We start from the raw sequence: 105,322 nt of genomic DNA, 5'->3' as shown, positions 1-105,322 counted from the left end.
TGAGCGGCCTCCTTTATCCTGGCGCCCCCTTCCTCCTGGGGGCGGGGAGACAAAATGTCGCAAAAGGAAACCTCGCTAGTGCGCAGGCGAGTTCTCTCACCCTGGTTTCTGCTTATTGCTGTGGACTGTAACCACCATTTATAACTCGGTTTCTTTGAAAAGCCCAGTTAGGGGCTCCGGTACGGTCCACAGCTGACATCGCTTGGGCGGGAAATAGGCCGAGGCATCTACTCTTTGGAGACCTCTGCTCCTCGCCCCCAATGCCCCATTGATAACCAGAGACACGGGTCTCCTGCTCTGTTCCCTCCTAGACCTCGTCCCTTGCAGCGCCATCAGCTGCCAGGACCCAGATCCGCAGCAAGGGCACCTGGAGTTCTCCCGGTCCCGGGCAGAGCCTCCGCGAACCCTGGAACGCTATTTCCTGCTGCTCCTCTTGCCCTCCTCCTGTTGCTCCTCCTCTCCTCCTGGCGCTCTGGCCCCCGCGGGTCACCGACTTCCTCCGGCCTCCGCCCCTAGCCGCTACCGCCCCCGGGCAGCCGTCTCCATGGTGCACACTGGACGCGGGAAGCCACCCGGCAGCGGTGGAGGGAGGCAGGGAGCCGGCGCGTGAGTGAGTGCGGGGCGCGGGCCAGGTGCCAGCAGCGCGCGGGGTGAGGGCGAGGCTGCTCCGGCACTCCGAACCGTGATTAGGTGCTCCAGGCACGCTGGGACCCGGGCTTGGTTTGCGCCTCCCCCGCCCCAGGGACACAGGCCTCCCCACCCAGACATCCCCAGGGTAGGGATTTCCGGCAATGGTGGGTAGTGGAAATTCTTTCCGGGATCTTTTGAAACTGTTGTATGCATCAGGGGTTTTGAAGAAGGCAGCAAAAGGCAGCCCCTCCAGGCCTCCCATGTAGTCGCCCGGCCAGACGCTGCTGGAGCTGGGTGGTCAGGGAACTCAGAACTGTTCTCCAGACAGCAAAACCCTCAGGCCCCTACTCTCACCCGCTCACCCCCCATCCCCACTTTTCATTTCCAGGAGAATCACAACCAGACAAGATGAGAAAATCTAGCATCCATGGGGTATCCACTTCTGAAAACTCCAATAAATATTCATTAACATACCAGCCAATCACCTAGGTAATTGCTAACCTGGGCCACACACTTATAGAAATGACAGAAATACTCATACTAAAATAGAAAGTGAAAAACTCAAGATTTAAGAGGGTCTAAGTAGAATATTTATCGAATATATGTGTATATACCCAGAAGAGGCTCATGAGAAATACTTGATATTGTGAACAGTAGTACTGTATAGTGGGGTTCTCGTGGTAAGTATACTGGAGTGGTTTGCCATTCCCTCCCCTAATTACAAGCTTGAATCAAGATTGCCTAGAGAAGTAAAAACAACCTCAGGTATGAGATGAAACCACTCTAATAGCAGAAGAGAAACTAAAGAGCCTTTTGATGAGGGTGAAAGAGTAGAGTGAAAAAATCAGCTTAAATTTTGATATTAAAAAAACTAAGATCATGGCACCCAGTCTCATCACTTCATGGCAAATAGAAGGGGAAAAGGTGGAAGCAGTGACAGATTTCCTCCTCTTAGGCTTTGAAATCACTGCAGATGGTGACCACAGCCATGAAATTAGAAGATGATTGCTTCTTGGCAGGAAAGCTATGACAAACCTAGACAGTGGGTTAAAAAGCAGACATTACTTTGCCGACAAAATTCAAACAGTCAAGGCTAGTCATGTACAGATGTGAGTTGGACCATAAAGAAGGCTGAATGCCGAAGAATTGATGCTTTCAAACTGTGGTGCTGGAGAAGACTTTTGAGAGTCCTGTGCACATCAAGCAGATCAAACCAGTCAATCGTAAAGGAAATCAATTCTGAATACTTATTGGAAATACTGATGCTGAAGCTGAAGCTCCAATACTTTGGCCACCTGATGCAAAGAGTGGACTCATTTAGAAAAGACCCTGATGCTGAGAAAGATTGAAGACCGAAGGAGAAGAGTGTGACAGAGGATGAGACGGTTGGATGGCATCATCAATTAAATGGACATGAACTTGGGCAAACTTCTGGAAATGGTAAGGGCTAGGCAAGCCTGGCATGCTGCAGTCCATGGGATCACAAAGAGTCAGACATGACTTGGCGACTGAACAAACAATATTGGATAGTACCATCTTAGTCAGCTTGAAGTGAAGTCATTCAGTTGTGTCTGACTCTTTGAGATCCATGGACTGCAGCCTGCCAGGCTCCTCTGTCTATGGGATTTTCCAGGCAATAGTACTGGAGTGGATTGCCATTTCCATAATAGAATACCAATGACAACAGAAATCTGTTTTTCACAGTTCTACAGGCTGGGAAATCCAAGATGAAAATACTAATAAGATAGATTTCATTTTGAAGCCTGTTCTCTTGGTTTGTAAAGGAAAGAAAGTGTTAGTCGCTCAACTGTGTCTGACTCTTTGTGACTCCATGGTCACGGGGCTCCTCTGTCCATGGAATTCTCCAGGTAAGAATACTGGAGTGAATAGCCATTCCCTTCTCCAGGGGATCTTCCCAACTGAGGGACTGAACCCAGGTCTTCTGCACTGCAGGCAGATTCTTAACCATCTGAGCCACCAGGGCAGCCCCCCTTGGTTTGTAGGTGATGGCCGATTCAACAGCTTGGGGGTAGATGGGTTGGAGATGAGCTCTGGTGTCTTCTTCTTAATCCCTTCTTTAGGGCCCCACCCTCATGACCTTATCTAACCGTAATAACCTTCCAAAGGACCCATATCACCACACTGGGGATTCACCATTTGAATTTGAGGGGGAGGGGAGGTGAAAACATTCAATTCATAACAGTTTCTAACAAATGGTACAAGTGGTTACAAATTGGGGCTGTGGATCTAGATTGTCTAAATGTGAATCCCAACTACACCATTTACCAGTGTCTGCCCTTAGGCAAATCACATAAACTCAGTGTGCCTCAGGTTCCCTCCTTAGCATCTGCTGTGTGTCAGGTTCTGTTCTCAGCATTTGTCATGTACTAACTCATTATTCCTCATAACACTTCTTTGTCACCATCATCTCCATCTTACTGATGAAAAAAATCTTTACAATTGTTATCTCATATAATCCTCACAAATGTCAAAGAGTTAATATTCCCACCATGTTTACAGATGAAGAAAATGAGGTTCAAGGAAGAGAAGTTGATTACCCACGATCACCCTGCGAGTAATGGACAGAAACAGGATTAAAACCTGTTCCGGTGACCTGGGCCACCCCCTCCCCACCCACACAGTCTCCCATGGTGCTATGCAGTGTTTGCCAATTGCCTGATGATAGGCTTCCCTGGTGGCTCAGAGGTTAAAGCGTCTGCCTCTAATATGGGAGACCTGGGTTCGATCCCTGGGTTGGGAAGATTCCCCTGGAGAAGGAAATGGCAACCCACTCCAGTATTCTTGCTTGGAGAATCCCATGGACAGAGGAGCCTGGTGGGCTACAGTCCACAGGGTTGCAAAGAGTCTGACACAACTGAGCGACTTCACACACAATGCTGTCACACACAAACAGCACTCGAGATGCTTTCCAAAAATGGTCTTAGCGTGGATGGACCTAGAGACTGTCATCCAGAGTGAAGTAGGTCAGAAAGAGAAAAACAAATACCACGTATTTATGTGTGGGGAATTCGAAAAAAATTGTTATAAACCTTATTTAGAAAGCAGAAGTAGGAAAACAAATGTGTAGATACCAAGGGGGAAAGGGAGGTGGGAGGAACTGGGAGATTGGGATTGACATATATACACTGCGTGCATGCTAAGTCACTTCAGTCGTGTCTGACTCTTGGAACCCCATGGACTATACCCTGCCAGGTTCCTCTGTCCATGGGATTCTCCAGGCAAGAATACTGGAATGGGTAGCCATGTCCTCCTCCAGGGGAATTTCCTAACCCAGGGATCAAACCTAAGTCTCCTGCGGCTCTTGCATTGCAGGCAGATACTTTACTGCTGAATCACTGGCTGGAACCTGGTGGTCCGGAGTCGACTGATAAGAAAGTAAAGGAGAGAGAAAGAAGCCTCTTGATGAAAGTGAAAGAGGAGAGTGAAAAAGTTGGCTTAAAGCTCAACATTCAGAAAACGAAGATCATGGCATCCAGTCCCATCACTTCATGGGAAATAGATGGGGAAACAGTGTCAGACTTTATTTTTTGGGGCTCCAAAATCACTGCAGATGGTGACTGAAGCCATGAAATTAAAAGATGCTTACTCCTTGGAAGGAAAGCTATGATCAACCTAGATAGCATACTCAAAAGCAGAGACATTACTTTACCGACTAAGGTCCGTCTAGTCAAGGCTATGGTTTTTCCAGTAGTCATGTATGGATGTGAGAGTTGGACTGTGAAGAAGGCTGAGCACCGAAGAATTGATGCTTTTGAAATGTGGTGTTGGAGAAGACTCTTGAGAGTCCCTTGGACTGCAAGGAGATCCAACCAGTCCATTGTGAAGGAGATCAGCCGTGGGATTTCTTTGGAAGGAATGATGCTAAAGCTGAAACTCCAGTACTTTGGCCACCTCATGCGAAGAGTTGACTCATTGGAAAAGACTCTGATGCTGGGAGGGATTGGGGGCAGGAGGAGAAGGGGACGACAGAGGATGAGATGGCTAGATAGCATCACTGACTTGATGGACATGAATCTGAGTGAACCCCGGGAGTTGGTGATGGACAGGGAGGCCTGGCGTGCTGCGATTCATGGGGTCGCAAAGAGTCAGACACGACTGAGCGACTGAACTGATTCCTTGGTTTATGCAGAAAGCCAATAAAGCCCCTGCACGGGGCTTGCTCTGTTCACAAAGGCCTCAGGCACCTTCTCAATGGGGTGAAAGCACAGAGCACCTTCTCGAGAGGGTCTTAGAAGCCCGGGCAGGAAAGTGAACACAGAGGACCTCTGTGCTCCAAAGAAATAGCCTGAGAGAGAGAGAGAAAGAAAGCAAGACACAGGGACCAAAGCTCTGATGGAGCAAAGGTGTTTTAATCAACATGGTGTGGGCATATATACTGTAGTTATTCTCTGCAAAGATAAAGATTAAAATTGCAGACTTACAAAACATAGGCGATCCATATTAAAGAGAGAGCGAGTTGTAAATTATCACTTTTACCATATGGTTCATAAAAAGGAAGAGGATACTTATCACCGTACGGAAAAGCTAATGAAGGAAATGCCTGGATTCCTCAGCCCCCAGGAGAGGCTTGCCTCTCCTCTTAATTCCTGAATATTCAGGAATTAATAAGGAACAGAGAATTCCTGACAGATCCAAAACAGCACACAGGAAGCCTCCTGTTAAGTGCTTCCTGACAGACATATATACACTACTAGGTATAAAATAAAATAACTAACGAGAACCTACTGTATGGCACAGGGAACTCAGTGCCTGGTGGTAACCTAAATGGGATTTCCTAATCCAAAAAAGAGGGGATATATATGTATATATGTGTATATATATATAGCTGATTGAACGTGATTCACTTTGCTGTACAGTAGAAACTAACACGACTTTGTAAAGCAACTATATGCCAATAAAAATTTTTTAATGATCTTGGGAATCAGTACGCTCAGTTCTGTTTTCAGCCAGAGCAAATCCCTTCTCTCCCTTCCTGGGCCTCGTTTTTTTCCATGTAAAAGAAGAAGTTAGACCAGCCCCAAGATGAAAAGTAGGTTTTGGGTAGCTGCCAAGTCTGGTTGCTCTGCAGGAGCTGCTGGAGCAGAGCTATGAGCAGAATGCTGGAGCTACAACTGAGTGCTGGCCATGGGTCGGGTGAGTGGTAGGGTGAAGAGCCATTTTGGTTTGCCCAGTATTTTCCTGGTTTTAGCACTTTAAGTCCTGAGACAGTTGGTCATCCTAGTGATGGCTTACATGGATTAGATAAAGTCCCAACCAGAGCTATTAAGAATATGATTTTCCCTTACCCCAGTACCTGTGTCTCTACATTCTACTGGGTTTACTCTCCCTTTTTAGAATGCTTTTCACTTGTGATGGGCTAATTTCTAGCAATAGGATACTAATGCAAGTGTGACCTAAATTGAAAATGTGAACTACCCCCAGTAGTTCGTATGGCATCTAACAGATGACGCTAACTTTCCCTTGAAAATTTAAAATATCCCCAAGTGCCCTATAAGTGTGCAGTGCCTCCACGCATCTCAGTATATTTTGGGACCTGTGACTCTGAGACATGAAGCATTTCTAGAGACAAAAAGGGACGTTAAGTAATGTCAAAAGAGTACATCTCCTAGGAAAATTTATCAGTTCTAAATTTGTAAGTACCCACTCCAGTGTTCTTGCCTGGAGAATCCCAGGGACGGGGGAGCCTGGTGGGCTGCCATCTATGGGGTCGCACAGAGTCGGACACGACTGAAGCGACTTAGCAGCAGCAGCAGCAATATTAATACCATAGTGCCAAAATATATAAAACAAAAATTTGTGCTACAAATTAATAAGTGATACGGAAGGTGTGGAGAAAAGGGAACCCTCCTACACTGTTGGTGGGAATGTAAATTGGTGCAGCCACTATGGAAAACAGCATAGAGGTTCCTTAAAAAACGAAAAATTCCATATGATCCAGCAATCCCACTGACAAAAATTAGAACTGATTCTTGCAGCCAGCAGAACAAAAATAACATCAGTAATAATAATAACATCAATAATAAAAAAAATGTTTCCTCATCACTACATGCCAGGCATTATGTGGTGCTTTATAAACTCATCTCATTTAACCTTTATGACACCATCACCCATTTTACAGATTGGGAAATGGAGGCTTGAAGAGTTTATAATTTCTCTAAGGCCACACAGTAAATCAAGTAGTGGAGATAAGACTAAAATCCAAGTCTGTTACCTTCCAAAGCCCTCATTCTTAACCACTATAATTACTGCCTGGCAGGAATTATGTCTAAAAGAAAATTATGCCACTTTTAAATCAATATGAACATGGAAGTATTTAGAGCCCACTATTAATGTTAATTGTGTTCCTTTATAATTGAATTCCATGAACTTCCCCATTTTAAACAATCTAAAAGAAAGAATCCATTTCCATGAGTATAGTCCTTGCAAATTGAAATTTTCTGCTCTGATTCTCCACTCTCATTTTAGGATTAGTGGAGTACTTTATGATTTTCAGAGAAGATGTGCAGCAATATTTGCTCATTTTTAGTGAGGAAAGTGTGATCTCCTTCTTAAAAAGATATGTGTGTTGGGTTTCAGGGCAAGTTACAGTTTTCAGAATCCAAGTGGAATCTAACACTATGAAACAATGCCAAGAGAAAAGCAAGAAAAACGAAAAACTAAAGGAGCACCCCTGCCCATTGTTTCCACTCTTCAAAAGTTTCTGAAAACATACGAGAAGCGTTGTGTACAGACTCAGACGTCTGTGTGTCCAGCCATCAAAAGGGACTTGAAAGCCAGCATCAACCATGAACGGATTCTCAGGAAGGTGAGTGTATCCTCTCAGGGAACCAAGGAACATGGGTCCTCAATCTCTTCAAGCCCAGAATTGGTGGGGTCGCCCGCTCTGCGTTCCTGCCTGCATGCCATCCAGAGCCTGACTCTGGCACCAAAGTCTGCTCGGCGCTCCTCCTACCTTCCCACCCCTCCCTCCCAGTCTGCCCCATTCCCGTCCTTCATCCTGAGCAGCTCTGCCTGTTCTCACCCCGCTTCATCTCTGGAACGGCCAGCCTGCCCCTCCTCCCACTCTGTCTGGAGAGTCCAGCTCGAAAGCATCCCTTTTGTCATCATTGCAGAACCTCCCTCCCCGGCACTCCCGACCCTCCAAAATGTCTCCTTGTCTTGACATCAGATGCGTCCAAGCCATCAGGCCAGACCTGCAAATACCCACAACCCCTCCCATCTCACTTGGAGTAAGAGAGCATATCATTTGGATTTCAGGGGGAAAAAACCTGATGTCACATCTTTTCTGAGATTAAACCTACTAGTTGAATGTCAGCGGGGAGGAAGAGAGGCCAGCATAACTGGTCAGCTCAGGAAGGGGCTCCTGAGAGACCAGAAGGGGGAGCCTGGCACCCGAAGACGGACGATCCAGCTTCGCAGCTTCTCTATCACCAGCCCAGAAAGACAGTCTGTGTTTTAATAACCACACACCTACTGATTTCATAAAATGCTGAGTGTTAAGCAAGACAACAAATTAAACAAAATAATTAGATAGAGATGGGTACTTTAAATATCATTACTTAAGACTTTGACACAAATCCATTCCACCCATATTTTTCCTGAATGTTTCTGGGGTTGGGAGGGTGATTACATTGCACCCTCCACAGAGAGACCCTCCCACAGTTCCTGTCTAAATCTCTCTCTCTTTCTGAACTCCCATTCTCAGGGCAGCTGCACGCCCCCGCTATATTCCTTCAGGCGTTCACTCTCCGCTTCCCCTCTTCCAGACCTGCGCTCCTGCGCATGCTCAGTCGCTTTAGTCGCGTCCGACTCTGCTATTCCATGGACTGTAGCCCACCAGGCTCCTCTGACCATGGGATTCTCCAGGCAGGAATACTGGAATGGGTTACAATGCCCTCCTCCGGGGGATCTTCCTGACCCAGGGATCGAACCCAAGTCTCCTGTGTCTCCTGCATTGGCCTAATTCATTTTTTCCTGTTGTAGTTTTATAATTAGGCTGCACTACTTAATCATAGGGTTAATCATAAATTTTATTCAAATGTATAATCATGTCAGCAGTATTTTCCAAATATTTTTAATTACAATCACCATCAGAAATATAATTAACATTATGACCCAGTGTATAAGTACTGGAATCAGTATGACCCTAAGAGCTGTTTATGTTGGGTTGCTTTGGTTGTGTCTCCATTTTGATTTTGAACATCACTAAAATAAAAGTGTCATGAGACAGTTATTCCTTACTGCATACTCAGATCCTTATATACTCAGATAATTTCCCTTCTTTTCTGTCTCATTAAAGAAATAAAGAAAAAGCTGGTAACAACCCACTAAATTGATTTCCTGACCCAGTTATGGACAGTAACCTGCTGGAAAAATCTCTGCCTTGAGGGACTTTTCATGAAGTTTAGGCAGGAACTCCCTAAGTTTGTGTTGAACTATCCCCCCAATGCACACTTGATCCAAAGTTAATAAGTAATATCCTTCTAATGTTGTCTAATGATGATATTCTTTCTCTACATATTTGGATACATGAACCTCCGTTTATGATGCCCACCTGTAGTTTTTTTTAACATTCTAGTTTGTGCTGGTAAGACCTGATGACTCCCTGCCAGGCATCCTACCAATTTCCTTGGAACCTTTGCTCATGACTGTTCGGGATGAGTGTTACATGCTGGGGAGAGAGATCTGCATCTGGGGCTTTCAACTGAGCAACCAAGAGATAGCCAGACTTGTGAGTCATGCATTTAAAAAATAGCTCTCCATTTAACCTTAAAATTGAATGTAAGCATATTACCATGTGTTCCAGCTATAGTTTATTTGGTTGTTGACTGATATGCTCCAAAGTATTCTTTTTTTAAAGTATTTTTAGTGAAATATTTCAGACATATAAAAGTGCAAAAAATAATAGAACTGACATCTATGTACTCATCGTTGCATAATATACTTTTTAAGGAATGGATATTGAAGATATTTGCAAATACAAGAGCTAAAGTGCCATCTTTCTTCTTCTCCCCCATCTACTTCCCAGAGGTACCACTAGCCTAGAGTTGATGTGTATCAACCCCATGCATGTTTTTATGCTTTTATTACATATGCATGTATGTTTCTACTTACCTACGTGAATTGTACTTTGTGTGTGGTTTTATGACTTCCTCTTTTACTCACATTATGTTGTCAAGATTTCTCCATGTTTATTAATTTTGACTGCTATTATATAACACATAGCCTTCATTCTTGAATGATAGTTTGCTGAAAACACACTTACAGATTAAATATTATTACTTTTTATATTGAACTTCCTTTATAGTGAGTCATAATAGGACTTTACTTCTGGCAAGGGCAAATCAGGTAATTCAGGTAAATCCTTTCACTGAGGACAAAAAGATAAGCTAAAATACACAATATGGGAGATAAAGAAGCTTGATTTCTACTTCACATCATACCCCAGAATCAATTCAGATGGATTATATATTATTTAAGGCAAAACAATAAGGTTTCTAGAAGATAGTATGGGACAACACCAGAATCATGATTCTGGAGTGGAGAAAAACTCAAACAGAACATAAAAAACACTAATTTTTCCGGTTTCTAGCCTTTTTGAAAGTCCCTTATTTCTCTGAATGTTTAAACTTATAATCTGTGTCTAATAATTCCAATTATCTGAATTATTTTGGAGTCTGACATTTCTGACTCTTGCTTCTACTGGTTCGTACTTATGAGGACATTCCTTTATATGTTTTTGTGATTTCTTTTTTTTTTTTACTGTAAATTTATATTTTGTGGGGACAAAAATAGTTATGGCAATTCCTTGAGCTCTGATTTGCAGATAGCTCTCTCCAGAGAAGATTCACGGTTTTTTCTGCCACACACTCAGAGCTGTTAAATTCGTCTTTTTTTTTTTCCCCTTTGGTTTTTATTTTTTTTGGCTGTACCACATGGCATTTGGGATTAGTTTCCCAACCAAGGATTGAACTTGTGTCCCCTGCAGTGGAAATGCAGTCTTAACTACTGTACTGGCAGGGAAGTCCCGAAATTAAGTTCTTAATCTAAGGTTTCTTTGGGGCTTCCCTGGTGGCTCAGATGGAAAAGAATCTGCCTGCAATGCAGGAGACCTAGGTTCAGTCTCTGGGTTGGGAAGATCCCCTGGAGAAATGAATGACGACCTACTCCAGTATTCTAACCTGGAGAATTCCATGGATAGAGAAGCCTGGCAGGCTACAGTCCATGGGATGGAAAGAATCAGACGTTACTGAGTGACTAACACGTTCACTTTCAAGGTTTCTTTGAACCATTCTGGTGATGTTAATTCAAGTTGCAGACCTGTGCTAAGGCTAGTCTTGTGAGTTTTCAGGGGATGTATTTTTTTCCATATACTCAGTTTGAGTTGAGCCATTTTCCCTGCGATCCTTTGGGGAAGGGAAGAGTTGGGTTTATTTCTAGTTCTTTGTTACTCTAAGGACTACACTACAATCCACTTTATGTTTTGAGCCACACCTCTATTCAGGATTTCCTGTTGGACTGCTCACCTTGTCCCCTGGACTGTATGATCCATTAAAATCAAAGCTCAAATATACTACTTTAATGATGCTGTCAAAGGGAAAGCTGGCGTCAGTGCCCTGCATACCTCTCTGGGTCATTTTCTTCTCATTCATTGACCTTTGGGTGTCCGACTCTGTGCAATCCCATAGACGGCAGCCCACCAGGCTCCCCTGTCCCTGGGATTCTCCAGGCAAGAACACTGGAGTGGGTTGCCATTTCCTTCTCCAATGCATGAGAGTAAGTGAAAGTGAAGTCGCTCAGTCGTGTCCGACTCCTAACGACCCAATGGACTGCAGCCCACCAGGCTCCTCCGTCCATGGAATTTTCCAGACAAGAGTACTAGAGTGGGGTGCCATCGCCTTCTCCAATCAATCATTAGAGAAATGCAAATCAAAACCACCATGAGATACCACTCCATGTCAACTAGGATGGTTACTATTCAGAAAAGCAGAAAATAAAGTGTTGATGAGGATGCAGAGAAATTGGAACCCTTATGCACTATTGGTGGAAATGTAAAATGGTGCCACTATGGAAAATAGTATGGCGGCTCCTCCAAAAATTAAAAATAGAACTACTATGTCATCCAGCAATTCCACTTCTGAGTACGTACCCAAGGGAATTGAAAGAAGGGTCTCAAAGAGATATTGATACATTCATATTCATAGCAGCATTATTCACAATAGCCAAAGATGGAAGCAAACTGAGTATCTACCGACAGACCAATGGGTAAACAAAACATGGTATATACATACAGTGGGATATTATCCAGGAAGGAAATTCTGACACATGCTACAACATGGATGAACCTTGAAGTGAGTGAAATAAGTCAGAAACAAAAGGATAGTGTTTCACTTATATGAGGTACCTAGAGTAGTCAAATTCATAGAGCAGACAGTAGAATTGGCAGTTGCCAGGGGCTGGGGGCTGGGGACAATGGGAGCTTTTGTTGAATGGGTACAGAGTTTCAGTTTTGACAGATGGAAAACATTCAGGAGAGGAATGGTGATGGGGCTTGCACAACAGTGTGAATATACTTAAAGCCATGGAGTTGTACACTTAAAAGTTATTAAAATGGTAAATTTTATGTTTTTGACTATGCTTTTAAAATGAACTTTTAAAAAGATAGTTTAAATATATAAACAGAATTTTTATTTTTTTTTAAATTCAGAGGCTCAGTCCATTCAAATTGGAAAGAGAATGCTATTCATGCATGTTAAAAGTGACCCTTAGCAGTTCCTTAAAATGTAGCCCTCTTGGTAATCTACAGGCTTCCCTGGTGGCTCAGACAGTAAAGAATTTGCCTACAATGCAGGAGATTCTTGAGTTTGATGCCTGAGTGGGGAAGATCCCCTGGAGAAGAGAATGGCTGCCCATTCCAGTATTCTTGCCTGGAGAATCCCATGGACAGAGGAGCCTGGTGGGCTATAGTCCATGGGATCACAAAGAGTTGAACACAGCTGAGCAACTAACACTTTTACTTTTTCACTTTCTTGGTCAGCTGAAGGCTGCTGAGAAATTCTATCAGACAGCCATGGTCTTGCCCACAGCAGGGCGGGTGACCCTGCAAACCACTGGTTGAGATCTGTAGGACCTCGTCCAGAGTTTATTTTGCACAGACCAACGTTAACATCAGCAGGGATGTGCCACATGGCCTCCTCTGTTAGAAATACAGCTTGAGAAATCTGATCCAGCACTCAAACTAGACTTTCTCTCATTAAAGAAGCCTCAGGCACCAGCTCTGTAGTTAAGATCGCAAGGGCTCTTTTATTCTCAACCAAGCTGTAATTTGGAATCCTGTCTCTGACCCACATGTCATTACCTCACAAAACCCTACATGCTCCAAACCTTACCAAAGTCACTTTCAGGTTTAAATTCTGAATTGAGGGAATCCTCAGGTCGTGGTGATTCTAATTGCTAAAAAAGGCAGCTTTCATGTTTTTTAGCTTTAAATACTTTTTCCTATCAGTTTGGAATTTCACTATCATTGGGATCCTTTGTTATATCAAGAAATGACCTTGCCTTAGACTTGTGCTTATATTGTGCTACCATATATTTTCTCTCATCATAAAGCTTGATGTTTCCTGTGCAATTCTTCAATGACTCTTCATTTTCTTTTATTTTAAATATTTATTTATTTATTTATTTTGCCATGCCAAGCGGCTTGTGGGATCTTAGTCCCCCAACCAGGGATTGAAACTTTGGCAGTGAAAGCATGGAGTCCTAACCACTGAACAGCCAGGGAATTCCTAGTGAGTCTTCATTTTAAACGGAAATTATTTTGTTTTCATGCCACTTTCTCTTTGGGTAACTAGAAAGTTATCTTAGAGGCCAAAATATTGAATAATTAACATAAGTGACTTTGAAATAATTTATAAACACAGATCATATTCAACCATAGTAGTGTTTAAAAGTTAAATGAAGAATAAACTCGAATATAAAAGAACAAACGCAGATCATGTTTGTTTTCGTTGTGTCTGCACTTTTAACTTTGCATTCTCAGGCTTCGCTTCTAGAATCGAAGGGGCACACCCGCTGCCCATTTACCACCCTGGAACTCATTGACTGCAAGATGGATCCATGGTCTCTGGGGAGGCTTGGGCAGGCTTTGTGTCTCAGCAGTCTGCATGTTCTCGTCCTCGACTACTGCAAGTAAGTCTGGAATGCAGATCCTTCAAAGTTCCCCACACCTTCCCCCGACCCCGCTGGCAGCTGGGGGAGGCAAAGGCAGGGGAGGGAAATGTCCTAGTTCCTTGTGTTTAATCAAGTCATTGCTGCAAAGGACACCCTAAAACTTCCTTAGAGTTCATGTTCCTAGTAAATGTTAGGGTTCTCAAAAAAGAGTCTCTAGTCATTTGTTTATTCTTTCAACAAATATTTGTCGAAGGCTAGTTTGTACAAGGCATGGTGCTTGTTGCTAAGGAAGATATAAGTGTACTTAAGCCACTGCCACTGTCCAAGGGAGTCCTCAGTGTACAGAGGAAGGAAACATGCTCTTGATTATGTAAAGCACAAGGCGGAAAGTCTGAATATCACAGAAGTTGTTGATATACATTTTAGCAGTAGTTTGGATAAGGGAAACTGCAGTTGCATAGAGATGGTCAGTGCTCACTAGGAGAGAAGGTGAGAGGAAAGCTATGGTGCCAGACAAGAGCAGAGCAAGTCCTTCAGAGGGCTGGGCTCCGAGTGGTCAGGGGAGGTCAAGGTCAATAATACAAATAATAACAATACCTGCTAATGGTTATTACTGCATGCCAAGCACAGTACATGGATTTTCTCATTTTTTTCTCCCAACAGTAGATATGTATAAATATATACCATTACATAGGGATGTATGATGTATAATGATAGATATATACTGTTTCTAACCCTTGACTATAGGTAAGGAAAAACTCAGGGGGATTAACTGGCTTGTTCAAGGCCATTTGGTTCTTAGGGATGGAGACTAGATGTAAATTCAGGTGTCTGATTCAGAGTCCACCTTTGATCGATGATACTAGATTGCTGGGGTCTTAATTTACAATCCATAAAAGATTTCAAACTGCTTATGTGATCTGGGGTTGGTCGTGCCATCTCTCTGATCTATGAGCTGATCTCTTCCACTTCCCAAGTCTATGATTCTGTGACTCTTGCCATGGAGCCAGGTGGTGCCCTGTACTCAAAAGGCCAGTGGGCTGTGAAGTCATGCCTGAGAAGTGGTACCTCAGTGATGCAAAGACCCCATTAAAGGACTGGGATCTTACTAGAGCCCTGGTGGTGACAGAGAACAAGTCCATCAGCACAAGCTGGGGAAAGTCAGTATTCCGTGGAGATTCTCCACGTTTCTGAAATGCTGGGAGGAGCCTTGTGCTGTCAATTCAGTCACGTCTGACTCTGTGCAAACCTACAGACTGTAGCCTGCCAAGGCTTCTCTGTCTGTGGGATTCTCCAGGCAAGAATACTGAAGTGGGCTACCATGCTCTCCTCCAGGGGAACATCCTGACCCAGGGATCAAACCTGTATCTCTTATGTCTTCTGCATTGTAGGCAGATTCTTTACCACTGAGCCACCAGGAGCCTTAGGGTCTCCTAATTCAGGGCAGCAGAAGGACAGGGTCCTCGGGACACCATGCAGTGATTCAGGAGCAGCCACAGAATTCCCAAAATGGACCAAGGAGAACCAACCCCACTGCTAGGAGACCCTCTAGACTCCAGTTGCTGTGCTGGACCCAGAGACCTGCACTGTGGGGAAGAAAGAAGGAACTCCCATCTTTAAGAAACAGCTTGTTTTAATTGTCAGTGGAAATACTGCTGCTGCTAAGACACCTAGAGCTGTCAGGGCTGGGTAGCTGGGAGTCTGCACTGAGACCTCAACATGGACAGATTGCAGGTCACTGCCCTCTGAGGACTGGAGCTCCGTCCTCAGCGTCTTCCCTGATAGACTATGAAGTCCAACAGGCAGGATGCCCCTCTTTCTCATACACAGCGCATCCCCTCAGCCACTGTGGTCCTCAATAATTATTTGTTGAATACATTTATAAATTTTCAAGTTATTTCTGTCAGTACTGTTCACTTCATTTTTTAAAATTTTTATTTATTTTTATTTTTGGCTGTGCTAGGTCTTCATTTCTTTTGTGAGGGCTTTCTCTAGTTGGGGAGAGCAAGGGCTACTCTTCATTGATGGGCTGGGGCTTCTCATCCCGGTGGCTGCAGAGCATGGGCTCTGGGCTTGTGGGCTTCACTAGCTGTTCTGTGGCATGTGGGATCTTTTTGGACCAGGGATTGAACTCGTGTCCCCTGCATTGGCAGGTGGATTCTTATCCACTGTGCCACCAGGGAGTATGTATGAGTTTAGTCGTTCAGTCATGTCTGACTCTGTGACCCCATGGACTGTAGCCTGCCAGGCTCCTCTGTCCATGGGATACTCCAGGCAAAAATACTGGAGTGGGTTGCCATACTCTCCACCAGAGGATCTTCCCAGCCCAGGGATCCAACCCAGGTCTCCCATGTTGCAGGCAGATTCTTAACCATCTGAGCCGCCTGGCAAGCCCTGTTCCACCAGGCAAGTTCTCACTTTATTTTAAAGTTCAAGCCTTGACTTTGCAAATTCCCCAAATGTGTTGCTGGGCCTCAGTTTCTTGACCTAATCCCTACCTACCCCCAGAGGCTGTTGCTGGCATGAATGAGATGATGGGTGTGATTTCACTTTGAAACGCTAGAGATTGTGCAGATTAAGGCAAGAGGACCTCAGGGCCAAGGAAGGCTGAGAGGTTGAACTTTCCTGAACCTGCTGTGGACATGGCTTAAGAGGATTCTCCTTATAGAGTCCTGGTACCACTGAGTCTTCCCAGACTGCCAACTGGGCCACCTCTCTCATCTTCAGGATTCACAACTTGCTCTCCATCTGCACCCTTAAATGGGTACTTCAAATGGTCCTCTGCTCTCTTTGCCCAGGAGGCAGACTCTGGGTCCCCTTTCCTCCACTTGCAGGCTGCCCCCCTCAATCATCCCAGCCCGCCCCCACAGCCAGCCCTAGCCCAGGAAGCCTAAACTGAGGACCAGCAAAAGTGCTGCTCACTGCCTTGGAAGTACTTAACATTAATAATCCAATGGGTGACATACATTTTAAAGTTCCTATCATTTCTTTTTAGATTTACACATGAAGAAATTGAGAGTATTCTCTCAGGCCTGGAGAACAACCAAAGGCTTCAAAGCCTCAGTCTGCGCTACTGTAGTCTGGGGCCACAGAATGGATCGAGGCTGGGCTCCATCGTATGCCACAGTGCCATTCGGTGAGAGGGTCCCCTGCTCCCTGCCACCCCTGCCCAGTCACATCTTGCCACTGTTGCGTCTTGAGTTATATAAACACTTACTTACAGAGCCTGCTAACCCATGAGGTCTTAGATTTTTTATTATGTTTTTCATCATGTTTTTCTCCTCTAGTTATTTTGTTTTTCTTTTCTTAATTATAATAGAAAGATCCTTTCTATCCTTTCTTATGTTTGAGAATCAAGGGTGTTGTGCTAAATGCACGTTTTGGCTGGCTGATGCGGTTACTAGGTCTATTTTTTATGACATGGTCTATTATTATGATTATTTATGTATTATTTTGTAACTAGGTCTATTATTTTATGAGGTGAAGACCTCAAATCTAAATTTGACAGAGTGGAAAAAATGTCTAATGAACAGTGTATTTCACCTCTTCCCCAGTGAGCTACACCTCGGTGGCAATTACTTGCAATGTTCTGGAGCTCTGGGTCTCCTCAGACCCCTGGCAGAGTATGCAGAGATGCAGGGGAAAGACCAACTGGCCACTTCCTCACCAGACGCCAGGAACCCCCCTCAACTGCTCCAAGGTAAGCTGTGGGAAACTTGGTCCTAGGTTCATTTGGGGCTGGGAGGGATTGGGGGCAGGAGGAGAAGGGGATGACAGAGGATGAGATAGCTGGATGGCATCACTGACTCGATGGACGTGAGTCTGAGTAAACTCCGGGGGTTGGTGATAGACAGGGAGGCCTGGTGTGCTGCAATTCATGGGGTCGCAAAGAGTCAGACACGACTGAGCAACTGAACTGAACTGAAAAGATGGAACCTTTGTTTTGCAATTAAAGGTGACCTTCGCAGTGATCCATGGAGATTCTTCTTCCTTAGAATGTGTGGGGACAGAATAACAGGTCCCCAAAGATGTCTTTGTCCTAATCTTCAGAACCTGTGACTATGTTTGCTCACATGGCAAAAAGATCGTTGTAAGAGGGAGGCAGGCAGTTAGAGAGAAAGAAGTGTGACAATGGAAGGAGAGGTTGGAGTGATGGAGGTAGGGTTCATAGGCTCTGGTGGCCTGTAGGAGCTAGAAGGGACAAGGAAACGAGTTCTTTTCAGAGCCTCCAAAAGGAATGCAGGTCCACTGACACCTTGACTTTGCCTATAGGAGCCATTTTGGACTCTGATCCCCAGAACTGTAAAATGATACACATGTACTATTTTAAGCCACTAAGTTTGTGGTCATCTGTTACAACTGCTTTGGTTCCAGATAAGAGCTCTCTTCCTGGCCAGCTGATGGCGCCCCTCTTGCTTTGTCCTCACAGGGCCTTTCCTAGGTGTGTGAAGGCAGACAGAGCAAGCTCTCTGGTTTCTGACAAGCACACTAATCGTGGGCTTCGCTGGTGGCCCAGTGGTTAAAAATCCACCTGCCAATGCAGGAGACACGGAAAGATTCCACATGCTGCAGGGCAACTGAGCCCACGAGCTGCAACTGATGAAGCCCGTGTGCTCTAGAGTCTATGCTCCACAACAAGAGAAGCCACCACGATGAGAAGCAAAAGCATTGCAACTAGAGAGTAGCCCCTCCCTGCTCTCTGCAACTAGAGAAAACCTGTGCACAGACCCCCTGGACTGTACAGTCCATGGAATTCTCCAGGCCAGAATACTGGAGTGGGTAGCCTTTCCCTTCTCCAGGGGATCTTCCCAACCCAAGGATCGAATGCAGGTCTTCCACATTGCAGGCAGATTCTTTACCAGCTGAGCCATAAGGGAAGCCCACTGAAGACCCAGCGCAGCCAAAAATAAAGAGAGAGACCCCAGAGTTCCCTTACTGTTTCACCTTGTGGGATTATGGCAAGAAGACAGCCATCTGTGAACCAGGACGCAGGCTCTCACCAGACACTGAATCTACTGGTATCTGGATCTTGGACTTCCCAGCCTCTTCCGAACTGTGAAAAATAATTATTGTTTATAAGCCACCCAGTCTATGGTGTTCTGTTATAACAGCCCAAACACATTAAGACAAAGAGTATACACAAACTTCCCAGTAGCAACGTTTGTGGGAATGTGGATGGTTTCTTAAAATGTCCAGATTCTCACCTTTCATAATGAGCCAGTACCTGTGGTTGGTATCACTGGTCACAGTCATCATTCTACTTTGTGAAAGAAAGGCACACCTGTCCCCCATCAAGTATCTGAGCAGAGCATCTCCCCTAGGGTTCAGAAACAGAGATAGTTCAAAATATGAGTGTAAGTGTTTTTTTTTTTAAATGAATGACTCTAATAGCTCAGCAATGAATCATGTTTTACAGGTCACATGGCTTCCAATTTTTGCTTTTAACAAAATTGAAGGAAGATTTCAGTTATAAACAGACAGATCATTAAAAGAATTTTTTTTGGTCAATCACTATATAATTTTTAGCCTATCAGGAGTTCAAGGGCTTCCCTGATGGCTCAGCAGGTAAAGAATCCCCCTGCAATGCAGGAGACACAGGGGATGCAGGTTCCATTCCTTGGTCAAGAACATCACCTGGAGGAGGAAATGGCAACCCACTCCAGTATTCTTGCCTGAAAAACCCTGTGGACAGAGGAGCCTGGTGGGCTACAGTCCATGGGGCCGCAAAGAGTCAGAAGTGACTGAGCAATTGACACACACACAGGAGTTCAAAGAATTGAATAATACTGCTGTGATAAAACTCTTGGGATTTATTTCAATTTTAGATGGAAATAATTAACTATAAGTATGTTCCATGCAATGTTTGGGATATACTTAAAATGATTATTCTTTGTTTATCTAATATTTAAATTGAACTGGGTGTCCTGTATTTGGAGGACAAGAGAGAGTAAACCTGGCAATCCTATTATTCCATTCCCATCCATATGAATAAGATTTCTCAGCAGTTACAACTACAGCAATAAAAAGGAGAAAAGCACTGATGCTGAAGTCTACTTCATTTTAGCAGTGATATTCTTTAACAAATACATGCGTTAATTATAAAAATAAATAAAACAGCACCATCCATCTCTTTGAGAGAAGTGGCGAGTAAAAATTTTATTTTTAGGATTGATGAAAATAAATAAATATATTGTATTCATCTATTGCATACTGTGTGGATCACAATAAACTGTGGAAAATTCTGAAAGAGATGGGAACACCAGACCACCTGACCTGCCTCTTGAGAAACCTATATGCAGGTCAGGAAGCAACAGTTAGAACTGGACATGGAACAACAGACTGGTTCCAAATAGGAAAAGGAGTATGTCAAGGCTGGATATTGTCACCCTGCTTATTTAACTTCTATGCAGAGTACATCATGAGAAACGCTGGGCTGGAAGAAGCACAAGCTGGAATCAAGATTGCCGGGAGAAATATCAATCACCTCAGATATGCAGATGACACCACCCTTATGGCAGAAAGTGAAGAGGAACTAAAAGCCTCTTGATGAAAGTGAAAGAGGAGAGTGAAAAGGTTGGCTTAAAGCTCAACATTCAGAAAACGAAGATCATGGCATCTGGTCCCATCACTTCATGGGAAATAGATGGGGAAACAGTGGAAACAGTGTCAGAGTTTATTTGGGGGGGGGCTCCAAAATCACTGTAGATGGTGACTGCAGTCATGAAATTAAAAGATGCTTACTCCTTGGAAGGAAAATTATGACCAACCTAGATAGCATATTGAAAAGCAGAGATATTAGTTTGCCAACAAAGGTCCGTCTAGTCAAGGCTATGGTTTTTCCAGTGGTCATGTATGGATGTGAGAGTTGGACTGTGAAGAAGGCTGAGCACTGAAGAATTGATGCTTTTGAAGTGTGGTGTTGGAGAAGACACTTGAGAGTCCCTTGGACTGCAAGGAGATCCAACTAGTCCATCCTAAAGGAGATCAGCCCTGGGATTTCTTTGGAAGGAATGATGCTAAAGCTGAAACTCCAGTACTTTGGCCACCTCATGCGAAGAGTTGACTCATTGGAAAAGACTCTGATGCTGGGAGGGTTTGGGGGCAGGAGGAAAAGGGGACAACAGAGGATGAGATGGCTGGATGGCATCACCGACTTGATGGACGTGAGTCTGAGTGAACTCCGGGAGATGGTGATGGACAGGGAGGCCTGGCGTGCTGCGATTCACGGAGTCGCAAAGATTCGGACACGACTGAGCGACTGAACTGAACTGAAACATTGAGTAATAACTACAGAAGACTTTTTAACACTTTAGAGGCTTATGATCACAACAAACTTTTAAAATTTAAATATTTGTAAATGAAGCTTTTTTTTTTACAAAGAAGTATTATAGGATGACCAATAAATGACTTTCAAATATAAAATTCTATAGAATTATTAAAATGAAAATACCAGTAAAAACACAGGAAAAAATGGAATCCTGTAAAGTGATTCAGTTACATATACATATATAACTTTTTTCAGATTTTTTTCCTTTATAGGTTATTACAAAATATTTATTATAGTTTCCTATACTATACAAGAGGTTCTTGGTTATCCATTTTATATATAGTAGTATGTATATGTTAATCCCAAACTCCTAATTTATCCCTCTCCTCACCCTAGATTTTATTTTTAAATGTCAATATTTTCTATATGTTAGAAATTTCATCCTTTGAAATTTTAAAGCTTATGATGAACAAGTGTAGATACCAAACTAAAAAGTTACAAGATTGTTTATAACTTTTCCATTTCCGTCTAGGATGTTACTGAAGGCAAAAATGTCTTGAGGCCAATGCTTCGTAAGGCCCAAATGTTTGATTTCCTTTCCTGCTCTGTGAGCTACTCCCAGGCTCCTAGTAGCTTCTTGCCAGAGGTGGGCACAGAAGCTTTCTGCTGCTGACCACCAAGGAGGCATGACTGCCTCACTATCCAATGACAAGTTTGCTTTCTTAATTACTCGTTATAATGTATAAAATGTAATTTTAGGAATAACGCTCCTTCCTTCATCATATGTATGTGTGTGTGTGTACCTGTGTCTTTTCTTACACACATAAAACAAAGATCCCTGCCCCTGAGCAGAGGGCTGGGAACACAGTGTGCTTGTCTATGTGTGTGTGTATGAGGGGTAGGGGGACTCAGACAACTCTTAAAAAGCATAACAAATTACAGCTATAGTTTACTATAAGATGACAACTGCTGTGGAAAAAAGGGAAAAAAAAATCAAGGTAAGTAAGTTTGGGAACCTGGGGAAGGAAAAAATGGTTGGGGTGTGATTTTATTTTATTTTTATCCTCAAATGCAAATAGTTTTATAGTTTGCTAACACACACACACACACACACAGTTTCAGGTGCAAATATAGCAATACGGAAAATTCTTAGAAGTGGAATTATAGGGCCGAAAGGCATGTGAATTTAGTGACTTCATTTTTATCTTAGCATTTATTTATTTGGCTGTGTTGGGTCTTAGTTGCAGAACTCAGGATCTTTGTTGCGTGATCTTTCATTGTGTCACATGAGCTTCAGAGTGTGTGGACTCAGTAGTTGTAACGCAGGAGCTTAGTTAACCCCTGGCATGTGGGATCTTAATCTCCCGACCAGGAATCGAACCTGCATCACCTGCATTGCAAGGCAGATTCTTAACCCCTGGACCACTAGGGAAGTCCCTAGAGTGACTTTAAATAGACGGTTGAGTACAGGCTTCCTTGAAGAGGTGGCGTTTGTGAACAGACACAGGAGGGGAGGAAGCAAGCCTGCAGATAAATGAGGAGTGTTCCAGGAACACCCCAAGGCCTGCACACAAGGAGCAGCAGGTGCCTGGGCAGTCCCAGGGGCCAGGAGTCACGTGCCTTCCTTGTTAGCTAGGAAAGCACAGAGGAATCAGGACTGAGTCGGGACTTAGGTTGGAGAAGGACCACTCAGTCTGTGTGGCAAACAGACTTGGTGTGGGTGGGGGCACAGAGACCTTCTGGGAGGCTGTTGTCACTCAGATGAGCGGTGGGGGTGAGAGGCGAGAGGGTTCCACCCAGATGAGCCGAGGACGGCAGCAGACGATGCTCTACGTCTACACTGCTTCTGGTGGATGGGATGTGGGGTGAGAGAGAGAGGGAAAGAAGGGTCCAGAGTGACCCTAGGATGATAATACATCAGAATGTATACTTATTTATTTTATAATTGTGTCCATTTATTTATTTTTATTTGTGACTGTGCCGGGTCTCTGCTGCTGTGTGTAGGCTTTCTCTCGCTGCAGCAGGTGCTGGTTACTCTCTAGTTGCAGTGTGAGGGCACCTCATTGTAGTGGCTTCCCTTGAGAAGTTGTGGAGCTCTAGGGTGCTCAGGCTCAGTAGTTGTAGCGAATGGGCTTAGTTTCTCCACGGCATGTGGAGTCTTTCTGGACCAGGAATTGAACCTGTGTCCCTGGCTTTGGAACTTGGATTCTGAACCACTGGGCCGCTAGGGTTGTCTCCAGTATATGTATTTAAATATGCCAAAAATGTGTTCTTCTCTGCTACGTTCTTACTAATTCCTGAGAATGGAGCCACTGGTATAGAGGGCAACTGTGGAACTGAAATAAGATTTACACACAGCCCTCAGGTTGGTTCTTCAGGTGCCACCTGGTTGCATGCTTTCTTCAAGCCTTTGAGGGGAGAAACATCAAAAAGATAGGACAGAAGTGAAGTCAGTGGGTAAGATAATTCTCTTTTATGACTGCCCAAAGTATACATAAAATGAAGGCAATAAATGATATTAAAAAGGGTCAAAAATCCATGCATGCAACATTGAATTATTATTTTTTTAATCTTTTAATTTTTTTCATACAGCCATCCAGAGAGGAAGTTCACCTTTGAACCAGATTACAGAGTCATCCAGGGCTGTAACAGTGAAACCTACCTCAGGGAAGAAGAGAAAAAAAGGTATTTTTGGTTGTTTAAACTGTTCCTCTTACTTCCTTCATCTTGTAAATCACTTCTTCCTTTTATAGGCTGTGTGTAATTACTAAAGTAATTACCCCAAACAGAGAGAAAAACTCAAGGGGAGAAAAAGTGTCTGATGGCTTCATATAAACCTAGTACTGAACAGCTTAGCCATACCCACCAGAACTATAACCACCAGAGGAATCTGACTCTGCCACATTCAACAAGTCCAAAAAAAAAAAAATTATGGGAATATTCTGCAATAAACAGCAGGCCTGATATATTCAGGTTGGAAACTCTTTTCCTATGTTCATTCCTTAGAGGTAGAAATGGAGCATATACCTTGAGAAAACCGCAATCCAAAATGACACATGCACCCCAATGTTTATTGCAGTGCTATTCGCAATAGCCAGGACACGGAAGCAGCCTAGATGTCCGTCGACAGATGAATGGATAAAGAGGCTGTCGTACATATATACGATGGAATATTACTCAGCCATAAAAAGAAACAAATTTGAGTCAGTTGTAGTGAGGTGGATGAACCTAGAGCCTGTTATCCAGAGTGAAGTAAGTCAGAAAGAGAAAAACGAATATTGTATATTAATACACACGCACACACATATATATATGGAATCTAGAAAAACAGTCTGCTGGACATAGCAGGGGAAGGTGTGGATAGGGCAAATTGAGAGCAGCATTGACATATATATACTATCGTGTGAAGAATAGACAACTAGCAGGAAGCTGCTGATTAACACAGGGAGCCCAGCCTGGCACTCTGTGACAGCCTAGAGGGATGGCATATATAATTTAGTGATCTAAAAAAGCCAGATGAAAAGGTAAAGTCAGAACATTTATCAGGCCCTGGCTCTGTTGTCTGATGTGAATACAGTCTCTGCTGAACAGTGACTCAACTCAAGTCCTATCCCCTCAGATGTCATCCAGCCCAGTGTAAGGACTGTCCTCTGGACGGTGACCTGGCTTGGACACACTGACCCTCCTCATCCCCAGAGGAATCCCAGCCAACTCCTCTGAGAGCATTCTTGGTTGAAAATATTCCCAAATGGCAACTGTCTAAAACAAATGATAACCGAGTATGGCGCTCCTCCTCCTCCTCTTCCTCCTTCCTCTTTCCCCCTTTAATAGATTTTCCAAAATCCACTGGCACTATTTAAAAAAAATTTTTAACTAAAAAACAATGCAGGACTTCCCTGGCGACTCACAGGGGTAAAGAATCCACCTGCCGATGCAGGAGACATGGGTTCAATCCCTGATCCGGGAAGATCCCATATTCGGAGAAAGAACTAAACCTGTGCACCACAGCTACTGAGCCTATGCTTTGGGGCCCGGGAACCACAGCTGAAGCCCTCACGCTCCACGGTCGTGCTCTGCAGCAAGAGAAGCTAAGGCAGTGAGAAGCCCAGGCACCGAAACTAGGGAGGAGCCCCCGCTCACCACAACCAGAGAAGAGCCCATACAGCGGTGATGAAGGCTCAGCATACACACAAATAAATAAATTTTAAAGTAAAAAAAAAAAAAGCAATGCAAGCCACAAGCCTATAATCTTAGCTGGAACAAGAGTACATGGGGGGAGTGTAGACATGGCAAGAGGGATGGGTCACATTAAGGAGGATTGCATGCCAGGCCAAGAGTTTGGACTTAATCCAATAGGCAATGGGAGCCATTAAAGTCTTTTGTCTCCCAAGGAATTCTGTGCCTGGAATCAACAGAAACCACTTTGTATCTAATATTTATTTACTTTCTAGCCTCTTGTCAAAGTAGAGCATTTCCATGCTATCCAGACTTCACAAAGCAAATTAAAAAACAGCTTCCTATACTGGACAATTACTTTCACAGTCATAAGGTGTTTGTTTGTCTGAGGATGAGTTTGGTCTTTGGTAGAAGAGTTCTACATGTTTCAAAATAAGAGTCAGATTGAGCTGATTTACATCAATCTCCTGGGTGAGGAGTCCAGATGGTTTCCATTTGGTTCCAATTGGAAACAGCCAAACTATTTTTATGCTCGGCCCTTTGTGGACAAGAGGCTTTTGGTCTGCTGCTTGGAAAGTTGAACTCTACGAGTCAATACCCCATTCAGAAGCCTGACACCCTTTCTTTTCCTTCCAAATGAATGATTACAGGAACTTGACAACACCAGCACTCATGTGGGTGAGGTCTGGCTTGGCCCACCCTAGTCACATACTTGTCAGGTCCATAAGGAGCCAGAGGATGGCTGAACACTGAAAATCACTGAGAGGTCATCGGAAACAGTCATCTGCAGACGAGACAGCTCCCCTGTGCCCCATTCAGCTTGACTTGTCATGTCACCTCAAGGCCCTCAAAGTTCAGAAGACCCAGCAAGGACTTAGGAGTGCTCTGTCCCCCGGGTCTGCTCTATTTCCCAGCCTAAGCCCCACACCATAGTTTCCAGGATTGTCTTAACTCTCAAGGATTTAGAACTGGGAGCCCCAGCATATGGCTTAGATGTGTTCAGGGAGCAAAATCTGACACATGCTCAGTCCCCAAGCTTGCATGTGCTTTCAGTTGTATCCGATTCTTTGCACCCCTGTGGACTGTAGCCCACCAGGCTCCTCTATCCATGAAATTTTCCAGGCAAGAATACTGGAGTAGGTTGCCATTTTCTATTCCAGACAGACCCTTCCTACAGTACTAAAGTCACTCAGGTGGCAAATTCACTTCCCCAAATAAACTATTAGTGTTTATATCATTGCCACAGAGCATAGGAATGCTAGTGGCTTTAAGGAATGCAAGGGTCAAGTTCAAAAGTCAAGATGTAATCTTCTAAACAGCTTTATTAGTTCCAAGTCAGGAAATTACTGGTTATAATCCAGAAATTGTTTTACTCAAGATTTTATCCTGAGTGATAGCTAGACAATGGAATCTTTGTGGACAGATTCCAAGGTCCAAGGTGTGACAACTAATTACACCTTGGTGTAATTACACCTTGGTCCAAGGTCCAACACTAATTACACTTTGCTTCCTTAAGTCCTGCAATCAATAGGATTTATATTCTGGCTGATAAACCTCTGGTAATACACGGAAAATCACACATGCTCCTTGTTGATGGAAAGCAGCTGTTTTAATAAGTTAAAAAACAAAAGCCAACTTCAAAAAGGTCCTACTGGGACCTGGCATCCACAGATGAACATTGAGTAATGGTTTGCATTCTGATGCCCACCAAAATGTGTGATACCCACTTGCTGGTCTCAGAAGAGGCCAGATGGGAGTTTCTGGCTCCATGAAAATTTACACTTGATCTTTGGATATGGGCTCATATGGGAAACAGAGCTCTCTCTTGAAGGAATGAGGCTTCCCAGGTGGTGCTAGTGGTAAGAACCTGCCTGCCAATGCAGGAGAAGAAAGAGACACAGGTTTGATCCCTGGGTGGGGAAGATGCCCTGGAGGAGGACATGGCAGCCCACTCTAGTATTCTTGCCTGGAGAAGTCCACGGACAGAGGAGCCTGGCAAGCTACAGTCCACAGGGTCACAAAGAGTCAGACACAGCTGAAGCGACTTAGCACAGCACAGCACAGCAGCTGGAAGGAATGAGAAGAGGTTCAACTATGAAAGAGAGAGCATTCTAGGCAAAGGGAACCAGGTGAGAAAAGGCTCAGGGGGTGAAAGTGCCTGGAGTGTCCAGCATCTGGAAAGTGTGACTTTCACTGCAGAGTGATCATGGGGAGAGGGCTGGAGGCCAGTGGACACATATGGCCAAAAGCCACAAATGTTGTTAAGGAACAGGACTTTCTTCTGTGTGCAGAGGGGGAGCCATGATGCATTTGAAACAAGACAGTGGCATAATAAGAGCTGGATTTTTAAAAAGAACCTCCAGCAGCTTTGCAGCACTTGTTTTAGAGATGGACATCGGGACAATGGGAGACTAGTTTAGAGGTTTTTACGGTAGATCAGGAGAAAGAAGATAGAAGGCAGAACAGACTGCAGTGATGGAAATATAGAGTCTAGATATATTTAGGAAGGAGAATTGACAGGACCTAGTGAGGGTGGTTGGAGAAGGCGATGGCACCCACTCCAACACTCTCGCCGGGAAAATCCCATGGACGGAGGAGCCTGGTAGGCTGCAGTCCATGGGGTCGCTAAGGGTCAGACAGGACTGAGTGATTTCACTTTCACTTTTCACTTTCATGCATTGGAGAAGGAAATGGCAACCCACTCCAGTGTTCTTGCCTGGAGAATCCCAGGGACAGGGGAGCCTGGTGGGCTGCTGTCTATGGGGTCGCACAGAGTCGGACACAACTGAAGCGACTTAGCAGCAGCAGCAGTGAGGGCGGTAAGAAAGGTTCTGAAATCAGGAAGAGCTGGGGAATCTCAGAGATTAATTGAAGAGAAAATGGGAGGAAGCTCAATGTAGAGCTAGTCTACATTGAATCTGTGGTATGGCTCCCTGGTGAGGCATGCAGTTTTCAGAAACATGTATCTGATCCTCGGGGAGGCACTGGCAGAAGTGAGGACATTTTATACCTGGAGGTTCTCCATCAGGTTGGACCCATCCCAGGATTTCAATGATACACAATCCAGAAATGAAGCTGGAAAGTTAGGCAGTAATATTTGCTGTGCACTACATGACCCTGCAATCATTATCCCACCGTGCTTCCCAGTCAGTTTTCACAATGCATTTAGAAGATGAGTACGTTTGTGTGTTCTAAGTCACTTCAGTTGTGTCTCTTTGCAGCCCTATGGACTGTAGCCCACCAGGCTCCTCTGTCCATGGGATTCTCCAGGAAGAATACTGGAGTGGGTTGCCATGCCCTCCTCTAAGGGATCTTCCCAACCCAGGGATCGAACCTACGTCTCTATGTCTCCTGCATTGGCAGGCAGGTTCTTTACCACTAGTGCCAACTAGGAAGCCCAGGATATGAGTATTATGATCTATATGTCAGCAATGGGGACATTTAGGTTCAGAGAAGTTAAGTGACTTTCTAGGGAGTCACACAGCATTTTTCAGAGAGGTTTCAAACCTGGAAATTCTTCTCATTTCAGCACACCACTCTGTCGCAGGCACAGCAGGCATCGCTATTCCACTGTTAAGGTCTCTGAGACAGAGGAGGGTCAATTAAAGCGGTCATTGTTGGTGAGCTTGTTTTTATTTAAAGAAGTGTAAGATTAGGTAAAACTAGGTTGGAGTGAATACAGCTGGGGTGGATCAAGTATTACCAGGAACTGAGCATGGACTCACTCTTACCCCAAGAAATTCATTTCCCATTCAAAGAAGAGAATTTGATTCTGCTTGAAATTTAGTTAGGGTCTTGGAGCAGGAAGTCCCTGACCTAAGGCAGGATTAGCCTTCCTACCCTCTAACAGGGCATGTGGGACTCCCTAGAGGTCTAAATTCTGGAGAGTGCCTTGGACTAGCACTTTCTAAACTGGTTATTTTTCATGGGCCCAGATGACATTATGACCTCTCTTACCAGTTGGAGTGAGATTTGGATTGTTTTATCCATGGGGATGCAAGCTGGACCAGGACAATCACAAGCTTGGGAGCCTCCTTCCTCTCCAATTGCACACATTTACCACGCTGGCTCAGTGCAGGATGATGACTGGCTGAGACCATTTCATTTCTTTCCTTGCAAAGCAGAGCAGCTGCACAGGAATTTGGCCTTTGGCCTTGGCCCCTTTGGCCTCATGCTTCCTCACTGCTGCTTTCTGGCATGCCAGGAGGGGGCAAACAGAAATGAGTGCCACCTGCAATCAGTATCCACATTGTTAATCATTCTGGGTAGTCAACTTCTCAAAGGCATTTATATTTGTGAAGAGATGTCAAAACCAGAAAAATCATACTTTGTTCATGTTCACGAGTTGTCTCAAGGCATTATTAACTACATACACCAGGCTTGGAAATACAATGAATGGTGAGATAAAATTTTCTACAACATGATTACACTTATTCATTGATTCAATCATTTATTCAAGAAACAGTTATTAAATACCTATGGTGTGCCAGATACTGTGCTAGGACATTGGCACTGTTGTATTATTCATAATGCCTGTCATTAGTGATCATTCTCATACCCTGAATGTAAGGACAAATGAGGTGTGGACCAGTCAGGCTCATCTTCAGTAAAACTAAAGGATAGGCTAGTTGCCATCCCTCCAACTATGTTTTGAAGGAAAATAAATCCTATTTCCTTTAGTAACTCAGCAGATTACATTTATTTCCAAATAAACCAATTGGATCTTTTCTAAAAGCATGCTTTTATTTTTAAATTGGCAAGCTAGAATGATCCAATGTCCAAATTTGTCATGTTTCCCTAAAAAGTCAGTTATCTTTCATGACTTGAAAACATACCCTGAGTTATCATCCACTCTCTCCTCTTCCTTGCTCTTCCCACACACTAGATAATGTACTGCCTCAGCTTCAAGAGGGCAGGAAGTTCTGTCTCTTTTGCTCCCAGTTAAATTCCCAGGGAAGGAATCTTCTCTGGTGGCTCAAAGGTTAAAGCGGCTGCCTCCAATGCGGGAGACCCGGGTTCGATCCTTGGGTCGGGAAGATCCCCTGGAGAAGGAAATGGTAACCCACTCCAGTATTCTTGCCTGGAGAATCCCATGGACGGAGAAGCCTGGTAGGCTACAGTCCACGGGGTCGCAAAGAGTCAGACACGACTGAGTGACTTCACTTACTTACTTACTTAAATTCCCAGCAGCTAGAACTGTGGCTGGCACATAATAGGAGGTCAAAAATATTTGTTGAAAGCTGAATGAATTCAAGAACAGAAGGGTCTCATCCAGCCCTGAGGTTAGATTCTAAAGTCAGTATGTCAGGCAAAACTAGTGTGTAGCTAAATGAGCTTTTTTTTTTTTTTTTGGATGCACAGCTTGTGGGATCTTTTTTCCTGACTAGGAATTGAACCCCAGGCCATGGCAATGAAAACACTGAGTCCTAACCACTAGAGTGCCAGGAAATTCCTTAAATAAGCCTTTAACATCTCCCTTTTCATTTATTCATTCATTCTTTTTTTTAGGTCAGGTGGCATGTGGGAATCTTAGTTTCCCCACCAGGGATCCAACCCATACCCCCTGCATTGGAAGCACAGAGTCTTAACCACCAGACCACCAGGAAAGTCCCTAAATGAGCCTTTATAATCCTTTGAACTGCCAACACAAAACAATATATAGATACATGTTATCTCTAAGTTCCATGCATTTTCTTCCTGACTTTGGAACAGGTCACTGGTGTTCAGTCAAGCATCTCGTGAAGTAGTTGGCTGTGATTCCCAGGGTCACAGTGCACACAAAGCTTACCTACAAACTCTTGGAGGCCCTGGGGGGAGCGATCAGCTTCCTAACTGGAGATTTAGCTCTTTCATCTCACACTTACGAGTGGATAAACCAGCCTTATATCTGTAACTCTTTTCTCTTTCTCCATCTCCTGCCTGTTCTTTTTTTCCTTTACCAAACTCCTAAACTTATAAATCAAATGTGAATATGATACTGTGAATCAACTGCACTGCAATAAAAATTAAATATGCCCCCAAAATGTGAATTTTGTGAAAGCTGTATAGAAGGAGGGTGACCCAGGCTCCAGGACCACTGAACTCAGACAGGATGGTTCTTCCTCCAAATTTGTCCTTCTAGAACTCAAAAACTGTGATAACTTTGCAGGCTCTTTTAGAGGGCTGCATCCTTGTATTAAGTTGGTGCAAAAGTAATTGCAGTTTTACATTGTTGAAATTTGCCATTTCATATTGGAATACATTCTTAAATAAATGTGGTTATGTTATACATCATTTAATGTGTATTTCTTTCTTTTGTTTATTTGCCAATTACTTATTACTAGCTGTTCATTTTATATTTATTTTAGACTGGAAATTATGTTAGACAAAAAACAAATTTGAACGATTTTCTTATTCAAGTTCAAAATGAATCATAAAGTAGCGGAGACAAGTCACAACATCAACAACACATTTGGCTCAGGAACCACTAACATACAGTATTCAAGAACTTTTGCAAAGGAGACGAGAGCCTTGAAGATGAGGAACATAGTGACTGGCCATTGGAAATTGACAGCAACCAACTGAGAGGACCATCGAAGCTGATCCTCTTACAACTACATGAGAAATTGTCAAAGAACTCAGCGTCAACCATTCTACACAGTCATTCAGCATTTGAAGCAAATTTGAAAGGTGAAAAAGCTTGATAAGTTGGTGCCTCATGAGCTGACCACAAATCAAAATGTCATCGTTTTAAAGAGTCATCCCTTATTCTACACAACAATAATGAACCGTTTCTCAGTGGGATTGTGATGTGTGACGAAAAGTGGATCGTATACAATCAGCAATGACTACATCAGTGGTTGGACCAAGAAGAAGCTCCAAAGCAGTTGCCAAAACCAAACCTGCACCCAAAGAACGGTCATGGTCACTGTTTGGTGGTCTGCTGCCTGTCTGATCCACTACAGCTCTCTGAATCCCAGCTGAGAAGTATGCTCAGCAAATCGAAGAGATACACCAAAAGCTGCAACCCTTGCAAAATGGCACTGGTCAACAGAAAGGGCCCAGTTCTTCACAAAAATGCCCAACCAAATGTTGTACAACCAACGCTTCAAACGTTGAATGAATTGGGCCACGAAGTTTTGCTTCATCCTCCATACTCACCTGACCTCTCGCCAACTGACTACCACTTCTTCAAGCATCTAGACAACTTTTTGTAGGGAAAATGCTTCCACAACCAGCAGGAGATAGAAGATGCTTTCCAAGAAAGAGTTCATCGAATCCTGAGGCACAGATTTTTATGCTACAGGAATGAGCAAACTTATTTCTCGTTGGCAAAAATGTGTTGATTTTATCATGGTTCCTATTTTGTTAATAAAGATGTGTTTGAGCCTAGTTATAATGACTTAAAATTTATGGTCCAAAACTGCAGTTATGTTTTCACCAACCTGATAAAAGGTCTACTACTTCTCCAGAATCAACAGACAACACCTTCTACTGAAAAATTTCCAGAGACATTGATTTTCTCTTTAGCCAAAGTAAAGGCAACAATTTAAATCTTAAATGAGATGTTTCGTTCATAAAGAGCTTGCTATTATAAAGAAAAAGGATATTATGATTATTTTTTAAAGGACTTCTTAAGTTATATGCATTTCCTTGACTATGTTGCTAAATGCATCTACTCACACAAGTTGCTGCTAAGTCGCTTCAGTAATGTGCGACTCTGTGCGACCCCATAGATGGCAGCCCACCAGGCTTCCCCGTCCCTGGGATTCTCCAGGCAAGAACACTGGAGTGGGTTGCCATTGCCTTCTCTGACACAAGTTAGATCAGTATAATCTTAAAAATTAAAATCAATAAAGGTGGTGAAATGGGAGAACTATTGTCTAAAAATAATCAAATACTCTGATCTTTCTACAGGAATCAAGAAAAAAATTAAAGATTTGATTGAAACTGGTCCTTGGTTAGTGAAGTTGTATTTGGCAGATAATGGCATAGATGGAAAGGGAAAAGAAGGAGAAAATGACTTGTTGGAATTCACTCAAATACTAACATGGTGAGTAGAAAACTAAAATTCTTTATTTGTTCACCTTCCAAAACGAGGTGCTTGGGTTAAATCATGGGGACAGTCATTTAATTACAGCTTGTTAGTGGTGCCAGGTGAGATTTTCAGCTGAGAGGAAAGCAGTGATCCATCTTGTCATTGGTACCTGATCTGTGGAAAGGCCTGAAATCATAAAAATGGCATGGCAGATAGTTATATGTTAGCCCTCAATGGGTCTTGAAGACCTCATTAGAAGCCCCATTTTAAAAAGTTGACAACTAAGGAAAGGCAAGAGGTATGACTTCCAGATTTTTCTTCTCTATGGTCAGGATATAATGTAAATCTAAGCAATGTGACATGAGGAAGAAAGGCAGCCTACTCAAGAGTGAATATTCCTTTGTGTTTGATTACAAAGTTGTCCCAACCTACTTAAAAGGAGAGCTATTCTTGGAAGCTTCTAGAAAACAGAATATTTCCTTGCCCCTTTTACCTTCCCATCCTTGATTGTCTCCCTGTCCTCCTGAAAATGCATACCCAGTAGGCCAAGCCATAAGTGAGCATGTATAGCCCTGTGAGAAAGCTTTCTGGATTGGCTCTAGGCTACACCATTTTAGGACATCAGTATTTGTAGCATCTTGGGGCAATCAAGGGCAATAGAGCCTAGCCAAGATTTGGGGCTTGAGGGCTTGATTGAAGGCTATTTTTAAAAAATAATTATTTGTATATTTATTTATTTTTGTCTGCAGTCACTCTTCATTGCTGTGCACAGGCTTCAGTAGTTGTGATTTACAGGCTCTAGAGCTCAGTCTCAGTAGTTGTGGTGCAGGGGTTTAGTTGCCCCATGGGATATTGGTTCCCAGACGAAGGAGCCAACCCACATCCACTGTGTTGGCAGGCTAATTCTTAACCACTGAACCACCAGGGAAGTCCCTATTTATAAAGTAATAAATTCCTTCTCTAATGTATTTCCTTATTCAGGAAGGATGAGAAGATTTACAACTTGGATAACTTTGCTAGTATTGTTTATAGTAAATATATTAATAAACAGTTTCGTTAACCCATAATACAACACTAGATTTACTATATTGCTAATGTATTATCCTTTGAGTGTATTGCTAACATTTTGTTAAGTGTTTTTGCATTGGACTTCCCTGGCACTCCAGTGGTTAAGAATCTGCCTGCCAATGCAGGAGACAACAGGTTCAATCCCTGGTCTGGGAAGATTCCATGTGCTATGGGGCAGCTAAGCCCATGTGCCATAACTACTGAGCCCACACTCTAGGGCACGTGCTCCGCAAAAAGAGAGGCCACCATGATGAGAAGCCCTTATGCTGCAGCAAAGACCAGCCCCTCCTCACCGCAACCAGAGAAAAGCCCATGCACAGCAATGAAAATATGTTTTTAATTAAAAAAATAAAATAACTTTTGTATCTATGTTCATGAAGGATGTTAGTTTATACTTGTAATGTCTTCAGCTGGGATTGGGGATCAGGGTAATTCTGGCCTCACAGAATGAGTAGGAAGTGTTTCTTCCTCTTCTACTTAATGAAATAAGTTGTGTAGAATTGGCATTATTTCATCTCTAAATATTTGCTAGAATTCAATGATGAAGATATCTGGACTAAGAGTTTTCCTTATGGAAAGATATTTAAACTACAACTTCAATTGTTTAATCGACAGACTGCTATTCTGGTTTGTTTTTGTTTTTGTTTTGAGTAAAACTTTGTATCTTTTCAAGAAATTTGTTCATGTCATTTAAGTTTTCAAATTTATTGGTATCAAGTTATTCATATATTTTCTTATAATCTTTTTCATGTGGGATCTGTAGTGATATCTCTCCTTCCATGTTTGAAATTGTTGATTTGTTTTCTCCTTTCCAATTAATCTGACTGGAAATTTGTCAGTTTTATTGATCTTTACGAAAAACAACTTCTGGCTTTTTCTTTCTTTTTTTTTTTCTTTTTAAAAAATACGGAACGCTTCATGAATTTGCGTGTCATCCTTGCGCAGGGGCCATGCTAATCTTCTCTGTATCGTTCCAATTTTAGTATATGTGCTGCCGAAGTGAGCACTGGCTTTTTCTAATGTTAATCTTTATTCAATTTCCTTGAGTTATTCTTTTTTATTATTTCTTTTATCCTGCTTACCTTGGGTATAATATGCTCTCCTCTCTTTCTAGTTTATTAAGGTACAAGTTTAAGTTATTGACTTTAAACCTTTTTAATTCAAATATAAATATTTATATTAATGCTAAGTATACTCAATATGCCAGCAAATTTGGAATACTCAGCAGAGGCCACGGGACTGGAAAAGGTCAGTTTTCATTCCAATCCCAAAGAAAGGCAAGCCAAAGAATGCTCAAACTACTGCACAATTGCACTCATCTCACACGCTAGCAAAGTAATGCTCAAAATTCTGCAAGCAAGCCTTCAGCAATACGTGAACTGTGAACTTCCATATGTTCAAGCTGGATTTAGAAAAGGCAGAGGAACCAGAGATCAAATTGCCAACATCTGCTGGATCATTGAAAAAGCAGGAGAGTCCCAGAAAAACATCTATTTCTGCTTTATTGACTATGCCAAAGCCTTTGACTGTGTGGATCACAATAAACTGTGGAAAATTCTGAGAGAGATGGGAATACCAGACCACCTGACCTGCCTCTTGAGAAATCTGTATGCAGGTCAGGAAGCAACAGTTAGAACTGGACATGAAACAACAGACTGGTTCCAAATCAGGAAAGGAGTACGTCAAGGCTGCGTATTGTCACCCTGCTTATTTAACTTATGTGCAGAGTACATCAGGCGAAATGCTGGTCTGGATGAAGCACAAGCTGGAATCAAGGTTGCCGGGAGAAATATCAATGACCTCAGATATGCAGATGACACCACCCTTATGGCAGAAAGTGAAGAAGAACTAAAGAGCCTCTTGATGAAAGTGAAAGAGGAGAGTGAAAAAGTTGGCTTAAAGCTCAACATTCAGAAAACGAAGATCATGGCATCTGGTCCCATCACTTCATGGGAAATAGATGGGGAAACAGTGGAAACAGTGGCTGACTTTATTTTTTGGGGCTCCAAAATCACTGCAGATAATGACTGCAGCCATGAAATTAAAAGATGCTTACTCCTTGGAAGGAAAGTTATGACCAACCTAGATAGCATATTAACAAGCAGAGACATTACTTTGCCAACAAAGGTCCATCTAGTCAAGGCTATGGTTTTTCCTGTGGTCATGTATGGATGTGAGAGTTGCACTATAAAGAAAGCTGAGTGCCAAAGAATTGATGCTTTTGAATTGAGGTATGGGAGAAGACTCTTGAGAGTCCTTTGGGCTGCAAGAAGATCCAACCAGTCCATCCTAAAGGAGACCAATCTTGGGTGTTCATTGGAAGGACTATGTTGAGGCTGAAACTCCAATACTTTGACCACCTGATGAGAAGAGCTGACTCATTTGAAAAGACCTTGATGCTGGGAAAGATTGAGGGTAGGAGGAGAAGGGGACGATGGAGGGTGAGACGGTTGAATGGCATCACCGACTCAATGGACAAGTTTGGGTAAACTCCGGGAGTTGGTGATGGACAGGGAGGCCTGGCGTGTTGCAATTCATGGGGTCTCAATGAGTCGGACACAACTGAGGGACTGAACTGAACTGAAGTATTCTTTTGTTGCATCCTACAAATCTTGATATATTGTATCTTTATTGTCATTCAACTCAAGCTATTTTCTAATTACCCTCTTGATTTCTTCTTTGATCTATGGATTATTTAGAAGAGTGCTATTTAGTTTTCACATATTTGTTAAATTTTCATATATTTTTCTTTGGTTGATTTCTAAGTAAATTCTGCTGTGGGTGGAAAACATACCAGTTTTATGGCCCAATTGATCAAAATTTATGATCAATTTTAGTAAATTTTTCATGTGCACTTGAAAATAATGTGTACTCTGCTATTACTGGAGGAAAATATTCCATAAATATCAGTTAGGTCAAGCTGGTCAGCAGTGTTGCTCAAGTGTTGTAACGTCTGCTATATCTTTACAAATTTTCTGTTAACTTGCTCTCTCAATTACTGAGATAGAGATAATTGTGATCTTTAAAATATCAATATATCAGCAAATTTGGAAAGCTCGGCAGTGGCCACAGGACTGAAAATGGTCAATTTTCATTCCAATCCCAAAGAAGGACAATGTCAAAGAATGTTCATACAATTGTATGAGTACCATACAATTGTGCTCATTTCATATGCTAGCAAGGTTATGCTCAAAATCCTTCAAGCTAGGGTGGAGCAATGTGTGAACCAAGAACTTCCAGATGTACAAGCTGGGTTTCAAAGTGGCAGAGGAATCAGAGATCAAATTGCCAACATTCCTTGGATCATTAAGAAAGCAAGGAAGTTCCAGAAAAAACATCTACTTCTGCCTCATTGAGTGTGATAAGCCTTTGACTGTGTGGAGCACAACAAACTGGAGAATTCTTTAAGACATGGGAGTACCAGACCACCTTATCTGTCTTGTGAGAAACCTATATGTGGGTCAAGAAGGAACAGTTAGAACTGGACATGAAACAACTGACTGGTTTAAAATGGGAAAGGAGTACGATAAGGTTGTATATTGTCACCTTGTTCATTTAACTTATTTGCAGAGAACATCATGAAAAATGCCAGGCTGGATGAATCACAAGGTGGAATCAAGATTGCTGGAAGAAATATCAACAATCTTAGACATGCAGATGATACACTTTAATGGTAGAAAGTGAAGAGGAACTAAAGAGCCTCTTGATGAGGCTGAACGAGGACAGTGAAAAAGATGGCTTGAAACTCAACATTAATAAAAGCTAAGATCTGGGCATCTGGTCCCATCACTTTATGGCAAACAGAAGGGAGAAAAGTGGAAACAGTGACAGATTTTTTTCTCTTGGGCTCCAAAATCACTGCAGACAGTGTCTGCAGCCACAAGATTAAAAGACACTTGTTCCTTGGAAGGAAAGCTGTGACAAACCTAGACAGTGTATTAAAAAGCAGAGACATCACTTTGCCAACAAGGGTCTATATAGTTAAAGCTATGGTTTTTCCAGTAGTTATGTATGGATGTATGAGCTGGATCATAAAGGCTGAGCGCCAAAGAATTGATGCTTTTGAATTGTGGTGCTGGAGGACTCTTAAGAGTCCCTTGGACTTCAAGGAGGTCAGACCAGTCAATTCTCTAGGAAATCAACCCTGAATATTCATTGGAAAGACTGATGCTGAAGCTCCAGTACTTTGGCCACCCGATACACAGAGCTGATTCATTGGAAAAGCCCCTGATGCTGGGAAACATTGAAGGCAAAAGGAGAATAGAACAGCAGAGGATAAGATGGTTAGATAGCATCACCGACTCAATGAACATGAATTTGAGCAAACTCCAGGAGATAGTGGAGGACAGAGGAGCCTAGCATGCTGCAGTCTATGAGATTGCAAAGAGTCGGACATGACTTAGAGACTGAACAACAACAAATATCTCCTTGAGGTTTAATCAATTTTACTTTATGAATTTTGAAGCACTGTCATTAGGTGCTTGAACTTTCAGGGTTCTTAAGTCTCTTGCAGAATTGACCCTCATTATCATTATGAAATCCCTAGTAATATTTTTCTCTTATCTCTGGTCTTATTCCCGTCTCTGAAATCTAACTTGACTAATATTAATATATCCACTCCAATCTTCTTTTGATTGCTATTAGCATGATATATCAGAGAAGGCAATGGCACCCCACTCCAGTACTCTTGCCTGGAGAATCCCATGGGCAGAGAAGCCTGGTAGGCTGCAGTCCATGGGGTTGCTAAGAATCGGACACGACTGAGCAACTTCACTTTCACTTTTCACTTTCATGCATTGGAGAAGGAAATGGCCACCCACTCCAGTGTTCTTGCCTGGAGAATCCCAGGGACGGGGGAGCCTGGTGGGCTGCCATCTATGGGGTCGCACAGAGTCGGACACGACTGAAGTGACTTAGCAGCAGCAGCAGCATGATATATCTGTCTCTGTCCTTTTACTTTTTGCCTATCTATATTTTTAATCTAAATTCTTATAAACAACACGGGACTCTTAAAGTCCTCCAGCACCACAATTCAAAAGCATCAATTCCTTGGCGCTCAGCCTTCTTTATGATCCAGCTCTTACATCCGTACATAACTACTGGAAAAACCATAGCTTTAACTATATGGACGTTTGTTGGCAAAGTGATGTCTCTGCTTTTTAATACACTGTCTAGGTTTGTCACAGCTTTCCTTCCAAGAAACATTTTTAAAAAACCTATTTGGACAATCTCTGTCTTTTAACTGTTTTTTATCTAGACAACTATATTTAATATGATTATCAATATGACTAGATTTTAACATACAATCATGTTTTTTTTTTTTCTCTTTTTTTTTTGTTCAATTTAAACTATGTTTCTGCCTGTTTTGGGGTTGAGTAATATTTATAATTCTATTTTTATCTCTTTTATTGTTCCATTAGCTATATTTTCTTTTTTAGTGGTTGCTCAAATGTTAACACTTCATTTTAGTTTATCAAAATTTACCTTCAAATAATATATGATTTCACTCATAGTTTAAGAATCTTACAACAGTACATTTCCATTCCCTCTCATTCTTTGTTTTACTGTTATCATATATTTTACTACTATAAATGTTATAAATCCCCAAACATATTATGATTATATTTGTTTTAAGCAGTTAATATTTTCTTAAAAAGAAGGGAAAGGCTTTTATACCTATTCACACGTTTACCATTTCTAGTCTTCTTCATTCCTTTGGATGTACCCAAATTTCTCTCTAGTATCATTTTCCCTGTTTTTTAAACATTTTATGTATTTGTGCCTCATCTTTGTGCAGGGGCCATGCTAACCTCTATTGTTCCAATTTTAGTATATGTGTTGCCAAAGACAACACTAGTATCATTTTCCTTTTATCTGAAGGACTTTCTTTATAGATTTCTTATAGTCCTGACCTACTTGTGGTGACTTCTCTGAGTTTTAGTATGTGTGGTATGTTTGCCTTCATTTTTCAAGATTTTTTTCCTGGATATAGAATACTTGGCTGACAGTTAATACTTTCAAGATGTTGCTCCACTGTCTTCTGCTTGCATTGTTTCTGAAAAGAAGTCTGCAGTTACTTTTATCTTTTTTTCTCTTGAACATAATTTGTCTTTTTCGTTAGCTGCTTTTAAGACTTTCTCTTTACTTCTCTAGTGACCTACAACATCAACTCATAAAGACAGCTTAGCCCAAACTTAATATCCATGGCCTTTGTATCATTCATCTTCTCTGGGGCTTTTTAGTCTCACTCTATCTCATGGGTTATTTTCTGGTGTGACTTCTGAAGTGAGCTGCATAGTCACCTCAAGGATAGCTCCCCTGCCTATTTCTACAGCTGCACATCTAACACTCATTCTCCTTCTTCACCTCTATGGGTTCTGACAGGCTGGTGCCCTGGAAGTAGAAGCACCATCTTCACAACCCTCCACCCGCACTCTGGCAAGTCCAGTTCTGGGCCAGCTGTAGAGCAAGTTGGAGGATGAGCAAACAGGCTCCAGGAGCACTTTGGAGAACAGACTAATGGCTCCTCACCTTTTATCATTGAATGTCCTGGGGATTTACAAAGGAGGAGCTCAGTGGATGAATGAGGAGGCAAGGGACTTGGAGGGGGCCTGCTAGCAAAATCAGCTCCATGGGTCTGCTTATTTAAATGTTTACTTGGAGTGGCTTATGCATATGCATTTATGTTGGGGTAAGATTTGGTGATGGAGATTATGGGGTACTAACCAACTGCCTGCCTACTGGCACTATGCACCCTTGGTAGCACCTGGGTCTAGCCTCACCTTCAGATTAACTGATCCAGGGTCAAGAGATATCATGCCTTTTATGTGTAATAAGTCTTTACCGAGCTCTGCTGCTTAAGCCTTCCCCAACAGGCAGTATCAGAGGATTTGACTTCAAGGCAGAAATTCAAATGCTGCTTTGGCTGCGGGAACCCTGCTCATTCCCCATCTCATGAACCACACCTCCCTCTGACCAGGATTCCTCTAACAGTGGTCTACAGGGCTGACCGAACAATACAATTACTTAAAGTTGACTGTCAGATTTTACTTTCTGCTCTGACCACACTAAACATGACAACAGGAACTGACTACAGAATTTGCAGGGACCCCATGCAAACGGAAACTCATGGGCCTTTGTTCAAATATTATTAAGAATTTCAAGAGGATGGCAGAGCACTAAACCAAGTGAGGAGCCCTTCTGAGCACAGGGTCCTGCGCAGCTGCTGGCCGTGTGTGACAGGGTTATTAATACAACTTAACAATGTGCACCAGGACCAGGAATTCCTTTTGCATGTTTTTTTTTTTTTTAAGTTCGGACACTAAATACTTAGATCTCTTTGTTCTCTCTTTTAAATGGTAAATATTAAGAACTACTGAAAATTAAAACATTTTCTTGGTATATTTGAATCATACTTCATGGTTATTTTCAAGCAAACTGCCTACGTTCACATCCCTGCGTCACAGTTTAATCTCAGGCAAGTTAAATAACTTCTCTGTGTTTCAGTCCCTCATTTGTAAAATCAGGGATGATAACAATGTCTAACTAAAGAGATTGTTGTAGGGTAAATGAGATCATATAGGAGGTGCTAAGTATAGTGCCTAAGGCTCCAACTAGCACCTCTATATGAGTTAGAAAAAGAGCCCCTTTGGGTAGAGGAATTAAAAGGCACTTCCTCTCACCAATGAGTCAGAGGAAGTTATCCCTTCCAGGTCTATGCTTCATGCCCAGGACTTGGCAAACAGACCTTGGCTGGCTTTCAGCCCTACTCATACCCTTGGAACGCCCCTTTGTGCCAAGCACAGTACTTAAACATGTGGGTGGCCATGATCACATCTGATGCATAGTGAATGCTCCGTAAATCCAAAGCTCTTGTGAGGCCTGTGTAGCATAGTGGTTAAATCCACGGCATCCGGAATCAGACCTAGATATAGAATGGTTGAGTTGTAAAATTTGTCTTTGACACCCTCCATTCTCCTTTGGTGCTTCTCTTTCTCCATTTCCTCCTTGAGGCATCCCAGCTCTCCCTCATCTTCTCTGAAGGAACTGGACACAGTCGGGCAGTTGAGGAAGCCAAAGCTTGTCAAGTCCTGATTAGGCGGACTGTTTCCTTGGGAGTGAGGTCTTCGAGAGGCAGAGTTTGGCGGGGCCATTCAGCCCTGGCTTTGAATTCTGGCTCCTCAATCAATAGAAAATGTGTACAGGAAGCAAGAGAATGGCTTTGTATTCACTACTGACCCTAACTGAAATTTCATATCCCCAGCACATGGTAAAGGCTTAAAGTTGTTTTATTGATAGTTATGATAATTTCTTTCAGAGCACAGGCCATGGGTTGTTTTTATTTTATTTATTTACTTATTTATTTATTTTTGGCTTCCCTGGGTCTTCCTTCCTGCTTTCTCTAGTTACAGCAAGAGGGAATTACTCTCTGGTTGCAGCGTGCAGGCTTCTCACCATGGTGGCTTCTGTCGTTGCAGAGCACATGCTCAGTAGTTGTGGCACACGGGCTTAGTTGCTCCATGGCGTGTGGAATCTTCCTGGATCAGGGGTCAAACCTGTGTTCCCTGCATTGGCAGCTGAAGGGGATTCCTATTCACCAAAATCCCAGGGAAGTCCCAAGACCATGTGTTAAATTGCTTTTAGCCCCTGCAATGTCAGGCACTTAATGTGCCCTTAGTAATTATGCTCCCAGAATTAATAGCACCATTGGTATTGCATTTTGCAAGATGCTTTCGTAAAAATGGCTTCGTTCTATTTTTCACAACCTTGTGAAATAGGCAAACTCACCCTTTTGAGGCCAAATTTACAGATGAGGAAGATAAGACCCAATGAGGCATGTGGCCTGCCCATGATCACAGAGTTGACAAAACATAAAAGCTGATCCAGAGCCTAGGACTTCAGAACCTAGGACCTCACCCAGATTCCATGCTCACTTACAATGCCAGAGATTCTCGAAGTCCACGTGGGAGGCCAAGGCCAGGAAATGAATGAAGTTTCAATGATCCTCAAAGAGACTAGAAACATAAAGATAGGTAGAGTGTTCATTTTTCACAAAGCTAACCTTACTTCATTTAAAAAGCTAACCTTGGGGGCTTCCCTGGTGGTCCAGTGGTTAGGAATCCACCTTGCAATGCTGGGGATACAGGTTCAGTCCCTGGCGGGAGAGCTAAGATCCCACAGGCTACACAGCAGCTAAACCCATGCGCTGCAGCTACTGAGCCCACGTGCTCTGGAGCCCATGTTCCACAACTAGAGAGCCCACGCGCTGCAAGTACTGAACCCACGCACCACAGCTAGAGGCTCTGTGTGCCTCAACGGAAGACCCTGCACGCCGCAACCAAGACCCAACACAACCAAATAAATAAACGTTTTTAAAAACTCAATTTAAAAATAAATTTTCCTTTATTGTGAGACTGTACTCTTCCTAATTTTATATTAAAATATATGTTCTTCTATAGTGTTACTAGGTGAAAGTTATTAGACATACCAAAAGTTGCCAAAGAGATGCTTGTCTGTCCCCTCCCCTCCCCGCCCCCAGTTATCTGACCTTTTACTGGTGTGTAAAACCTAAAAGACTGAGAAGCACTGTGCAATAACATGCCATATCTTTTGAATAAATAAATGCATGGAATATTGAAGGCAACTAAAATCCTTATTGTACCAGCTTACTTAGGAAAGGCACCCAAACTAGAGAGATAAAATTGAGGGGGAAACTGTATTCAGGATGTCTTCAGTTTCAAACTGGGTCAGTGCCGCATCTTTCGGAGGGAGAGGAGGGGGCGGTGGAGAGAACCTTAAAAAAGAAGAAAAAAGAGCACACTCCAAAATAACTGGATTGCGTTTCTTTGCGTAACCATGCTTGGTACCACATCATTTTGTTTTGTCACTTTCTCTGGTCAGCCTGATCAAATACTCTGCCCACTTAGAGGAGATTGACCTTGGAAACAATGCCCTGGGAGAAAAGGCTGCTGTTGACCTACTTGAAGCACTGAGAGCCAGAAAGACAGGTAGGTGTTTGCAGTCTGTGTTCCCCTTCACCTGTCCACATCCACTCCTTCCCAAATGCTGCACCACTCACAACTTGCTCCACTTTTTCCACTGAATAACTGGCTGTCACAGGCTGGCCACCATTGTGTGGCCTGTGATTTGCATTAAGTTCAAGTGCTCTTAGGATGTGATATGTAGTCTTTGATCTAGGTGATAAATGTTGTTGAAACGAAATTTTCGCTATTGCCCTTTCTTTTCTCCTGTGCTCTTGAAAAGTGAAAGTGTTAGTCACTCAGTCGTGTCTGACTCTTTGCGACCCCATGTACTGTAGCCCACCAGGCTCCTCTGTCCATAAATTCTCCAAACAAGAATACCAGAGTGGGTTGCCATTCCCTTCTCCAGGGGATCTTCCCCAGGGATCGACGCTGGGTCTCCTGCATTGCAGACAGATTCTTTACCATCTGAATCACCAGGGAAGCCCTGTATTCTTATCCTCACCTATTCTCTGAGGACTTGTCTCCTGTTCTCTATTCTTTCTCCCAACCTGACCTGCAAAGATTTCTCCAGGTATCAACCGGAAAACTAAAGTAACAGCCCTCATGAGATTCTGATGTGCTTCCTGGATCATCAAAGAATGGCTCGAGTGTGATAGGTACAGAGAGAGCATTAGGGTATTTTTTTATCATGTAATCCTTTTGTAATCCAGAGCCAGACATTGGGGAGTGAAGTCAAGTGGGCCTTAGGAAGCACTGCTGTTGATAAAGCTAGTGGATGTGATGAAATTCCAGCAGAGCTCTTCAAAACCCTAATGGATGATGTCATCAAGGTGTTGCATTCATTATGTTAGCAAATCTGGAAGACTCAGCAGTGGCCACAGGCCTGGAAAAGGTCAAGCTTCATCCCAGTTCCCAAGAAGGGTAGTACTAAAGAATGTTCTAACCATCAGACAGTTGCATTCATCTCCCATGCTAGTAAGGTTATGTTTAAAATCTTGCATGCTAGGCTTCAGCATTATGCAAACTAAGAAATTCCAGATGTGCAAGCAAGGTTTAGAAAAGGCAGAGGAACCAGAGATCAAATTGCCAACATTCGCTGGATCATAGAGAAAGCTAGGGAATTCCAGAAAAACATCTACATCTCTTTCATCGACTATGCCAAAGCCTTTAACTGTGTGGATCATAATAAACTGTGGAAAGCTCTAAAAGAGATGGGAATACCAGACTGCCTTACCCGTCTCCTAAGAAACCTGTATGGGGTCAAGAAGCAACAGTTAGAACCCTGTTGAAACAACTGACTGGTTCAAGATTGAGAAACGAGTATGACAGAGCTGTCTGCTGTCACCCTGTTTATTTAACCTATATGCTGAGCACATCATGAGAAATGCCAGGCTGGATGAGTTACAAGCTGGTATCAAGATAGACAGGAGAAACATCAACAACTTCAGATATGCAGATGATACCACTCTAATGGCAGAAAGTGAGGAGGGACTAAAGAGCTCTTGATGAGGGTGAAGGAGGAAAGTGAAAGAGCCAGCTTAAAACTAAATATTAAAAAAACTAAGATCATGGCATCCAGCCCCATCACTTCATGGCAAATAGAGGGGGAAAAGGTGGAAGTAGTGACAGACTTCCTCTTCTTGGACTCTAAAACCACTGCAGATGGTGACTGCAGCCATGAAATCAGAAGTCATTTGCTTCTTGGCAGGATAGCTATGAAAAACTTAGATAGTATATTGAAAAGAAGAGACATTACTCTGCCAACAAAGGTCTACATAGTCAAGGCTATGGTCTTCCCAGTGGTCATGTACAGTTGTGAGAACTGGACCATAAAGAAGACAGCATGCCAAAGAATTGATGCCTTTGAACTATGGTGCTGGAGAAGACTCCTGAGGGCTCCTTGGATGGCAAGATCAAACCAGTCAGTCTTAAGGGAAATCAACCCTAAATACTCATTGGAAGAACTGATGCTAAAGCTGATGCTCCAATATTTTTGTCATCTGCAGTAAACAGCTGATTCATTGGAAAAGTCCCTGATGCTGGGAAAGATTGAGGGCAAAAGGAGAAGAGGGCATCAGAGAATGAGATGGCTGGATGGATGGCATCACCAATGCAATGGACATGAACTTAGGCAAACTTCGGGAGATGGTGAGGGACAGGGAGGCCTGGTGGGCTGCAGTCCATAGAGTCGCAAAGAGTTGGACATGACTGGGCCACTGAGCAACAACAAAAATCCTTTGAAAGTGAGAGGCTCACATATCGAACCAGCTGTTTAGTTCTGGCCACACCTGTCCTCTCCTTCACTATACACATGTCCAGGATTAATGATAGCCACTCTTACTGCTGGTGGAAAAGTGAGGATAGGTCACTTTATTTATAAATTGTATTTATCTATTTCTTTTTAACACCAAAACATTTTTCACTGGGGTATAGCTTATTAGCAATGTTGTGATAATTTCAGATGAACAGTGAAGGGACTCAGCCATACATGTGTGTCCATTCTCCCCCAAATCCCCCTCCCATCCAGGCTGTCACATAACATTGAGCAGAGTTCCATGTGCTATACAGTAGGTTTTTTATTGGTTATCCATTTTAAAAATAGCAGTGTGTACAAAGAAAGGTCATTTTCAATAAAGCTCAATGAAAGACAGCAGAGACACATTTGAAAATCCAAACTCAGTGTTAATAAAACACGGGACACATCTTGGTACACTATCTGGTAGATTATGTGGAGAGAATGAAATGATATAAGCATCCAGTCTTCTATCATTTTTACAATAAAAGTCTTATTAGAGACATGACATAATTCCACACAGCAGTTGTTTGTTTGTTTTTTTTTAACGCTGGCAGCTTTAGAGAGAATTATATTACTGTTTACTTCACTGTCACTTTTTTTCCCACTGTCATTTTTAAACTGAAATTACTGCATTGCCATTTAACAGTCAATCAAGTGATTCCAGGATTTTAAGATCATCCCTTTATTTTTAGAGAAACAGAACATCTACTTCCTAGTCCATTTAAGTTGAATTTAAACTAAACAGATTTATTCTGTTAAAATTAATTTAAATGTAACTTTAATTTAGGCTTAATAAACAGAAGGCAGGTTAATGATTTCATTTGCTTTTTCTTGGCACTGTAGCAACTCTCTCATTACACACTGCACCAGAAGACATTATAAGGCTGCAGTGGGTGCTAATGATGGGTGGTCTCAGATGGTTGATGGAAAATAATTATCACTGAGTATGTATTTGGAGCTGCAAAACATAGTGCTTGCTTGGTAAATTAGCATAAGTAGGAAGATGATCATGAAATACCTGCTTGAAAATATTCATTTAAAAAGCATTAAAATGTCCCTTCTAATTCAAGAAATCAGCTTTTCCCAAATGTAGTGTACATATGAATAGTTTGAATGCATTCATCTTCTGAACCAAATAATTATGAGATATTTCTGCTGGAGCAGTTCAATCAGATTTGTTAGTTTGAATACCAGAAAAGACTCTTCAAACCAAGGTTACTTGGTTGGATTCTACAGGGAAAATATCTTGACATTTAGCCCTAACATGACATCATTTTAAACATTAAAAGCAATTAGTAATATTACTGGTTAGAGAACTAATGTTCTTCTGATTGCTTCTGTGTTCTTATAATTAATAAGTTATTAAGCTAATTTTTAATTCTAATTCTCCTTCTCTCATGAAATCCAAATTAATAGCCTAAGGCTATTTATTTGCCAGCCAAGGAGTTCTTAATGACCTATTTTAACGATGGAATATACACAATAACAATGTTTCCTCAGAAACATCAACTTCATGTGTTTAAAAAAAATTTAACAGAAAGACAAGTCTCTTTCCACATCTCACAGCACTGTTTTTTGACTAATTTTTTCTTTAAAAAAGAACCAGAATACTTCAGGATCACTTTGTTTATTTATTCATACTTATTTCTTTCACATACATTTATTAAATGCCTTTTGTGTGCCAGGCCCTACTCTCAGTGCTGGTAATTAAGCAGTGAATTCCTGCCTTCATGGGGCTTACTTCCTAGTGGAGAATGACAGACATTAAATCAGCTACTTCAAAAAGAAGGAAAATATGATTGTGTATCATATGGAGATTATACTTCAAAGAAAAATAAAGCAAGAAAAGGAGATAGTGTGTGTATGTCAGGGGCTGGAGGCTGCCAGGGAAAAAAGACATTTGAATAAAGACCCAAAGGAGGAAGGGAGCAAGCCATGTAAATATCTGTGAGGTGCACATTCCAGGTAAATGAATAGCAAGCACAGTGGCCATAAAGCAGGCGCCTACCTGGTGTGTTCCAATGCCAGAAAGGCAGCCAGCAGGGCTGGAATGGGGTGAGAGAGAACGGGAAGGCAATAAGGTAACAATGCCAAGAAGTAAGTGTGGAGGGTGGGGGGCCTTCTAGACAATTACGAGAACTTTAGTTTTTAACTCTATTGAGATGGAAAAGCACCTGAGAATTTTAAGCTGAGTTGTGACCTGATCTGACCCACGTTTTAACAGGATCATCCCAGCTCTAAATTGAAACAGATTCCGGGTGGGGTGGGGGTGGGGCAAGAGTAAAAGCAGAGAGAACACTTAGAGAGTTTTCTCTGGAAAAATGAAACAGCCTTTCAGCAGTCCCAGGACACCCAGCAATGAGCTTGAGGTGAGAAGCTAGAAATAGGAGTAAGGAAAATTCTATACATTGAACATCTGGGATTCAGCCTTTCTCTTCACCCAAGCTATCTTTGTCTGCCTTGCTTCCAGAAGGCTGATAGTCATGTAGAAGACTGGGGTATTCTTTGAAAAACTGAACAGCCCCAAAGAAAGGAACTCCAGATGCTGAGAGCTGGCCACTTCCTCACCATTCAAAGAAGCCCTGTACATACACAGGAGTTTCCCATCAGCCTTTGGATGCCTCTTGCTTCACTGTGAACAGAAATCTCAGAATCTCCAACACAGGAAACCATGCCTGAAACAAAGAGAATAAAAGAGCCCTGAAGATATAGAGACTATGTGAAAAACTTTAAGAAGAAATAAGTTATAACACTCTCAGTGAAACAGAAAATCATGCATCTATAAAACAAGAACAGGATGCTATGAAAAAAGATTAGAAAAAAAAATTAGGTTCTTAGAAAGTGAAAATTAAAACTTCAAACAAATGTTGAAAAATGAAGTCAAGAAAGTCTTCAAAAGTAGACCAAAAAATAGGGAGATGAAAAATTGGTGAGAAAATATGAGCAAGAGGATCAGTCTAAGAGCACCAGTAGCTAACTCATAATTTCAGAAAGAAAAGAAAGAAGTGAGGGAAGGGAATTATCAAAGGAATAAACCAAGAACTTTCCCAGAACCAAGGGACATAAATCTGCATATTGAAAGAGCCCACTGAGTGCTCAGCAGAGTGCATGACAATCATGGCTTGCAGAATGCTAGGAATAAAAGGTAGACCCTAACAACATACAGGGCTTCCCTGCTAGCTCAGCTGGTAAAGAATCTGCCTGCAGTGCAGGAGACCCAGGTTCGATCCCTGGGTCAGGAAGATCCCCTGGAGAAAGGAATGGCAACCCACTTCAGTATCCTTGCCTAGAGAATTCCATGGACACACCATGGGGTCTTAAAGAGTTGGACACGACTGAGTGACTAGCACACGCAACACTATATAAGAAGAGAAAGAAAGATTGCCTACGAAGGACTGGAAGCCAGGAAAATCATGGACTTCGTAACTGAAAACTAGAGGCAAAGGAGCTCTGCCATGACAACTCCGTGAGAACTCTACACATTCCTAACTCCTAACCAAGTGTGAGTGGAAACTAGAGATGTTTGTAGCTTGAAAGGACTCAAACTCTGTACCTCCTCTGTATCCATTCTCAGAAAGCTTCCAGAGGATATACTGGAGCAAAGTGAGGGAATAAATCACATAGACAAAGAATACAGAATGCAGAAATCAGAAGAACTGTAGAAAAGGGAGTCCCAGATGATGGTTGAGGTCAGAAAAATGGAGGACTTTAAAAAGGGGGAATATTGCATTAAAAACTGAATTAATAGGGGATTCGAAATGCTTAAGTATTTTGAAAGAAATAATGATAGCTATGTGAGAAATAAAAGAAATTAAGGGGACTATTTCAAATAGGTACTTAACTGTTTAGTTATATGTATGCATTATTTTGACTGAAATATTTTTAGAGAATTGAACAGGGCATAGCTTTCTCATCATGCCAGTCACCATTATATAATTCCATCTCAGTATCTAATACCATCTTAAGTCATCTCAGCTTCTGCTAAGGACTTGGAGCATTGAAGAATGGGTAGAACTTTATAAGGAGAAGAAACTGATGACCAAAAGTATGTTCAGGGAACATGACAGTCTTTTGTGGGTTTGGGTGCTATACCAACACTCTGAGGCTTCAGGCTGGCCCCCAAACCATACTGCTGGCCCTATTTTGAATGGTCTCCAACCCCCATAACTCCTTTCAGCCAGAGCCATGAATCCCACACTCTTCCTGCCTTTCTCAGTGATCATGACGTTGGACCTTCTTTTCCTATTGAAGACCTTGTTTTCCTCTACTTTGGACCTATCCTGTTTCTTTCTTTTAAACTCTGAGTTTTGTTTCTCTCCACGACTATGATTCACACCTATTGAGATGATGCTTGGCTGTGTGGAAAAGAACCAGCTACAGTGGTTTAATAAGGTAGAGGAAGACAGGGGAGGTAAGAGACACTCCACCATGTCATTCACATCCCAAGTTCCCTCTCTTTCTTCACCATTAACCTCAGCAAGGCTATCCTCAAGGTTTATCCTCGTGGTTGCAAAGTGGCTGCTTCACCTGCAGCCTCCCATTTCTATTCCACACCAGAAGAAGGAAGGGACAAGGAGAAATTGTGGACACCTATATGAGGAAAATCTCTGAAATTCCCAGGAATAGTTCTGCTTACATCTAGTTGGTGAGAAGTATGTCACATGCCCACACTTAATTCCCAGGAGGACTGGAAAATAGATTTTTTTAATAGCTGGGCACATTGTTACACTTAAAAAAATAAAAAAAAGAGTTCTTTTAGAAGAGGAGAAAAGAGATCAAGCAGGGAGGTGGCTGTCTTTGCCTCAAACTCTTAGATTGCTATAGATCAGTCAGCCAGTCCTTTGTCAAAGGCCCTTGAAGCCAGCGACCCCTTCAGGGTGGCCCAAGTGAGAAACCAGTCTCTTTATTAGACATTCGGCATGGCCCCTTGAGTCACCTAGCAGACTCGCATCTGTATAACCTGCCGCTCTAACAGGGAACGTAGAAGACACACTCCTGGGCCAAAAGTGGACCCAAGAAGGGACTTCCCTGGTGGTACCATGGTTAAGAATCTACCTTCAAATACAGGGGACTCAGGTTGGATCCCTGGTTGGGGAACTATGATCCCACGTGCCACAGTGCAACCAAGACCCCACGCCACAACTAGCGGGTCTGTGCACTGCAACGAAAGATCCCACTTGACACAAGGAAGACCCCACAAGCCACAACTAAGACTCAACACAGCAAAACTAATTAATCTTTCAATAATTAAATTTTAAATTGACTTTTAATTTTTAAGTTACTCAGTTTAACATTTTAATTAATTAAATCAATTAACTTAAAAATAGACCTAGGAAATACAAGGGGCTACTGCATGCTCTTCCAATATAGGCATGCCCCTGGAAGATGATTACCTTAGATTTTGTCCTGGACAAACCCCACTGTGGAGCATCAGAGCAGACCCCCACCACATTAACACACACCCTGATTTTCCCTATGAGCCATAGGATGAAAGGACCCAAGTACTGATAACCATCGATCACCAGGGGAAATCATCCACCCAGGATACTGACTCCTTTCTCTCCCAGGCGCATTGTCACCACCCAGACCCTCAGTGACCCAGGTTCTGGCCCTTTCCAAGTCCTGAAATTATAAACCATACTGCCTTACAGTTCCAAGCCCCTTGCCCTGCACCACCCTTTACTGTGCCCAGCCTGACCTCATCCCACTCTTCTAAAGACATCTTCAAGTTTCAACCTCAGTTCAAATCCAGGTGGTTACCTGTGTGCCATGCTGCTGTGCTGAGGCACTTCAGTTGTGTCCAACTCTTTGTGACCCTGTGGACTGTAGGCTGCCAGGCTCCTCTGTCCACGGGGATTCTCCAGGCAAGAATACTGGGGTGGGTTGCCGCGTCCTCCTCCAGGGGATCGTCCCGACCCAAGGATAGAACCCTTGTCTCTTACGGCTCCTGCATTGCAGGCGGGTTCTTGACCACTAGTGCCACCTGGGAAGCCCTTTGTTACTTGTACTTCTGACCAACTGACTATAAATCAGAGTCTCTCACGAGCCCCTCCTTAGGTTCAACTAGGATACAGGAAACCAGTTTACTCACTAATTGTCAGTTTATTGCAAAGGACATTAAAGGCTATACATCAACAGCCAGCTGAAGATGTACACAGGGTGAGGTCCCAAAGGAGCTTCTGTCCTCCTGGAGTCTGGGACCCAGCACAGTGACACATGGAAGCATTCTCTTTCCTCAACTTAGACACTCTCTGAACCTCATCCTTTTGGTTCTTACGAAGGCTTCATCACATAGGCTGCGGCTGCTGCTAAGTCGCTCAGTCGTGTCCGACTCTTCACGACCCCATGGACTGCAGCCTACCAGGCTCCTCTGCCCATGGGATTTTCCAAGCAAGAGTACTGGAGTGGGTTGCCATTGCCTTCTCCACATCACATAGGCATGGTTGGTTAAATTGTTGGCCATTGGTGGCCATTAACCACCAGCCTCCCCTCCCTGGAAATCAGAGACTTGAAAGTTCCAAAGCTCCATTCCAGGTTGGTTCCCTTGGCAAGCAGTCCCACTCTTTAGGGAATTTTTGAAAGTCACTTTATTAACGTAGCCCCAGCCCATGGTAAGAAGGGGCTTGTTATGAATAAAAAGACACTAATTTCACCTTGATGGCTTTGAAGGGTTTTCAGGACTTGAGACCAAATATAATACAAGCTATTCCCATTACTCTTATCTCTCAGGAAATTCCAAGGGTTGTGGGAGCTGTGAGCCAGGAACCATGGACAAATATCACAAGAAATGTATATTTCTCATATATATTTGGTCACCTGAATGACCAAATATATTTCTTATAAATCATAATGTGTGCATGCTAAGTTACTTCAGTCATGTCAGACTCTCTGCGACCCTATGGATTGCAGCCTGCCAGGGTCCTCTGTCCATGGGATTCTCCAGGCAAAAATACTTGAGTGGGTTGCCATGACCTCCTCCAGGGGATCTTTCTGACCCAGGGACCGAACCCACATCTCTTAAGTCTACTTGCATTGGCAGGCAGGTTCTTTACCAGTGCCACCAATATCGCAGGTCTATATAGGAAAATCAGTGAGAAATCTTGGTTTTAAGTTATATGAAATCAATTCAAAGTGATTTCATTACAAAAAAAATGTTATTGGCTCATATAATGGAAAGTCCAGAGTTGGTTCTAGCTTACAGTTTCCCTTAGAGTCAGGGATTCAAATGATGCCATCTACTCCCACCTCCTGGAAGTCCTGCTTCTAGGTTGACTTTATTCTTAGGCAGATTCTTTCCGCACAGTGGCAAGTAGGGAAGCACTAGCCAGGAGTTTACATTCTGCCTGTTTAATCTTAAGAAAGATCCTTTCTCTTCACATTCATTGGACCACCACAAGTTACATGTACAGCCATTGACCAGTCACTGCCAGGGAGAAATGCATGAATCGGCCAGGTCTGAGTTATATACCCAACCCTGGAGGGCAGGTGAGTGGAACCCCAAAGGAAACTCAATGTTCTGTTCCACCAAGAAGCCACAGTGGAGGCTTGGCGAGCACAAATAAGAGATATCTGCTAAAGATGGAGAGTCAATAATGTTATCAGAGCTGATGAACTAAAAGATCAGAATTTTGCTTTTGGATGATTAATCTGGAAACTGGGTCCAGGATGGACTTGGGATTGTGGAAGTCTGAGGTTAGGACTAGTTAGAAGGCAACTAGAATGATCCAGGTAAAGGATATGACAGTGGAATAGAAAAAGAAAGGACTAGTACAAGAAATTATCACAGAAATTATTATGATCACTCACATCAAGGAGATATAAGGAAAAGGTATTAGGTAAAAGGAAAGTTGCCCAGTTAATAAACTGTGGGAGAATGCCCTGCTCAGAATGCTAAGACCCAGTCCATCATGGAATTGTGAGATAGCCTACCCATCACTATTATGTTCTTCCTCCTCTCAGGTAAACTGCCAGTTTTAAAAATTACAGTCACTCCCCAGATCTCTTCAGACACCTTCAGATCTATTTGGAAAAACAGCAAGAAATCTAGTATTACCCATAAAAAGAAGAAAAAGGTATGCTCTTGGCTATCTATGCGAGTAGCAGCCACCAGGGGGCACTGTATGGAGCCTGGGTACTCCGTTGGGGTAGATGGTGCCGTGAGCAGCGCATGAGCTTCCTGAGAGCATGAGCATTTGAGTTCGAAGCCACACTCCCCTAAGCCATCATTGCACCCTGATGGATGATAACTGTAGGACAAGCAGGAGAACAGCACAGTTCTTTCACAGATTAGTGCAAACTCTGCCGCCTCTCTCTGAACTTTCCCCACCAACACCCCCCCCCCCCCCCCCCCCCCCCCCCCCACACACACATTCTGGTTCCCATCAGCCTACTGTGGGTCGGAAGCGGTGAATTTATCTAAATTCTTTATGAAGCTGTGCTGTGTTGCCTCTTTTTGTTGTTCAGTCAGTAAGTTGTGTCTGACTCTGTGACCCCATGGGCTACAGCACGCCAGGCTTCCCTGTCCTTCACCATCTCCCAGAGTTTGCTCAGACTCATGCCCATTGAGACGATGACGTCATCCAACTATTTCCTCCTTTGACACCCCGTCTCCCTCTGCCTTCAATCTTTCCCAACATCAGGGTCTTTTCCAGTGAGTTGGCTCTTCACCTCAGATGGCCAAAATATTGGGGCTTCAGCTTCAACATCAGTCCTTCCAACAAATATTCAGGGTTATTTCCTTTAGGATTGATTGGTTTGATCACCTTGCTGTCCAAGGGACTCTCAAGAGTCTTCTCTAGCACCACAGTTCAAAAGCACCAATTCTTCAGTCTTCAGCATTCTGCCTCTTAGGGTGGGTAATGATTTACATATACTTCCTTTCTACTGTATGAAGTTGAACTTCCTTTTTCTTTTTTTCTAATTATGATTTCCTGTTCATTTCTTCACAGGCTAAAAACTGAATACGAATGCCATGTATCCATATGGATTCTATCTATTTCCATGGACAATGAGATGTGCCTGGAAAAATATTGCTTATAACCAAGTATCACTGTAACCAAGCCCTTTTCAAGTTCTAAAACTTGATGACTCTTTTACGAAAGTTCAGAATAGCATTAGTCTTATCATGCTTATCATTTTGTAAAATGCAGGTTTCACAAACAGGTCTTAGTAAAAATAAGTGGAATTCTTCTCTGGGGCTCTTGTGCATGTGAAGTTTATAATTTGAAGGAAGTCATGATCTTTATCTAGAAAAGAAAAAAATCTTCTTTCATAAATATATCTATGGTTGGGAACAACAGGAATTTGGGAAATAATAACCACTTTCTGAAAGACAACATCTCTAACAATAGGGATCTTACCCCAAATGAGGAAACCTCCGCTTACTGCAACCTGTACCTGCATTAAAGTTTCAGACAGCTCCATGGGAAATGGAAGAGGTGTCATGGATCAATATATTGATGATAAATTGGGTTTGTTAAATTGTACATGTTGCAGGGATAAAAAGCGTAGATTGGGCAATTAAAATGAAACCAAAATTCTCTGTGGAAACCTGCTGCTTTTCAGGTGACCTTGGGCAGGTCAGTTACCCTCACTGTGCCTCAGTTTCTCCTTACATAAGACACAGATAAGAAGAGCACATATTCATTTGGTGAGCACTGAATGAGGGTGACACATGTCAAGTATTTTAAGATAATACCTGTTTCATTGTATGTTTTCAAAAATTAATATTAATGACTGGTGTTATTGCTGATGTTAGAACTGAGTGATTCCAGTTATTTCACTTACAACAGCTACACAAAGAAATAGGAAAAAAAAAAAAGGCTTAAGATCTCTTCATTTAGCACTTAGAAACTGCCATTGATTCTATGTATAATGTAACAAGTTCTGATATGTTCCAGGCAAAAATCTAATTGTGGAGGTGAGGATGGTTATGGTAAATTATGTCCTCTCTTGAGGATCTTAGCACCTAGGAAGGAAGTCAAGATCCTCATACATAAAAGTAAACATTAGGGCATGAGTTGAAATAGTCAGGGTAAGCAAGCCTATGGAATAGTGACAGCAACTTAACAAATCTCCAGAACTTATATATCCAATGTGTAAGATGTGTGAGGCTTCCTGATAAATTGTTTCTGCTAAAAAAAAAAAAATAGAACTTTTTAAAGATTTGCCACTGACATCCACTGGATGGGAGTGTAAAATCTGTGTGTTCATTTAGGTGTATTTTGACAAAAGAGTCGGACACGACTGAGCGACTGAACTGAACTGACCATGTCTATCAAAATGAAAAACAAACAAACAAATCATAGCCTTGACTCAGGCACGCATACATTTAGGGGTCTTTTGACAATGTTTATCAAAGTGAAAAAAAACATAGCCTTGACTTAGGCATGCATACATATTTCCTTGCACGTGTCTGGGAGTATATCAATCTATAGAAATATGTATATATATATATATGTATAGAAGTATGCATATAGAAATATCTAAGGAAATATGTATTAAGATGTTCACAGCAGCACTATTAATTATACACTGGAAACAACTAAATGTCTCTCAACTGGTTCTCAGAGACATAAATCACAGGGAATGTATATAGTGGGATACTGTGCAGTCATTAGGAAGAACAACGTGGATGTGGAAGTGCTTATGTGGAGAGATGCGTTAGTCATACTATTAAACAGAAAGAGCAGCCTGGAGAATAGTGAATGTGAAAACTTCACATTGAAATGAACTGGCATAATATGAGTTGGCAATTTCATCTCTGGGTTTACATGTTCAAAAAAATGGAAAGCAAGATCACGAAGAGATAATTGTACACCTATGTTCATAAAGTGTTAGTCATCATAATTAAATGATAGAAGCAACCCCTGTATCCACTGATGGATGACTAGATAAGCAAAATGTGGTAAACACATACAATGGAATAGTATTCAGTTTTAAAAAGGAAGGAAATTCTGACACACGCTACAGCATGGATGAGCCTGGAGGACTTTATGCTGTGTACCCCAGTTACAAAAAGACAAACACTGTATAATTCCAATTATGTGACGTATGTAGATTACTCAAACTCAGAAACAGAAAGGAAACTGGTGGGTGCCAGAGGGACAAGGGCGAAATGCAGAGTTGTTTAATGGGCATGGAATACAGTTTCAGTTTGGGAAGATGAAAAAGTTCTAGAGATTGGTTGATAACAGTGTGAATGTACTTAATGCTTCTGAACTATCCACACTTAAAAATGGTTAGGATGGGGGTTTCCCTGGTGGCTCAAGGGGAAAAGAATCCACCCGCCAATGAAAGAGCCAATGGTTCGATCCCTGATCCAGGAATATCCCACATGCCGTGGAGCCACTAAGCCCATGCACCCCAACTACTGAACCTATGTTCTAGAGCCCAGGAGTCACGACTACTGAAGCCCTTGCGCCCGAGAGTCTGTGCTACACAGCAAGAGAAGCCCCTGCAATGAGAAGCCCATGCACTGCAACCAGAATAGCCCCTGCCTGCAATGAAGACCCAGCACAGCCAAAAATAAATAAATAAATTTTAAACCTTTAGGATGGTAAACTCTATGTTATATATATATTTTAAGTTTTAAAATGAGTTGATGTGTTACATGTCTGCTAGTATATATGTAGCAATTTCTGAAGAGTCTCTTAACAGTACTTGCTTTTTTCCCATTGGATACTCAATTTACTATTTTAAGGTTTTTATCATTTATGAGCTGTCAATTAAAAAAAAAAACAACCTTACAATTGTTTGATGAACATCAGTAATAGCACTTTGGGGTGGTTATATGACCTGGTGCCAAAAGAGAGGAAGAAAAACAATAAGTGCAATGTGTCATGATTTTTCTGGGAGGAATGAATAGTGGCAAAGAATGGTCACTAAGGACAACAGGATGAGTGAGTTTTTCCTCAGTGTAGAAGCAATGTAGCTGGAACAGGTAGAGAGATGTTCTGACCAATTTCAGACATGTTAAAATGTGAGGGTGGAAAAAAAGACAGTCCTCGGTGTGTTTGGATGCCTGAGCTAACTAATCTGATGAGGGTCTCAGTGAGGAGTGCTTAGGAAATGACACTGGAAAAGTGGATTGGTGCTATATTGTCGCAGGATTTAAGGGACCAACTGGCACATTTAGATTTTGCTGTAATGATAACACAGAGCCGTGGAACATTTTGAGCAGGAGAGTGCTGGGGGGGAAAAGGAGTATAGGAAAATTAAACAGGCACTTTAGATTGAATGCTAGAGTGGGGAGCAGAGATAGGAAGGAAGTCAGGACACAATAATCCAGGGACAGGGAGGTGAGGTTCAGACTCAACACCAACAGGTACCACTCCTTCTTAATCATCGTCTGGCCTTTCATCCAAGGTCCCTCTTTTTCTCTTTCAAACTGCCCAGTTCCCACCACCTGGGGCATTTTTATCCTCTTCTGGCTCCAGTCTTTTTTTTTTTTTTTAATTAATTATCTAGCATTTATAGTCATTATAATCAAGATTGCTGGGAGAAATATCAATAACCTCAGATATGCAGATGACACCACCCTTATGGCAGAAAGTGAAGAGGAACCAAAAAGCCTCTTGATGAAAGTGAAAGAGGTGAGTGAAAAGGTTGGCTTAAAGCTCAACATTCAGAAAACGAAGATCATGGCATCCGGTCCCATCACTTCATGGGAAATAGATGGGGAAACAGTGGAAACAGTGTCAGACTCTTTATTTTCTTGGGCTCCAAAATCACTGCAGATGGTGACTGCAGCCATGAAATTAAAAGAAGCTTACTCCTTGGAAGAAAAGTTATGAGCAACCTAGATAGCATATTCCAAAGCAGAGACATTACTTTGTCGACTAAGGGCCGTCTAGAGAAGGCAATGGCACCCCACTCCAGTACTCTTGCCTGGAAAATCCCATGGATGGAGAAGCCTGGTGGGTTGCAGTCCATGGGGTTGCTAAGAGTCGGACACAACTGAGCGACTTCACTTTCACTTTTCACTTTCATGCATTGGAGAAGGAAATGGCAACCCAGGAGAACCCCAGGGACGGGGGGGCCTGGTGGGCTGCCGTCTATGGGGTCTCACAGAGTCAGACACGACTGAAGCAACTTAGCAGCAGCAGTCAAGGCTATGGTTTTTCCAGTGGTCATGTATGGATGTGAGAGTTTGTTGGGAGCCAGCGTGAGGAACTCCGTCCATGGCAAAGGTCATGAGGAAGGAAGCTTGGCATACGCAAAGGCGTGATCAAGCCTCAGGAAACCCCCTGTTCCCGAGCATCTACCCCCAAAACCAGAGTACTTTATGGGGAGCTCTCCCCATAACCATTTCTCTCAGAGAAGGAGTTAACTTGCAGCTCCAGTTAATAAAAATTCCTGGGCGTGATAAGAGTGTTTCAACTTAAGAACTCTGAAGGTTCTCTGGCCTGCCTGATCAGGCTCGTCCAACCGCACGTGACTGTTTACAGCCTTCCAACTGTGAGAGGCACGGGATGTTTCAAAACTTTCTAAATACAGACTCTTTTGAGAAGTTAGAAGATCATTAGTATAGTATAGCAGGTTGATTAGGAATTATATTGGTGAAGGGTTTTTTCATTTGTCGTGCCAATAATTACTGCTAATTCCCTGCACTGGGTGTGACAAGGATGTCTCAGGTCAAACCTCTCTGCTGACAGACTAGCTTGTGTGACAGCCTCTCAACCATAAACAGCACAGAGAGTTTGAGGTATTAGCGTAGGGCTTTTTTCATTGATGAGTCAATGATTGCTATCAGGCCTCCATATCCTTAGGCACCTGGGAATATATTAATCAATGTATTTGGAATATAGAAAAGGAAGTATAGTAGTTTTTAAGGTTAGCAATACTAGATTTTTGAGTTAATGAATTCTCTCTTTTATTATAGACCACTGTACTTTGTTATAAATCATTGTGTCCTTGCTATGCAAAAATGTAACTTTATCACTATCTTAAGACAAAATAGATCTTAAGGGGAACATTGGTGAAGGGTTTACATTTGTTGAGCCAATATTTGCTGCTAAATCTCCATATTCCTGCCCTTATAATGAATATAACTAGCATATAGGAGAAATAAGTATTAACCTTTAAGATTAATCATCTTAAACCTTAGATTAAGTAAATTCCTTTCTTGATTGTAACTCACTACACCCTCACCCTATAGGAATGCAACTTTATTTGGAGGGTGGCGATTTAAGAAAAAATCACCCCTGGAAAAATAAGTTTTCTGGTTAACTGACCGGTATCAGAAAGGGCCATAAAATGTCAGCAGACCTCATGGCTAGAAGATGATGAAACTCATAAGACCTTTGTATAAATTTATATGAAGCACCTGATTGTGACAAGGGTCAGGTCTGCTGACCCCCGCGCGACTCTGTATTCATCCCTATGTATAACAAAAAGGTATTTAAACAAACCTGAAAAATCAAGAAATCGGATCAGTTTCTGGAAAGACTGATTCCCCCGTGTCGTTTCTTTCTTGCTCCCCGTTTTCCTGGCTGAATTCCCATCTGAAATGTGGGTACTCACCAAGTCTGCTAATTCTGCCTGGGCTTCTGAGATCGGACCGGGGAGGCCTGAGTGCCTCCTCTCCTCTGGGAGAATGGAAAGACGCCTGTGGCCTACGTAGGTGGTGATTGGTAGTTCATGTAAACCAGTTATTCAGCCTCTTTTCTCCACTAATTCTCCTACTACACTGTTTCTAATCTCCCTCTATATCTGTAATTAAGTTTTTTCCAGGACGCCGATTCCATCCCCACCTTCGAATTACCCTGGATCCACCGGGGCTGGACCCCGGCAAGAGTTGGACTGTGAAGAAGGCTGAGCGCTGAAGAATTGATGCTTTTGAACTGTGGTGTTGGAGAAGACTCTTGAGAGTCCCTTGGACTGCAAGGAGATCCAACCAGTCCATCCTAAAGGAGATCAGCCCTGGGTGTTCTTTGGAAGGACTGATGCTAAAGCTGAAACTCCAGTACTTTGGCCACCTCATGCAAAGAGTTGACTCATTGGAAAAGACTTTGATGCTGGGAGGGATTGGGGGCAGGAGGAGAAGGGGACGACAGAGGATGAGATGGCTGGATGGAATCACTGACTCAATGGATGTGAATCTGAGTGAACTCCAGGAGTTGGTGATGGACAGGGAGGCCTGGCGTGCTGTGATTCATGGGGTCTCAAAGAGCCGGACACGACTGAGCGACTGAACTGAACTGATAGTCAGATATGTGATAGCTTAATGTGAATGAAACATGTTCTGGATGGTTCATCTGGGTTTGTTTACAGACATTTTTGTCTGGCTCATGAAGTTACTGTGGTGAGATTTATATCTGCTACCACCACTACTGCTCTGTCCATTTGCTTTCTCCATTTACTTCCTGGCCTCCAAGGCCTCCCATCTCCCGCCGAGTTCAAACTTAACCTCTTCTATGAGGCTTTCCCTCACTCCCTCACTCCATCTGTCTTGAGGAAGGTTTCTGTCTCTGACAGCACTTAATGCACCACCCAACAAACAGCACATGTGGCCAAATGTGACCCTGTGTCCATATTTGTATCGTTACACATTTAATGCCTCCTTGACTCCTCTGCCAGAGTTCTGAAGTTTGGTTAGCCTAGACCCAGGGGCACCAGGCCTGACACCAGGAGATGAGGGAATGATGAGACCCTCATCATTAAAATAAAAAGAGGTGCGAAGCTCTGAGTCCTAATCCTGACACAGCAGGTGGCCACCACTAGGTGGTAGTGTGACCAAGCATCTTCCGGTCTCCATGCCTCAGCTTCGGTATCTTTTAAAAGAAGATGTTATCTGCTTTGCTTGGGAAAACATAACATGACCCTGGGCTAGTAACAGAAGAACCTTAGTTTCCACTGTCACCTTCTCAGAATAGCAGAATTACTTTTCTGAATTACTATAAATTACTTTTATAAATATAGCAGAATTACTATAAATTACTTTTGGGGACTTCAGTATTCCTACACATAAAAAGTTAAACTAGATTTAAGTTTCTTAGAGTGTGGTCTCCAGGGTTCCTGGAAGTCTTTCAGGGGACCAACAAGGTCAAAACTATTTACATATTTACATAACAGTATTCATAGCTCTGAGCTTCCCAGGTAGCTCAGCTGGTAAACAATCCGCCTGTAATGCAGGAGACCCCGGTTGAATTCCTGGGTTGGGAAGATCCCCTGGGGAAGGGAATGGCTACCCACTCCAGTATTCTTGCCTGGAAAATCCTATGGACAGAGAAGCCTGGCGGGCTACATACAGTCCATGGGATCTGCACAGTCGGACACGACTGAGCGACGAAGCACAGCACAGCACTCATAGCTATTTCTCTTCATTCTCTCTTGTGAGTGTACAATATTGGTATTCTAAGGATAACTTGTAATGGATTTCTTACTGTTTTGAAGTGAATTAATATATTCACATTTCCCCCGTTTTCTTAAAAAGGAAATACATATGTATAAGCGTGTATATGTACACATCCATCCTATACAAACAAAAGTTCTTAAATGTCCTTAAGTAATTTTTAAGTGTAAAGGGGTCCCAAGACCAAAATATTTGAGAACTGTTGAACCAGATTCCTAGCTCGTCATTCATTCACTCAACATATAACTGTCCCTCCCGAGACAGCATTTCTTAACGAAGGAGATGATCAAGAAATAGTCCCCCCACCCAAAAAGAAAAAAGAAATAGTCCCCGCTCCCCCCAGGGCGTTTACATTTGAGAAGGACGAATATATCAACAAGACAACGTCTAAAAGCGGTGTCATGAAGACATAAAGCAGGACACGTGTCTCCCCCGCGCAGGGTCGGTCCGGGGTCCCTCACCCCGCTGAGCTGGCCGGGCGTTGGGGACGCGAGTACCGGGAACTAGGACACCGGGAAGCCGCTGGTGCCGGCGTACGGTGACGTCACTGGGCCGCGCCAGCCAATCACGGGCGCCCCACGGTCCTAGACCCCCGCGGCGGCCCGTGGCCTGCGGGCGGCGCTGTGGCCCGTCGGACGGCCCCACTGAGCCGCCATAGCCGCCCGCCTCCCACGACCCAACGTCTCCGTCGCCGGCTCCGCGCCGCCGCTATGGCCGACGTGGAAGACGGTGAGGAACCCTGTGCCCTGTCCTCTCACTCGGGGAGCGCAGGATCCAAGTCGGGCGGTGACAAAATGTTCTCTCTCAAGAAGTGGAACGCGGTGGCCATGTGGAGCTGGGACGTGGAGTGCGATACGTGCGCCATCTGCAGGGTCCAGGTGATGGGTAAGCGCAGCAGGCGAGGCCCCGGCTGTGCTGCGGCCTCCGCAGGCCCGGCTTCGGGCGTGGGGGGAAGGACCAAGCCTTGGAGAGACCGTTCCGGGAGGAGTAGGGGCGGGATCGCCCTGCCCCGGCCCCAGGAGACCGCGGGCCACGCCCGAGCTGGTCGTTCAGCAGGCGACTTGTGCCGGGGACGGGTATTCTGGGGGAATAGGGGGGTAGCAGGCAGGACAGTTAAACAAGGTCATTTCCAGTAGTGATCGGTGTGATCACGACAATAAAAGTAGGTGATTTGACGGGAGCTGGGAGGAACCACTTCGGTTTGTGTGGCCAGCGACCGCACCCTTTTCCGAAAGCAAACCACACAGAGGTCAAGGTCAAGGCCCTGAGTCAGCGGGTCAGTCGGATGGTTCTGGTCACACACCAAAGTGATGCTCTGGAGTCATTTTCCCCCCAAACGGCCGCTAGTCGTGCTCTGGAGAGGCGCAGGGAAGAAGAGTGTTCCTAGCCGTCCCCTTTCTAGATTGGCTACTGTTCTGCTGGCTTTTAAACCTGGATGATTCAAGATTGGTCAGATCGCACTCGGTTGGCTTGAACTAGAAGAATGTAAACCCTTTTATTCAGAGACATGAAGCTTCATCTCTTTACTGGCCACTCCCCATCCTAGCATGCAATTTCTTGGAGAAGGGTAGTGCCCTCAAGTCTGGCCTTTCTGGAAAGCCCTCTTTTGCAAACTTGTTACTTCTTTCTATGATATTTTTAATGAAAATATTGGACCACGTGAAGCCTTTCAGAGCAGCTTCATCTCGTTGTGTTTTATATGGTCTCTGTTTTAAGATCTTAGACGACCTTAAAAAAGAGTTGCTGTTTAAATGCACGTTATATTTTTAAATAGGGCATTTAAAACTACAGCATTTAAGAGTGTCTTAAATGTCATTTCTTGAAGGTAATTGGAGAAAACTGAGGCTTCTGTAGTTTGAAAACTTTGTGTCTTGCACTGAAAAATGAGACAGTTGGAGAAAGTAACTTAAAAGATGCTTTCCCTTCTTGAGCATTGAAAATTTAGACCTACCAGAAACAAGAGATTTCTCAATTTACTCTCTCTGTAGTATGCACTTATGTTTTTTATTCGTAGGAATTTGTTTTAAAGAGAATTTGCAACTATGGGATTCAAATATTTTTTTACTTTTTAAAAGAACTAGATTTCAGATGTGATCGACTTATTTTGTGTATCGGGTTTTTAGGTACTTAGTTTATGGGCCTGCAATACAGCCCCCTTGCCCTAACCCTTTCTTGAAAGCTAGAATCATAACTTCCAGTTTGTGGGATTTTTTTTCTTTTTTAGTTTAAAATAATTTTCCTAAAAGAGCATCTTATTTTTCTCCCCAAAGAAAAATTTTAAATTAGTAGGTAGAAATGCAAAATATAAAATAATGGTTGAAAGTTTGCAAGAAATAAACTTTACTGGGATATTTAAGGTAAGTCAAAGTATGGGCTATAAATGACTCACTTCTCACATTAACTTTCTAATTATAACAAGTATTTGCTACTGTGGATTAATGTTTCATATTTACAACAGCTGTACTTTGGGTTCAGAAAAGTATTCTGGGCTAGACCTCTGTATTGTGTTTATGAGGTGTTAAAATCTATTTGGTGGTCAGGTGACAGCAGAAGGAAGTGTGTTTTCTGGCATCATTCTAAAAGGTGTTACTGTACTCCTTAGAAATGCGCTGTTTTAGATATTAAGAACATCATCAAAGGAAAATGTTTTCTTTTATATGAAACTTTAGGAATTTTTATCTGTTCAGATCAGTTGTTGATAGTGAATCTAAATAAAAGCCGTAGGCATGATTCAGAGACTTCTAGATTCTATAAAAAGCCCACTTAATCCTGTGTCCTTGATATTTGAATTCATCTCATACACCTAAATGATTTGTTATAACTTCTTGATCTAAGAATTGCCAGTCAGCCCATTCTAATGTGGTTAAGACACTCTTCCTTGGTTTCCACTCTGCCGACTTTATTGGGAAAGGAGCTGCTAGCAAGCACCGGTGAGGAAGAGGGGACGAGGTTTGCTTGTATTGTCAAGGGATAAAGAGCCAGAGTAACCTTCCACAGCTATCTGTTAACTTGGACGTTTGACATAACCTTCTGGAGCCTTGTTTTCCTAACTTGTAAAAGAGACAGTTGGGATCCTGAACTTTCTGTGACTGCACAGAACCAGAGGCATGTCTTCCCCCTTATATCATGATCCTTGCGATATTTAACTGTTTACCTATCCACTTTCCCATTTACTGGTGAGACCAGGGACCCAGACTTGGTCATTTTGGTGGCCCCCAGGCATTACTCTTTGCACAGGGTAGGTACTCAGTAACTGTGAAATTGAAGAAAGCCTCAGGAGGCAGTGGTGGTTTTTAATCCACACTGAAGAGGCCAGGGTAGTGTGTTTTTTTTAAGGGTAAGAGCATGCAGAGAGGAGCAAACAAATGCCTGAGCATAATCCAGTGTAAGAAAAGAAGTAGGCTTCAACTCTATCCTGTTTCTATTTTTATAGAATTTTTCTCTAATTTATATTAAAATCTTTTTTTTTTTTCTGTTAGTTTGAACTTCCTTTCACCCAACTTTGACTGCTTTCAGCTAGTGAATGAGTCCATTTCTTTGGTTCCTAAAATATTCTATATTACGTTCTTCAAGCAAATGGTAGTACAGACTGAATTTTGAAAAGTTCTAGTATATCCTTTTGGTTCCCATTCCTCATGTTTACTCCCAGGTAATTTATTAAAATACTTTACCGTTGTTGGGTAAATGCTTTGGGCTCAGATTATTTGTAAAGGGAGCATTTCCTTAAAAAGAAAAAATAAGAGAGAGAACCTAATATTTAGGGTTTTTTAAATTTAATTTTTATGTAGGTTATACAGTCACAACTTAAAAACTTGAGAAAGTGTGCAGTGAAAACCCCTTCCCATTCCATCTCCTCCCAGGTGAACTTTATTATTAGTTTCTTGACTATCCTTCTAGAGTTTCTAAATATATGTAAGCAAATACCAATATATATTTGTGGCTTATTTTAAAGGATGTCTTGAAAATAAACTGTTCATAAAATTGATCTGTGTGCATGTGCCCAGGGAGTAATATAGTGAAATATAGCATATTTTTCTCTAGTAGTTACATCCACTGTCAGGACATGTTTTAATCAGCACTTGTGAAAATAGAGGGTCAGTAACTCTTGTGAAATTGCTCCTGGTCATAAGTAAATTAGTAGAGTGCCTTGTACTTTATTCATCTTTAAGCAGTTATGTTCAGATGAGAAATTAATAGTATGAGCCTTCTAATCTACATCTCTAACCCTTTGGGCCTTTTATTTGACTTTGAAGTGTATGGGGTTTTAAAAATTGCATTCTGAGCATCAGAATGAGAATTGCTATTTGTTTACTTTTAGATGCCTGTCTTAGATGTCAAGCTGAAAACAAACAAGAGGATTGTGTTGGTATGTTGTAATTTTGTTCTGCTTTTTCAACTGAAGGTTTTCTCTCAGTGGGGATGTTTGAATTTGCAGTTAAGATTGACTTTATCAATACACAAAAATAAACTGTAAAGCAGCGATTCATTATTAATATAAAATGTGTTGGTTCTCAAAGGGTCTTAATGGAATTATCTGTAAGTCCTTTAATTGCTTGTAATTCAGAAGAATTGATTATATATTGTAGACATGGGCATGGTAAATGTTTTAATAATCAAAAAAGAAATATATTCTATTAAGAAAAATATAAAATAAGGAATTTGCCAAAACATCCTTTAAATTTTGAGTATGTTACAGGTTAGTTTTGGTCAATCAGGATTTTATTCTAACAAAGCATTTCAGTTTTCAGTACTCTTTTATGATCGAGTATTTAACTTTTCTCCTAAAGGTGAAAGCAATTCTAAATCTCCAGATTCCTTTGTATGTAGTTTATAGATAGAAATCTGTTAAATTTTATTTACATGTGGTACTACAATAGTTGTCTTAGGGGAAAAAAAAGTTGTCAGGTTAAATATTGTAAGCGACTCAGATTTTTATGCCCTAGCTCTTGAGGTCATCACTTCTAAGATTGCTATATAAAAGTATATAAAGATTTTCCTGGAATGAAAGGTTAACTTTGTACTTTTGTGTATGTGGTTTACATACAGCTTCTGAATTTAATCAAATCCTGTTTCTTTCTTCTGAAAGACTTAAAATGAGCCCCGCTAGCTTCCAACCCCTACAACCAATTTTCATTGAAAGGTGTTGTTGTTTTTTTTTTTTTTCATTGTTATATAGCTAAGTTGGTCAAGCAAGGGACAAATGAAGTCTATGTCTGAGGTTGTATTCCGTACTACGGGTGATTTCCCTTGATTTAAATTTTTTCTTTGATGCTGTTTTAAAAATATTGATTTAATTGAGAATTGTGAGGGGTAGGCCAGCTTTCTTTGATCATAGAGAGGCCCTTCTTTTCTTGAAATAGCCCTGTCTTTCAAAGCCAACCACTTTGAAAATTCCATTCTGTTTGTCACATGAGGAACTGCACTGCCTATGAATGACTTAACACAGATCATCACCACTTCCAGAAAACAGTTAGAGGTACCACCAATAATGTTTTTTAGAAGCATGCCACCTATTTATGATAGCCTGCTATGAGCTGAAAACATGTAAAACTCATTGTCTTGGTAGATAAAACTCAGGAGGGTCTTCCCTGGTGGCTCAGTGGTAAGAAATCCCCCTGCCAGTGCAGAAGACGGTGTTCGATCCCTGGTCTGGCAGGATCCCACATGCCGTGGAGCAACTAAGCCCACGTGCCACAACTACTGAGCCCGTGCTCTGGAGCCTGGGAACCGCAGATACTGAAGCCCGAACACCCAGAGCCCGTGCTCTGTAACAAGAGAAGCCATGCCAATGAGAAGCCCATGCATTGCGATGAGAGAGTAGCCTTTGCTCAACACAATTAGAGAAAAAGCCCAAGCAGCAACAAAAACCCAGCACAACCAAAAATAAAGAAAGAAAATTTTAAAATCAGGAGGACATCTTTAAATAAACTAACTTAAAGGCCCCAAAGGTCTCCAGGGTCAATGCACGAGTGGAGTGGTTTGGGATCTGAGGAAGACTCGTCTTCTGGGCTTCCCTGGTGGTGCTAGTAAAGAACCTGTCTGCCAGTGCAGGAGGCACAAGAGATGTGGGTTCCATCCCTGAGTCTGAAAGATCCCTGGGATAAGGGCCTGGAAATCCACTCCACTATTCTTGCCTGGAGAATCCCATGGACAGAGGAGCCTGGCAGGCTACAGTCCATAGGGTTGCAAGGAGTCAAATACAAGTGAGCCGACTTAGTACACACACACAGGTCTTTTAACCTCCCAACGAGAGAAAGACTGACAGCATGTGGCGCCACATAGGAGCGGGAAGCCACCACAGCATCCTCGGATTCCAACAGTGATGTCAGGTTTCCAAGCATGGTGCCCTACCTCATTTTTTTCTTTTTTCATTGGCTATACCAGGTCTTAGTTGTGGCATGCGGAAGCTAGTTCCCTGACCAGGGATTGAACCCCGGGCCCCCTACATTGAGAGCGCAGAGTCTTAGCCCCTGGACCACCAGGGAAGTCCCCTTACCTCATTTTTAAAGTATAATTTCTATATGTAAGGTTCTTTTTCTTTATGACTAAAAAAATTTATTTTGGCCAGTTAACCATCCTTAAGATTATGAACCATAATTATTATATAACAAAATAGAATTCTGACTTCAGTAAGTTAAATTGAAATATGTAATGTCAGATATTCTTTTTTTTTTCCCAGTGGTCTGGGGAGAATGCAATCATTCCTTCCACAACTGCTGCATGTCCTTGTGGGTGAAACAGAACAATCGCTGCCCTCTCTGCCAGCAGGACTGGGTGGTCCAGAGAATCGGGAAGTGAGAGCAACCGAAGGTGCCCTTCATGCAGTCAGTTGTTCGGAGCCCTGGTGGATCTTGTTATCAAGTGCCCTACAGCGGCTAGAACTCTCCAGGGGACTAATTCTTCGAATAGGAGATGGATCTGTGGTCTTTTGGGACTCATCAAAGGCATGGTTTAGCCTTCTTCAGTTTTATTTTCAGAAATTCTCTACAATTAAGATAATTTATTAAGGATGGTCTTTCCTACCTCTGTGGTATGTGTCTCACACACTGCTTAGAAGTGCTATAAAGGAGAGGACTATAAATTGAACAACCTTCATAATTGACTTACCGATATCCAAGGAGTTATTGAAGTGGTTCCGTTCAGAAGAGAATTTTTTGCATGCTTATGGTTGATCAATTTTTTAAAAAGACAATGTTATAGTAACAAATAAAGTACAGTTTAAAACCCAGTTCTTATCCTTAATGTGTTCCTAATATTTATTTTTGGCAGGGGGGAGGATAATTAATGAAATTTTTATTTGATATAATTTTAAGTTTGGACCAGGGAACAGGGTAAATAAAATTTAACTTTTGGGTATATGGGATTTCGAGTGTCTTTATAATCCTCTCTCGATTCATCAAGAAAACCTAGATCTGCACTCACCTAGTGAGTGGTAAAGGACAGAAGTCTTTTCAGCATCTGGTTGTATTGTGTTATAATTTAACTGTGTTTTAGGTGGAATGTTAACAAGGGGAAAATGTTTACCATTGTCACATTGGGTCAAGAAGTTAACTTTACCACATGATGTTTTAATAAATGGTTTATTCTGTTTACCTCATTTGAATTGTCATTATTGCAAGTTTATGCTCAACTTTCAACTTAAACTAATTTGGCAAGTGAATGCTTTTGGTTAATTTGAAAAAATATTCATTTGCTCTTTCTTTGGTAATAATAAAATTATTAATAACTTTATTACCTGCAAACATAAGTGTAAAAAAATACTTAAATTCTATCAAGTCAATTCACATTCAATGGAAATATCTTAGGACAATTTAGGAACCACAAGTTCATTTTGAATTTTTTTATAACATAGGCTATTGCTATGCATTTAGACAACTAAAATCTTGAAATCTTAACCATTCACTTCTGTAGTTGTGGAGTTGCCAGTCTGAATCTTTCTGAATCTAAGGAATATGGATACATAAAAGAATATTAAAAGTATAATAATTAAAAATTAGAATTCTGTATGCTTTCAACTTACCTACTATGTATTAATTAGATTTCTTGTAAATTTTGCTTTATTATTTTTTTCACAATTAGCTACTGAAAGAATTAATCACAGTATACAACTATGTTTGGACTTTTTAAATGTTTGGACCAATTGAATGTGTTTCTTGTTGTGCAATAAGCTATTTTAGCTTCTCTGACCTTCTTAAAAGGTGGTGTCTATAAAATGTGAACCAAATATTTGGCTCTGCAATGAAGAGAGAAATAGTAAGAATGTTGAGTTATTTCAGTCCGTATCACAGTATGTAAATGAAATCTGGAGAATGGTGGTAATAAGTTGATTTTCCACACAGCAAAACCTCAGGCCCACCTCCTAACAAAGCTCTGTTTCTATTACACATCAGCATCTGAGGGTAGAAGAGGAGGAGGGACTGGGACAATACAGCCCTGATCCTACCCATCTGGGGTGATATCAGTTCATCTGCATAGCCATCTGAAAGTTGAATATACATTGTTTCATCAGAAAGGACACACTGTGACATGAGTTCCAGTGCAAAAGTTAAGCATTGAACAGGTTTTTCTTTCCATTTGGTTAAACAATGTTGAATTTTACCTCACTTGTGTATTGGAAACACATCTGTGATCTTGGGCTATTTAATTTTCTCTCTCTGCAAGTTGTATTCTTGTATTACAGCTGACATCTAAGTAGATATCCTCCTACCAAGCCCATTACTTGCTTTTTAATAAAATATGTCCTCAACTCTCCTGCAGTAAACTAATGTAAATATCTGCACACATAATTAAAATGTATATAATAATAATTGAATTGTAATATGAAGTAGAAATGAAAATATTCTTTTTCAGTATGTAAATTCTTAGACACAATTACACCAGAAGATATAATAAAGTAGGCTGATGAATGTGTGTGTGTGTGTGTGTGTGTGGTGTGTGTAATCACTGCAGGAAGACAGCAACAATATAGGCTGCTGTGACCCAGAAAGGTGAGGAGCTTTTCCATTGATAAGATGTTTTCCTCCCAAAATGATGGATTGTGCTAGTAAAGGTTTGAACAAAACAAATGTACAATCTTGATTTACATTTTAATTGCATATTTGGTAACTTCAATGGATTCTAAAGCTAGGTAGAACTGTGCTTTGTGTTTACATGTAGAAAGAAATCAGGTTCTAGCCACAGATAATCATAGATTTTTCACCTACATGAGTAGACACTTGAAAGTCATGTAGGATGTTGAACTATGTTTCTTCCTGTGAGACTATACATTACAAGATATCATACTTCCCTAGCCTCCACTCACCAGACACCAGTGGTGCTATCCAAAGAAAACATTTCCAAAACATCCCCTTTAGAGGTAGCATTGGCTGTTTGGGGGGACACTGGTTTCAGTGCTTGTACCAGCAATTGTAATGTATACTTTGCTGCCATTATTTTGGAGAAACATGCTAATAGGACACAGAAAATATATTGTTTTAAATATATAGGGTTCAGAATCTTGAATAGCTGCTATTCTAAATAGTCCATAGAGCCAGATCTTACTGATCCGTGCCCTCTTCTCTAAAGGTGTGAACCAGTATTAAGTTAGTGTGCGATACCTTGGATATATGTGATGGTGAATATTCACGTTAGGCTTAAAGAATAAGCCTTAATTTATTTTATTTAAATGAAGCTAATATAGAAAGCTTTTAGGATCAGAAAAAAGTGTTTTAAGTGTTCCTTTAGAAGTTTAGTAGACATCTGATAAGACAGAAATATTAAAACAATGCTTTGTTGCTTTTTTAGAATATTGCCAAGGGCTATCTTTGAGTAATGCTCTGAAAAGAAAGAAAAATTCCATGTTTACTCTAGTGAGTCCTTATTTTAAAAAATTTTTCTGATTTGGATGTAAGGAAAATTAGAATTAAATACAAATAAATGTAAGTTATTTCTATATTGGATGTTTGAATGGTGTAACAAAATACATGAGAAATGCTTACATAATGGTTCCTTTTTAGCCATCTTTACGTCATTCCATTTCTACCATGGTCAGGTTTTGTTCAACAAAATACATCTTGCAGAAAAAGTAGTTTCTCTACATTTTGATATTGAGTTTATAGCCTGAGAGCTGAAACTCTAGTGCCAGAATACCTGGATTTGCATCCCGTTGCCAACATTTTCTTGTGTGACCTTGAACAAGTTACTTTTCTCTTTACCTAAGTTTCCTCATGTATAATGTAGATGACAATAACAATACCTCCCTTACCAGATCGTTTGGAGGACTGAAGACCAAATGTATTAATACAAACATAAAACCAAAAACAGCTTCTAGTGCATGGTAAGTGCTACTGTTACTTCATTTTAGTGATTTCTGGAAGATGCTTTAACAGAAGTGGAACTTTAAAATATAATGTGCTTTTAGTTATGGGGTAAAACATTCCTAACTGTTCTGAATAAAAGTATTGTGAGGAAAACTTGTTATAAACAGATTTCTTGTAGTTCTGTGAGCTTTTGTGGAGGATGGCAATGAGACCTTCATGACTCGCCTGTTACATTTTTTTCTAATCATTCACATCAACAAGATTTCTAGATTTTATATTAAGAAAAAGTTTTGTAAATGTTGAGCTCTCTTTAATTTTAGGTTTCCCATCTTAGTAGAAATATTTCATCAGACCTTGCAGATATGAATACAGCAGTACATTTAAAATTTTTTATTGAAGTACAGTTGAATTACAATGTTGTGTTAATTTCTGCTGTACAGCAAAGTGATTCAGTTTTGTGTATGAAAGTAGTAGTCACTCAGTTATGTCAGACTCTTTGCAACCCCATGGATTGTAGCCCACCAGGCACCACTGTCCTTGGAATTCTCCAGGCAAAAATAATGGAGTGGGTTGCCATTCCCTTCTCCAGGGGTTATTCCCAACCTAACCCACTCCAGTGCTCTTGCCTGAAAAATCCCATAGACGGAGGAGCCTGGTAGGCTGCAGTCCATGGGGTTGCTAAGAGTCGGACACGACTGAGTGACTTTACTTTCACGCATTGGAGAAGGAAATGGCAGCCCACTCCAGTGTTCTTGCCTGGAGAATCCCAGGGATGGCGGAACCTGGTGGGCTGCCGTCTATCGGGCCGCACAGAGTCGGACATGACTGAAGTGACTTAGTAGTAGTAGTAGTAGGGATCAAACTCAGGTTTCCTGCGTTGCAGGCAGATTCTTTACCTCTGAGCCACCAGGGAAGCCCATATAAAGTTCCCTGTGATACATAGGACCTTGTTGTTTATCTATTCTATGTTTAACAGTTTGCATCTGCTAATCCCAAACTCCCAGTTCATCCCTCCCTCCCCACACCTCCCCCTTGGCAACCACAAATGTGTTCTCTGCCATCAAGCAGTACATTTTTCAACCACTTGATTTGGGGCGTATCCACACATTTAGAAAAATCTATCTTTTTTGATTGCTCTCAGTTTTTATCTTCCTAGATTTTCTAGGAATAAGCTTTATGATCAATCTGATACATTCTCTTGCCCATGCATTTGATAAACCTGAGTCAGCGGTTGGAACTCAAGCTGCTTTTCCTAGGTTGGCTGAAAACAAGCTTTCCTCAGTGGCTGTAGCTGCCATGCAGCATAGTAGTAAGACTGCCTGTTTTGAAACCACTCAGCCACTCAGCCTGGCTTGGAATCGCAGCTGCATCTGTGTGATATTGCACAAAGTCCTTAACTTCTTTGTGCCTATTTCCTCACCTAAAATGGAATAACAATATTATCTACCTGGTAGAGCTGCTATGAAGATTAAATGAATTTGTGCATGTTATCACCAACCTAGATAGCATATTGAAAAGCAGAGTCATTACTTTGCCAACAAAGGTCCGTCTAGTCAAGGCTATGGTCTTTCCAGTGGTCATGTATGGATGTGAGAGTTGGACTATAAAGAAAGCTGAGTGCTGAAGAACTGATGCTTTTGAACTATGGTGTTGGAGAAGACTCTTGAGAGTCCCTTGGACTGCAAGGAGATCCAACCAGTCCATTCTGAAGGAGATCAGCCCTGGGATTTCTTTGGAAGGAATGATGCTAAAGCTGAAACTCCAGTACTTTGGCCACCTCATGCAAAGAGTTGACTCATTGGAAAAGACTGATGCTGGGAGGGATTGGGGGCAGGAGGAGAAGGGGACAACAGAGAATGAGATGGCTGGGTGGCATCACTGACTTGATGAACGTGAGTCTGAGTGGACTGCAGGAGATGGTGATGGTCAGGGAGGCCTGGCATGCTGCAATTCATGGGGTCGCAAAGAGTCGGACATGACTGAGCGACTGAACTGAACAGAACTGAATTGCCTAGAACAATGCCTGAAACAGAGTACACACTCAATAAATGGTAGCCATCATTGTAATGGATTGGCCAAAAGGTTCCTTCTGATTTTTCTGCAAGATGTTATGAAAAACCTGAAGGAAATTTTAGCCAACCCAGTAGATCACTACTGCCATTGCCAATCTCTGCCTTAATTAGAGAATGGCCTTTCGGAAAGGTTTATTGTTTGCTTCTTATAAAAATCCTGACGTTTGTGTGTCCCTAAAGGCTATGGTTTTTCCTGTGGTCATGTATGGATGTGAGAGTTGGACTGTGAAGAAAGCTGAGCGCCAAAGAATTGATGCATTTGAACTGTGGTGTTGGAGAAGACTCTTGAGAGTCCCTTGGACTGCAGGGAGATCCAACCAGTCCATTCTGAAGGAGATCAGCCCTGGGATTTCTTTGGAAGGAATGATGCTAAAGCTGAAACTCCAGTACTTTGGCCACCTCATGAGAAGAGTTGACTCATTGGAAAAGACTCTGATGCTGGGAGGGATTGGGGGCAGGAGGAGAAGGGGACGACCCAGGATGAGATGGCTGGATGGCATCACAGACTCGATGGACGTGAGTCTGAGTGAATTCCGGGAGTTGGTGATGGACAGGGAGGCCTGGCGTGCTGCTATTCAGGGGGTCGCAAAGAGTCAGACACGACTGAGCGACTGAACTGATACTGACAATGTGTAAAGAACTGTCAACATGGGTTTTCAAAAGGATGGTTTTCAACCTTTTATTTTTTAACCACCTCTACACATCTGAAAAGCACATTTCATCAGTAACAATGGGATCTCCCAGAAAGATTCTCAAAATAGGATGTGTGTAGCAGAGGGGCAGGGAGGCGAATTAGGAAAAACTACCCAGATGACAATCTTAGGTAAAAGTTTTAGAACTGGGACTTCCCTGGTTGTCCAGTGTTAAGACTGAGCTTCCAATCTGAGGGGCTCGAGTGTCATCCTTGGTTGAGAAACTAAGATCCCACATGCTACTTACTCACCTCGGCCAAGAAAAAAAAATTGGAACTATTTTAGCACAGATGAAATGTTTTATGCCAGTTGAATTTTATCCTAGCCTGTAAGAAGATGCCTACTGTCTTAACTTATTGGGACTTACAAAGAAAATATAACGAAATTCTTTATACCAAAATTTTAGTGTAATAGAATAATCATAATTCTTGCCAGACCACCAGGGATGTGACTTTATAAATCCAAATAATACATAGCATAAAACAAGCTTTGTGTGGTTGTTATAACAGCAATTCTTAGGCATTTATTGTACATTAAACCCTACAATACTAACCCCTACTCTGCTATTTCTCTACTTTTATAAAAAGTTATATATAACATTGTAAATGTGTGTGCATACTCAGTCATGTCCAACTCTTTTCGACCCCATGGACTGTAGCCCCCCAGGCTCCTCTGTCCATGTAATTTTCCAGGCAAGAATACTGGAATGGGTTGCCATTTCCTCCTCCAGGGGATCTTCCCGACCCAGCCTCTTGCATCTCCTGCATTGGCAGGCAGATTCTTTACCATTGTGCCACTTGGGAATAACATTACATATTTATAATAAAATTTTATTATTTATTGCTTGCCATACCAATAGAAGGAATTTAAATACAAATAAGTTTTCTCTCTTCAGAGGTGGCACGTCTGTTGGGGAATGTTAGATTTACAACAGCATTGTGGAGTAGAATGTAATGTACCTTCTAAGAGACACTCAGTGCTCTAGGAATTAGAAGGGACAGGACACATTCTCTCGCAACATATATAGTACAGTCAGCTATGCATATCTGCGGCTCCTACATCCAGGATTCAACGAACCAGGTCAAAAGTATTCTCCAAAAAAAAAAAAAAAGTTACAGAAAGCTCTGAAAAATGATACAGAGAAGATTAGTATGGCCCCTGAGCAAGAATGACATGCCAATACATGAAGCAGTCTATAGTTTTCAGTCACCAAAAAAAAAAAAAAAAAAATCTCCCAAAAGACATCGCCTTTGGTTCTATCAACACTCCACACACCCTCATATTTGCCTGGTAGTATCCTATGTAAGGTAAGGGGAGAAGGAGGGCCTGCCCATGGACAAATCAGACTCCCTTAAGGAAGAAAACATGTGAAATCATTTCTTTCTTGAAGGGTATAGATCTGTGCTGTTTAGTAGTGTCGCTACTACAGTCATCAAGACAGTATGATACTGGCACAAAAATAGAAATATGGAACAAGATAGAAATTCCAGAGATAAATCCACGCACCTATGGTCAGCTTATTTTTGACAAGGAGGCAAAAATATAGAATGCAGAAAAGACAGTCTCTTCAATAAGTGGTGCTGGGAAAACTCGGCAGCTACATATGAAAGAATGAAATTAGAACACTTCCTAACACTATACACAAAAATAAATTCAAGATGGATTAATGACCTAAATGTAGGACCAGAAACTATAAAACTCTTCAGGGACAACATAGGCAAAACACTCTGACATAAACCACAACAGTACGCCTCCTAGTGTAATGGGAATAAAAAATAAATAAACAAATGGGACCCAATTATACTTAAAAAGGTTTTGCACAGCAAAGAAAACTATAAGCAAGGTGAAAAGGCAAACCTCAGAATGGGAGAAAATAATAGCAAATGAAACAATTGACAAGTAATCTCCAGAATATACAAGCAGCTCATGAAGTTCAATACCAGAAAAACAAACAACCCAGTCAAAAAGTGGGCAGAAGACCTAAACAGACATTTCTCCGAAGACATACAGATGGCCAATAAACGTGAAAAGATGCTCAGCATTGCTCATTATTAGAGAAATACAAATCAAAACTACAATGAGGTATTATCTCACACCGGTCAGAATGGCCATCATCAAAAAGTCCACAGACAATCAATGCTGGAGAGGGCGTGGAGAAAAGAGAACCCTTTTGCACTGTTGGTGGGAATGCAAATTGATACAGCCACAATGGAGAACAGTGTGGCTAGTCCTTAAAAACTAGGAATAAAACAAGCGTATGATGCCGCGATCCCACTACTGGCCTTATAACCTTGCCTTATAACCAGTTATGTCTGTTTCATAACTGAATAAGACACATGTCCACTGCAGCGTTATTTACAATAACTAAGACATGGAAGCAGCCTAGATGTCCATTGTCAGATGAATGGATAGGGAAGTTGTGGCACATATACACAATAGAATGTTATTCAGCTATGAAAAGGAATGCATTTGAGTTGGTTCTAATGAGGTGGAGGAACCTAGAGCCTATTATGCAATGTGAAGTTAAGTCAGAAAGAAAGACAAATATTGTATATTAATGCATATGTATGGAATCAAGAAAGATTGTACTGATGAACCTATCCACAGGGCAGCAGTGGAGATGCAAAGAACAGACTTGGACACAGCTGGGGAGAAAGAAGGTGGGATGATTGAGAGAGTAGCATTGAAACATACATATTACCATATGTAAAGTAGATAGATAGCCTGTGGGGATTTGCTGTATGACAAAGGGAGCCCAAAGCCAGTGCCCTGTGACAACCTAGAGAGGTGGGATGGGGAGGGAGGTGGGCGGGAGGTTCAGGAGGGAGGGGACAGATACATACCTATGGCTGATTCATGTTGATGTGTGGCAGAAAGCCGTCACAATATTGTAAAGTAATGATCCCCCAATTAAAAATAAAAGACTGTTAAAAAAATAGTGTATATACTAGCCAGTATATTTAAATTCATTAAAGTAAAACTTTCAGTTCTTTAGTTATACCAGCCACATTTCAAGCACCCAGCAGTCACATGTGGATGATGGCTTCCATTACTGGATATCACAAACAGAACATTTCCCTCATGAGAGAAAGTTCTATTAGATAGTGTTGGTATAGACCATCCATTTTATAAGGTCTTTCCATCAGAATGGGTCTTTCCATGGGAGCCTTAGGTATATTAAATTCTGTTTTAAGTGTCCTTCTACCTTCCCTTTAAAAGATTATCTCTGGAAACTTGAATGTTGAACATGAGCCTTATTTTACTAATTAAATATTATCCTTGGCAAAATAAGACAGAATTAAACATTTATTTACTTTTTGACGTATGGCTGATTTACTGTGTTGTGATGATTTCTACTATTATAGCAAAGTGATTCAGTCACATATAATATATATATATAGTATATATATATATATATATATATATATATATATATATATATACTCACACGTAAGGCCCTGGTGGCTCAGACGGTAAAGAGTCTGCTTACAGTGCAGGAGACCTGGGTTCGATCCCTGGGTCAGGAAAAGCCCTGGGAGAAGGAAATGGCAACCCACTCCAGTATTCGTGCCTGGAAAATTCCATGGACAGAGGAGCATGGCAGGCTACAGTTCATGGGGTAGCAAAGAGTCGGACACGACTGAGCGACTAAGATGATATGCCTATGTACTTTTCCCTTATGGTTTCTCACGTAAATCATATGTATTTTACTGTGCTCTACAGTAGGGCCTTGTTGTTTATCCATTCTATATATAATAGTTTGTATCTGCCAATGCTGAACTCCCACTCCATTCCTTCCCCACCCACCTACCCTTGGAAGCACAAGCCTGTTTTCTATGTGAGTTGGTTTCTGTTTCATAGATACATTCATTTGTGTTGTATTTTAGATTCTATTAATACATATAAGTAATATTGTATAGTATTTGCTTTTTTCTTTCTGATTGACTTCACTTATCATGATCATCTCTAGGTCCATCCATTTTGCTGTAAATGGCACGATTTCATTCTTTTTATGGTTCAGCAATAGTCCATTATATATGTGTGTGTGTGTGTGTGTGTGTGTGTATATATATATATATATATCTTTTTTTTTTAATGCTGCCAAATTGCTTCAGTCATCTCTGACTCTTCGCAACCGAAGGGCTGTAGCCCATCAGGCTCCTCTGTCCATGGGATTCTCCAGGCAAGAACACTAGAGTGGGTTGCCATGCCCTCCTCCAGAGGATCTTCCTGACCCAGGGATCAAACCCACGTCTCTCACATCTCCTTCACTGGCAGGCAGGTTTTTACCACTTGTACCACATGGGAAGCCGCATATAGTTGTCGTGTGATCCCGCAATCCTATTCCTGGTCATATATATTTATAACTGTAAACTCAAGTACCTGCTTCTGTGTCCTTGATAGATTTATAGCAGTGGGACATTTGGCAATGTCTAGAGACATCTGAAGTTGTCACTGCTAGGATCAGCGGTGCTACTGGGATTTAGCGGGTAGAAGCCACGGATGCTGCTAAACACCCAACAGAGCACAGGACAGTCCCTTACAACAAAGGATTATGGGGCCCCATAGCACTGGGGTTGAGAAATCCTAGGTAATGCTAATTTATATACATTTTGATCTTTTTTTTTGAGAAGGTAGAATTCCCTATTAGAAGCCTGCTGAAACATGGTCAGTAACCATGATAAACCTTGTAGAACACTATGTGCCAACTTCTCTTCTAAGAGCTTTACATGTATTAGCTCATTTAATCCTCACAAAACCCTTCTCTGTTATCATTAACGCTTTTTTTTTTTTTTCCTAAGCTGAGGAAACATAGACACAAGAGGCTAAGTATTGCTATGGACTAAATTTTGTTGCCCCCAAATTAATTTATATGTTCTATCCTATGGAAATGATGAACTTTTAAGAAGGGAAAGACATCTCTTTCCCCCACTCGTGTGTGTGTGTGTGTGTGTGTGTGTGTGTGTGTGTGTCCTCCTACCCTGGCACTCCTATATGCATTGAGAAAAGGCCATGTGAGGATACAGTATCTGTTGTCATCTGCAACCCAGTGAAAACCCTCACCAGACACTGATGCTGATGTCTTAAGAGTTTCCAGCCTCCAGAACTGTAGAAATACATTTCTGAGATACTGAGAAAATACATTCCTGTTGTTTAAGCTACCCAATTTATCGTAGTTTGTTAAGGCGGCCTGAGTTAAGACACCTGCCCAACTTTAAAACACCAAGGAATGAAAAGCAGGATGAAAATCCAGGCAGACTGGTTCCAGAATCTGTGTTTTTATCACTAGCCCATATTATCCCTGGTGGCTCAGTGGTAAAGAATCCACCTGCCAATGCTGGAGAAGTGGGTTCAATTCCCTGGAGAAGGAAATGGCAACTACAGTACTGTTGCCAGGAAAATTCTATGGACAGAGGAGCCTGGCAGGCTATGGACCGTGGGGTCACAAGGAGTCGGACATGAATTAGTGACTAACACTTTTCACTTTATATTATCCTAATAAAATACCTTATTTGAACATATTTTTCTCCAAAATTGCTTTTCTAAAGTTTGTTCACACATTTCTGTTTTCAATTCTGTGAAGATACTTCTTGATTTATAACTGTGTTTTAGAGCAGTATGTTCTGTGGTATATTGGCCAAGCCATTTCATTGTGTTCCAGACCATTTTATTGTGTCCTGCATCATTTTATTGTGCCCTAGCATTTTATTGTGCCATTATTTTATTGTGCTGTCTTATCTAACCTAAATTCAAACACTCAAAAGAGGTACAAACTATTATGTATAAAATAAACCCAAAAACATATTGTACAACACAAGGAGTATAGCCAATATTTTATGGTAACTGTAACTGGAGTATATAACCTTTAACAATCACTATATCGTACACCTGTAACATATAATATGGTATATCAACCATACTTCAATAAAAGTGAAAAAAATACATTCAGAAGTTCATATGCTGAAAAGGGAGTTTATGTTTGCTTAAAAAGAGTAGGTGCTTATGACAAAGTCTTTGGCTTAAAAAAAGTAATATATTAAAGTGGTACATTTTTCATAAATGGTCAGATAATACTGAAGCAGGTCATTACTAGTACTAGATTTATTAGTGTTTTAAAATTTAGTTTGTTGTTTAGTCACAACCCCATGGAGTGTAGCCCACCAGGCTCCTCTGTTCATGGGATTTCCCAGGCAAGAATACTGGAATGGGTTGCCATTTCCTTCTCCAGAGGATCTTCCCGACTCAGGGATTGAACCCTTGTCTCCTGCGTTGGCAGGCAAATTCTTAACCACTGAGCCACAGGGAAGCCCAAAATGTACTTTGTTGTTGTTCAGTCACTCAATCGTGTCCGACTCTTTGCCACCCATGAGGTGATGGGACCGGATACCATGATCTTCATTTTCCGAATGCCGATTTGTAAGCCAGCAGCACACCAGTTTTCCCTGTCCTTCACCATCTCCCAGAGTTTGCTCAAACTCATGTCCATTGAGTCAGAGATGCCATCCAACCATCTCATCCTCTGTCATCACCCTCTCCTCCTGCCTTCAATCTTTCCCAGCATCCTGGGCTTTTCCAGTGAGTCGGCTCTTTGCATCAGGTGGCCAAAGTATTGGAGCTTCAGCTTCAGCATCAGTCCTTCCAATGAACTTTCAGGGTTGATTTCCTTTAGGATTGACTGGTTTGATCTCCTTGCAGTCCAAGAGACTCTCAAGAGTCTTCTCCAGCACCACAGTTCGAAAGCATCAGTTCTCTGGCATTCAGCCTTCTTTATGGTTCAACTCTCACATCCGTACATGAGTACTGGAAAAACCATAGTTTTGACTGTATGGATCTTTGGCAACAAAGTAATGTATCTGCTTTTTAACATGCTGTATAGGTTTGTCATAGCTTTTCTTCCAAGGAGCAAATGTCTTTTAATTTCACGGCTGCAGTCACTATCCACAGTGATTTTGGAGACCAAGAAAATAAAGTCTGTCACTGTTTCCATTGTTTCCCCATCTATTTACCATGAAGTGATGGGACTAGATACCATTATCTTCATTTTTTGAATTCCGAGTTGTAAGCCAGCTTTTTCACTCTCCTCTTTCACCTTCATCAAGAGTCTCTTTAGTACCTGTTTACTTTCTGCCATAGGGTGGTGTCATTTACATACCTGAGATTATTGATATTTCTCCCGGCAATCTTGATTCCAACTCATATTTCATCCAGCCCGGCATTTCGCATGATGTACTCTGCATATAAATTAAATAAGCAGGGTGACAAAATACAGCCTTGATGTACTTCTTTCCCCATTTGGAACCAGTCTGTTGTTCCATGTCCGGTTCTAACTGTTGCTTCTTGACCTGCATATAGGTTTCTCAAGAGGCAGGTCTGGTGGTCTGGTATTCTCATCTCTTTAAGAATTTTCCACAGTTTGTTGTGATCCACACAGTCAAAGGTTTTAGGATAGTCAATGAAGCAGATTTTTTTTTTTAATTCTCTTGCTTTTTCTATGATCCAGTGGATGTTGGCAATTTGATCTCTGGCTTCTCTGCCTTTTCTAAATCTGGCTTGTACATCTGGAAGTTCTGGGGCAAAAAATATGCTAAAAAATGTTAAGCCCTTCTTTCCATGTAAAAGTATAATTATGTCTAAGACTTGGAGGTCCTGGAAAACCTAGTTATATCCTTAATAAGTCAGGTTCAATAAATAGATAATGGTGCATGATGTAGAGTTAATTGCATGTTTGTTCCGGTATCTTTTAAACACTAGTGAACCAGCTGGCAATACATTTGGCAGCAAATGTCAGAAAACCTGAGCACATTAGCTTTAAAAGACAGGGGGTAGTTGTCTCACATTGAGAAGCCCGGGGTAGGAAGCAGGGCTAGTACAATGGTTGGTGGCGCTATCAGGAGCTCGACCCTCTCCTTTCTGCCCTTGACATCCTCATCTTAAAATCTCATTCTCACGCCCTCTCCCCCATGGTCCCAGAATTGCTGCTGTTTTGCCTCCCTCACATTCACATCCTTGGGGAAAAGTGAGGGGGTGTGGGGGAAGGATTTTTTTTTCCTTAAGGAGACTTTGACTTTTACTTGGGAAGGGCTGCCCTTCCCACTGTCTTTAATCTATTACTCATTGGCCAGAATTTTGTCACACACCCCCTTCTAAAGCAAAGGGAAAAGGAGATAAAGTTTGACTTTTACAGTAGAGGAATAAAAAAGGAAAAGTCATTGGGAACAGGTGTTGGATGAATCAACCTATATCATCTGCCACAATTCATGTTAGCAAGTAACTTAACAATTGTCTATACTTGGGGAGTTGTTGCTACATGTGAAACCATGCCCCACGGTCCACAGAAGCTGGTGACTAACAGAAATTCTTGAGCTTGTCTTATGAAACAATAAATAAGAGAACAACTTGTTAAAACCCCTCTGCTTGTAACCTGCCCTTACTGGTTAAGCTTGCTTTCAGTTCAGTTCAGTCACTCAGTTGTGTCCGACACTTTGTGACCCCATGGACTGCAGCACACCAGGCTTCCCTGTCCATCACCAACTCCCAGAGCTTACTCAAACTCATGTCCATCAAGTCGGTGATGCCATCCAACCATCTCATCCTCCTGCCTTCAATCTTTCCCAGCATCAGGGTCTTTTCCAATGAGTCAGTTCTTCGCATCAGGTGGCCAAAGTAAAGCTTGCTTTAGTTTCTTTTTCTTCCTTAATTGCCTACCTCCAAGCTTCACATAGCCTAGGTAATCTATCACAAGAGTCATAAACCACCTTTATAGATAACGCCTCTGACCTATGGCTTGCTAGTAACTGGAGCATAAGTTGTTTTTTAGGAAATTAGAGTCAGCTCTTGTCCAGTTTGAGCCAGCCAAGACTGGTTGGGACCACTGATCTTATAACTGGGCCGGGGACTTTTCCTGGTGGTCCAGTGGTTAGGGCTCTGAGCTCCCAATGCAGGGAGCCTGAGTTCAATCCCAGGCTGGTCAGGGAGCAAGCAGTTCCACACACTGCAACTGAAAAAAACAAAACAAAACAAAACTGGGCCTGTATAGGTGTCCATGAATGACTTCTTTTTGATGTCAGAGGGTCAAAAACTCCACCTTTGGATCATGCTAAGCACCTCTATTTTTGACCTTGCATCTCACAAGAGGCACGATACACCTGTACAGAACACCGATTACCTCACTCTTTCCCTACCTCCAATAACCTTTCTCCACTCCCGAGACCACTCTGCTCATTTATCCCATAAATGTCTCAGGTCCCTCGCCTTCAGAAAGGCAGATCTGAGACTTGTTCTCCCATTTCTCACTTGGCTGCCTTGTCAATACTTTCTCTGCTGCAAACCCTTGGCATCTCAGGGTTTGGCTTGCTATGCATCACGCAGATCAGCCTGGTTTTGTAACACATGCACTTTCTTTTCATAGACTCCTAGAATTGGAAAGGATCTTAGAGCTCATTTTCTCTCTGAAATGATAGCTTTGTGTTTGTATTTTTTAATATGCTGACTTGGAAAGCAAAAACTCGAATGAGCCTGAGTACATGTTCCTTATGACATGAATTTGGATAGTTCTTGAATAAAATTATATGTCTCAAAAATATAACTCTATAAAAATCATGTCATCCAGGCTATAATACCACTTTTAGATATTTTTTCCTGACTCTAATTTTATGCAGAGATTATAGAGTAATTAGTCTTTATATTTTGAAACTTTGAACTGAAATAGTACATTAAATCTTTCATAGATAAAATTGATTGCTTCTACAACTGTCCTGAGAAATGTAAACTGTTTAGAAAGATATAAACCTGAAGCTCTTATCTAACTATCTTATTGCTGCCTCCACTGCCTCAAGGTCTACAAAACATTTAGCTTCTCTACTAAAGAACGTGGTCAGTCAACAGAATACTGCCTGATGAGGCCATATTGTCAATAAAAGCTTAATTAAAGAACTAGATGTTGGACAAAATAATTGAAAAGGTACTTCACAAAAGCAGATATACAAATAAACACTCAGCATATGAAAATATGCCTAATATTCCCCATCAGAAATGTAAGTTAAAATCGTCATGAAATGCCTCTATGTACCCCAGAGAATAGCTCCAGTTTAAAAGACTGATAACACCAAGTTTTGGTGAAGATGCAGAGGCTCTGGAATTCTCCTTCTTTGCTGGTGGGAATAAAAAATGAAACAGCCATTTTGGAAAATAAAAGGCAGTATCATAAAAAGTTAAATATTATCCAGCAATTCTATTCCTGGGTATTTGCCCAAGAAAAATGAAAACATTTGCCCACCAAAAAAAATGTCGATGAATCTTTAAAGGCACTTTTCATACTTACACTAACCCCAAACTGGAAACAACCCAAATGTCCATCAACAGAAGAATAACATTCTATTCATAGAATGGAATGAATAGAATAGCAGTGTAAAAAAATAAAAGGAAAAAGTGATACATGGTGCAACATGAATGAATCTCAAAACATTTTGTTGAGCAAAAGCATCCAGGCATAAAAGAGTATTTAACTGTATGATTCTCTTTCTACAAAAAAGCAATTTTTTTTCAATAAAAAGCAGAACTAAACTATAGTGATAAAAATCAGAAGAATGGTAACCTTTCAGAGGGGCTATTGATTGGCAAAGGCACAAGAAAGCTTTCAGTGATGAAAGAAAAGTTCTATAAATTGACTTGGGTAATGGCTACATGAGTTTATACACTTGTCAAAATTAGACTGTACACTTAAGAGCTATACATTTTAATCTATATAAAATAAACCTGCATTTAAAAGCAGAAATGGATATTATAATTTAAGGTCATAACCAACACCTTTTTACATTTGCTACTAAGTGGAAAATACAAGAAAATTCACTAATGGCTGTTCCATTTGTTTTATTGTTCAACTCTTCAAGAAAGCACTCAAATCAAAATAATTGTGTTTCTCATCTTGTTCTGGTCCCCTGTGGAGGTAATTTGAGAAAGCTCCTTGGAGTTCATTAGAAGGGCTGCATTTTCAAGAAGTTTATCAAAATACAGAAGAAATAAGTAAAGGAAGAAGTGACTTTTTAAAAGAGCAGACGTTTTATTCATTCCAACTCTCTTCTAGTATGTTTTTCAGGGTTTTCAACATACAAAATCTTGCAGCTTCCCCCAATTATAAGACGGAGATTTTAGGGTAGCCCGAAATTCTTCACTGAATTCTAAATTGAACACACTAACACTGAATTTTTGTAACAGGCTTAAATCTGCTAAAGATAAAGATATGGATATGTATCTTTTCCAGACCTTGTGCTTAAAATAGCCCTCAACAGCCCTGAGGCTGGTAGTGTTGAGTTTCTGTTTGACTGATGGTCCAGAATTGGAGTTTTATGAGTGCATACACATACCTACTGAAGTTTAGGAGTGCTGAAGTCCCTCCAATTCCTCCACAGCCCTGCCATTCGGTCCTTAAGGCAGATGCAAAGTCAAGGAGTTACTCTTCAAGCCCTTATGAGGTCCTCACATGCAGCTCTCAAACCCGTCATCTAACCATGTGAATATACCAGGTCCTCCCAGCTTAGGTCAGACCAAACCTCTGCAAGCTCTGCCTACATAGACCAGGTGGAGGGGCCCAAGTGCTCCACATAAGACCTCCCTTGACTCCAGCCATAGTGGTCCAGTGGGAGCTCCAGCACTCTGTGTGCACCCCTCCCCGCCTGGAAAACTCAGGGTCTGGGTACCACCGTCTGCTTTGAGATCACCCTGCCCCTGAAGAAACCCAGGCTTTCCAACTTACCTCCCATTCTCTTAAATCTAATCCCAAGTAGTCCTTTACATTCCCTTTTATTCCTTCGGCTCCCACTCCTGGGGCTTCCCTGATAGCTCAGACAGTAAAGAATCCTCCTGCAATTCAGGAGACCTGGCTTCAATCCCTGGGTCAGGAAGACTCCCTGGAGAAGGGAATGCCAACCCACTCTTTGGCCTGGAGAATTCCACATACAGAGGAACTTGGCTGGCTCCAGTCCATGGGGTCGCAAAGAGTCAGACACGACTGAGCAATTAAACACACACACAGTCCCACTCCTCCTCAATTTCTGAAACTCTTCCTCTGTGACCTCTGATATTCACACTAACAAAACATCCTCTGTCTCGGAACTTCCCTGGTGGCCCAGTGGCTAAGTCTCCAAGCTCCTGATGCATGGGGACTAGGTTCCATCCCTCAGTTCAGTCACTCAGTCATGTCCGACTCTTTGCAACCCCGTGGACTGCAGCACACCAGGCCTCCCTGTCCATCACCAACTCCCGGAGTTTACCCAAACTCATGTCCATTGAGTCAGTGATATCATCCAACCATCTCATCCTCTTTTGTCCCCTTCTCCTCCTGCCCTCAATCTTTCCCAGCATCAGGGTCTTTTCAAATGAGTCAGCTCTTCGCATCAGGTGGCCAAAGTATTGAAGCCTCAGCTTCAACATCAGTCCTTCCAATGAATATTCAGGACTGCTCTCCTTTAGGATAGGCTTGTTGGATCTCCTTGCAGCCCAAGGGACTCTCAAGAGTCTTCTCCAACACCACAGTTCAAAAGCATCAATTCTTCGGCACTCAGCTTTCTTCACTGTCCAACTCTCACATCCATACATGACCACAGGAAAAACCATAGCCTTGACTAGACAGACCTCTGTTGGCAAAGTAATGTCTCTGCTTTTTAATATGCTGTCCAGGTTGGTCATAACTTTTCTTCCAAGGAGTAAGCATCCATCCCTTGTTGGGGAACTAGATCTCACATGCCACAACCAAGAGTTTGCATGCCACAACTAAAGATCCCGCAACCCAAAACAAAGACTGACGATCCTGCTTTCCCTAACTAAGACCCAGTACAACTGAAAAAAAAAAAAAAGCTAAACTTATTTTTAAAAGATTCCTCCATCTTCATCCTTCTCCAGAAGTCTGCTTCACTTTCTTCTTCTCTCTCAAGCCTGCTTCTCCCCCGAGAACACTGCTTCCTCGCAACCCTTCTGCTCACTTGTATGGATGGGCTTGGTGATATGTGGGATGTCTTCATTTCTCTCTATTGCTGCTTCCCTCCCTAAAACCACCCAGCTTTGATACTTATGTCATTAGACTCCACCTCTCACTAATGGCCTCATAATCACTCTCCTTTGTTAGATGAAGACTCTAGCTCCTGGCTCTCTGTGTATCTTTTCATCATTACTCTTTGGGTCGTCCTTAGTGACTTCAACATTCACATGAATGATGCTATGAATACCCTGGTTTCTCAACCCCTGACCTCTTCTCCTCCAGTGATCGTGTACTCTCCACCCCTACCTTGGACACTCACTCCAGTGGTCACACCCAAGAGTGAAACTCCTTAAAAGAAAAGCTTACACTGGGCTTCCCTAGTGGCTCAGGGGTAAAGAATCTGACTGCCAACGCAAGAGACGTGGGTTTGATCCCTGGCCTGGGAAGATCCCACAGGTTGTGAAGCAACTAAGCCAGTGTGCCACAACTATTGAGCCTTTGCTCTAGAGCCCGGGAGCCAAAACTCCTGAGCCCACGTGATACAACTAGGGTGAAGCCCGAACACCCTAGAGCTTGAAATCAGAGACAATACGGCAGTGAGAGGCCCATGTACCTCAACTAGACAGTAGCCCCCATCGCCAAAACTAGAGAAAAGCCTGAGCAGCAACGAAGACCCAGCCCAACCATAAATAAGTGAATAATTTTTTTTTTTAAAGAGAAGCTTATACTGCCTGGTTCCAACTTATCTCCTTCCATTCCCTATTAACTGAGTCTAACGTTTCCTCGCATCACTCCATTGAAACTGCTCTTGCCGAGTTCCCCAGTGAACTTTAAATTGAAAATTTTTTGTTTCAGTGTCTTATTAAAATAGCATACTTAATCACTGTTCATCAAAACTATATGAACTTTGTCTTGCCTGCCACTGCCCTACCCTGCCAAAATAGGCAGCGTGACATAGTAGTGATGTCAGTACCCTTGATCACGGGGACCAACAGAAATTGCTCAGTCAAGTTTGCTATTAAAAACACCTTGGAAAACTTCTGAATTAAAAGTGTCAAACAGAGTTCATTTATCTGCCCAAATAGTAAATGCTGGTGTACCACTCATCTGAAAATACTACAGCGTTGGTTGGTTGGCTTTCCTTTATACATAGCATAACCTCTCATTTATAAGTACCCACTTTTAAAGTAAAATTAGCATTTTTCATCCCATTTGATATTCCTTTCCAGCTTCACAAGGAAGCCAATAGAACTGTCAACAACGATCAGTTCTTCAGTCCTTATCCTGCTTGGTCTATCAGCAGCATCTGTCATCACCCTCTTCCTGGGCATCCTTTCTAGGTCAGCATCCTCTGCCCTTCTCCCCTCTCTGACCTCTAGGGCTCAGTCCTTCACCTTCTCTGCTCTCACCCCACTGTGTCACAATCCTGTCCTACAGCTTTAAGTGCCATTTATATGCTTGGTGACAGTGAACATGTCCAGTCCAGGCCTCTCCCCTATGCTCCAGACCCACAGACCAAGCAGATGAATGAAGATCTCCATTCAGTTGCCCCGTAGGCAGTTCAGATTTAATGGGTGCAAGACGGAGTTCTTCATCTTCCCTGAAACCTACCCCTCCAGAGGATTTCCAGCTGCATTTATAGGAAATTCATCCATCCAGTTACTCAGGCCCCAAACCCCAGAGTTGATCTTTTTCTTGCCACACCCCACATTCAACTCAGGAGTAAACCCTCTTACCCCCTCCACTGACCTCTCGTCAGAGTTACTACCACAGACTCCAAATTGATTTTGTTTCTACCCTTGGCCCCTTCAGCTTGTGCTCCTGTTAAAATGTCTATCCACACAGAGCATTCCTCTGCTGAAAACTTCCAGTGGCTTCCAGATGTCCCAGCCGAGCTCAGCCATCTGCCAACCCACTGGGTAAATGAGGCCATTGAGTGAAACTCGAAGAGAGTTGCCCAATGAAACACCGAATCCTGAGAAGTTATAAATCATTATTTTAGGCTATGATGTTTTGGGGTAGTTTGTAATGCCACCATTTAATGCATTATACATTTTACTTATTTTGTTTATTGATACTCTCATCCACTAAATGTAATCTCCGTAAAGACAAGGATTTTTTTTCTCTTTTGTTTACTGTTGCACACCCAATGCCTAGAGCAATATCTGACATAATATGTTTTATTTATCTATTTTTTTTCAATTTATTTTTCAATTACTTGGTGGCACTGGGTCTTAGCTGTGGTGCTCGGGGCTTCTCTCTAGTTGCAGTGTGTGGGCTCAATAGTTGCCGTGTGCCAGCTTAATTGCCCTGCATCGTGTGGGATTTTAGTTCCCCTACAGGGATCAAACCCTTGTCCCCTGCAAGGAAGGCAGATTCTTAACCACTGAACTGCCAGGGAAGTCTCCTGTCTATGTATCTATCTATCTCTGCCAGTGGATGAATGAATACACAGAACAAACAAATGAAAAGATGTCAGGAGAGTTATATAAGGATTTTAGTTGATATGCATGACTTAGTCCTCAGTTCCACCTTTACTAATCCCCTTTTTTTTACATCAAGGTCATTATTGCAATGGAATATCAGATTTGAGATGTTTAAATTTCACCAACTGAATCATGTTGCATTGTCTTTAGGCTACCGCATGCCAGAGTCCAGCCTTCTATTACGGTCCCTAGTGTATATGGAAGTCTTCCCAGGTAACTCAGTGGTAAAGAATCTGCCTGCCAGTGTAGGAGCCAGAGGAGACTCGGGTTCAGTCCCTTGGTTGGGAAGATCCCCTGGATGAGGAAATGGCAGCCCACTCCAGTATTCTTGCCTGGAGAATTCCATGAACAGAGGAGCCTGGCTGGCTAAAGTCCATGGGGTCGCAAAGAGTCTGACAAGACTGAGCATGCATGCACTGTATATGGAAATAAAGCTTTCATCTTGTCTGCTATTACCAAATGACCCCAGTGTTACCACTGTTTATCAAACTTGACAGTATTTATATACTTGAAAATATTTTTAATATAACCTCCCCTCCCCACCAGATGACCCTGAGCTGGGATCAAATGCTTAGCTGGTTCACTTCTCCTTACAATCCTCTTATTTTCTCAGCTCATAATTATTAATATTTTATTCTTTGCTGAATATGAAAAAAGAAAATATGTTAGAAGCAGACTTACCAAGATTTGTGGCAAACCTTTAAATACTTCTCCATTCCATTCCACAATATAGTCTTTCTTTTAAACTGGGACTCACTACAACTGATTTTTTTAAATTGAAGTATAGTTGATGTATAATATTATAAAAGTTGCAGGTATATAATATAGTGAATTACAATTTTTTAAAGTTATGCTCTATTTATAGTCATTATAAAATATTGGCCATATTCCCTGTGTTGTACAATATATTTGTTACTGTTTGGTCGCTAAATCATGTCTGACTCTTGACCCCATGGACTGTAGCCCACCAGTCTCCTCTGTCCATGGGATTTCCCAGGCAAGAATACTGGAGTGGGCTGACATTTCCTTCTCCACGGGATCTTCTCAATCCAGGGATCGAACGCACATCTTCTGAATTGGCAGGCAGATGCTTTACCACTGAGCCACCGGGCAAGCCCTCTATCTGATATATCTTTGCAGCTTATCTTCAACCTGACAGTTTATACCTCCACAATAGTCTTTTATGTTCTACCAAAACCTTTATTCGCTGGTTTTACTCTTCATCGTAACCACAAGAACTTTTTCTTGCTGTTTCTCAAATTTACCCCATATATGAAATACATAGTAATATTTCAGTTCAGTTCAGTCGCTCAGTCGTGACCGACTCTTTGCGACCCCATGAATCAAAGCATGCCAGGCCTCCCTGTCCATCACCAACTGCTGTAGTTCACTCAGACTCATGTCCATTGAGTCGGTGATGCCATCCAGACATCTCATCCTCTGTCATGCCCTTCTCCTCCTGCTCTCAATCCCTCCCAGCATCAGGGTCTTTTCAAATGAGTTAACTCTTCACATTAGGTGGCCAAAGTGTTGGAGTTTCAGCTTTAGCATCAGTCCCTCCAATGAACACCCAGGACGGATCTCCTTTAGGAGGGACCGGTTGGATCTCCTTGCAGTCCAAGGGACTCTCAAGAGTCTTCTCCAACACCACAATTCAAAAGCATCAATTCTTCGGCGCTCAGCTTTCTTCACAGTCCAACTCTCACATCCATACATGACTACTGGAAAAACCATAGCCTTGACTAGACAGACCTTTGTCGGCAAACTAATACCTCTGCTTTTCAATATGCTTTGTAGGTTGGTCATAACTTTGCTTCCAAGGAGTAAGCATCTTTTAATTTCATGGCTGCAGTCACCATCTGCAGTGATTTTGGAGCCCAAGAAAATAAAGTCTGACACTGTTTCCACTGTTTCCCCATCTATTTCCCATGAAGTGATGGGACCAGATGCCATGATCTTCGTTTTCTGAATGTTGAGCTTTAAGCCAACTTTTTCACTCTCCTCTTTCACTTTCATCAAGAGGCTTTTTAGTTCCTCTTCACTTTCTGCCATAAGGGTAGTGTCATCTGCATATCTGAGGTCATTGATATTTCTCCCGGCAACCTTGATTCCAGCTTGTGCTTCTTCCAGCCCAGCGTTTCTCATGATGTACTCTGCATATAAGTTAAATAAGCAGAGGGACAATATACAGCCTTGACATACTCCTTTTCCTATTTGAACCAGTCTGTTGTTCCATGTCCAGTTCTAACTGTTGCTTCCTGACCTGCATATAGGTTTCTCAAGAGGCAGGTCAGGTGGTCTGTATTCCCATCTCTTTCAGAATTTTCCACAGTTTATTGTGATCCACACAGTCAAAGGCTTTGGCATAGTCAATAAAGCAGAAATAGATGTTTTTCTGGAATTCTCTTGCTTTTTCCATGATCCAGTAGATGTTGGCAATTTGATATTTGGTTCCTCTGCCTTTTCTAAAACCAGCTTGAACATCTCGAAGTTCACGGTTCACATATTGCTGAAGCCTGGCTTGGAGAATTTTGAGCATTACTTTACTAGCATGTGAGATGAGTACAATTGTGAGGTAGTTTGAGCATTCTTTGGCATTGCCTTTCTTTGGGATTGCAATGAAAACTGACCTTGTCCAGTCCTGTGGCCACTGCTGAGTTTTCCAAATTTGCTGGCATACTGAGTGTAGCACTTTCACAGCATCATCTTTCAGGATTTGAAATAGCTCAACTGGAATTCCATCACCTCCACTAGCTTTGTTCATAGTGATGTTTTCTAAGGCCCACTTGACTTCACATTCCAGGATGTCTGGCTCTAGGTGAGCGATCACGCCATCGTAATTATCCGGGTCATGAAGATCCTTTTGTACAGTTCTTCTGTGTATTCTTGCCACCTCTTCTTAATATCTTCTGCTTCTGTTAGGTCCATACCATTTCTGTCCTTTATCGAGCCCATCTTTGCATGAAATGTTCCCTTGGTATCTCTAATTTTCTTGAAGAGATCTCTAGTCTTTCCCATTCTGTTGTTTTCCTTTATTTCTTTGCATTGATCACTGAAGAAGGCTTTCTTATCTCTTCTTGCTATTCTTTGGAACTCTGCATGCAGATGCTTATATCTTTCCTTTTCTCCTTTGCTTTTTGCCTCTCTTCTTTTCACAGCTATTTGTAAGGCCTCCCCAGACAGCCATTTTACCTTTTTTTGCCTTTCTTTTCCATGGGGATGGTCTTGATCCCTGTCTCCTGTACAATGTCACGAACCTCCGTAGTAGACTTTATTTTGCTTTTTCTTTGTTAACATTATATTGTTTGGTCTTCTCTAATAATCTCTTGGTCTTCTTTAATAAAATATCTTACTCTCTGGAGAATTGTTTATAAATGTTTAAAGTGTCATTGTGCAAACACATACACAGTTCATTTTCTTTTGTGCATCTGTCATGATCCATTTTCAAACTGAACCTCTAACAGGAAGTATTTTCTATTTCCTTCAAATATACCAATTTCTTAATTTTTCTCTTTCAGCTCTTATGACTCCTTGTTTAAGAAGAATATCTTCTGTTATGGGTGTGTAGTCATTATTAGAACAATCAGAGTCTTATTTAGAGAGGAAGATGTTTATATAATACCAGATTATGGCTCTTAAGAATCAATATTTATGAATTTAAACAATGTCTACAGATTCTTTGGGCTGTTGCAACCTCTTCTCGTCTTATTGTCATTGTTCAGTTGCTCAGTCATGTCTGACCCTTTGCAACTCCATGGACTGCAGCATGCCAGGCTTCCCTGTCCTTCACCATCTCCTGGAGCTTGCTCAAACTCATGTCCATTGAGTCGGTGATGCAATCCAACCATCTAGTCTTTTGTTGCCCCCTTCTCCTCCTGCCTTCTATTTTTCCCAGCATCAAGTTCTTTTCCAGTAAATCTTCTAGTCTGCTGCTGCTGCTGCTGCTAAGTCGCTTCAGTTGTGTCTGACTCTGTGCGACCTCATAGACAGCAGCCCACCAGGCTCCCCCGTCCCTGGGATTCTCCAGGCAAGAACACTGGAGTGGGTTGCCATTTCCTTCTCCAATGCACAAAAGTGAAAAGTCAAAGTGAAGCCACTCAGTCGTGTTCGACTCTTAGCAGCCTCATGGACTGCAGCCTACCAGGCTCCTCTGTCCATGGGATTTTCCAGGCAAGAGTACTGGAGTGGGGTGCCATTGCCTCCTCCAATCTTCTATTCTAAGTAGCCTCAAAACCAACATTTCTTGGTATGGCTTTTATTTTATTTTTTTTGCCACACTGCATAGTATGTGGCACTTCCTCCGTCAGGGATTGAACCCATGCTCCCTGCAGTGGAAACATGGAGTCTCAATCCATTGGACTACCAAGGAAGTCTGTTATAGCTTTTAAAGAAGATCAAGATTCCTGCCAATGAAAGGCTTTTTCCTTCAGATGCACAGTGACTGTTTCAGTATCAATTGCAATAGAGCTGAATGAAATTCTTGGTGCTATACCATAATACCATAGAAGCCTGACAACTAGAAAGTCTGCCATTCTGATAGGAAACAAAACGTCCAAATCTCAACACTTAACACATATAGGTTTATTCTGGATATGAGATTATATTAAGGAATTGTTGGTAACAGTGACTGGGGGATAATGGCATGATACTTATGCTAACATATCGATTCTCCGATATGTCCTCTAACTTTGCCCTTCTCTGATCTACATCTCAGAGGACTCACCTCCCAGCCTCCCTTGCTGTATCAACCTGCTAGGGCTGCTGACAAAATTCTATAGACTAAAGAGGCTTAAGCAACTGAAATCCATTCTCTCACAGCGCAGGAGACCAGAGGTCCAAGATCATGCTGTCAGCGGAGTTGGTTCTTTCTGAAGCCTCTGAGTAAGAACATGTTCTAGGCTTATCTCCTGACTTCCGGTGGATGTCAGCAATCCTTCATGTTCCTTGGTTTATAGGCACATTACTCCAATCTCTGTCTCTGTTTTTTTCTGCATATCTCCTCTGTGTCTCTGTATCCAGATCTCTCCTTTTTTTAAAAGACACCAGTCACCAGACTTAGGACCCAGCCAAATCTAGTGTGACCTCATCTTGACTTGAGTGCATCCGTGAAAATCCCTATTTCCTAATAAGGTCACATTCACACATACTGGGGTTTAGGACTTGAATGCTTCATTCAACATCCTACAACCCCATCACTGGGTGTCTGTGGCCCTAAGGTTTAGGAACACACTTCCCCAGCTCCTGGGTTGGGAGTAGCTTTCTGCTCAAGCTCAACTCTGAGCTGCTTCACCAAACCCTACTTGTCTATATTGCACAAGATATGTAATATTTATGTACATATATATATCCAGTATATATATACATAATACCAAAGTATTTACAGATGGGATTTTCTTTAAAATATTCCAGCAAAAAAAGGGGGGAGTGGTGGAGGAAATCCTAGTGTAAACAGTGGACATTGTTTGATTCAGTTCCAGTCCAGTGGCTCAGTCATGTCTGACTTTTTGTGACCCCTTGGACTACAGCACTCTAGGCCTCCCTGTCGACCACCAACTCCTGGAGCCTACTCAAACTCACGTCCATTGCAACGGTGATGCCATCCAACCATCTCATCCTCTATTATCCCCTTCTTCTCCCACCTTCAATCTTTCCCAGCATCAGGGTATTTTCCAATGAGTCAGTTCTTCGCATTAAGTAGCCAAAGTATTGGAGTTTCAGCTTCACCATCAGTCCTTCCAGTGAATATTCAGGACTGATTTCCTTTAGGATGGACTGGTTGGATCCCTTGCAATCCAAGGGACTCTCAAGAGTCCTCTCCAACATCGCAGTTCAAAAGCATCAATTCTTCTGCGTTCAGCTTTCTTTATAGTCCAACTGTCACATCCACACATGACTACTGGAAAAACCATAACCTTGACTAGACATACCTTTGTTGGCAAAGTAATGTCTCTGCTTTTTAATATTCTGTCTAGGTTGGTCATAGCTTTTCTTCCAAGGAGCAAGCGTCTTTTAATTTCATGACTGCAGTCACCATCAGCAGTGATTTTGGAGCCCCCCCAAAATAAAATCTCTCACTGTTTCCATTGTTTCCCCATCTATTTCCCATGAAGTGATGGGACCAGATGCCATGATCTTTGTTTTCTGAATGCTGAGTTTTAAGCCAACTTTTTCACTCTCCTCTTTCACTTTCATCAAGAGGCTCTTTTGTTCTTCACTTTCTGCCATAAGGGTCGTGTCATCTGCATATCTGACGTTATTGATATTTCTCCCTGAAATCTTGATTTCAGCTTGTGCTGCATCCAGTCCAGGATTTCTCATGATGTGCTCTGCATATAAGTTAAATAAGCAGGATGACAATATATAGCTTTGATATACTCTTTTCCCGATTTGGAACCAGTCTGTTGTTCCATGTCCGGTTCTAACTGTTGCTTCTTGACGTGCATACAGATTTTTCAGGAGGCAGGTAAGGTGGTCTGGTATTCTCATCTCTTTAAGAATTTTCCACAGTTTGTTGTGATCCACACAGTCAAAGACTATGATATGTTAATGTAGACTCATGAATTGTAAGAAAAGTCCCACTCTGTTGCGGGGATGTGGACAATATAGGAGGCTATGTATGTGTGGAAACAGGGAATATATGGAAAATCTCAGTACTTGCTTCTCAGGTTTACTATGAATCTAAAGCTGCTCTTAAAAGAAAGAAAAAACTAATATTGGGAATGCCCTGGTAGTTCAGTGATTAGGACTCCACGCTTTCACAGCTGAGGGCCCTGATCAGCAAACTAAGATCCTGCAAGTCTCATGGCCGAAAACAAAAAGAAGAAAGGAAAGAACTGAGTATTCAAAACAAAACAGGCGGGGTGTTAGAGAAAGGTGAAAGAATACTGGGAAAATGCTGATAGTGCTGACAGTACGGTTGAATAATGAGCATGTGGGTGTTTCTTTTACTGTTCTCACTGCTTATATGCACATTTGAGATTTTCCACAACACCAACAACAAAAATCTCTAAAAATAGTGTGATAAAATGGTGATTTATCCCTTACAGGATTTTTATACTTAGTTCTATGAAAATACCTGTGTATCACTCCTTTCTGAAGAAAATTCACCAGGAACACCAGTTGGTCTTACCATTCAGTATTTCAGTAGAAAAGACAAAGTACTCAAAATCTAAATTTCTGAGAGAAAATTCTGTGACCACATTGAAGCAATAAAGTTTATCTAGCTCCACCTTTTTTTTCTATTTAGTATCAGTGAATTTTAACCATCAAGGAATATCCTTGATTGCTTCAAATTATTAAAATGTGAAGTGTGGTCAGCTTCCATTGAAAGGATAGAGACCCTTTTGCTTTTTCTTCTAGTAGAGGGCTACTACTGAACGAAAAAAGTAAAATCTTTACTCTGCAAGGATTTAAATCAGAAGTTGAAGAAGAATCTAGATTCTTTGGGTATCCTAATGCTAGCATATTAGTGTTCTTCTGAACTTACACTGCTCAAAATAGCTTTGGTTTCTGAGACCACATAATATCAAGTTTAATTATTTCATAATTCTTGAACCACAAGCAGATGCACCATGCAGAGAATTTTGTGTTGTCAAGGATGGTCACGGTCTTCCTAGAAACCTAGTTTTACTTTTTCCTTGTCATAGAGTATATTTTCAAAATTAAAAATCCTCAAAAAGAGAAACAAACCAAGCCTACCCTAATATTAACCATTAACCTAAGCTTTAAAAATATTTTTTTTGTGCTTCTGATGTTGTATGACATCAGAGTATTTAAAATTTTTTAAGTATACACATTGTAAATAACATGATGCAAAATATACTGGAAGGCCTGGGTAAAGAACATTTTTCTTTTCTTTAGTTTACAAAGTTAGACATAAAAGATACTAAAATGTTTTCTTTGTTTTTTTCCAGAGCATCAAAGTTGTTTTTTCTTTCAAACTGAAGTATCTCCTCTTTTCACGTGACAGAGTTTAGTCTTTTTTTAATGGCAGAATGTAGTAAATCTCTTAGTTGAAACAGTTTGCTGTTCTAAGTTTTGCACCTCACTAAATGAATCTTATCTCCCTGGCTTCCAGCTCCACAGGTCCCTACAGCTTTTCAAGGTCATGTAAGACCCTGAGTTGGCAGCTCCATGCTAGGTGGGCATGGAACCCACCAGAACACACCTTCTTCACATTGCCTAGATCTCTCCTGTCTCTGGGCTTCCCAGGTGGTGCTAGTGGTAAAGAACCCACCTGCCAATGCAGATGTAAGAGACGCTGATTCAGTAAGACGCCCTGGCAGAGGGCATGCAACCCACTCCAGTATTCTTGCCTAGAGAATCCCATGGACAGAGGAGGATCGTGGGCTACGGTCCATAGGGTCGCAAAGAGTCAGACACGATTGAAGTGACTTAGCATGCATGCAGGCTTCCATCTCCAATCTGCATATCAGAAAGCGTAATTTTGGGTCAGGTTTTGATGATTGATAGTCATTATTTAAAAGTTAATACTTTTTAGATAAATCCGCGCACCTATGGACACCTTATCTTTGACAAAGGAGGCAAGAATATACAATGGAAAAAAGACAATCTCTTTAACAAGTGGTGCTGGGAAAACTGGTCAAGCACCTCTAAAAGAATGAAACTAGAAAACTTTCTAACACCATACACAAAAACAAACTCAAAATGGATTAAAGATCTAAATGTAAGACAAGAAACTATAAAACTCCTAGAGGAAAACATAGGCAAAACACTCTCTGACATAAAGCAGGATCCTCTATGACCCACCTCCCAGAGTAATGGAAATACAAGCAAAAATAAACAAATGGGACCTAATTAAACTTAAAAGCTTTTGCACAACTAAGGAAACTATAAGCAAGGTGAAAAGACAGCCTTCAGAATGGGAGAAAATAATAGCAACTGAAGCAACTGGCAAAGAATTAATCTCAAGAGTATACAAGCAACTCATGCAGCTCAATACCAGAAAAATAAACAACCCAATCAAAAAACGGGCCAAAGAACTAAACAGACATTTCTCCAAAGAAGACATACAGATGGCTAACAAACACATGAAAAGATGCTCAGTATCACTCATTACCAGAGAAATGCAAATCAAAACCACAATGAGGCACCATCTCACGCAGGTCAGAACAGCTGCTATCAAAAAGTCTACAAACAATAAATGCTGGAGAGGGTGCGGAGAAAAGGGAACACTCTTACACTGTTGGTGCGAATGCAAACTAGTACAGCCACTATGGAGAACAGTGTAGAGATTCCTTAAAACACTGGAACTAGAACTGCCATATGACCCAGCAATCTCACTGCTGGGCATACACACTGAGGAAACCAGAAAAGAGACACATGTACCCCAGTGTTCATCGAAGCACTGTTTACAATAGCCAGGACATGGAAGCAACCTAGATCTCCATCAGCAGGCAAATGGATAAGAAAGTTATGGTACATATACATGATGGAATATTACTCAGCCATTAAAAAGAATGCATTTGAATCAGTTCTCATGAGGTAGATGAAACTGGAGCCTATTATACAGAGTGAAGTAAGTCAGAAAGAAAAACACCAATACAGTATACTAACGCATATATATGGAATTTAGAAAGATGGTAATGATGACCCTATATGCAAGACAGCAAAAGAGAAACAGATATAAAGAACAGTCTTTTGGACTCTGTGGGAGAAGGCGAGGGTGGGATGATTTGAGAGAATAGCAATGAAACATGCATATTACCATATGTAAAATAGATCACCGTCCAAGTTCGATACTTGAAACAGGGCACTCAAAACCGGTGCACTGGGACAACCCTGAGGAGGGGATGGGGAGAGAGGTGAGAGTGAGGTTCAGGATGGGGACACATGTACACCCATGGCTGATTCATGTCAATGTATGGCAAAAACCACTACAAAATTGTAAAGTAATTAGCTTTCAATTAAAATAAATAAATTAATTTTTTTTTAAAGTTAATACCTTTTGATCACTTCTTTTTGCCAGTTCAGTGCAGTTCAGTTGCTCAATCATGTCCGACTTTTTGCAACCCCATGGACTGCAGTACACCAGGTCTCCTTGTCCATCACCAACTCCCGGAGCCTACTCAAACTCATGTCCATTGTGTCGGTGATGCCATCCAACCATCTCATCCTCTGTCATCCCCTTCTCCTCCCACCTTGAATGTTTCCCAGAATCAGGGTCTTTTCAAATGAGTCAGCTCTTCCCATCAGGCGGCCAAAGTATTGGAGTTTCAGCTTCACCATCAGTCCTTCCAGTGAATATTGAGGACTGATTTCCTTTTTGGATGGACTGGTTGGATCCCTTGCATTCCAAGGGACTCTTGAGTCTTCTCCAATACCTCAGTTCAAAAGCATCAGTTCTTCAGCACTCAGCTTTCTTTATAGTCCAACTGTCATATCCATACATGACCACTTGAAAAAACATAGCTTTGACTAGATGGACCTTTGTTGGCAAAGTAATGTCTCTGCTTTTTAATATGCTGTCTAGGTTGGTCATAGCTTTTCTTCCAAGGAGCAAGCGTTTTTAATTTCATGGCTGCAGTCACCATCAGCAGTGATTTTTGGAGTCCCCAAAAATAAAGTACATCACTGTTTCCACTGTTTCCCCATCTGCTTGCCATGAAGCGATGGGACCAGATGCCATGATCTTTGTTTTCTGAATGCTGAATTTTAAGCCAATTTTCACTTTCCTCTTTCACTTTCATCAAGAGGCTCTTTAATTCTTGATTTTCTGCCATAAGGGTGGTGTCATCTGCATATCTGAGGTTATTGATATTTCTCCCGGCAATCTTGATTCCAGCTTGTACTTCTTCCAGGCCAGGATTTCTCATGATGTACTCTGCATATAAGTTAAATAAGCAGGGTGACAGTATACAGGCTTGACGTTCTCCTTTCCCGATTTGGAACCAGTCTGTTGTTCCATGTCCAGTTCTAACTGTTGCTTCCTGACCTGCACACAGATTTCTCAAGAGGCAGGTCAGGTGGTCTGGTATTCTCATCTCTTTCAGAATTTTCCACAGTTTGTTGTGATCCACACAGTCAAAGGCTTTGGCATAGTCAATAAAGCAGAAATAGATGTTTCTCTGGAACTCTCTTTCTTTTTTGATGATCCAACGGATGTTGGCAATTTGATCTCTGGTTCCTCTGCCTTTTCTAAATCCAGCTCAAACATCTGGAAGTTCATGGTTCACATACTGTTGAAGCCTGGCTTGGAGAATTTTGAGTATTACTTTGCTAGTGTGTGAGATGAGCGCAATTGTGTGGTAGTTTGAGCATTCTTTGACATTGCCTTTCTTTGGGATTGGAATGAAAACTGACCTTTTCCAGTCCTGAGGCCACTGCCGATTTTTCCAAATTTGCTGACATACTGAGTGTAGCACTTTCAGAGCATCATCTTTTAGGATTTGAAATAGCTCAACTGGAATTCCATCACCTCCACTAGCTTTGTTCATAGTGATACTTCCTAAGGCCCACTTGACTTCACATTCCAAACTGTCTGGCTCTAGGTGAGTGATCACGCCATCGTGATTATCTGAATCATGAAGATCTTTTTGTATAGTTCTTCTGTGTATTCTTGCCACCCCTTCTTAATATCTTTTGCTTCTGTTAGGTCCATACCATTTCTGGAAAAACCAAAGCTTTGATTAGATGGACCTTTGTTGGCAATTTTGTGCCAGTAACTGGTATTTAATTCTCTCAAGAACTTACTCAAAACTCGACATTGATATAAATGGAGTAAAACCTTTAAAAATTGGGAATCATTATATTGTATACATGCAACATATAATATTATATACCAACCATAATTTTTTAAAAGAATCAACATAGATCATCTCTTTTCTCATAATTAGATTGAGACTCAGAGAGGTTAACTAACTTGTAGAAGGTCACACAGGTAGGACTTGCTAGAACCAGGACTCAGCTCTCCCAAGCTGTGCTGGAGTGCTTATAACCATAGGGCCACATCTCCAGTCCAAGATTTCTGATGATTTTCTCCACTGGTGCAGTGTACCTTGAATGTGCCCAGCACTCGGCTCTGCTTCTAAGCTAAGGATTTAGTGCTGTTCTTTAACTGATCTACAATTACTGTTTCATCAATTTGGGAAAAGCCTTGAATCCTAATTGTTAGTAATCACATCAAGTGTTCTGTTTTTAGCTAGACCTCTCTTTTGTTTCAAGAGGGTAAAATTTTAAAAATAATGGTACTCTTTAAAATTGCAGTAGTTGATGTATAATCATTTTATAAATTCTAAACTTTGTAACATACTATTTAAATTCCATTCTCATCAGTCAGATCATGTTTAATTACTAAGAGAGTTTTTTTACCCAGATGGTCTATAGTATTACTGATTAGAAAAAAATAAGAAAAACTTTCTCTTATTTATGAATGACAAAGCTACATGAAGAAAATTTGTCCATACTGTCCAACAAGGTGGCCACTGACCACATGTGGCTACTGACCATTTGAAATGTGACTGACTTGAATTGGTAAGTGTAAAATACAAAGTCAGTTCTGAAAACTCAGGACACGAGAAAAGATGTAAAATATCCCATTAGCAATGTTTATATCAAATATAAGTTGAAATGATAATAATTTGCACATATTGAGCCAAGTAAAATATCTTATTAAGGTTAATTTCACTTGTTTCTTTAATGTGGTTGCTAGAAAATCTGAAATTACATCTGTGGCTTTGCATTTGTCTGTTGGACAGTGCAGGGTTAAGTGATCACTCAGTGATTTAAAGTAAGTATCTGTGCCAGTGGAATCAAGCAGCTCATAGCAGATACAGGCATCAGTGAAAACCATCTTTTTTCCAGTGAGGTTAAATAGTGATGCGATGACAACCGTACCATTTGCTCAAAGTTCTGCCCTGTTGGATTGCCACTATATTCATAAGAATCATAGGAAGGACTTCCCTGGTGGTCCAGTGAGTAAGATCCCAAGCTCCCAAAGAAGGGGACCCAGGTTTAATTCCTGGTCAGGGAACTAGATCCCACATGCCGTGACTAAGACACAACACAGACAAATAAGTAAATAAACATTTACAATAAATAAAAGATCCTTACTCTAAAAAAAAAAACAGGAAAGTAATTTCCCACTTAGGGGAGAGTCTCCGATTGATTTTTGTCTACTCAGAAATGCGAGCCTGGGATGACCTGTGAAGGAAAAAAAAAAAAAAAAAAATGTACCAACATTTCTAGTGTGGGCTGCAAAGCAGATGATGTGGTTCCAAACAGTGGTCACTCATGCAGATCCTCCACCTCTGCACTGGTCCGATGGTTTACAGCGCAGCAGTGCAGAGCCAAAGGGCACCCACGAGTTCATTACATAATTCTTGGTAGCGTGAGGCCAAGCGCATATCTGCTCCGGGGGCCAGGCGGCAGGCTCTGCTCAGGCCGACCGTGGCCATCACAGTGGTGTTTTGACAGAGAGTGTGCTAGAGGTTGTTTGTTTGGAAAAAGATTGACCAGCTCTCCCCCCCCCCCCCCCCCCCCCGTCCTCCTTCCTCTCTCTCTTTTTTTCCCTTTTAAACACTCTGGCATAATACTGAATGACTTTGTTTTTAAGCTGCCTTAGCCTTGCTTTGTGGAGAAAAAGCCGGAGGATTCTCTCCCTGGAGGACACAAGTGTTATTTTTGGAGCAGAGATTCTTAGCCTGATCTCTGTCTAAACCAATTTCTGTTCTTTGTGAGGTCGTGGTCTGGGGCAGCTCAGAGTCATCTCCATGGAGGGAAGCTTCCTGGTTTCGTGAGGCAGCCTGGGCTGAGGTGTCCAGGGGCCATGCCTGGAACATCCCTGCTTGGGGTCTCCACA

General features: G+C 41.8%; 2 protein-coding genes, 2 non-coding genes and 1 pseudogene across 8 annotated transcripts; 3 read left to right on the top strand and 2 right to left on the bottom strand.

Annotated features, from left to right (window-relative positions):
* Window positions 1-530: 530 nt before the first annotated feature.
* LOC101108102 (uncharacterized) lies at window positions 531-61,078 on the top strand. 4 transcript variants are annotated; one of them, XM_060395066.1, is made up of 11 exons: window positions 531-606; window positions 7,228-7,456; window positions 9,230-9,382; window positions 13,691-13,839; window positions 16,817-16,957; window positions 17,376-17,521; window positions 23,681-23,773; window positions 33,161-33,296; window positions 44,250-44,356; window positions 54,588-54,700; window positions 55,577-61,078. In XM_060395066.1, the coding sequence occupies exons 2-11, from the start codon at window positions 7,277-7,279 to the stop codon at window positions 55,586-55,588; spliced, it is 1,230 nt and encodes a 409-aa protein (XP_060251049.1). In that variant the 5' UTR covers window positions 531-606; window positions 7,228-7,276; the 3' UTR covers window positions 55,589-61,078. The 4 variants fall into 4 exon arrangements, with proteins under 4 accessions (XP_060251049.1, XP_014948119.2, XP_027815566.1 ...); XM_015092633.4 differs by having other exon boundaries at window positions 531-610; XM_027959765.3 differs by having other exon boundaries at window positions 531-1,119.
* On the bottom strand, window positions 35,250-35,356 carry LOC114110996 (U6 spliceosomal RNA). Its single transcript, XR_003587126.1, has one exon. It is a non-coding gene; the product is annotated as a U6 spliceosomal RNA (small nuclear RNA).
* LOC114111216 (U6 spliceosomal RNA) lies at window positions 40,102-40,203 on the bottom strand. Its single transcript, XR_003587296.1, has one exon. It is a non-coding gene; the product is annotated as a U6 spliceosomal RNA (small nuclear RNA).
* A 2,585-nt stretch (window positions 61,079-63,663) lies between the features above and the next one.
* On the top strand, window positions 63,664-70,579 carry RNF7 (ring finger protein 7). Of its 2 annotated transcripts, none has more exons than XM_012102263.5 (3): window positions 63,664-63,860; window positions 67,301-67,348; window positions 69,662-70,579. In XM_012102263.5, the coding sequence occupies exons 1-3, from the start codon at window positions 63,693-63,695 to the stop codon at window positions 69,716-69,718; spliced, it is 273 nt and encodes a 90-aa protein (XP_011957653.1). In that variant the 5' UTR covers window positions 63,664-63,692; the 3' UTR covers window positions 69,719-70,579. The 2 variants fall into 2 exon arrangements, with proteins under 2 accessions (XP_011957653.1, XP_004003340.1); XM_004003291.6 differs by having other exon boundaries at window positions 63,664-63,867.
* A 6,592-nt stretch (window positions 70,580-77,171) lies between these two features.
* Window positions 77,172-77,247, top strand: LOC114111210 (U6 spliceosomal RNA; annotated as a pseudogene).
* The last annotated feature ends 28,075 nt before the right edge of the window (window positions 77,248-105,322 follow it).

Source organism: Ovis aries, chromosome 1 (genome assembly GCF_016772045.2).
Source record: "Ovis aries strain OAR_USU_Benz2616 breed Rambouillet chromosome 1, ARS-UI_Ramb_v3.0, whole genome shotgun sequence".
Classification (NCBI taxonomy): domain Eukaryota; kingdom Metazoa; phylum Chordata; class Mammalia; order Artiodactyla; family Bovidae; genus Ovis; species Ovis aries.
Note: the sequence above shows the minus strand (reverse complement) of the source record. Positions and strands in the feature narration are given on the sequence as shown.

Bases quoted from the DNA above. Each gene is read 5' to 3' on its own strand.
- LOC101108102 (XM_060395066.1), top strand. From the start codon at position 7,277: ATGCCAAGAGAAAAGCAAGAAAAACGAAAAACTAAAGGAGCACCCCTG. The intron at 17,522-23,680 runs GTAAGCTGTGGG...TTTTTCATACAG, and splicing joins CCCCCCTCAACTGCTCCAAG to CCATCCAGAGAGGAAGTTCA. The intron at 44,357-54,587 runs GTAGGTGTTTGC...TCCTCCTCTCAG, and splicing joins ACTGAGAGCCAGAAAGACAG to GTAAACTGCCAGTTTTAAAA.
- RNF7 (XM_004003291.6), top strand. From the start codon at position 63,693: ATGGCCGACGTGGAAGACGGTGAGGAACCCTGTGCCCTGTCCTCTCAC. The intron at 63,868-67,300 runs GTAAGCGCAGCA...GTTTACTTTTAG, and splicing joins CTGCAGGGTCCAGGTGATGG to ATGCCTGTCTTAGATGTCAA. The intron at 67,349-69,661 runs GTATGTTGTAAT...TTTTTTTCCCAG, and splicing joins CAAACAAGAGGATTGTGTTG to TGGTCTGGGGAGAATGCAAT.